At 34.1% G+C, this 113,154-nt stretch overlaps 3 protein-coding genes across 8 annotated transcripts in view; 1 reads left to right on the forward strand and 2 right to left on the reverse strand.

Moving 5' to 3' along the window:
• Positions 1-246: 246 nt before the first annotated feature.
• LOC144438485 (ubiquitin-fold modifier 1) lies at positions 247-13,389 on the reverse strand. 2 transcript variants are annotated; one of them, XM_078127522.1, is made up of 5 exons: positions 13,386-13,389; positions 5,314-5,370; positions 3,186-3,243; positions 2,418-2,457; positions 247-1,927 (listed from the first exon to the last, which is right to left on the reverse strand). In XM_078127522.1, coding segments are annotated over exons 1-5 (261 nt in total). In that variant the 5' UTR covers positions 13,388-13,389; the 3' UTR covers positions 247-1,823. The 2 variants fall into 2 exon arrangements, with proteins under 2 accessions (XP_077983648.1, XP_077983647.1); XM_078127521.1 differs by lacking the exon at positions 13,386-13,389 and adding an exon at positions 5,473-5,516.
• Positions 13,390-30,330: 16,941 nt separating this feature from the next.
• Positions 30,331-75,985, forward strand: LOC144439021 (putative methyltransferase NSUN7). 2 transcript variants are annotated; one of them, XM_078128262.1, is made up of 11 exons: positions 30,331-30,749; positions 55,076-55,134; positions 64,498-64,781; positions 65,132-65,315; positions 65,541-65,751; positions 66,225-66,368; positions 67,072-67,173; positions 67,405-67,652; positions 68,237-68,591; positions 72,119-72,275; positions 74,407-74,545. In XM_078128262.1, exons 1-10 carry the CDS (start codon positions 30,380-30,382, stop codon positions 72,235-72,237), a joined length of 2,076 nt encoding a protein of 691 aa, XP_077984388.1. In that variant the 5' UTR covers positions 30,331-30,379; the 3' UTR covers positions 72,238-72,275; positions 74,407-74,545. The 2 variants fall into 2 exon arrangements, with proteins under 2 accessions (XP_077984388.1, XP_077984387.1); XM_078128261.1 differs by lacking the exon at positions 72,119-72,275 and having other exon boundaries at positions 30,333-30,749; positions 74,407-75,985.
• A 4,554-nt stretch (positions 75,986-80,539) lies between these two features.
• LOC144438548 (uncharacterized) overlaps positions 80,540-113,154 on the reverse strand; it is a 158,672-nt gene continuing 126,057 nt past the window's right edge. For all 4 annotated transcript variants that reach the window (XM_078127623.1, XM_078127625.1, XM_078127626.1 and 1 more), the window contains 9 exons: positions 106,655-106,810; positions 105,879-106,031; positions 105,125-105,252; positions 93,713-93,975; positions 88,434-88,520; positions 86,655-86,767; positions 86,314-86,381; positions 85,819-85,996; positions 80,540-85,406 (listed from right to left, as the gene is read on the reverse strand). In XM_078127623.1, the coding sequence (XP_077983749.1) occupies positions 85,287-85,406; positions 85,819-85,996; positions 86,314-86,381; positions 86,655-86,767; positions 88,434-88,520; positions 93,713-93,975; positions 105,125-105,252; positions 105,879-106,031; positions 106,655-106,810 (1,266 nt within the window). In that variant the 3' untranslated portion in view covers positions 80,540-85,286. The remainder of the gene's footprint in view (positions 85,407-85,818; positions 85,997-86,313; positions 86,382-86,654; positions 86,768-88,433; positions 88,521-93,712; positions 93,976-105,124; positions 105,253-105,878; positions 106,032-106,654; positions 106,811-113,154) is intronic.

Genomic DNA, 113,154 nt, shown 5'->3' on the forward strand with positions numbered 1-113,154 from the left:
CATACATGCATGCATGCACACACATGTGCATACACAAACAAACAACACACACACATGTACAACAAACAAAGAAACAACAGGCATTTTGCCCACATAAACCTTTGAATCTTTCACATGATGGAAAGCTTCAAATTATCTAGAGACGAGGTGATTATCTCTCAGATCATCATCAATGGTATAAATTGCTTTTAACAACACTTCACACTGGTATGACAAAAACTACCCTATTCTGTGTTGATTTATCTGCTTTGATTTATTTAAAAGATCTCCTCACACTGTAGTGTAGGAGACATAAATAATATGAAAGTTATAACTTTGGTACAACAATGGATCTTTCCATTACCTAACCTGATACCGCAGTCTATGATTTAGTTGCAAATATTACATAACCAAAATATCATTTCCAATTCACTGTGTATCAGTTCTTTTCATGTCTTTGGTTACACCTAAAAAATAATTGTTTGGTTCCTGTTACCTTACCCCACTTAGTTTTCACTGCCTACCCTAAATTTGTTTTAATGTATTTGAGAAAAACATAATAAAATCATGAAAATTGCAAAGTCTCATGAGAAATAGTGGATGCAGAAACTGCCATCAACTTAAAAAGACAATATAAAACTGTTCTTCCAATATGTAATGGCTGTACATCTGATGGGAAGAAACCAATAACACAGAGACCATATGGAAAACATTACAACCTGAACTAGACACTCACACATGGGAATTTTTTTTTTTTAAAGCTACCTACCCCAGTGCCACCTATTCTAAGATTGAGCGTAATCAGAACCACACAATTTTTTTTAGGCCTTAGGAGTCTGACTGTTGTCATCAACAAAGCATACAATGTTTGCATAGCATCACCTGTATCTTTCCATCATACTTCATATCAACTCATTTTTGTGCATTAAAAGCATGGAAAAGTTTTAATTGCATTTATGTTTTTTAAACTGAATAACCCTTTTTAAGAGATTGTGACCACAGTCCCTCTATCACTGACTGTGTACTGACTAACACTTTTAATAGTGGTTTGTAGATAAGCCTGTCCAGATAAAAATATGTGTTGGACACCCTGTAATCGAAAACATAAATATGGAGCTAACAAAGAAATACTTGAATATTATGACAAAAAGATGTAATTCAAGGCCTTCTTTTTCACCAACTTTGATTTATCCGAAAACCCTCTTTGATCATCGATTGTACAACAGTCATGGGTGGTGTTCTGATACAAACTGTACTATACACAGTATAGTATGGGATAAAATTGTATGATTCATGCTGATATTATTTATGCACAGTATCACATCAACTGTTAAAGAAGCACCATCCATAACTATCTTTTACAATCTACAAAATTTGGATTATGGTGAAAAACAACAACCAGACTTTCAAATATATATGGCTTGTTTGTTAGTATGGTCTCGTGAGTTGTAAAATTGATCAAGCCATAAATAAAGCATCACTATAGATTATTCTATTTTCCTCCTTCTGTGAAATGAATGTTAGTTTAGCATTGTCAGCATACATATCAAGAAGTGTAGCACAGTAAGTACTAGCAAATCCAATTCATACAATGCTAAATCTTGCAGGACATTCTGAAGCATCATAGCAACTACATCTCTATCACTACAGAAGTGTCTACATTTTAAAAATATCCATAGTCTACATAACCAGTCTACGTAATTTTATCAAGTCTCAAAGTTGTCCATCTTGTTCTTCACACTCCGTGACTCTGGACCCAAAGAATTATCAATCTGGGAGGTTGGTGAAAGATCCATTGTTGCACTTTGAAATGATGTGTCTAAATCTATTCTTTAATATCTATCCTATTGGTGTGTACCGACTCTATCCCTGGGTATGAGTCGAAGTTCGGATCCATGCTTTAAAAATACATTCCCTGCACTCTGTGATGGGTTGATTCCAATGCCATCTGTGAAAATAAACCAAGTTTCATGTAAATATCTGACAGAGTGGCCAGCAGCCTAATGTCTGCAAAACTAAAGAAAGGTAGCATGCATTTCTGGAATGGCTACATTAATCAGGCAGTGTTCTGATCAAGGAAGTAATGTGTGGAGCCCTCTTGAAATTTATGAACTCATTTTATTGACATGAAAACTACACACAAAGCATTCAAGATGAAATCAAAATAGCATCTTAACAGTCACCCAACTTGAGACAATTAATTTTTGGCTCAAGATGTCAATCACATTATTGTTCTATGAGCCATGTATGTTAGAGGAATAACACTGCATTACTTTGAAAACTCTGTCATGCCAGCTTGGACTCCAGCAGGAGTGCATTGAAACTGTGCTAAATTAATGACTTTATCTAGCTGAATTACATAACTTTTTGAAATAAATGTGTGAGGATGTTGTATTTTCATTGTAACTTTATAAGTATCTTGCAGCATTTGTACTTACCATTAGTAATTATGGCACTTGTTGCAGCTGTTTCTCTAAACTACAAACATTATAGAAGAATAAATACATTAAAATACAAGTCAAATCAAAGAAATCTATTGAGAATCTCTCCCTACAGTTATTATAACATTTATTTAGCAATTTTCCACAGTGTTCAAAGCACTTTACAATTCTTACCCTGGCATGGTCCTATAATGCACCAGCTGTCCTTTATATTTTATTTCCTGTTGAGCATACATTCCATTGCAGCTTGCTTTAGGATTAAAGCATTGACATTGCAACCTATATCCTACCAGGTACCCACTTATACAGCTAGGTTGACTGGGGTACAATAATGTTTTAAATCTTGTCTAGGGACTTCACCCATTCAGAAACAAATAGCAGTGGCAAGGCAAGCCTAAAACCGACAATTTACTGATTTCAAGCCAATTTCATCATACCCTAGTCAACCATGCTGTATAAATGAGGATCACACAGGTTGATGAGATTGTATGCTTGTCACCAGGGAGTTATGGAAGTTAAAGGACTGTTATGCCATTATAGGTCAGGTCTGTGCCTGCGATAATAACTAAACAACAGTCTTTGTATTATAGTCTAAAATATACACACTACATGTATAATATACATATTCATATCCTAACAAGTCTTTGTCCAAAGTTTTCATATAAACACTTAAAAATAAAATTCAATTTACAAATGCAATTATTATCATTTCAATTATCAATAATTTTTTTTTTCGCTATGATACAATAAAATTCCAGTACCTACCTCTTCTGCTGCAAATTTCAACACAGCTGTAAATGGAGTACTTTCAGGAACACTCAATCTGTAGTTGAAATAAATGGAATAGTTCAACAATAAAGCATAAAATAAGAGGCGAGTTCTTGGAAATATTTCTGAATCCTCTTTGCCTTCGTGTTAGGCCTGCTTGCATGGCGAGTGTGGGACTGTGACTCGATTCTGTCACTTGAAACCCCAACCCCAACCCCCCATGCAAGGTACACAACAGCCATTACCTGTGTGTTTCTCGGAGCACAGAAAAAATGCTGAAAAACAAGACCCAGAAGCTAGTGCTCTGTACAGCAGTTTGAATGTCCCGCATTTGCATAGATTAGCCATAATCCTCTTTATATAGGGCAGTTCTGTGTATCATATTACAGCTAAAAAAGGCTAATAGCCTATGAGCTAGTCTGGATCACCAGACTGTGGTTTCTAACACTAACCACAGTCAGTGAAGGTATAAATCGTAACAATACTGTATAGGAACTAGACTACCTATGAGATAATCAATGTCAAATTGTCCACACAAAAAAATCAATCACCAAAACATACATTTAGTAACAAAGAGTGTGTGAATCAGTTCATGGTCTGAGTGTTCATCACACGACAAAGTCCAATTTTTTTTGCAGAGTTCAAGATAGTAATTACTTGTAGAGTTCAGGTTGATAATAATAAATACATGTATATTATCGGAGTGTCTCGTGACCGGTGCCTGTCAGCAGCATAAGGTGCTCATGACAGGTTCTGGATTTTTACGGAATCAATTTAATGTGTATTGAAAAACACGCTCTGGTTACCTTTGAAAATGATTGCCTTCGTACCCTGGATACACAGAACTTTCCAAAAATGACTAAATCATGAGCAAGCGTGAAACTGACATGACAGGGCTGTGGTTACATAACGTTCACCGATATATGTTTCAACCTTAACCAGACTAGTTGTTCTGTATCGCTTTGTAACATTGCTATTGTTGTTGTAAAGATTCAGTTTACTTCATCGTACATTCTTTTACATTCGTATACAATCTTTTAGTGGTATGAGTACACATGTACCATGACAAGTTGAGAACAACACGTCTATGTGAGAACAACACGTCGACATATGCACTTGTAGTAGTAGAAGTACCACTGACCCATTGGAAATACGCGTTCACTTTTCCCCATGTTTTTCTTCCTAAAGCTATTTTGCTCATGCTGACAGTATAGTGTACCATCTTATTTCAATATTCTGGCCAGTTTCACAATAATGAATGTTATTGATACAACAAACTTTAGGTTTTTATTAGATTAATTACCTTTACCCGTTGCACACTGATGGATCGTGTTCTACATACTACATCATACATCATACATGCGGCCATAACTTTAACGTGATGGTGTACGTGTGTATGCCAGGTTGGTGGAAAAAACATGAGCTATCACACATATGTTTTGAGAACTGATATAATGTTTGCGCAATCAATATCAAAGGTAATAAGAACGTGTATTTGATGCCGAAACACGTCATAAGGGACGTCAAAAGCCTGGGTCAAAAGTCACAGCATGCTAGTGACAGCCGCCGGGTACAGCACGACGTGCTGGTGACTGGCGCCTGTAAGGAGACTCGGCCTAAATATATATATATATATATATATATATATATATATATATATATATATATATATATATATATATATATATATATACAACTTTGAGCTGTGAGCTGGTAAACAAGTAGTCTAGTTCCTATACATTATCGTTATGATTTATATATATAGTCTAGTTCCTATACAGTATCGTTACGATTTATACCTTCACTCACAGACTGTGGTTAGGGTTAGAAAACACAGTCTGGTTATCCAGACGAGTAAACAAGATACACTCATACAGTATGGGGATGATTGTGGAGATGGTTTCAGTTCCACAGCCACAATGACTCTGGGGTACCGTTCATTGACAATATCAAGACATCGTGATAATGTGGTGATACTGCTATGGTATCTAACTCTGATTAATAGCTGAAAATCAGTGAAAAGGTTTGACAGGGAACAACTGAAAAATGCTGATTGCGAAATCAACATAATGACATAGTGTATTCATACAAGCAGGGCAAACGTATTCACAATTGTATCACTTACACTTTGAATGGGAGTTTCGGATCCGAGGTAAGCGTAATCTTGAACGTCACCTTAGACCTGTAAGTAAAGAATCATAGAGTCATTAGTTCACGTTTATTAACGAAAGAAAAGTCAATAAACGCGACAAAATAACACAAAATATGGTAAAACAGGAAGTACATTTTGACCGGCTTCGTTGACTTTACAGAGGACGAAAAAATACGCATGCGTAGTAACCTTTAACACTGTCTCCCTAGCAAGAGAAAACAAATAAAGGTATGGGTAACTCAGTATCAAAATAATTATTGGAAGGCGTCTCTCTGGGCGCCCTCTACGACAAATCTTCCGTGATCTTGTCTACTGCATGAATTTATTATATTCGATTCGGATACCCAGTCACCTGAATCACTGAATAAACCAAAGTCAAAAAAAAAATTTATACTGCCATATCTGGAAATGTTCGCTAAGTAAATGACACTTTTCTGAGTTTTAAGAGATAATAGACATTTACTGTTTACTCAGTGTATCAGTTTGTGATGTATGATTACATTTACAGTCATTGTTAGCGATGTAGAACATTGTAGAGCACAGTCCCCCTTTTCTTACAGTTCCCTACTAATACTATTATTACGCATTTTTGTCTAAATTTAAAGTAATGACATCATGCCTAGATAGTTGTTGAAAATCTGAAGACCCTTGAAGTAAAATTGCCTCCAAAACGACTAAGATAAAGGACGATATTATTTAATGTAAAATGAAATTACACAAAATATACTGATAACTATAAAGTTTTGAAAACAAATGAAGAATTCATCCTGACAACACTCCCCGGGTAACACTCCTGAGCTCTACAGTCTATATTTAATACAGACATATGGATGCCATCGCGCTCTGCACAAATACATTTATAGGAAATTTGCCTTGAATAGAGGATATATACCATGAAACCAAGGATCCATGACGGACTCCATATAATATTTGCAGGTTTATTTTAATGTAGGCCTTGATATAGGTAGCATATTTACTCCATGACTGTTTATAAATAGGAATCTATCTTACTCAAATCGATGAGTAGGTGATTTTTTCTTTATGAAGTCCATACCAAAATCGTTGTCTCTCTTTACAATAAAATGAAGAAAAAAAATAGGAAAAAACATGTGCAAGTTGTAGATGTTTAGGGAGCCTTCACTAATTACAAGGGGATGGCCGGGGAATGGGAGGGGTCATGTTTTTTTCAAATTCAGTCGTCGGTGGAGGGCCATATTTTACAAAAAGGAAATTAGGGGAATGTCAAATTTCACTTTTACTCAGGTTTTAACTAACTTTTTATTTTGTGATTTTGGCATAATCCCACCCGCTGCCACCAGTTTCAGATCCTACCATTGCACTGAATTGTTAGTTGTGGTGTGCGTGAGTAGAAGAGAACTAGATGAGGGCAACAGAACAGCATGGCAAGATATATTATGCCAAATAGATCCAAAGATAGGCATTGATACTGAAATGAAAAACTATATTATGTAATTGTAATTTAGGGTGTTCTAATACCTTTTTGACTCACTGTGGTGGTGGTGGTGGTGGTAATAGTGGGAAACAAATGACTTTAAAAACTATAAATGTGGTGGGATCTTTAAATACTACAGAAAAATTCCCTGTGTCTAGTGGGACTACTAATCTTGAACTCCAACAACTATATCTTACTTTCGTGGCGTTATGTTTTCGTGTAAATGTGGTATACCATGCGGTAGACAACCGCTGAGGGCGCGAGTTTCTTTTGCACTGTGTAACTTTTTCAATACTTCTAGAAGAACGATAGAAAAATACCATACCATACAAAGAGAGAAATCAGATTCTTAGCTATTCATTCTGCCAAAAATCTGGTAATTTTTCGGTAAGTTACAATGAAAATTGACGTAGAATATTTTACGACATTGTTCTTCAAGTACTTACCATATTGCGACATCACAATCAGGTGATCGCGCTGCGGCTATCGAACTTGCGAGCGAACTTTCGAACGTCCGTGGAAAAAATAGGAAGAAAAAAATAAGTATATCTTCACTTGTTAAGGTTTGTTTTGCTCTTTTGCTATATGTAACCAGTTAGGATATACTCAAGCGCATCAAATGATAGACAGGAAGAAGAAAGAACCGGTGTTCAATGAAATAATTCAGCGAGAATTTGAAGTCAAACGTCCAAACAAGTGAGTAGCACTAACATTAGTAACAACACGTACACGTGAACGTTAACACGTTATTTCGCATAAAGTTAACTTTTGCTCCACTTCACAAGAAAATTTCGATTCAGAGTGTTGAACACCTTATGTTTATCGTAAGAACGGACATGGATACTGGTAAGTCTAGACGGGCTTGGGTAGAGGAGAGGTGGGGGTGTGGGTGTGGCATAAGTTCAAATGTACGCCTGTACATGTAGTACGTGTACTGTGGCCATGCGGCGAACAGAACAGATTTTATCATATTATGTCTGTCATGTCAGAGTGTATAGTATAGTGAAATGTTTTAGGTTGTCTCATAAACGAAATAAGCGAATTTCCTCATTCCATCCCAACACCTGGTGTATGTGCAAGTACGACGGGACTTGACAACAGCAGATTTAGACCAGTCTCCTGAAACACAACTGGTGTTGTTCATGTATGATCAGTTACCAAACTCGGATAAATTAAACATACACGTACACCAGCGATTTTATATCAATTTTGGTTATTTTTATGTACTTTATTTTTTGCTTTTGTCATTTTGCAAAGAGTGACACCCGTAAGAATGTCATAGGTAGTATTAAATTTTGAGAAAATTCCAGTTATATACTAGTTATTGCTTCTTCAACATACTGACACTGAAAATATTGTCAAAGGGAGAGATCTATTGAGCTAAACTTCCCATCCCAGCACTGAGAATAAGATTTCAAGAGGATTGTTACATGCAACATGTAATTTGAAAAGTTCTGAGATCGAGATGTGTAATTTTCAAAATATATATTCATAGTGATATTAAAACAATTTTATTCATGCCATTTTATCACCTGAGCAAATTCAATCAACATTTCCCCTTGTATCTATTTACCACTGTCTGTGTTTTGGAAAACCAATAGAGCCATTTGTTTGTACAGTTTGGATACTTGTAAGTGTAGCATTGTGTCTCTATCTTAACCACAGTTTAAATATTTGTCAGTCTGTACTCCAACATAGGTACATAGCCTCCACCCATTGGTGTTAAAAGTCAACAACTAAACAAATTAATGTGTCAATAGTTGCATGTAATGCAAAACTAATTAACAAATAATAGAATAAAGACCTGAAGGGTGTCCTACACATGTTGTTGACTTACCCACCATTCATCTAATTTTGCATGCCATTGACTTCTCTAGATTTCTCTTGACATCCTGTTATTTTTTTGACAGTCCACATTTGGTAAACACACACCTGTAATGTTTGAATTCACAAATTTTGTTCTATTTAGTTCCTGTCTATGTTTGTTGGTTGGAAGTAAATAAAGCCTGTTCAATTTCCCCAAGGTATTAAATTTATAATTAGTTGGCCCTCCAGTATGTGATAGAAAGTGTGAATTGGAAATCTGTAGATTATGGCATTACTCTTGTAAATGTTTGCTAAAATGCAGACCTGCCTTCATTCCAATGCTGTGTACCATGTATCTGAGGTTGGGGAGAAGGGCATTGGAGAGGCTATTTAGTACTTTGCCATCATTGCTTTTACCCTGCCTAAGACAGGCTGAAAACGATGATGGCAACTCTAGTGTACTCAAGTTTTGTATCTGTGGACACACACATACACACACACACACACACACACACACACACACACACAAACACACGCACGCACGCACATTATACATGCACATGTACAATACACCTGCAGATGCACACAGACACAGACACACGTGTGTGTCCTTGAAAATAAGTACTTTCAGAGGATTTGTGTGTGTTCAGTCACTGTTTGGCATGCACTGAAATGAAAATATTAATGGTTATAACTTATACTCATACAAACTTGATAGAAGTAAGTAGACATATTGAACCATGGCATTTTTCAAACTGTATTATTAGTAAGATAAAGTATCTTCCATTTACAAATTATCAAATGCAAAACTGAAAAGTGAATTTAGCATCCACTTTCCTAGAATTGTTACTTGGAAGGCATTGCTCAAATACATCACTGACTGTGGTACCCCTCCAGCCTTGTCTTCAATGGAGTAAACTTTTTTTATTGAAAGTTTTGCAGCTTCTCATCTGCAGGCCAACAATGAATTGCAGTATGTTGACTAGACAGATAGGTTCTTCAAGTTACAATAGGGTGTCAAACTTGTCATTTGCCTTGAACAATGTACATTGTTAATTGTAAGTTATAGCATGGAGAATGGTTTTCTCTGTCTCTTTCTCTCACTTTCTGTGCAAGTTTTAATTCCATCACAATACCGTGTACAGTACTGTAGTTATGCAATGGGAAACGAATAGTGATTACTGGTACTTGAATTGTGCAAAAGGATTTATATCTGTGAACAGTCTCATTCTTTGGGAAGGTTTTGCAGATTGATGATGTATTGAATTCACACAGTGAGAAAATACTTTGGGAAAATGAATTCGGTTTGAGTTGCACCTATATGGTAGTATTGGCACAATAAAACTTTTTTCTTTAGAGGCCTAAAGCTATTCCCTTTGGCTGGGATGATGGAAGTCCTTGGAAAAGATTGGAATCACCATTGGGCTGCCAGTCAACCCAGCTTTATAATTCTAAGTAAATTTCACCATTAAATCATTACATAAACTTTGACTATCAGTAATTTAACATAGTAGTGGGAAAAGATCAATTCAACAGGTTGTCAACAACTCCCCATGACTACATGGGAGATATTTCAAGATACATGTGTATGTATGCAAATTAGCGTTTGTATGCAAATTAGTTTTGTAAGCAAATTAGCTTATGTATGCAAATTAGTTTTGTAAGCAAATTAGCTTTTGCATGCAAATTAGCTCTTGTATGTCGAATTAACATATGCCTTCATCATTCATATTTATCTTCAATAACTAATTATGTACCAATAAACTGTTGATCTAGTCTTGCTGTAGAAAAAAAAGAAAGGCATTTTGTACCAGTTGTTATATTCATATGGTGACAGAACCCCATGATTCAAGCAAGTGAAAGTGCAAGTACTTAGATATTTGCACAAGTGCTTGCAATGTTGTCTGCAGTCCCCATATATAATATTTCACTTTCTTTCCTTGTAAAAGGTCAGAAAACACCACAGGTATTATAACTTCACACTAACATTTATGCATCATGAGTTTTGTATCATTTATTACATATATTATAAATGTAAAACAGCAAATTTCATTAAAAATTCAACTAGAAATATGCATTCACACGATGTCTTACATGATTCATTGATATGCATGACAGATATGCAGAAATGTTTTTGATATTGCACTGCAATGCAAATAGCAATAGTATAGAATGTGTGTTCATCTATTCAAATAATTACTGACAGTACTTATGTAAATAGCCAGGTAGTTACTGTGACTTCATTGTTAATGTTAATCATGCTACTGTAGTTAACATTAATTACTGTAAAATTAGCATAAGTTTCATCACAACTTTTGTTGCAGCTTCATTGACAAAATTAGAAATAAAAACTGTTGATCTGACATGATACTGTTTAGATTTATAATGGTTCAAACCATTTAGTTGAAAGGGATGACAGGGAAAGTCGAAGATAACACATTGAATATAAAAAAAAAAAAAATATAAAACTGACAAAATGATGGCATAAAATGTAAAAGTTACTGGCTAAGTTATAATTTTCTGTATACTTGAATTACTTCAGGATTTTTTTTGAATTTGAATGATGACCATAATTCTGCAACTCAGGTAATTTGTCCTGCGGTATGATGGATCTGTCTGCCTTGCCTGAAGGAAATGATTGATTCATTACCCCAAATGACTGTGAGGTTTTTGAATAGGACATTGATAACAAAACACCAATTAGATTAACCCAGTGGGGGAGAAAAGTTTCTTTTATTAGTAAATTTAAATATCAATTGAAAGGGAAAATTTCAAACTGTGGAAGGTCTTCTACTGTGTTGCCAGTGGAACTGGAAAAACAAAATACAGTATTGAGATATATGTATGTATGTTTAAAGCCTGTGGTTGAGAAGCTGAGTGGTAATTCATGTAGTTAACTGTATTTCAACAAAGTGGAACGTTATCATGATAAAAGTGATGCTGAGAACTTTATGTATGACAGAGTACTGAAACTGGCATTTAAAGGTATGTTGATCACTTTGACAGTATACTATAGTTGTAAGCTATCTTTAACTGTATGATGTACATCTGATTTGAATGCATTGAAAAGACCAACTGGCTCATACATCAGTACACTTAAACTGTATCTTCAACTTTTTAATCGTTATGAAGTTTGCAGCTATTTTCTTCTTAATGTACAAACAATTGATAAAGATGAAGTATTCAAATATTATGTCTATAATGACTCAAAACACTTGTAAACAGTAGATGTCTTATCGGATCTTGTAAACAACAGGTGTTCTCATTTAAATTATAGGATAAAATATACCAGTAGATAGTTAGCAGGTGTTCAATATAATACATTGCGACATTGTCAAGTTTTCATAAAAACAAGAGTAGGAAAAGAATAAGAAGGGAGTGATAATATGCACAGTACAGGTGTCTATATTCAAATTTTGTAGGCAGTCCTACCAGAATACCTGGGTATATAATATTAAACTCGGTATTCTCAGGTAGGTTTTACCTACATCTACCTTGTATACCCTTGACAGGAACACGTCTCCGTCCGACCTCATATCTGTCTGCTGTTAATCAGACTCTAGGTACACAGCAGCACAGCAGAGACTATGTTTATTTTCATTATACGTATTAGCCATGATGTGTAAGATCAGAAGAAGAAACCAGATAAGATTGATAGAAGGACAGCCAGGAAAATTAATTGAGTTTTGAGTTAGTTCCTGGTTCATTAGACCTTGATTTTATAGTTAAAAGAACTTTGGTAGGGTTGACATACAACCATCAGTAGCAAAAAACATTACACTGTTGGACGTCTGTCTCTTGGATTTGGTTGAATTATTTACTGGATTTTCTGGTGAGTAATCCTCTTACGAGATCAATGAATGGATTGCGTAGCTATTGTGTGTAGAGATCCTTATTGGTGGTGTAACAATGACTGGTATTGATTTGGTATGGTTTACCATTAATACCTCATTGCAATGGATCGGTTCAGTTAAATGCAGATTATCTATCAGTAGTGTGCATATCAATGTAACATCTTCAGACACATGTTGTTTTTTTTAGTCTAAATTTAATTAATAAATAAGGAATGAGTTTGGTGGGTCAAGCTGTATCTTTAGGGGATATCCAAATGCTTGTGTCTCAGGATGGCATTTTATACCATGTTCGGTGAGTAAAGAACAGGCTAAGAGTACATGTGTTCCCTTCATCAGTCCATTCATGGAAGTGTACATGGTCCACTGTAGGGTACATTGCCCAGTGCAGATATGTAAGGGAATAATCAATTGACTACCATAAGAGACTTGTATTCACCTACATTATATATTTACATGTTGCTCAAGGTAATCATATTTTACACTGAAATTCACCTGTAATCTGTTGATTTCCTTTATTACCAGCTCTCTGTAGAACAAACACAAAGTTTGGTAGTCACAGGCAGAACTGTGTATTGCAGGGATTATTGTTAATTTCTGGCTGGTTTATTTTGAACTCTCTGTTTGTTTTAATTAATTTACAGTTCAGATTGTTTTGTCTGAAATTGAAACTTTTAGGAATAATAGTGTCGTTGACTTATTCCAAACAGTTTGGTCTCATGGCTGTCAAATTAGGAGCAACCAGAGAAAAAGCAAACAATGTATAAGAAAATAATTGAAAATAGTTTATTGAAGTGTTCAATGATAAAATATCACATTCTTTAGTTTAAATGTACACTACCTTTTTGTACCCGTAAACTCTCCCATGCCTATGTAACTATAATGAATGGCTTATTTTTAGCTGAAATATAAATTTTCTGCTTCCATTCTTTCACATTTTGACCAAATTTGGCATTATTATCTGACCATCTATTCAACCTTTGAATATGTCATATTTCACATATACCCACTCTGCAACCACTATTTCATTATTATCTCTGCATTATTTAAAGAATTGCTGTGCATGTGTGAGAACAACCAAGCTTGAGCAAAATGAGAGTTGAAATTACTGGTATTGATGTCAGTCATACAAGCAGTAGTCTAAAATGTGTGTAAACAACTACATGAGTTCCATTATTATGTCAGTGGAAGTGAAATACTACCTGGCAATTGAGGTCTCAGTTTACATTACTTGCATTATGCATAAACTAAAACTATTGTCATGACATGTTGATATAGCTATTGAATTCATGGACATTGGTTTTTATTGTATTCACAATAGGTGGAGTGGCAATTTCCGATGTCTTCCATGATTTTGTACATTTTTTGTGACTTCCAATGTTGACACTATCTTGATTACAGGGTGATTAGATTCGTAATACTTAGGCACCACTAGTATTACCCACTTGTGTAATCTACCTTATGCAACAACAGAGGTTTTAGCTCATGTCTATCTTAGTAAACCAAGACCATGATTGCCAGAGTAGTACGTTTTGAACTAACTGATAATGACATCAACTTTAATCATGAAATACTAGCAGGGGTGAACAAATCATTTTGTGAACTGGTGGTCCCCGGACCAGTGCCTTAAAAAATCCAGTGGTCCTGCTGAAAGAATTAGTGGCCCCAGGTCCCGCTAATGTGAAACATTAAATCTTACCTATGAATCTGTATATTCAGACGACTTTTTAACACAGTTATTAACAGTAAGGTACTGGTCCGACGGACCAGACAAGGTAACATTTGTGTGGTCCGCCCAAAAAAATTGCTAGTCTGGGACCCTGGACCAGTGGATTTGTTCACCCCTGACTAGAAAGTACTTATAACACTTCTGATCCCATGCAAGTTGAGAATCTGTTTCCAAATAGTGCCCTTAGTGGCTAAACAATATGATCTATCATCTTTCCGATGTTAACTATTTTGGCAATATTGCACCATGTTTACTGCTACACAAATACATTTACCCACAAGGATTGAATACTATTCAGGTTGTGCGATATTACGATAAAGTCATTATATCTAAAAAAAAAAAAAAAAAAAATGTTTCAAAAAATGTTCCAGTTGCAGTTAGTGCAGCTTTAAATTAAGTTCTTATTGCAAAGTTGTAAAATATTGTTTTGAAGGTATATAATAATATCCATACCACCGTAGCCTGGAAATTAGTTCCGGAAAATGTTAGTTATTCATCTCACTTCCTTTCCAAATGCACTTCCAAATAAGTCCATGAGATCTAGTAATATTATTAACAATCTGTCAAAATGAGAATCATAAGTTAATAATTTGACAATCTTTGAGTACAAGTGTATTATAAAGTGATTATGACTCATAAAATGGTGGTAGGGTTCTCAAGTTTATTTCCACCCTCTCAGTTGTTACTATTTACGTAAGTGTCTCCTACGTTTGTTGATTTTAAAACTTGACCTATATTTTTCATAATTTAGTCCTCTTTTAGTTAGTTCAAAACGTACTACTCTGGCAATCATGGTCATGGTTTACTAAGATAGACATGAGCTAAAACCTCTGTTGTTGCATGAGGTAGATTACACAAGTGGGTAATACTAGTGGTGCATAAGTATTGCGAATCTAATCACCCTGTAATCAAGATAGTGTCAACATTGGAAGTCACAAAAAATGTACACTGCAAAATCATGGAAGACATCGGAAATTGCCCACTCCCCCTATTGAGAGTACAATAAAGCCAATATCCATGAATTCAATAGCTTAAGTTATATCAACATGTCACAACAATAGTTTTAGTTTGTGCATAATCCAAGTAATATTAACTGAGACCTCAAAAGGGAGGAGTATTCTCGCAAACTTAGTATTTGTAGACAAACAGATACTGGATAAATGATATTTTTGATGATTGTTTACACATGGACATCAAGCCAGTTTACAAGGTACCATCAATGACTTGTATTGAGGCAATTCAACCAATCAGTATACTTGAACTGTTTACACATGGCCATCAAGCCAGCTTACTCATTACCATCAATGGCTGGCGATTCAACCAATCATATGCTTGGACTGTTTACACATGGACATCAAGCCAGCTTACTCAGTACCATCAATGACTAGTATACTAGGCGATTCAACCAATCATATGCTTGAACTGTTTTGTGTACAACAAGTTAGATGTATTTCTTTGTAGTCGAAATTGATTGAAAATACTGCAGCTCCTGGGGTTTTTTAATAAAATATGCAATGGCAAACTTTTTTCAAATGTGTTTTGTTTACTAAAACAAGACAGTATTGTTGAATTTCTAGAAATTTATACATAAAAAAACGTAAGTAAGGTTTTCCCCCTATATTCATATAATCAAAAGAGTACCAAAATAAATAAAAGTGTGTGAAATTTAAAAGCTAATTTGAAATGTGTAATCTAATTTATAATGTTAGTACTTGATTAACTAAAACCCATATTGACTCCTCTGTTTAAATATTCCTAACAAAGATATCATTAGTCTAGATAAAGAGTAGTAAAAGATAAAATAATGACTTCTGAAAAGAAACATTTTATGATTTAATAACAGGATAATTACACTGTTAACATTATTCAATGCTTTCTATAGAGAACGTTTTCCCTTGATATTTCACTTGTAAATTGATGCATTATTGCAACTAGTGAGCAGGAAATGTTGCCATTTAGACGTATTTGGCAGGCAGAAAGCTCCAAATTGGAAATACCATTTTTACCACAGATATCAATAAACCACTAATGGAGAATAAATTGAGTGTAGCCGAAACATTCTTTGATCAAACAACTTAAATGGAATATCAGAAATAACAGTCCCAAGCCTTTGAACGCAGAGTAGGTTGTGTATAAATAGTAGCTGTTTGATGTATACTAAACGTTTAATTATCACTAGTGTTGGTTTTACAACATACAGTTGATTTACTCGACATTTCTCATTCTTTAAAAAAGAGAGAGACACAGACCTGGTTGGTTTACTCAGCTGTCTGTGAATACTGGCATGCCTTTTAAGTACTCAACCTGATGGAAAACTTGTTGGCTTATGTAATTGTAGTTTTTCAAAAAAGGAACAAACCGTGTAACATGTAACATTAACCGTATATTTAGAGATACAAATCCATTATTTTCTTGTCATCAAAGAAATGTTGTCGTGATAGGCAATTTAATACATTTGTAGGTATCAGTGCAATACAATCAGTTTTGAAATTATAGATGTTTGATTTGTATATTTTACCACTTTATTGGTATTAATAAATATAGCAATGAATATTAATATGAACTGATTTTCAAATTATGTATTTTTGTATTTTTATCTTTTAGAGTTTACTAAATGCTGTTTACTATTATGTTAATAGCAGTGAATTTCAATTGTGGACTTTTATATTTTTATCGCTTGCTTCACAAGCTTAGATTTCAAAGTTAAAGTAGTTGGCATTCCAAAGCTAGTTTTGTATTTTTACATTACTTTCAATGTTTTGAATTTCATCTTTTTAAGAATTGATAACTAAATAATATACATGTATACATTTCATAATAACAGCTAAATGTATTCAACATGTACAGAAAAAAAGTTTCTTGTAAATATTACGAACTTGAATAATACATAATCATATAGTTTTCAATTCATAAATATATTTTCATCTATATTTTATCTAGGATTTTTTACTCATCTAACTGATAGTACGTGTAAAATTATGGAAGAGTCTTTGTAAAAAAGTGTTTTTAGTGGACTTTCATTCCAATAGTCGTTGAAGGACATCAGAATGGAATGGAGTAAAGAAATCCAGAGTATATTTACAAATTTCACATTGTTTATCTCTACAACAGTAGTTGCCTAGGCATAGATACCCCAACTGTCTCAATTTATCTTGTATAAAATCATCAATATTCCTCGCCCCCACAGAGTTTGTGTGTTATTTTGTGTATTCATAAAGCTGGAGTTCATGTACCTTAACTATGTATACATGTCAGAACACAGTGTTTCTGATATGAATGGTAAACAACTAGGGTCTTTATACTCTTATCTGAATTCTGCAGCCAGGTTGCCAGCCAGGGTTCCCCGTCAAAATTATGAAAATTAATGTACTGTGTGGTATTAAGCAGACAAATACACTTGAGTTCCCCAGGCATTTTACGTTGTTTGATGCTACAAAAAGTGTGGTACAAAATAATGTACATTCAATGAAAATCTGTGCAAGTTTTACCAGATTTTGATCCTTTTGTTACTGGGGTTCCCAGACCTTGGCTAAAACAGTGAAAAGAATGTATATGCATGATCATGTACACTGTAACCATTTTATCTATTATAATGATCATACACAGTTGCTGTGTGATTTTAGATCATCCTAGTTAACATTGTCAGTAGATTGGTATAGCCATAAAGTGGTTTACTCACTCAACTCTTACTACTAAAGCTTGCATCTCAAGAGCCCTTCCATCAACTGCTTGGGATAGAGATTCAATTCATCATGCATGGTTGTGAATGTGATTAAGAAGTATTGTGTCTCAACTCAAAAAAATAACTTTTTGGGGGTTTTCTTTTCTTTCTTGAATACCAAAGCCTGAATATATTTTATAATATTTTAACATCCACTATATCTTTATTAATAATACGACGCATACTTAAAAAAATATTATAATTGTTAGTCTAAGATTGATTTCCATAAGACTTCTCCCATTCTACTATTAGGTTGTTTTAATATATATGGATGTGTCCATATGGATGAGAATCGCTGGGTACTTATTTTGGACAACTCCACTGTTTTTCTACTTTAAAAAAACAACATGAAGCAACATAAACCACGTCCATGTTTGTCACTATTGCAAAAGGTTTAAAACTGTGTAAATCATGTTATTGTGTATACATTATCAAACCTTGTACACACATTCTAGTGTTTTGCAATTTATTGATGTACAAAACATAGACTTGGTTGATGTTTTTTCACAATGCTGTTTTTTCAAGTTGAAAAACATAGTGAAGTTCTTTTATAATAAAACCCCATTTGTCATCCATATGGCCACTATAAAGAGAATGAATCATAAGTTTGATATTCTCAACTACATCACCGTCATCTTGTGAGTTAGCATCAAGAGCTGTTCAAATCGACTAAGTATATAATACAGACTAAGTATTGATACTTAAACAGGGCTCAACAGTGTTACTATGTGAAGAGGTGATTGTGAACCTCAATCATGTGACAGTGTCCTGTGAAATTGATGGATAGATGCCATGTATTATGCGTGCAACGTACAAATAGGCTTGAGGTATAGACAACAGCGTTGCCGCCAACAACAAATATTTGAGTTCGTTCAAAGAGATGGTGAAAACTTCCTATTGCTACTTCCACGTGAAGGGATTTCATAACCTTCTTTTTTGAATGAGAGAAAATGTACACACATAGTTGTTTAATTAAGAAGTCAGTGCTGTCACCATCAACCAACATGTGATGTGAACAAATTGTACACAGAAGTATGAAAGAAATCAGCTGTCACCAGCACATGTGATATCTTAGAGCTGATAGTATGTGATACCTCAGTGGATTACTTCTTAAAGCCAGTCACAAACTCGTAAATATTTCACAGAAAAATAAAAGAATATATAGGCAAATATTAGATAAAGTGTTTAGAGCAGCAGTAATCAAATTTATGAATGAAATTTTGAAGAACACCTATTCGAGGATATTCCATGCTGTCAATTTGTATACTTTCATACACTGTGTTGAGTCAGTCTATTTGAAATAATGTGAAATTGAAATCAAGGTGAATAATATATTACTATGCAATACCATGCATAAGCCAAGTTATTGTCTTTGAACAGAAAATATGGGTTATATACCCCGGTCATTCTGCATCATAACAACCTGTGTCTACTTCATTGGTTCTGTGCATGGTGCTTGAAATATGAGTCAGTAGTTCATGGTGCTTGAAATATGAGTGAGTAGTTCATGGTGCTTGAAATATGAGTGAGTAGTTCATGGTGTTTGAAATATGAGTCAGTAGTTCATGGTGCTTGAAATATGAGTCAGTAGTTCATGGTGCTTGAAATATGAGTCAGTAGTTCATGGTGCTTGAAATATGAGTCAGTAGTTCATGGTGCTTGAAATATGAGTCAGTAGTTCATGGTGCTTGAAATATGAGTTAGTAGTTCCAAATTGGCATTTTTTAAAATGATTTTTCATAAATGATAGTATTGATACTTGAGGAGGTATGCTTAATTATTCCTAATATTTTTCTTCATTCCTCTGGAAAATACGTATGACCTAAGTGTTTACCACTACTCGTATAGTGACTCATAATGACAAGGCTCCCTAGGTTACTCATATTTTCCTTGGTTGAATCATGGTGGTATATCTCCCCATAAATCCATGACCGAATGAAGACCAAATATTGGTAAATAATGTCTGATCCACAAGACATGTACACTCTGGATTTGTAGTAAGTAAACCTATGCCAAGTGGATTGTCTGTGATTATAATTCCAAGCTTTTACGTGACAGACAGCTTAAATTTGTACAAAATAATGTATCCGTGTTATTGTGGAACGTACTTGCATTGTAGTGACTCGGTTTTCTTTTAGAACTAATAAGATTTAATCAAGCATTTTATCAAAGGCAGACTATTTCATTTGATTACAAATCTTAACTTGGATACGTGCCGTGGGTAAAATGAAATTGACTTTGAAGATTGTATCAATGTCGTGACCTTAAAACAATCTAAAAGCAGGCCAATGTCTGAAAGTTTGACACTGAACATGTATAAAGCTCATTTTCTATCCTGGGTGTCCTGTGTGTCTTACCTCGACAATAAATTTCCTGTTTCTAAGCTTACATTTTCTGTTTTATTTCACAGTGGAATTATGTTTAGTGGCAGTGAATGAACTTAAAGCTCTAGAGGAAAGCTCTCAGTCATAAGTTTCAACTTAAATTTATTAGATTGTACCTACAAACTATTCTATACTGCAGTAAAATACTGTATATTTTCCTAATGAATTGATATATTAGAACTTTGCTGACTCATGCCCTCTAGCCATACCATTCAATAAGCTGTGATGTATTAAAGGGTAGATTTCCTAGTTTCAATTAAACATCCAAGTCTTGATTAAATTCCAGCTCTTCAAGTGACAAGGATCAAGAATGTTCTCTCTGCAGGATTTTTATCACTAGAATGCAAGAAGTCCATTGATCATGTGTGTGCTCTACAGTGTGCCATCTATTAAAACCAATTTGACACGCCACTGACACACACAGTTTCTAGTGATGCACCAAAATTTGGTGTTCTACTATCTCTTACTATGTGGTGATTCACAAGAAATCCCATTTTGACTCACAACAACAAAATGTCGGTATCATTAGAGGGCAGAGTGGTGCTCTATATATTGTATGCGTTTTCTTTTTCCATTTCTTTTTCTTCTGGTTGGCAACTTGGACACTTTGTGCACATTAAAATGAAACTAAACATGGGTTTGCTACAATAGGAAGGTATAGAATAGAAGTTTGTTAACATACAAAGCATTACAACTGCTATGGACTGGACTACAACATTGTGTTGGTAAATTAAAAATTATTCCACCTGTTAAGCAAAGGATTGTTACCATATGGCGTTAGTAATTAATAAATGTGTCACATACAATCCCCCAAAAAGTATGCATTTTCATTATGTTTAGGTGGACTGGCTCTTAAGCTGTCTAAAATTAACATCAATTTTTGATGTTAAAGTTCGAAATGTCAATGTTAATTAAGCAAACTTTACTGTTTTAGCTATGTTTTCTACAACTTTACCTTCTCCGATTGGAGGTGAGCAAGGGGCTTCGGTATAACTCTTGCTACAGATTGGGTATTAGCTATTTTGAAACTAAATTACAATATTAACTTGATGTACAAGTATTAAGTATTGAATTTAAGACTTCAAATTTCATTTTCATATCTTTTGGAATTGTATGCAAATTGCTTTTTATTTATTTATTTATTTTTTGCTTTATAAATGAAGGAACAGAAAAAATGACATTTATCAAAGAATGTTATTTTTTTACAGAAAGTTTTTGATCAGCTTCTAGCACATTTTAATTTAATGATTGAATTCTGTGTTGAAGAGGTTACAAAGATTAGGTGATTGGGTTGCAGAAGATAGTGAACTCGCATATTGTACAATTTGTAGTTATATAAACACTTGTACCTCAAGCAAGGAATGATCTTACTCTCACCGCACAGAAATGTATGTTTCAATTATTTACCTGACAGGATAATGATTGATGAAACCTATCAAAGAAAAGATGATAGCCAATGTCTAATTATCATTCGGAAAATATGTACCACTATAATATTAAAATATATATTTCTTCCTTGAGCTGTTCCTTGCATAAATCTACCCAAAACCTACCAAATAAATACTTACTACCGAATATACCGGTAATTTCGAATTTTCCCGTTTTGTGCATATCGGACTTGTTTATGAAGTTGAACTAACACTTAGCAACAGTGCAAATGTTTCATTGCATGCTGTTTAAAGAATGAATAAATTAGTTTGAAAAAACAAACTGTTTTTGGCTAATCAGAAAGTAGGTGTTATGCTTCATTGAAAGAGAATAATTTAACAATAACATAAGGCCAAAAAAAAGAAAAAAATTGTTTCTTGTCAGCGCATGCATCACTTAAAATATTCTCGGGTCAGTCTTTTTTTTGTTTGTCCAACCCATGCAGTCTTTAGATCCGGGGGGAGAAATACAAAAATAACCCTCCCTCCTTCAGTGAAGACAACTGCAGAGCCAATCATGAACAACCAAATGATATCTGCCCCACATACACACTTACTCCAAAGTACTAAATAAAAAGAACAGTAACTGCCATAAATAGTAGATTGAGTGACAGGTTTGTTGAGAATAATTTTTTTTTTTTAAATTTGCATCGACGCACCACTTTAGACAAACTACCCTGACCAGAAACAATTTTTTTTTTCGGGGCCTAAGAGTAACTTGTTTTACTTGATTCTACTATTACTTGATTTTATGAATGATTAATTTAATATTAATTTTGACTCTATTCAACCAGCCCTAATTGAATACTTGTTCAAACTTATATATAAATGTAAGTTTAGTTCTTTTCTGTATTCAGTTGTTGAAATATGATCCAATTCCTAAGTGTAAATGCCCAATAAATATGATCCAATTCCTAAGTGTAAATGGCCAATAAATATGATCCAATTCCTAAGTGTAAATGCCCAATAAATATGATCCAATTCCTAAGTGTAAATGCCCAATAAATATGATCCAATTCCTAAGTGTAAATGGCCAATGAATTATTGAATATTGTAATTAAGTTTTGTTGAAGGACTTTCATTGAATTTACCAGTTTTTCCTTGGAGCAGAAACAAGTAAATGAGTACTAATATAGTGTATCAATTCATACAGTTTATTAGTCAAAAAAGATAGATATTATTAGTTGAGTAAAATAATTGTAAGTATGAGAAAAGTGTTATCATTCTTGAGTGGAATGAGTTTACACAGTATTGATAGAGAATTGTACATTGTTTTTACTGCATATGAACTCTTTAAACTTTAAGTGCTATTCTGGTATTGAATTGAATTGAATTGAATTGAATTGTTTATTCACCAGATACAAACAAGAAAAAAAAATTATGTACATTTCAAAAAAGGAGGTTGACGGGATAATATATCCGGTGAGGGCCACAGAATTGCAAGCTCCCATGAGAGGTTTGAGCATAGTTCAAGATTACCCCTGTATATATCATCATATAGTTAATATTTGTAGATAAGCAAATCACATTACTGTGCACTGTAATAACTGTTTTATTTTGAACCCAGGCTGCAGAGGTAGAGGTGTACAAGCTAACCACTCGGCCATCGACAACTAAAAATGAAACTTGACTTGGTTACAGTAAGGGAAGGAGGAGATGGGATGTGGGAGTGTATTGAAATATCATTGATCATCATCAGACTATGCATCAAGTCATTTAAATATGACTAATGTTAACTAAAAACACAATGCAGTGAAATTTTTGCGGTCTTGCGTGATTAGAAATTAATCGTGTTTTTTCCCATCTTGTAGATTTTTCTGTACAAGTACCTCCTGGTAGAAAGGGTTAATAAGGTTTAAAACAGGTAAATTTTGACCAGACTAATGTTATTTTTCCAGTAATGGTACCTATCAAGATCTTTCAACTTTTCTATTACAGACTGTCATTTTAAATATTTGTATCGATATAACTTTCTTTTTATAGTGTAATGTAACCACTAGCTGTTCAAGTTAAATTATCTCCTTGCCCAAAATTTATGAGTAAGTATTTTGTGCCACTTTTGAAAAAAGTGCCCTACTTCTGAGAAATCTGATGACACAGACCAGTTTATAAATAGTACCGGTAGGTGAATAATTTGGTCTTTTCAGCTTGAGAGGCAACACAAGATCACATAAATAAGTCATCTCAGAGTAAAAGATCACATAAGGGTGTAAACGGTTTGATTTATTTACTGCGTACCCGACCAGATTTTATGGTCTTCGGTTAACAGAAACCATAGTGTGAAAGTACAGTAGGGATGGGATATAGGATGTGACCTACATTTGTTGCTCATACTGTGATTGTAAATAAAATTAATGATTTTGATAAAAATGATATCCATTTATTGTCTTAAAGTTAATTCAGACATGTTTGATTTCAATGTTAAAATGAATTTTTTTTTGTATTAATGTTTGATTTTTATTATGAGAATAGTATCTCATATCAAACTCAAAGTAAGCCATACTGTATATATTAATTATCTTAAATCTAATGTTTGCAAAAATTATTAGAGTTCCACTGTAGGATCTGTTATCCTCGCATGGATGAAGGTACCCATAGTAGATGTCATCATCGTTGCATAGATCCTATCTACATAGTACATGTATATTAATTTGACAACTGTGTAACATCATGTATGTTTAATGTTAGAACTGACTGCCTTGCAGTGTTTTGTAAACTGTATATTCATTGCTATGGTACTGTAGATTATATCTGATGGATTCTTTGGTTATGGTGTTGACATTTGCATCATCTGCACCATGTCATCCACCGATACTAATCATGACTTACTGCTACAGGGTGGTCCCAGAATAGAAGAGAACTGGGACAGGGCCAAGATCATGACATGAAAATTTTAAAACAAAAAAACCCCAAAAAGTGATCATAAAATTTAATATTACGACTAATAATCATGATATGTAATATTATTTGATATTATCATAATATAATATTTATTGTTATTATGTATAACAAAGACATTCTGAACTTGTGACATCACTTAAAATCAATTTTCAGAAAATAAACATGTTAAAACTAGTGACATAACGAATGTAAAATTGTTATAAACTATTCAGTATTTGAAAGATAATCAGGAACGTGACTGAATTGCATCTAGCGTACTTCAAGGTGATACAGTTAAATGACTCTTTACTGTGTATGAAGCTCTATCTCTCTAAATGAAGTTTAAAGATTAATTCTTTTAAACATCTCAGAATGTCTTCAGGTGACTCTGTCTCAAAACACTAATCAGTCTCAGATTTCATCAACAGAAGTCAAGTTTTGTAGTTATTTATCCTTTAAAGTCTAGAATTTATGGGAACATTACATCTTTTAAATCAAAACTTTAACACCAATGGATTCAACGAATGACGTTATCTTAACTCAGTTTATGGTGAAGTCCAGATATGTGAAAAAAGTACAGAAATGTACCAAAAAATTTCTGAAAAGAGCTTTATTTGAAAAAAGTCTAACGGCCTAGATAATAGATTGTAATTTGACAAATGTAGCGGTACGTGTGTATATGCAAGTAATGTCAATTCATTCTGCTAAGTGATGTGGTATTTGAGATATTTATTAATGTGTGAGAGGAAATTGTTGTCCATAGAAACTCCAATAATAAATGGAACTTTGCTGTAATTTGTAAATGAATATTGATGTTAAATTGGACAAGTCAACATTGTGTAATGAAAACTGTGTTTTATTGCTTTTGTTTCTAAGATCGCTGAAAGAGCTTTCCATAATTTGAACAGGCAGCTTTGAAATAACTGCCTCAAATAGAGAGTTCTCCTGAAAGCAAAGTTAATTAGTACATTTTAATCGGACAGACACACTGTACAAAGCCATTTATTTGGTTTCGTTAGGACCCTGATATTTGTTGTTGGTAGATGTTTAATGTAGTTATTCTAAATACTGTTTTCAGCATAGATTGAACAGTTTTCTTTAAACAGTATAATGTTATTATCACATTTGAGTACCTGTGTCAATTGATTAAAGTTTTCATGTTTGAGTAATTACCATAAAGTTCTAAATTTCCAAACAAAAAGTGCGTTTTAGCAAATGTGTAATTTCATTTCAAATAAAGTTTATGCAAGCTCTTTAGTACAGTTATACAGGGAAAACTACAAGATACATATCACAGTGACAAGTGATGGGTTTCATTTGTATTTCTTGTATACAGTAATTTATATACATAGAGTTGTGTGCTGGTACAATCTTTGGATGTGTGTTTCATTATGAGACAGTAATATCAATATCATATAATCCTAAATAGGTATAAAGACAAGATCCAAATAATCAAAGGTAAGACATTTTGTCCAGATACAGAAAATTACAGACTGACTGATAAGGCCTAAAAAAAATAAAAACTGATTCCTTGATAAAATATTTTCAATCAAAGCTCACTTTTTGGAATAGTCGTACGGCTTACAATAATATGCCATCCATGAGGGTAGTGCCTGCAGCTTAAATTGTCTGCAGTCACTGTTGGCAAAACCCATACATACTAGCAGTGTTAGTGTCTCAAGAATTTAGCTAAACGTTAACATCTTAAGAAAGAAGTCTCTGGGGTAGGGCAGTGTGCTCTCCATGTTTTGACATACCACTGACACATACCAACTTGTGATATACTAAAGTTTGCTGTTCCTATACATACATGTACTTTACTTTGTGGTGAACAAAATGAAAAGCAATTTCTAAAAAAAAATAACCTTGGCCCCAAAATTTGTCATTTATTGGAGACCATATTGCCTACCAGTATCCAGGTCATAGAGGTAATTATTCATTTCAAATTGTAAAGCAATATTAATTAAGAAGGCAGTTTTTACATGATTAAAATGAAAGGCAAACTTGTGTATTGTCATGGTAAATATAATCATAGGCAATGGAGATAATTTTTCCCAGTATTGTTTACGACACAATTGCAAGTGTTTGACAGGTCTAAATTTTAAATATGATTAATATTTTTGAAAAGAGGTCTCCAATTAATTTGTGAAGAGAAACTCAACCCAAAGAAATTATTGGTATCAAGGGACACAGAACATACTGTACAGGTAGACATGAAAACTAGTTTGGTTTGGTATCAAGGGACACAGAACATACTGTACAGGTAGACATGAAAACTATTTTGGTTTGGTATCAAGAGACACAGAACATACTGTACAGGTAGACATGAAAACTATTTTGGTTTGGTATCAAGAGACACAGAACATACTGTACAGGTAGACATGAAAACTAGTTTGGTATCAAGAGACACAGAACATACTGTACAGGTAGACATGAAAACTAGTTTGGTATCAAGAGACACAGAACATTCTGTACAGGTAGACATGAAAACTAGTTTGGTTTGGTATCAAGAGACACAGAACATACTGTACAGGTAGACATGAAAACTTGTTTGGTTTGGTATCAAGAGACACAGAACATACTGTACAGGTAGACATGAAAACTAGTTTGGTATCAAGAGACACAGAACATACTGTACAGGTAGACATGAAAACTAGTTTGGTATCAAGAGACACAACATTCTGTACAGGTAGACATGAAAACTAGTTTGGTTTGGTATCAAGAGACACAGAACATACTGTACAGGTAGACATGAAAACTAGTTTGGTTTGGTATCAAGAGACACAGAACATACTGTACAGGTAGACATGAAAGGTTTGGTATCAAGGGCCACAGAACATTCTGTACAGGTAGACATGAAAACTAGTTTGGTTATAAAAAGACCACTGCACTATATTTTTCTTTTCATTATTTCTGGTTCATTGGTTTAAAAAGGACTTACTTTGTTGTATTGTACTTTAACAGGACAAATGTTGGTGCCATGGTGATTGACTAACATTTATATATATAGCCATGAGAGCTCAGTTAGCCAAGAATCCAGGCGATAAGGATTTTGTTTTCCCCTCTCATTGAACTTTAAGTGGGAAAATACTTTCAGTGGGAACATTGTGAATTTATTTTTGTTTTTCTGGAATTCTCTTATTTTTGTTTTGAATTTTTATTTATGGTTTCATTCTATTTTCAGTGAATCAGGGAAAGAAATGCATGGAAATTATTGTTTGGAGCGCTTTCAATGTATCTTCTTTATAATACACTGTGACAGTAGAAGAAATGAATTCATAAAAATGAATTGATAGAAATGAATTGATAATGAAAATAATTTAAATATTTGTGGTGTATATAATACAAATTGTGATTTAAGCTAAGTATTTATATCTACATCGTATATTTCACTGTGACCAGATGACAAGAAGGACATTGAATTAAATCCAAATTTAGTATCTAGTTGAATTTACAGTGTAGGCTTTTAAATTAAATTAATTTCAACTTATATGTGTGAAGGTATATACTCAATTAGATAATTAAATAAAAAAATAACTTACAATCATTACAAAAAGATGCCCTTGAGTTGAAGCTTGAAGCTTGATTAAAAATAAAGAATACTGTGAAACACCACCACAACAACAACAAGAGCTGATTGTACACAAACATTAGAAATGACATGATTTCAGTTTGTTTCTTAATAAAAGATCTCAAATTTTATTTATATTGACGTATTTCCAAAGAAGCAATTGAACTTCTTAATCATTTTCTTTATAACAAAAAAAAAGTTCCAATCCTCAGGCATAAAAGTGTCTGTGTACATTGTTGTCTGTGTACATTGAAGGGTTGTCGGTGGCCGAGCGGTTAGCTCGTACGCCTCTTACCTCTGCAGTCTGGGTTCGAACCCGCCTGGTGTTGGCTGGGTTTGATTTAAAATTTAACTAGGTCTGCATGTAAGAAGGGTGATGCTCAGTTTGACCCTGCCGAACAACGCAGGTTTTCCCCGGGCACTCCGGTTTCCTCCTGCTTCTTCAACACTAGGGCACTAGGGCGCTGCTCTGCGGCGACCATTCAACAAATTTCCGAATTTATTTGGACAAATAAAGATTATAAAGATTTGATTATTTGCCCAGATAATTGCTGTAACAAGGGTTTACAAAACCCATGATGTGGCAGTTTGGAACCCTTGTACTAGCTAGACAGTATTAAAAGTCATCATGAATAGGACTAGTACACATCTCAATATGAATATGTACATTTTGTTTATCTACTCCCCAAACAGGTCAAACAAAAAATAGTTTTAATTGGTTAATGATTAATTTTTTTTTCCCAGCTGATCATTGTCAAACCTTTGATTGTATCATTACTATGTATGTGGTCAGTGTTGTGATTTTATCTCATATTGTCTACTTATATTCTTCAATATCTTGCCATCTGAAAGGTAACCTGTCTATAGGCATATTTGCTGTGGTTTGGTAGTCATCTTTTCTCAGTGCACTGGTGTAGGAAGCTTAATTAAGACAAGTGCCATACCTTGCTTGTAGACAGGTTCTGAAAATATATACCAACACATTTCCTAAAATATTTAGCGCAAGTTGTCAGGATGGGTGAATCATACTTTTAGTATGCCTGTAAACAAGCTATCTAGAAATATTTACCATCATTCCCAAAGTATTTACTATAAGTTTTGAGAAAGCGTGAATACCATATCTAAGCTAGTGCCTGCAGACAGGCTATCTGGAAATATAAACTAATATATTCATTGTACTACTTCCCACAGCATATATGATACCATAAGATGTTTGGGGGAAGAGTTAGACTTCAAGTCTCTGGGTTTTTTCATTCTTTATTTGAATAAGATATAATATAATTTAAAAAAACAACAACCCACAATTGTTGTTGTTTGTGTGATAAACTTGATTGACTAATTGAAAAACAGTCGGAGGAACATGTATACACCTTGGGAGACTGCTACTATTAGTAACTTGAATTTTTTTTTAAGTTGAGGATAGTTTCCCCTTTTTACGAAATTAGACTAATTTGAAATATTACTGAGCAAGGGTAGGATGATCGTTACATCTTGTTTGGAAATACACACTATAAAACATCCCATAGTATTTAAAGTTTTGAGACCATAATGATTTGTTAGTAACCCAAACACTATGAAGTCATCTCAATAGATCCCTGTGGGAGTCAGTGAGAACCCAGGGTGAAAGATCAGTCTGAAGGAGGGATAGGGAACAACCAAGGGGACATTCCTTGAGAAATACATCCATAAATCATTCCAAAGCTCTGTCATTCCATCAGGCTGAGCTGTCTTGGCCTGCTTTGTAACTTGGAGTGCCCCCACGTGGTGGTTTGTTTATTCGGTGAGGACAGTCAATGCGTTCAATGAGGCCATAGAGTGCTTTGTATAAATGATTTCAACTGATCACCTAAACTACTTCACAGTGGTACCGTAACATTATGCGGTATGGCTGGGTTGTTTAAAGTGTGTGTCAACTCGTGACGTTTACTACCTATTCGGGTTATCAAATATTCTTGATATCTCTCTCTTTTACAGACCCAGAAGTTCAACAACCTCAGATTCTAGATCGACAACTAGCAGCATATATTGTTGACTATAACTAAGAGACCAGTTATGCTGAACACCCCTACATAAGAATAGTAAAGTCCAGAGCCAGTCCAACCAATTGAAGAAAGACAATTGACCAATGAGATTAGAGTGGTAATCATTGAAGTATTTACAGAAGGTTCTAATAGTGAAGCAAGTAGCTATATAAACATAGAGTCACAAACAGAAAGAATGTCGTTGTACACAGAGAACCGTTCATCCTACGGCAGACCTACAATGATGGCCACTCTCAACGATATCAATCGGACTGAATCGGTGCCTATAGCTGTATTGAAGGAGAAAGGCTTGGAGACAAACTTTCAGGAGAATGACCGCCGGTCACAAAGTTTTCAAAATATTTCACCTAACACTGGACGAGAAGTTAACCATGCTGTCTATCTATATGCCAGTCAACTGTATGCAAGTTTGAAGCCAAAAATCAAATCGGAACGACTAACAGATTCAGACACCTGGTGTGCCAATGCTGCTCCTCCAGAGATCGCAGCTGAACATGAAAAATACCGTCGGCATGTCTATGATTTGGCGTTCTCAACTTTGAAATGTAAGTACTATAGTCACTGTACATGTGCAGTTATAGTTTTATAGTACTGAGTCATTTTAGATTGTGTACATCGTTCTTCCTGGTTACCGACTTAAAGATTTAGTGTGTATACATTGGCACCTTGGTATTTGTAGATGGAGAAATTAAGAGGCATTATTTGCGAAAATGTCATTTTCAAACTCCTGTTTATCGTGACAACGGTTTGACAGCGTCTTTGAATGTCATGGATATTCAATACCAGATAAACAATAGTTGGAACTTAAGCTTTCAAAAGCCATACACCTCAACTATTGCTCAAAGTTTGTCCAAGAAATATTTGTGTTTAGATCCACTTCAAAGTAATAGTTTTGAAGGAATCATTTTCAATAAACAGTACCAAGTGCCTGTAAGGAATTCAAAATATTACCTTTTGCTTGAAAAATTCAGATTTTTAATCCCAGGTGGTAGTCTGTAATAAGAACCTCACCCACTGGGATATTTCTTCCAGCCAGCACAGCTGTTTTTTTTCTTGTTCTCAACTGGTGTGAAATAACGTTGACTGTCAACAATATGGTTGTTTCCACTGCCTGTGAAATGGGAAACCATAGCGTGAGTGTGTGGGATCGTATACACGTGAGTGACTGGACCCCAACAATGGATGACTAGCCAACCGAATAGAATTTATGACTTGAGCAGTTCACAGAAGGCTTTTGTATGCTTCACTTGAACAGTTAAAACCAAAATTAATCGATGGTTAAATAAGCATCAAATGACTGCATGACAGAATAGCAAAGAATTTTCTCTATTCTCTCTCTCTCTCTCAACTTTTATGAGTAGTGTTGCTTAAAAATGGTGTTTTTAAGAGTGTAAATGTATGATACACTGGTCAACAGCATTACGTAGTATTTATTTCTCACGGCTGTGAAAAAACAGACTAAATGATCTGAAGTTATGACCTCTAGTAAATATAATATAATATAATACAGTAAACAAAATGAAGTTCAATACATCGAAAAGTTTACAAAAAGAAAGTTTCACACTCTCTGTTATAGTTAAAACTTGGAATAATTTTTTTACAAAGTCATGCACATAGTTGTGTTAATACTCGACGTGTGATTTCAGAGACAAATCGAACACATTCTAGAATGTTCTTGATTATGGTTTGTACAATATTTGAAGCATCCTCTCTCCGTTTCCTGGTTTTAGAATAACTTAATTGATTCCAAGGATTTCCAAGGAATCATTGATACTGTATACATGATTTATCCCTTTGCTTAATTTCCCACAAAAGTAGAAAAGTAATCAGAGAATAAATAAGTCTTTGTGTTTTTCAAGTCCAAGTTTTTCTGTCAGCCCAGTTCTAAAATAAGAGTCGAAATGGAAGATAGTGAAATGTGATTTTATTGTTTTAGGTAGTTCTCAATTCATGGTCACTTCAAGCGATTTCAGCACCATGTAGTTTTATTTGTAAGCTAAAGAAGGATCAGAATATTGAAGGTCAAGTGTCACGAACTATGGAATTTCAATTTGGTGTAACTTTCAGCCTTGTGTCAGTGGGATAGGTGTACATTTACTTGTACTAGAAGTTACTAGACATGTTTAATCTTGTAACTTGGTGTTCAGATGCTGAGATTTTGTAGTCAGAATAGACATTTTAAGTCATTGACAAGTAGTTTTTGGTGTTTGGATGCTGAGAATTTATAGTTGGTTGGATTGGATGGTGCTAGTCATTTTGTGTTAGTCAGTGGGGTAGGTGTATGTTTACTGATGGGGAATACATGTTTGTAACTCATGTAGTGGTGTTTCGTTGCTGAGATTTAATAGTCAGTGTGTGTTAGTCATTGTTTATCCTTTGCTGGAGGTGGAAATGTTATACTCTGGATAGCATTCATAAATTAACATTTTGGTTTTCAGCATAAATTATTGAGTTGGTGGCCTTGGCCTTTTTATATGTACATAATAAATGAAGTGTGACAACAGTTTGGAAGGACTTTAATTGTTATGGATAGTGGAAGTTTGATTTTGTGTATGGGTTTCTCTATACATGTACATTTGGTCATGAATTTAAGGTGTCATCCAAAGTTAGATTTGTTCACCTGTGGTACAAGAACAAGAACAACATCAACAACAACAACAACAATAACAACAACATCATTGACAACAACAAATATTTGTACAAAAGTCCCATGCCTCCTTACCACACATTCCTAAAAAAGAAAAAAACATTTACAATTAACATTTATTTTATACCGACATATTTTTACTGAATGATTAATCAGTGCATGGAAAGTGTCCATGTGCCATGTTGTGGCTGATACAGATTGCAGTCAGCCATTTACCAACTAAATTGAATAAAATAATAGTGCAAACACATAAAATCTCACTCAAGGGCTGATGTTTGTTTAGTACAGCTGTTGTATGCCATGAAAATACACCATACTGTAACTGATGCATTTTATCTATAGAATATAAAATGTCATTCATATTTCTTTTGAAATCCCACTATCGATTCTATTGTGGATGTGGGAAACACTAAGTGAACTTTTCATTCAAATTTTATCCGATTTTAGCACTTATGAATGTGGGAAACACTAAGTGAACTTTTTATTCAAATTTCATCCAATTTTCGCACTCAGAACCGTGACATATGATTGATCACAGATCAGAGCGTGATCTGTTTTGGGTAGTATTTAAATAGATATAAAATTGAAAACATGAAGTATATTATGATATTTTTCTGCTTTTATTTTAGCAGCATATTCTTAATATTTAGAAGCATAAATTATGTGAAGTTTTTATAGATGATACTTGTTTGCACACTTCTGATTTGTCCAAAGTCGACACTTTACGAGGACAAATTGGTATGATTTGTTGGGTTGTTTTTGTTTTCTTCTCAGTGTTGCAGTCCTCTATCATGCATTTATATGCTTGTTGAGAAGTTTTTCTTTCGTTATGTTTGTCTAAGTCCTCGGACACAGATCATCCATAAAGATAAACAGTGTGAAAATCACAGCCCCAATTATAGAGATCACCATAAGTGTGGAGAAAGAGTAATCTAAGGTCGAAGCCGTACAGCTATTCAGACAGACCTCTCACACACCCAGCTATCTTTGTATTGCCTTTGTCGTTCTTTGTGTTGTTTTGTGTCACGCAAGTGAGGCATGGGATCAATAGTAATCCATCAATTTGCGTAAGTGAATGGTTCCAAGTAGTCAAATGAATGACGGAGACACAGACAAACAAACAAAATGGAAGGGAAACCAATTGACGTAAATTGCGGAGTGAGTTTATACAGGACAAAGACACGAATTCCTGTCGACTATGAGTGGAAGCATTGAACAAGTACGTCAAATGTACCCATGAAGTGGTCATTCCCGATCATTAGTCCCGTCATATTTTGAAATAATTGGAAAGCCTTGTCAGTGATTTTTTCTGAACTAAACCCTCCGTTGTTTTCATCTCCAAAACAAGCCCGATCCAACAGTTTGAACTTTGTACACAATTTACAGGTACATGTTGACTGCACAGGTAAATACTTTTGTATTGAAATGAGTTGAAATCTTTGAAGTGACAAGTAGATTATGGATAACTTGTCAATTTATCTAGTCTGGAAAGTGTGTTGTCTAGTCTAGACATCTGAAGTGATTCACTTTCAATAAATAACTTCCAAGGAGGCTCAGGACCTGTTCAAAGTTGATCAATCTTTTTTGTGTTTTGTGTTGTAAGACATGCATTGCAACTGTAGTAGATAGATATACTGTGATAAATGAAGATAAAGAATTTATCTTTATTGAGTCCAAAATCAACAAAAAGTTTGTATGCAGGCAGCTATAAAAAAGAGAGCTGTTGTAGGTTGAACAAGGGTAGATCAGCCTCACAGCAACCATCAAAATTTGTATGTGTTTGCATTCCTCAAATCAATCCTGGAGTTGTATTTTATAAGGTCAGTCACAGTCAATTGTGTAACCATTATATTTAAATTTCACCTAAGACCAGATAAGCTGAAACTTACATAGATTAAAGACTTTTATCCTAAAGGGGCCCCTCTCTGCCATCTACACATTCTTGCACAAACCATAGGTAACTCACCTGCAGCTAAAAGTCACATAGCTCTTTACAGTCAAATAAAGGGACAGAGAGAAAAGGAAAATAGTTTGACAGGTTTGTTGTCACCCTTGTGGTGGGTGTTTTTAATTGGAATTCCAAACAGGTGTAAGAATAGAAATACAAACTTCTTAAAAAGTTAGCCTCACTGAAGTTAAAATTACAAGATGTTTTGTTAACCCAGCAGTTTAATCAGTCATAAAATTGTATTTGCAAACTAAATTATTCAGGTGTAAGAAGTAGTTCAATTCATGTGCCTACTTTCTTGTATGCCATCGCAACAGTCCCATGACTGTTCAATGTAATACCCCAGAGATATAAACAAACAGTGAGTGTCCAATGTTCTTAACATCAAATGTTCTTGTAAAACTTGGATAAATTGCAGAGATCTTTAGGCCTGATAATATAAGATATCTTACAAACCAGTCACCTAGCTATGATACAGACTTTGCAGTATTTAAATTTTTTATTATGATATAAAATGTATGTAAATTTCGATATCATTATGTGGTTCCTGATTTTATAATGAATCGTTTTTTTTGCCATGTAGTTCTTTCAGCATCATAGTATGAAATATCAATAATATCAAGAGGTCATGGATAATATCAGGCACAATATTTAGTATTTCTTCATTATTAATTTAAGTGTATATGATGAAAGCATGGACTTAAAGTGTGATTACTTAGTTACTTTTATGTAATTGTTTCCAAAGCTTAGAACATAGAATGCTTATTATTGCCTGGAATACAGGTTAACTTTCCTTAAAATACATTCAGAGCAAACCATGTGTAGACACCAAAATAGCTGGAGAAAAACAACTTACAGAAAGTCAGACTTGATTCTTTTGTCATCAAAGTTCAACTGAGGGTAGATATTTAAGTTTAATAGTAAAAGTATAATGTATTGTGCAGTATGTCAGTATGTTCTTTGTACTTTAGGGTGACTTAAATAAAGGGTAACTATTATGACAAGCTACTATGCTGGTCTTTAAATGTTGTCCCCAAGGCATCCCAGTTCCCAGGTGAATATAGAGCTGCTTTACTTTACGTGAGTTTCTCTGGTCTGAAATGCAATAAATGCCCAAGGGAAGATACCTAGAAAGTAGAATAGGAAAATGGCCTTTGTAATCTGTTAAAATTGAAGGAGTGCGTTAACTTTATAATGAGAAACCCATCGTAGACTTAGAAATGATTTTTATACTATCACCTGGAGCCATTTCATATAGTTTCACTGAGCCATTGCTTTGGAGAGAATTGTGATTCGGTCCAAATAGGTGTATTAATTTTTAAGTAGGAGGTAGTTATATACTGTAGGGATTTATGATAGGATTAGACAGACTTGACAGCAAAGTGAAGTTTAAGGTGCTTATAAAAGCTTTTAGCTGCCTGTACGTAGCACACTGATTGTGATTCACTATTGTATTCACACAATTCAATTCATGTCTCCAAGGTTTATAGTACAACCTTTACCTTTGTACTGCAGATTTTTTAATCATTTGAATAAATCTGATTCTGATATTGTAAAATAATTCTGATTCATATCTTTTGTGGAAGATGTTATGTAAGCTCCTCCCCCAAAAAAAAAAAATAAAATAAAATAAAATAAAATAAAATAAATAAATAAATAAATAAATAAATAAATAAAAAATAAAATAAAATAAAAGTAAATACTTTTATAAAATTAAGTGATGTCAGTGTTGCTCAGTCTGACTGAGATAAGGTTTCAAAATATTGGAGGAGGACCTATGAGGACTGAGCAAAGAAAACACGGTCACTACCTATTATGTGAATTGTGCTGTCACCATTGAGTGACAATAGGTTGTGAATGACTAAGCTAAAATTTGTTGTCTAATAGTAATATAACAAAGATAAATGCCAGAAAGTATGTTTTGTGTTAGACTGTACTTCATAACTTATAAGAAGCCATATATGCAATTTGATGTAGTCATGTCAATCTTGTGTCATAGAACTTAGCTGCCACTTTATACATTGAGTTGATTTGAGGAATTGCTGTCACCTCACTTGTCTTTTAAGTTATAGGTAGAAAGGAAATCAACTTGATCTCAAGAGATGTGATTGTGGCTGTCTACAGCTAGTATTTGATAGCTGTTTTTTATTTGTTATTTGTAATTTGTCAAGGAAGTAGTGGACATAGTGACCAGCCATGAAAAGTTTAATTAGTCTACAACATATATAAGATATGACATGACGTGACGCATTATCACTATCAGCCAGCGTGACAACTTGCCGCCACCACCACTTCAGAGTGGACTGATAAGAGTGGACTGACACAATGTTTCTTACTCTTATATTAAGTTTATTGAAAAAATAAAATTAGAAATGAAAAAATAAAAGCAATCTATAATATATAACATGTACTTGAGAAAAGTCATATCAAAGGTCTCAAATGTAAAAAGCTGCAGTAGGTGAAATGTATTGTTTTACAATTGGAAACTATAGAAACACACAATTGTTTATAGAGTGTTTATCGTGAAAAGGTATAATACCTTTTAACTATAAACAATACTATTGATATGCCAGTGACCTACTGAAATAAGAATGTGATCCGGGTGACTGAGTCAATCGAATTCTAATGTCGTCAGTTTTCATGTATCGATTGTTTCTTGTTATCATTAACTGATAACGGGACATGATTCATTGGTATTATTGAAGTTTCAAATTGTTTTTGTACCCTGTTCTGAGTTCATTCTGTGTGTCGTGATGTACAACTGATAATAGAGTCATCATGACCTGGTCAGTAATCAGGTAAATCTCTAAGATTACAAGGGGAACGTTTTGACTCGGTTAGTTCCGTGTTTGTCAGTTTGGAGGTGTGCAACAATAATTACATCTGTTTTTCACCATTTTGTAATTTAGTTTTGAGGAACTAGGCTATTTAGTGGGTAACCCATGATGCCTACCATTTTTTATATTTGATCAAAATGGTAACAATGTCCATAGTAAGAGGTAAAAATGATAAGAATTTTGACCATAGTGACTGTTCTCGGTATGAATGTTGGTAGAATTTTTATGTTGAAAAAGATAATATTAAAATACCAATCTTAAATTAATAAAAAGTAATATGCAGTGCTCAGTGGGTGTGGGTGTGGGTGTGGGGGTGGGGGTGGGGTGGGTGTCTATGAATAAAATGTATTCAAATCAAGTGATTATCATCAAATTTTAATAGAATTAAGATAACACCATACCAATTAACCTTTCTTTGTACACTATGTGAGCTCTAAATGAGAGAAAATTAAGATAAATATCACTGCATAATGGGTTCTGTGTCCTTCTGTGTACTTAGTTTATCAAAGTACAACAGTGATACTGATAATATCACATTCACAGGTGTAGATACAGAATCAGTTGAAAACTAATTATGAAGAAAATTAAATGAAAACATTTCAGGAAATCTTCTAGCAATAGTCATGTTGATGTATAAAAGAGCAATTAGTAATAGGATGCTTTGATAAGCATCATGTAAAATCTAAATGAGATATATTATTGTTTTATTGGTGTTCTGTTTGCCTTACTGTCTCAGGTGACCAATTTCCCAATAGATGTGTATTCAGGTAAAAATCTCAAATGCTTTGTAGGTTTAAGGTCTGGTTCTTTTAGTGTGCCCATAGTTACATAGAATTAAACGATCAGTGATTTCAGAGTCGGTGTCAAAATGAATTAAGTTAAAAGAATTTGTCATGGTGATGGTGGTGGGTGGGGGAGGAGGTTTCAAAGATGATAAATCGCTGGACCATACTTGTAGAACATTAGATTCAAACTGAACTGATACAGCAGCTGTGTCAAGTAATTCTTTTTCCTAGAACTGATAGGAGTGTCTGCTGTATATATGTTTAATTAAAAGACAATGAATGCAGGTGTCACGTTGCTATGATTTTGGGTGAGGTACATATAAGATCTAAATTTGGAGAAATCAGAATATTTTGTGGGAACTTCCTTTTAATAAACAAAAAACAGTAAGATATGTTTAGTCAAGTAGTACCTGTTACGGTAATGTTACCTGATAAGAAATAAGATTACAATCTCAACATTGGAATTTTGTCATTTTATTTCATAAGTGTTTCCTTGTCTGTTTATTGTTTTGACTTGCATAGTAACAACTATGACATAGAAATAACCTGTACATACTTTTATCAGAATTTCCTTGATTACCCAATGTTTGTCCGTACATAGTAACAATGATGACATCATAAATTCTTTAAGATAAGTTTGTTGGAATTTCCATGTTGTAACTCACATAATTACAAAAATGATTCATTAAGCTGAGATACACGTATTTCCTTTGTGTAGAAGCCAGGCGATGGGGATTTTGAATTTTGGGATGGGGAAGCCGAAATATAAAATCTCCATCCGCATGGATTCCAGGCTAGTATTGACTGAATATGAGAGTCAGGTTTTTCTAATTCTACTGTATAAACACGGGTGAATACCACAAGGCATAAATTATAAAGTTGTCAGTACATTTCTGTTCAAACTCATCAAGTTATAAGCCAATCTGAATAAAATCCAACGGAGGATGTAATTTGTAATTGCACTATATTCCTGCTGTATTTACCTCAGTCTAATTTCTTCATATGTTGTTGTTTGCCTTCAATTTTGTTGTTCCAGAAGTGATTGTTTTTTTGCATACATCGAAAAAGGTGCTCATTCCCAGAACAACAAATTGAAAAAAACCAAAAAGTGTATGAAGGAAATAAAGGTAAAATAAAGCAACCAAGCCTTAATTCGTACATCCAATTTTAATCAGATTGGTTATATGCCTGTATGTGTTAATCTAATAAGCTCAACTTTGATATGTCTCACTGTGGTTAGAGATTGATTCATGTCCTATCATAAATTTCTCTGTTCTTGTGTATAAATTGTAATCTGCCCTAGGAACTGCTAGTGTAGTATGATATTTTATGAGGTAGTAAATGTGGATTCAAACATAGTGCTGTGGACAAATACGTGTATTGAGATATGTTGACCCACAGGATAATACTTTTACACATGGCAACATATGTCTATAACTCTGGATTAAAATCAAGCTGTTTCACAGTAAGGCCACATAAAAATAAACAATGGCGTCTCAATTTAATACCAATCTCTACAGTGTTCGCTGATCATATAATTTGGAGAAAGAAAGATATGATGAAAATGGCGTGAAAAGAACCTTTTTTTTGAATGACAACCTCCAAAAATAAAGAGGTAGTACCCCCCCCCCCCCAAAAAAAAAAAAAAAAAAAAAAAAAAAAAAAATTGGAAGTAAAAATAAATCATCAATATACAGACCCCACCTATTTTTGGAAGGTTGTAATCTGAATATTGTTGTACTCGTATTATATATAAAATCAATTGATATCAAATATCAAAATATTAGAATAGAATTTTCATATCTTAAATCAGGATTTTGGAGATCTATGAATATATTATTACACGTTATAAAAACATATGTCAAAATATTGTCATTCAATATTTAAATCCTAATTTCAAATCACTCAAATGAAATAAACTCTGTAAATGTTTGCAGTTACTTTGTTCGAGTAAACTCCAACCCATTCTCTATAAAAACAAAGAAAAACATCTGCAAAAAAATCTGTTTATGATATTTTGTATTATGCAAGAAATATTGCAAAAATTGACAAATGTTGTAATGTGATTGCTAAAAATAACATAGATTGTTAAATTTATACCCAAATGGTAAACATTTCACATTTTTATACAAATAGTTAAAATAAATAATTACATCCCCTGCTGGTACATATTAATGTATAAAGTGGTACAGGCAAGTCTTTAGCAGCATGATGAGTTTCTTCCTGTGGGACATTCCTGTGTGCTTTATGGGTTTTGGTAAAGACTGCCATAATAATCTAGTTTGTGTTGACCCAACCACCCAGGATAGTAGTGATTCACATCATTGAATTTAGATGCAATGAAGCGTGTCAAATTTCCATCTGTTAGTTAGTTAGGATGACCACTAACATGATATATGTGAAGTGCATGAGTGAATTATTCACTGTGGTGTTGTTACATGTGACATTTTAACTGAAATGACATATTGTTCAGTAATGAAAATTTCTATTTGCTGAGTTGAAATATTTCTTGGAAGCAAAACCCAAATTTTCGCTGACATCTCAACAGCATCATCAGGGGTGTACTACAATTTACGTGAAATTCCATGGTTTAATATATTGTAATCAAGAATTTTTTCAAAATAGTGATGTAAAAACTTATGCATGGCTGTATTCTAGCTTAGGATATCTGTATGATGTATTCCACTACCAGGTTTCTCATAGACATCCAGTATTTTGTGGGTTATGGAAGGAATTAAGCCATAGTAGAATTCCACATACAAAATAGGATCTAAAGCTGGAATGAATTTAAGACATATTCGAAACATTTCCTATCCTAACATTCACTAACAGCATTTAAAAAATAATATAGATAAAAGCACCAATAATCAGCCATTTTTTCATTTGATACAAAAATATGCATTGGTTAGATATTTTGATGTTGTTTGTTACCAGCCTTTTAAAATTTAATCTCTTAACCTTTCCATATCTTGAAGAAGAGAACCATGAATTCAGTGATTATGTGATACAGTACATCAAGTCTGATTGTAAAAAGAATGATAGGGATATGAACATCTGAATATTCACATTATATTTTTTAAGGACTATCGACTCTCAACATGATCATTTATCAAATGAATGAGACATAAAAATATCAAATGATGCCTCAAGGGAAAACAGCATTGAAGTCAGCTGGCAGCAATACATTGACCCTACTCAATAAATTTCATGACTCTGCTCACTTTGGAAAGTAAGTTTTATGATATGAACTCCATTTCCTGGACACTGTCACTTTTCTCTAGGTAGTGCCTTGCAATGGATCATGGGATATGGTGTCCCAATTCAAACTAAGTAGTGTTTTTTCGAGTTGCTTAGTATATGTTAGAATCTTGGTAAGAGAAATGAAAAAACTTGTAAGCTTTAAATTTTTCTATTAATATATTCGACAAATATAATTCTGTAAATTAAATATAATCTCTTTTCAGTTTAAACAGTAGCTTTGTAGAATCTTGTCTGATCCAAGTGATATCATTGAGAGAGAGAGAGAGAGAGAGAGAGAGAGAGAGAGAGAGAGAGAGAGAGAGAGAGAGAGAGAGAGAGAGAGAGAGAGAGAGAGTGAGTGAGTGAGTGAGTGAGTGAGTGAGTGAGTGAGTGGGTGGGTGGGTGGGTGGGTGGGTGGGTGGGTGAGTGAGTGAGTGAGTGAGTGAGTGAGTGAGTGAGTGAGTGTGTGACAGACAGACAGACAGACAGACAGACAGACAGACAGACAGACAGACAGACAGACACAGTTGCAGGCAGGCAGGCAAGGAGACAGACATAATACAGGCAGGCAGGCAAGGAGACAGACAGACAGACATGTACAGGTACATTTAATACAGCACAGCACAGCACAGCACAGAACAGCTCAGCACAGCACAGCACAGTACACTACAGTACAGCACATCACATTACATCACAACATAAAGTGCAGTACTGTGCATTGTAGCACAGTACAGTATTGTGTTGTGTTGTGTAGTACAGAGCAGTACAGCAAAGAACAGCTCAGCTCAGCACAGTACACTACAGTACATCACAACACAACACTACAGTGCTGTGCTGTGCTGTGCTGTGCTGTGCTGTGCAGTGCAGTGCAGTGCAGTGCAGTACAGTACTGTATAGCACAGAACAGTAGAGTGCAGTTGAGAATAATGAATGAAAGTAAAGTATAGAATATGTACACAATGTTGAACATAAAGCAATAGAAATGTGACATACAACCAAGCATGAAGTTTTTCTTACCTTCTGTATAGTTAGTTACCTTGTTACTTTCAATCACTCACAATTGAACTGAATGGTATTGAGTTACTTAGATGTAAGCTATGGGAACGAGAATACATGTACAACACTGTGTTGAAAAGCAGACATGTTTGCATTGTGGTACCCCTTCTTTAGTTTTGATACAGTCAAGTCAACAAATGAATTCCACACCACAAGGCCCTACTTGCAATTAAAGGGACCAAGCATCAAGTTTTGTTGTAAGTGTAATCCTTTACAATCTATTCAGAGAACCCCATGGTTGTGAGTTCACCTAGTTTTCTTTTGAATGTCAGGATTTACAATAAAAGGAGATTCTTTGAAGGGTAAATTCATTGTAGCCGTCAAAATAATGCCCTTTGTCAAAACAGTATGTTTGGTAAAAGAATAGGAATCTGTTTTTCAACACTTTCTAAATTATATGATAGGGCAACAGTAACACAGATGTCTAGCAAAGCATCACAAAATTTGTAAAGGGGTTTCTCTCCACATTTTTCCATCAGGGATACTGTGACATTGTGAGCCTTTTGATTTGTCCGTCTTTAAAGAAAAGCGTATAGATTCTAAATTTGAATAGAAAAAAAAGTATTTAAAAGCAAGAATTGTATATTTAGATTTGTACTGTGTTTACTGCTTGTTATTTGTTGAAATAATTGTATAGTTGTTACTGAATTTAAATATAGAAGTGCTATAAAATGTTTTTAAAAAATAAGTTAAAAATTTGCAATAATTTAGACTGGTTTTTACCATTTATTTACTCCATGTTAGGAATAAGATGATTCAATGTGTGAAGACTCTAGAGATTTGTGCAGAATTTGTCTGTACTATGACGTGTTTGTTACCATGGAAACATAAAGCTTTTCTAAGACTTGAAATGGGTTATTATGCCACTAGCATAGATTCGTTTATATCCTCGTAAGTCCATCCTACCAAAAGGCCTCATTTTACAGCCTCATGGTATGGAAAAACAGTAATTCATTATTGTCAATAGTTAATGAGATAAGAATGCCACTTGTTGACGATTTATTGCCCTGATCAAATATTTGGTCCTGTTTTCATTAGAAGAGTAGAAGGAACAGATAAATCTTGGTCAGACCTAAATGCAGTTTAAGTATTAAAGATAAGTATGCGCCCAATAGGTGTTACAATTACTATGAACTTGTGAAGAGATTTGTTAAGGTTTTCTTGATACTTTGTACACTGCCACAGAGTGGGTGTTCATTAAACATTGTCATGTACATTTCCTACTGAAACACCTTCTTGAATGGATTTGTTTGGGATTTAATGAGACATGTTATATTGCAAAAGTTCAGAGGAGTATGTAAAGGAAAAAACGTGAGATATATATAAATAAAGGTGTAACTTGTTTTTCTATATTATAAGCATAGTAGCTGAAGATCTGTAAGATAGGTGTTAATGGCTCTTCCTGAATAGCTCTGTTAAAATTTCACATTTTGGCACCATCAAGTAGGATAGTATGTGTGTACATGTAGGGTGGTTGAGGTTTGGGAGTCATGCATACAGAATATTCCCATCATGCATACTTCCCATCATGCATATGGTTTCAGGAGACCTAAAATCCAGGTTGCATTTGTCAGGATGGTTCCACAGTAAATTCAGACGTGTTGGAGTTAAGTCATGGCCATTCTGTCACCTAGAACTTAAGAATTAGGAAATAATTGTTCATGGCACCCAAGTAATCAGGATGAGAGCCACTGTAGAACAGCTAGTCCACCAAAGGTGATGATACAATGTTTATGCTAGGGAGTCTACTCCTATTCCTTTTCTTTAAACCTCCATTACCCTAACTCCCTAGCTTGACTACAAATGTTTATCTATATCTATTTGTACAGTCAGTGCCATGGGTCTACATTCTTGTTAATGATACATGTCATGGTTACACTAGGGAGTCTAACCCTATTTGTATCCCACCATTAACTCCCTAGCTTGACTGCAAATGTGTATCTATTGTATAATGGGTCCACTGTTCTCCACTTGTGCCATCAGGAGTACTGTAGTGTCTTCCTTACAATTCTTACAATGTTACTGTAGATATTTGAGGGCTTCATTAATCATTAGTAATTCACACAGGCACTCATCAAACACTCTCACTGAAAACCCCACCATTGAAGACACTCAATTTACTTATCATGGTTTGCTATTCCATTACACATATTAAACTAATTTATCATGGTTTCCTATGCTATTGTATATACTTATTATCAGCTGGACACCTGTTGTTACTCTTGGCAGATTCATCACCAAGGGAATGCATGTAGGTGAATATGTACACATCATTATATTCTATAGATTAGTGTACAACTTGATGATAAAGGGTATGAATGTTTCACATCACCCCAAAGTATGTCAGGATATATGTTGTTCTACCAGTCAGTTTGCTATGGTTAGAATTATCTGAAATGTTGAAGGAAGACCACCTGTTGATACGCTACATAGCTTATCTATATACAGAGTTTTTGTTAAAGTTTTGAACCTTAACAACAGGAAGAGAAAATCCTGTAAAATCTCAAAACTTATCCTGTACTATAATTTTGGTTTGAAACGACACTAAAATATGAGGTGAATATACATTTAATTTTGCGTACTTGCCTTGTTAGCATGTATTTTGAAAATGACAAAATCTTGTTCAATCATTTTCTATCTATTCTACCATGCTGTTTAAAACACCTTTGAGGTGTGGACTTCAAATAAATCAGGGTTTGCCTCTGAGTCTGAATAACCTATTCTCCAAATCAGATATTAGGTTTCCTTTTATACTTTGAGACTGTCACCAAAATATCTTATGTCACTTGATTGAAATCCATGATATATGATACCTGATAAAGGCTGCTCAATCACACAATAAGTTCCTGTATACATTCAGTAATATGACGTAGGTGGGAGAAAGAAAACAAGATTTGTTTTCCAAATCAGAACTATTAAAAATTAAAACTGAAAATCTCCCTCCCAACACACAGGGGAGAGAAACAAGGATTTCAAATAAAATACAGAAGTGATGTGATAATGAAGTATGCTGATTCTAGATGTACATTTGAATCAAATCTGATAATCAAATATGCACAGATGTCCTATGCCGTCATTATCTGAGTCATGTAGATATACATGTTGATGTTAATATTTGATAATTTCTAGTCACTGTGAGAACATAAAATTATGTGAACATGTGTATTTTGGTTCAGGACTAGTCTATTTTAGATTATTCAACTACAATAATTTTTGCACTGATTGAAAATAATAGCAACTTCACTGTGAATTCTGAATAACCACAGGTAATAAACTTTATAAAGGCAAATTTATCGTACATTTAATTTTAGAAGTGATGTGACACTGTAGACAAAAAATTATTTATCAGCTAAAATAAAGTGGTGTCAAAATGTGGCAAAAAATAGTCTTTCGGTGAAAATTTTTCTACTCAATTAAAATAAATACTTGTAGTATTGTGCTTATCATGGATGCAAACAGGTTATTACCCGTTGTCAAATAACACGACTATTTTACAGTGATTGCGTTCTTAGAAAAAACTGCCCATTAGTTTAGGTGGTATGTCTTTAATACCACATTCAGGGCACATACTAAGGTTGTGCAGTGGTGCATTACAGTCAGCCACAGTAATATCCTGAATAGTGTAATCACTGCGGAAACATCATCTTCTAACACACATAGTGCCCACCCCTAAGCCAACTTCAAGCAGGAAGCCTGATGAAATCAATATGTACTAGTTATTTTTAGATCTTGACAGGCATCTCCTAAGAGGTGTATTACTAGAATAATTGTCTTCTACATCACTTCCCTAGAAGGGCTAATTTATGGCATTGGGTTTTAACAGGCTGTCCATCAATAATAGTTTCTCTGTCATGCAAAACACAATTTTTAATCTGATATGCATGACTTGTACTGTGAAAAGAGTTGATTTGAAAAATAATACTTTGAAGATTGAGTATTTTCAGTCAGCTATCCATTCAGGCATATCTCTGTTTGAATACACCAATTTTCTTTGATATTGTTCACATGATAATGTGAAAGATAAATGAAAGATTTAAATAATTTTCTTAATTATAGTGTTTCATAGCCTGAGTACCATTTCACTTCAGCCAACTATTGAGTGATCAATACCAATGATTACTATTTCTCCATTATTTGCGGAATAATTATTGTCATCTGACATGACATGACATGACATGACATGACATGACATGACATGACATGACATGACATGACATTGACACTTCAAAGTATTTTCATTGTGTTCCTATTATTCCGAACTCATGAAATTCTCAATCAGGTAAGATATATAGGAAACACAGTAAAAATTTACCTTTGGTGTTAAAATATTAAACATTAACCCTATGGAATGTACCTGTAGGCTACAGAGTGCACCACCACAAGGGACATATTCACTATTAAAAGAGGGGTGACAGGTTGGTTTATTGATGTGTAACTCAAACACACACTTCAAATTCAATAAATCACGATTTTAAATGGTATTGACGTAATAAGATGAAATATGAAGTGAAATTGGTTGATGCAATCATAGAAATTGAATAATTAATCATTTTTGAGAAATGTGATAATACAACACCTGTGATGTGAAACATAATTATTTCATTACAAAGGTACAAGCAACGAAACTATTTCAAATTAAAGTTGTTAATATAATAAACAAAATTAGAGAATGTGTTGTCACTATGCAAACAGCAACTAAACATGCATTTGTTTCTCTTGTAGCTGATCTAATTTGTTTGATTGGTAACTCATTTGTGTTTGATATGGTAAATGTATAAATTACATGTATATTGAATGAAGTACGGTAACAGAATAGGGGTGTGCGCAGACATACCCACTTCATTTGATAAGTTTTTGTTTATTTTATAGAAAATAAATTTTTAATTTTTTAACATTTCTTTCTTTATTTTGCACAGTCTTATTATTTTGTTTGCTGGTAGACACTCTAAGGTGTTTTAATTTTATTTAGAATATAGTTTTCCTTTTGTATTTTGACATGCACTACAATTATTTCTAGGTATGGAAAGGAAACAAAGTAATGAAAAAAAGACAGATTTTAATCGTAATTTTGATTTCCCTCATTTTAGTCATTTAGTAATACTGTTTGAGGTGTTTGTTGTCATAGAAACCATGTCAAATTATATTGTTCGATATAAGTTTTATTTTGTTGAAATTAGTTAGATTACTTAGATGAATATAAAAATGCTGTCAAATTGTGATCATTAATTTCTCAAAATATCATTCCCAGAAATTTGTGAACTGTAAAGTGTATGTCTGAAAATAGCAATGTGAATAGAGTATACTAGTTTACATGTGTTATATACCATTCTGATGAATGCAAAAATCATACCTTTGTTTTCTCATATGTTGTTCTGGAAAAGGGAATTACCGACAGGGATATACATTGTGTATTAAAAGATAAAGTTCAAAAGCGGTATTAATTTACCTGTAGCGTTTGTAACCTGATACTTTTGCTATACTGTTTGTTGTTGTAACAAGCACCTAAGGATGTTCACGCTTGGACAGACTAAAGATAGAGGCAACATTTCGAGGGTACTTTCTAACAATTTGAGGTTATTGTGTCACCGGAACAACAAAATATAACAATAGTAGTACATTAGCAGTGACATACCATAGAATAATTCGTGTACCAGAGAGCTTTTAGTCACAACATCTTTAAGTCACGGTATCTAACCACTATCCAAGGTACTAGACATTTTGGCATGCATGTGAAAAGTTGTGTTTTGTTTGTGCTTGTTGATGTGGAATTGAAATATTGCCTGGCCTAAATGTTTGCTTAGGTTGTGAAACTCGGGTAACTGAGTTGAGAGGATCCAATGGATTGGTGGATCTGGTCAATTTTCACTAAACTTTGCTGCACATTCAATAAGGTTTCCTCGGTGATCAGCCTTGGCGGCCTAGAGAGATTTCACACTTTCCATCCCCAATAAATACTATCCTTGTCGACCTTGACTTCTATGTTCTACACAATGTGTGTAAATTTGCTTGAAATATTTGTTGTCCTTGGGGAGCCCTATATTTTCATGCCTGTATGCTTTTAACTGTCTGTCTTTTGTGAGACTTTCCGCTTACTGGCACCTATGGCCTGGGGGAGGGAAACAGTTATTTGATGTTAATATTTTTTGGGACAACTGAAGGACAAATCCATGGACAAATGGTCACCAATTCAAAGGACAATATAAAGATGTTTTGTAGTTCATGGACAAAGTCATGATGATGTTCATCCCGAGATAATCATGTAATTGTATGTGTGCCACGCTGTCAACTTTGAATGCAAGGTAATGAGGGCAGTTTATCAAATCACAGTCGATGATAAACCATGTTTTGTTAAATTCCAGCTGACATCCTATAATGACTATTTTTATAATGATGATAATAGCTATCATTGGTCAAGTATCATTAACTTGTTGTGCTTCTCTAAATCAGCTTTTTGATGACAACAAAAGTATTTTTGCACAAGAATATCAGAAAAAAAAAATGTTTTCTGACTGGTTGTGACACTTATTGTGCTCCTTCAAGAACTATTGTGGTATTACAGTGCTAAGAAATGGTAGCCATCAAATCAGATGTATTAAATCTTATTCAATTTTCACATACTATTAAAACTGATGGTCAACCAGAAAACCAGTTTTCATTATCATAATCTTTCAAGACCACCTGTATGAATGTGCTACTGAGATGTAAAATGTGGTGTGTCCAATAGATTTAGTGATGAAGTACACACATAATACAGTCCCTGTCAGGAACTAGACTAACTTGCCATATTATAATGCCTGTGGTTTTAACAAGTGGTAAACTGAATTCTCTATGGTCAAAACATAACCAGTATAATAAATCAATTAAGACTTGGTAACAGATAATAAACTTGTTGTTATGGTCTTTACCAAGGTCATTACTGTCAATCACAAAGATCACAGCTATTGTGTGCCATACATGTATTTGATTAGTCAACTATCTGCCTCCACAGTAAGGTCATGGGCTGTACTTAAAGTTGATGACTTGAAGTGATACAACCCCAAAGTTTAACACAGTATACTAATAGAATGTGTCAAAGTCTGGCCTGTACACAGAACAGATAGAGAAAAGTAAATATTCTGTTACTGTATAGTTGCTCAGCTTTCTTGTACCTCTGTGTGAATTTCATAGGTGTGATATTCAACATGGCACAGGTGTGTATATATAATAATAACATGTAATAACTTTGTAATCTGTATGACTAAAGATACAGATCAGTTTACCCAGGATTTGGAATGCCCCTCCAATAATCTGGACATAACAAAAACAACAACTTTGATTCATGTCTTTCCCCTACCCCATCTCCCCACCCTCAACATCCACTTGAAAACTTTGGAGGAATGTGGTATGAGGGTACGCAAGTAATTGATAATTCACTTTAAAGGCACAGAATAACATGAAACATTAGTTTAAATTACCACACAGTGCTTTGAGACATGATAAAGTTATAACTGAACCAGTAAATTGTATACAAAACCCATATTTTAACACACACATTCACACACACACACACACACACACACACACACACACACACACACACACACACACACACACACACACACACACTACCTACCCCTCACCACCACAAGGGTGTTACAAGTACATGTAATGCACTCTAAGACACAGATTAGGTAAATATCAAGTCAAAATTATTTAGCTACCCTTTTCAGTGCATACTTATGTACAGAGAAGGTCAAAATCTATGCATGGTGCATTTCACCAGCAGAACCAGTACAGTTTTCCATCACTGTCAGTGTGGTACGTAGTATCAAGTATTTTGGTATCTAGGTATGAAAACCATGTTAATAGACATCATACTGTACAGTGAAGTCTAAAAATACTTGAGTGCTCCATATATATAAGTTACAGCACATCAACCATTGTGTTTTTCAGTGTCACATATATAAATCATTGTGGCAAGAATGATCAGCAGGTATGAGATCTAACATTTGGTCTTTTAAAAATGTTTTGCTCAATATTAATTTGTAAGTGCTGCTAGGTTAAGTGTGTTCTTCAAATAAACCAGGTTACCAATACCAGGCATATGTAACTCTGTTGATTAAAATGGCTTGTGACAGGGGGTATGTAGTTGGTGTATTTGTTAAGAGAAGTAAATGGGTAAAATTTACCTTGCTTTCCCAGTCATGATTCCAATGCAGAATTATTGTACACTCTATGGACATCATCCAGTTTTAATACCCTAGTTTCTATACCTTGGCAAAAACTCTTTATAATTTTTTTTATGGAAATGTAATAATAGGCATCAATCTTTGACAACATTTTTGAGTTATTATCAAGTTCATTAGATTTCAAAATTAGAAATTATGACAGCATATGGTTCTTTTTTTACACTATTGTGTAATGGGTGAGTAACAATGAGAAAGGCCTTGGTTGATAGAGGTGAGAGATGACAGCACACTGTGGAATTTCACACTTGCATGGATGAAATGTTTCTGTGTTGTGAGGCGACTGTGCTACAGAAACAAGTTTTATGTAGTTGCCAAGTGTGTGTCTGACAATAGTTTCTAGGCTTCCTGTCTTACTGATTGTGAATGTTGATGTCTGGATTAAGTTAGGATTTTAAGGATTTTAGACCCATGTCACAAAATGCTGAAACTTGGCCAGAGCTACAAGTGCTGACATGGCATCTATGCTGATTGACTACAGGATACTTACCTACCAGGGCATTTATAATGGTTTCCAATGTCAATGCTTTCTATAAGGCATTTATCTGGTTTCCGACGTTCATGTGTATTTCAAGTCACTTGTATGGCTTCACTTTAACTACAGGGTATTTGTATGGCTTCCAATTTCAATCTTACTATATGTGGGGCCAGAGGATTTTTTAATCCGTCTTTTTTCCCCTTTTCTATTTTTTCTTCAGTATATGGAATTTTTTTTTCTATTCCGAAATAAATAAATAATAATAATAATAATAATATGACATAATATGGCCTTCTTGCCAACATGATCAGTGCATTTTTTTAAAACTTGTTTTTATTGCAAGTTCATAGAACTTGAACATCAGGACATTTTGTCTTCCAATTTCAATACTCACTACTGTATTATAGTATATGGGCATTTATGTCATGTGGTATTCTTATAACTACAACTTAGTAAAAGGCATTTTTATGGCTTTCAATTTGAATGGTTTCTACATGACATTTACTACAAGTATATCATGGCTTCATTCTAACTACAGAGCATTTGTATGGGTTCCATAACTGCAGGGCATTTATATGCTGTTAAGTTTCAGTGCTAACTGTGGGCATTGATATGGTTTCCAATGTCCATGCTAACTGCAGGGCATTTAAATGGCTCTCATGTCAACTACATGGCATTTAAATAAAAAGAAAGCTGATAAACAAACTTCAGAATTTAAACGTGCAAAAGGTTATTGAAAGTTTCACTGTGATTAGTTAGAAAACAATTGAAATAAAATGACTAAATATGCTAAATCCTATCACTGGGCACTGAAAGACACTTCCAATTCACGAGCCTAACTATTCAACGGATATTTAGTGGAGAAGTCCTTGTATCCCATGGTAGCGTAGGATAGGTGTAGCTTTGAATTGAATTGAAGTGGGTAAGGAACTCGGCCACTTATTCTGAGGATAGCTGTGTATAACAATAGGAAGTCGTAAACAGAGAGGACATACAAACTAATTTGACACATATTTAGGTCCTCAACCTAGCAACTGTGAAGTATGGATCATCTATGCTGTTGACCTCTGTGTGAAGGACGGGAGGACTTCACCTGGTCATTTGTAATGGGCACACACTCTCTATCCTGGTTGAAGTACACATATCTCATCAAGTTTTCAGGGAGAGTTTGTTTTGGGTTTATGGTGAAGTACTTCTGTACTGTGTGTAACCTCAGCAACTATGAATCTGATCATTGAAATATCGAACAGCATTCAAATATTATTATCTGTTGAAGTTCATCGTCATGTAGACATTTTATCTGTGCACTCTTGGTCTATCCCTGGTAACTCTGTGCTCAACTTATTACTAGGTACAGAACAACGTTGTCTTGCTTAGTCACAGTCCTATTGACATACCCATTATGTGTGCATCTCTCACTCCAGCTTGTGTGCATCCCTTCCCCCAGCTGTGATATCCGTAAGGAGATTAGCTGGTATTATATAGATAGATAGATAGATACCCACATACAAGACTTATAATATACATATAGAACAGGATGACTTTTATAGCTCTTATTGTAACAGTGTACAAATATTTGATTTAGTGTCTTAAAATTTCAAGTTGGCATTGAAATGCCAGTTGGCTCAAGTATACTTACCACGAAGATCCAATACATCCTGTGTTGGTCACAGCTGAAGCCAAGCTGTGGAATTTCAATATTTCAAGCCAACCAACACCTTCCTGATATTCATGCAATCTGGATTAAGTATTGTATACTTTTCATTTAAAAGATAATACAAGGGATATACTTAATATGAATGTTGGTATAAGTTAAACCCACAACTGTAGAATTGATCATTGTGATATTTATGTTGGATTAAGTCTACATCTGTCATACATTCCTTCTGTTTCTTCATGGGAAAAGATAAATTTGTAACCCTGGTTTCCTTTCCTGTGTCAAGTTTTGTAGAAGAGATGTGATGTTCATTACTAAGAATTTGTATTTTTACAAAATCAGTACACAGCAAATAGTTGAATAATTTTTATCAGAAAAATGTAATTTTATCTATGGTATACTAGTATTGACAACCATACAGTGTTACACATCTATGCTATACTAGTATTGACAACCATACTGTTACACAAAGTATGGTTTGATTGTAATTGTTGTATCCAGTTTATTTTGCTGATGGCAAATTAACCTGCGCTTCCCATTTTATATACATAATCACATTGTCATATGTTCTCATGCAAAATCATGTTTCAATGTATATGGTAGTTAACCCTGCAAATATGATTTTCTGCTCTTGCCATTTCATCAATAGGCTACCCTTTGTTAGTTACCAAGTGTTATACCTTTATTAAAAACATTGTGACCACAATTTTGATATGTACACACTCAGTGAAGACTGATTTCCCAAGAGATACAGGAAACATATCCAATTACTTTGAATATTAGAAACATAATAATGATTCTATTTCAGTTCTCAACATTAGTGATTATGTTTCCAAATTACAATTTCAATCACTGTTGGTGACTATTGTTTGGGAAGGAAATATGAAATATAATGTATATGTATGAATACATTGAATTTCATAAATCCTCAGAGCATTGTAGATTATATGCTGCAGTTATTTCCTGTAGCCAATTCTTGTCATTGTTGGAGTATATCAAGGTTTGTCCCTACGTTGTGTTCGTGCTCACTGAGAGAGTCTGCATGTTTGAAAGCTTAATAGCTCGCGTAGCGGCTCAATGACTAGTACGCATGCACGTCCTATATACTATGCGATGGTTTTTTGGTGGTTTTACCCAAAGATGCATTGCGGTACAATGACTATGCATGTGCGTTCTATATACTATGCAATGTTTTGGTGGTTTTACCCAAAGATGCATTGCGATGCAATGACTACACATGTGCGTTTTATATACTATGCGCATTCTCCACGGAGATGGTGCTATCTATAGTATCATTGTGAGGCAGCCGGTCACAAATGAATCTACCCTGTGTAAAGTTATGGGCTTTGCCTAGTTATGATATTATTATCATCTCTCAAGTTCCAAATATTGTTGATCAGAGTAGTTGTGTTGTGTGATTTTGTGAAACAATGGAATGGGTTTTTAAAGGTATTTGGTTGGATTTTGAGAAACTTTGATTGCAAAGCTTGTAATCCGACACATATGGAAATGTGACGTTAGGATTTGTTGTAATTTCCTTAATAAATAATTCTATATGTGTAAAACACATTCACTATCATAATACTTACATGCAGCAGGTTGAAATCATGCTTGCGATAGGGCATTGATTTTTGGGTGTGGACCCAAAAATCAATTTGACTGGTGGATTTATTTTACATACAGCTACACAAATGAATTTACCTACAGTTGATTCAGTATTGGTCACGATATATGATCTTATGAGTATTAAATAGTTTCTAAAAATGTTCCCGTCACAGCAAGTGCAGTTTTAATACTATGAAAACTACCATGCAGTACCAGAAATGGCAATGTTTTGCACAAATTACAATTATGAGTGGCATTGACCTACAGAAATAGCAGCTTTGTATTTGCAATTACGAGTAAGTAATAAAAAAAAGTAAAGTAAAGGCAGGAATAGAAATAGAAAACATGATATTGTTATTGATGTTTTTTCTTGTCTTTTTTTCTTTCTTTCAGATCAAGCTTTGCTGGAAGATATAATGCTGGACAGTGGATATTATGCATATTACAGTACAGTAAGTATTATTACAATTTGTGTATTTTCTATGAATTTGTTTCTCACTACGGGAAGGGTAGTATAGAAACTATGGAGACAAGTACAAAAACAAACTATAATACAACGTTTGATTGTAAAGAATGAACATAGACAAAAAGAAGTATTCACTTCAAATTTATCATGATTGAACTTGAAGAGTGGTGACGTACCAAACTGTATGTTTTAATCAAACCTATGATGGTGTTCTATTCAACCAAGACTACTCAGTTTCTTAGATTTAGGTTTTGTATGCATATTTCCTTGCCATGAACTCAGTCGACAGGACAACGAACTTGGCTTCTGAATGAATGGATGAATGGATGAATGGAGACAAGTGTTGTATAGCTTGTAGGCATGCAAGGGCACTGTCAGGTTAATGGTACATTTGTATTTGCAAACGTTGATTGTTGCTTGAATTGAATAGCAGCAAAAAGCCATTAGTGAGTTGTCAAACTTGATTATAACTGCCTAGAAATTTGTCAAAAGTAGGAAGCTAGTGTTCCAAATCAATTCTTTGTAAACCATACCTGTAATAATGGTGAAAAGGAACAATAATGTAATTTGTGGAAAAATGGTGTAATTTATTTGGTGGGCAAGTAACTCCTGGTTACTAGATATGTTTTGCCATATTATTTATGGAGTCTTGCCAAAGTTTGCTTGCTCATATTGTTGCTGCAAGTGGTATCTAGTACATGATAATCTACTTGCCACAGAAATGGTAGCGAAACATGAAAAGGGTAAGAAAAAATGAAAATGTTAAAATGATTGTGATAGAAGGCTGTGTGTATTAAATTGTAAGTAACACAACACACCACAGCACAGCACAACACAGCACAGCACAGCACAGCACAACACAACACAACACAACACAACACAACACAACACAACACAACACAACACAACACAACACAACACAACACAACACAGCACAGCACAGCACAGCACAACACAACACAACACAACAGTCAACACATGACAACACAACACTATACAATACAACACAACACAAAACAGCACAACACAACACAACACAACACAACACACCACAATACAACACAACAAAACACTATACAGGTGATTATTATTGCTGTAGACACCTGACTAAAGACCTGTTTAAACGTCCAACACCAAATACAATATGCACAAAAACGGTATAGCAACATAGCCTTGAATATAAACTCATGTAAAACAGCATGACTTCCAGGGGAACAAAACACAGAAAAGAAAGCCATGAGAATAAACCTGGACTGGTGTGAATTTTTCATTTCACTTTCTGAATACTACTTAACTTGAAGTGTATATAGAATTGAAATGAATGTGTTCCTGAGTAACAGCAGTCAGTTATTTATAAAGTTTTCTTTTTTGTCAGTGAACAGTCAGTTGTCTTTCGTTTAAGTTTTCAATTTTACCGCACAAAGAAGTTTGACTTGTATGCTTGTTGTAACAACTGACCCTCAAATCTTTTAGCAGGAAAAACCAAGTAGGCATTTATTCACATATTCATGCATTTTCATCGCTCATCAAAAAGTAATAAAAAGGAAAGAAAGACAATTAGCTGGAAATTTCTAAGGGGGTTGAGAAAAAAACGGTTCACTAAATTTATAGGTTGACTAGATTCAAAGGATAAAAGAAAGGTCTGCAAGATTAAATAAAAAATTCAATAGGGTACAAGTGTTCTTCTTTTCAAATAAATTTCAAAAGGAATTGTGTGATTTTTCTTTAATGTCTTGTCACACTTTGTGTATGGCTACACACCTCTACCCCTGATAAAAGTTCATTGAACGATAGTGAATAGCAATGGAAGATATTTGGCTCATAGAAAAGAACTGGATCATGGGGTTCGTGCTTGAAAAAGTGCACATGAAATATAATTTGACATGGCTGTCAAGGGCACAATATTAGGTTGGTACTTTTTACAGAACTGTTGTTTGTATCATCTAACTGTTGAAAATGGCTGAATACTAAAAAAAAATATTTGAAAGGTTTGGTCAGAGTACAGCTAAGTTGTAATAACCATGCTAAAGAAATCCTGTCAATTTTTAGTAGTAGTACTTTAGTATCCTTTGAAACTTTAAATGTCCACATCAGATTGGGATTAAAATATCACCTCAGAAAAAAATTTCATCATAAATGATCTTCTCTTATGACTCCACTGATAAGACAACACTAATGTAAAAAAAATACACCTGGGATTGAATTGTGGATCATTAAAATGTAATCCAGGAGTAAGTCTTACCTAATATTCATATTTTCCCATTTATTGAAATCCATTTCTGTATATACATATATATCAGTGTCCTTATTCCAGATGTGTGGATACTTATGCACATAAAAGAAAACATGTTTAGGACAAGCAGTGTAGATGTGAAATGCAGTATTTATAAACAAATTGAGTTGTCTCCCAGATCAGATTTTAAAAAGATTTAGATCATTTCATAATTGTGTGCAATACACACAACACAAACAGCCTTGAAACCATATACATGTAAAATAGTAGAGGGTAGATACCAGATTCACTTCAGCAACTATTGTATACCATTTCAAATAAGTATACAGTCACTAAATGTCAAATTTTGGACACCATATTACAAGTTATCCCAATACTTTTCTTTTGATTATATTGTATAAGCCTTGGCTTCAGATAACAACTTGTCAGTGATTTCAAGGATTTACAACTTGACATTTCCAAGTTGCAATGCCAAGCATGATTTCTGAAAGGTCCATATATCAATAGACAGCCATATTTATTAGAATCGTTGTCATGTCCATATTGTAAGATTGCATAAAAACATTAGTTTTATGAGAGAGGTAAGCACCGAAACAATAAGAAGACTGCCATAACTATAAACCCTACTGTCAGACAGACAATATCATTAAGTCGATTTTTACGATGTCATAAAAAGTCTTTTTAGGTACTACTACTAGTAAGAATTTTCTTTCTTTTTTTTCACATAGACTATAGTTTGGGAGTAGCTGTTTTCAAAGTAAACATTAAATGTCAAAGTATAGACATAAAATGTTTTATTTTCAATCCAGTGTCTTGGGAGCAATAATTTATTCTTGGTTTAAATGTCATAGTGTGAGTCATGAGAATAGAATTTTTCGTACTTTTTTTATTTTTAGATACATGGATTGTATGAACTATGGCATGTAAACTATATTCCAACATGGTGGAGGGTGTTGACTTAGTCTGGTATATTGTAGAGCCTAGATGTAATAAAGGTTTTCACCAGTGGCCAATGAATAAATAAGCAACATCCATGACTTTTCAATAACAATATTATTTTATTTAATATGATAAATATCTAAAAGTTATAAACTATATAGGAAGAAACCAGGCCTGCTGTATATATGTACATTTTCCCCATATTCCATACAGTCAAATAGTGCTTCTTCTAGTCGTACCTGCAGACGGAGTAAGCCAGGACTCGTGTTAGAACGAGACAATGTCAGAATTGAGTCCAGACATACCCTGTCTTTAAGCAGGACTGTGTTTCCGCATACATTAGTCAGGTCCTTTTACTATACAAACCCTATACAAAAACCTACATATTGGCTATGTATATACATTAATTTTGTAAAAAGTTAATATTGCTGACAGACATCAATATTTGATTATATGTGTAGTTTGAGTAATACAATCTACTAGTCAACCAGATTACACCTAAGGGTTGAATCTTTAAACCTGGGTTCCATGAAAGCTGTCTTGGAATTCATATTATGTACTTTGTATACACACTGTGTATTATCTTTCTTACCACTTTACTGCGAGTCAAATGAATGTTAACATGGAATTTATGCTATGTGCTCTATCCAGTGTATGCAATGTACAGTATTGTTGATTCCTTAAAAAAAGAAGACCTCATAATAACAATAATTTCAGGAATCAATCCGTGAACTTTGAGAAGTATAATAATCAATGGTCTTTAAAGATGCCATATGGATGATGATTTGGATTTTTTTTTAACCCCTTCAATACTGAAAACATTCCCGCCAAAATTGTTTGGACAAAATTCTTGTTTTATGTAAGTTTTTGGCATATATCAACTTCATTTTAGACTGGAATTAAAGAAATGTTACTTCCTAATAACGTAATATTATTGTAATTATGAAAATATTCATATAAATTGGGTCCCCATATTATTTAAAACTTGTCTCTAGTCATGAAAGGGTTAATTCATAAAACAACTTGACTAAAAAATCAAAAGTAAATACCCATTTGTTATCCATATGGCCACTTTATCTTGACATCAACCTATCAGAAATCAATAAGTAGACATTCGTTGTTTGATGTATGAAGGTAGCGCTTTTACTTTCATTAGTCTTCGAGATCAATTAAACTTCTAGAATTTCACACTCGGTGGCTTACGGTCTGATAGGATAGTGGATATAAGCTAAGGGTAAAATGTGTCTTTAAGGTTAAATGATGATTGCATGATCCTGTACAGGTTAACATCTTTGATCTTGTACATCAAATCTAGTGTCATTGTACAGGGGAATTTGTCTGTCAGCTTACCTAAGGAAATGTTAATGTATTTGTGGTCTATCAGGAAAGTGATAGTTACTTTAGCCCAGAGACTTGTTTTGGTGGTACTACCTCAAGAATCTGTCTACACCAAGCTCCTTGAGATATAAATGTAGTAAACACCAAGACAAGCCTCTGCATGCACGACAGTAAAACTCCAATATAGAAATCCACATTTTACTGAAAGAATGACAACAAATAGCAAAAAAAATCATTATATAAAGCAAATTACATACAAGTTCCTTTCTACTGTATTCTTTGAATGAATACATAACCATTTTGCTATATTTAATCTAATTGATTGTTTTGTGAAAATAAAGAACTTCTGAGTAGTTCTAGTGCAATACAAAATTGAACTAGATTGTGAAAACATGGTTGACATAAGTGTTAGGTGTACTTGGTTCTTTGATCACACATTGATTGTATAAAACAGGAAAAGTTTGCTACATTGAAGTTAATGTTCTTAATATAGATTTTTGGAAGTTTGTCAACACAGGTATCAATATTAAAAATACATGGTAGAGAATTGAATATTGAATTGTGAAAAAGCATTCTTCATCATAGACTGTAAGATACGTCCTGTCATTCCGTGTGGGAGGGGTTGACCGAAAATTAGTGTTAGATATGTAATGATATATGCTTTTAAAAAATAGCCTTGTAACCTAACTGTAGTTTTATTGTACATAGTACATACATTATTTCAGTGACCTTTCTCAGTGGTTGTCAAAACATTGACAGAAACTCTAACTCTGCTGATCACAGGATAATACATACATACGAAATCCAACTGTTGTTTCACCTCCTCAGTATCAAGCCCCAAGCATTTCTCTTCTTGTTATGACAATGGTTTGATTGTACAAACTCATATCATTTGAATGACCTTTTCTCAGTGGTTGTCAAAACAGTTCTAGAAATATCATGTTGTTTGATGTGATCTGTAGATATCACTTTCATCAAAGTTTTGAATAGAAATTGTAGACTAAAGGGCGTGGGTATCACTAGAATTGTCAAAATGGTTCTACAGATATGTAGAGTGATATGATTTGTTGATATCATCTGCACCAAAGTGAAGAACGGAAATTCTAGTCCAAAGGCCACGTGTACGGCTAAACAATGCTAGAAATGTATACCAACGTAGTTGAATATATTTGAAATATAGAGATACAGCTTTCACTAGCATATAAAATGGAAATTGTCATCCGGAGGACATAGATATCACTATCACAATTTACATATAAAATTGAAATTCTAGATAGTCGCAAGGATGTCATCTATATGTTTAGTAGTCCTTGGGGGATAAAGATGTTTGAAATTTGTAGATTGCAAACTGAATATTTCCCATAAAAATGATGAACATTTAGACACGTTGACAAACACTGTGATGTTTTTTCTATAATCAGAATGCGTATGATATTACATTTTATGTTAGGTCATGTTTCATGGGAGTATCGTGTGTTGTTTTATCACTTCTCTATTGAACGTTTTTGATCATTGTGAGATATCTGATAGGATAATTTTGTGTCATGGTGGTAAATTTTTACGAAAGCAGGATGAATGATTCTACGAAAATATATAGAAATAAACTTTCCATTAAAATTTTTGTGAAATTCTGTAATGCAGATTTGTAGAAAATTGTATAGAAAAAATCTATGGAAACCTGTAGAAATATAATCAGACCATAGACCTATTGTTTATTGGGAGGGTTGTAGCTTGAAGTATAGATAGGTGTCCAAAGGAGAAATCTTTGTCTACTCAATGGAACTGTGACTGCGTTACCGTACCTGTTCACTGTTTCTATTGAACGAGTATAGCAGAGTCACAGATCAAGCAAATAGACAGGCTAGAGAAGTCTATAGAAAACATCCAATTGGACAATGAATGACTTGTCATTTATCATGAAATTATGTATTGTGTGTTTGTGTTTATATTTGTGTGTGCTTGTATTTGTTTTCATGCTTTACATGTAATACACGTATACATAGTGTAACTGTGTGTGCGTGTATGTGTATGCAGTATACTGACAATAGACATATTTAGTACTAGTGTATGTCTCTCAAGCTGCCTGTCTGGTTTGTGTTTCTACAGTGCTATTACTATTAGTATTCTGAGTCTACAGTAAACTTCTAATACAGTCTTAAAACATTAGCTCCTTTATACATTAAAGTGACAAATGAGAGAGAGACATGTCTGTGATTAGACCTCTGTACTCATCAAATTTGACCTTTCTATTTGTTAAGGATTATCAGTTTTATAAACATTAATAATGTATAGGTAATATATTGACTAGAATAAAACTTATTGTGATAGCAGTCCCAGTCTAAAAGCTTTTAATATTTACCAATACAATGGAATGATGATGTGTTTATCTACGATGGCCTTCATGGTGATTGTTAAAAATGTTCCATTGTTCCAGGGATTTTCTTCTCCTTCTTTTGTTCCAACATACCTAATCTAGTGAAAGTGGAGATTCAAGTCTAAACCAGGTAAAATAATTGTGTGTTCTGATGACATACAAGAATTGACACACTCAGTGACAGAGAAGCAGGGTTGGGTAATCAGAATCAATATTTTTTTTTTGCTTGAATGCTATGGTGAGAAACATATCCTCAGTGTGATAGAGTAGCCCAGAGATTTGGCTATCTGTAACAGCATACTGGTGAATGACATCCGATTGTTTAGCTGGGATAGCCAGTGACTTTTGAAGAAAAAATCATGTCAAACAGTTTGCATTTAGTTTGGCAGTTGTACAGTGCATGTCAGATAAATGCATATCACTATTCAATACATCAGTATTTGGATTCCAAGTTTTAATTGAAAATGACATGTCAAACCCTGTCTACATTCTTGATTTCTCTCACAATATAATTCCACTGTGATCAATTTCAATTATTTTGATTGGAAGCCATTAGTGTCTGTTTCAGTTACTATGCAAATGTAATCAGGAATTTCATTAATTTAAAGATTCCAGTGTTATCCAACAAGTTTGATCATAATATCTTCTGTCATTGTTGAGTATCATTGAAAATGGATTAGTTTCATCTGAATTTAATCCTTAGCTTATTTAGATATGTGTTATCATGGATTACATAATTGTGAAAAGGGTATACCCCTTTTTTTTTGCTGAGCAGTACATGTATGGAAGTGCAAGTCATGTTAAATATACTATGTAATATGTAACGAAGTAATATACAATCTATCCTGCTGGACGTGCTGTTGTTTTGAATGGCAACAGTTTCATGTCCTCTCTTGGATGTTTCCTCAGGCCTACTGATGATCTAATGACAGGTGGTTGGTGACACCTGACAGAGTCCAGGTTAGGATGTAAAACTGTTGTCATTCAAAACAACAGCAAGTCCAGTAGGATAGATTGTAATTACTTCATTATTAACTTCATACCTGGATGATTGAGAACATTCATAGACATATTTAATATGTAGTTTGATAGTTGAATAACACACATTCAAGCTTTGTAGAGAAGTTGAGTTTATTCAGTACATCAGGCCATCAACCCATTATACAGCATGGAAATAAAGATTACAGAAAACAATTGGCAGAAAGTGTTACAAACAAGATCAATATCACAGAAGATGATCTAAATATGACTAATGATTCCTTAATTTAAAATTAGTGACTTGCAACAATTTTTGCTAGATTCTGTTGACTTAAGTAAAAGATGTCCATTTTGTAGGTGAAGGGTGAGCTTCATAATCCATACAGCAATTGTAGTTATCTTGATAAGTTTGAATATGGATTCAATACCCTTGAGATAGCTGTGTTCATATTTTGACTGATTACAGTTTAGATGATATCCATGGCATCAAATCTCAAGATCTCTCTCATTTCTTTGGCGTGAAGAGATGATTTGATGCCACTGATAGCAGCTAGACTAGACAGATTATGAATATATCCAATTCTCACTACCTGCAATAGCATGTTACCTAATGCAGGAGGGTCAAAAAAAGAACAAGACGATTGACTTATCCTCAGGTGTGCCAATAGTTTAAATGCATGTTCAGAGCGTGGAGCGGAAGTTAGTGTTGACCAAGAAATCGGATAGTCGTTATTTTTATGACAAACTTAGGTGATAGAATTCTATTGCAAATACCAAGAATTTAGTGTCTTTATCAGTTATAGTATATAGAAAATTAATGTGATAAGGAATTCTTTTCGTGAAAGGGTTACTTACAGTATGCCCTCTGATGATGGCTAAATTTTGTTCTTGTGAGTCACGAGAAAATCAAATTTTGTGTCAGTGGTGCATTAAATTGGCTTTGAGGACATACTGGTTACCTATCTATAAATGTAGATTCCAACAGAAACAGTCTTTACGACTATCAAAATTATCTCACAGATATTGAATTGAAGTTTGGTTTAGATAGGTACAACCATTGTTTAGAATCATTGAATATGGATTAGGTGTCACGCTTGAAATTAATCCTTAGCTTGTTCAGATATTTGTTATCATGGACAAAAAAAAAATGGATACTGCTGACTTAAGAGCATTTCAATCTATTACTTACATTGTATACTTTGGATTAGGACAGCATGGAAACCATCACAACTATAGGGCATTCTGTTACCATTACACATACTCAGTGTATGAAAAGGATGGCGTGCATGTGTTTAACGATCCTCTTTTGATAAGGATTAACATTTAGGTACAGTAACAGTTATGTCAGAACTATATAGAAAAAGTTGGTCCAGAACATAAGAATGATCCCATGTAATCCTTGTAGCTTCAGTGATATGTTAACACTTACGATGACCTAGGATTGAAATGTAGGCCTTTAAGTCTAATTATTTGGTCTTTGATTTCAGCCTGATGAGAGTCATGCATTGACAATGGTTATTTTACAAGACATGCAAGATAGAAGGTTTACCAAGAGACACAAGAAGAGTGATGAGCCATTTATAGACTTTGTCAGTGATGTGGAAGATGACCTGCTAGCCTACAAAACAAAACTGAATGCTGCACTTGCCAAAAATAGGATTAAGTTCAAGGCAGCCAGTATAGAATATTTACTTCCTGACAATGTGAGACAACTGGAAACCAAAGCAGTTGTTCTGCCAGTCTATGCATGGGTAAACCAAATAAAAGCAAGGTGAGATATTACACACAAAATTGCCAAAATGCTGACAAAAGATATTCAGTAACTTTTTATTAAAAAAGAAGGTATGATAAGATTATGAATGAATATTAAAATAAAATATGTTTTTAGGTTGGGCAAGATAAAACAAAAGTGTTGTCCAATTTTGAACTATAGAGGGCAGTATTTAAGACATCAGGTTTGTTGATAGGTGACTTTTCAAATATTGAAGTGTAGAGAGGTAGTACTGGGAGTTACAAACATGTTCATGGCCACATGAGTCGTAGTCACCTTTTCAACTGGATTTTGTAACAGTTCTTGTCAAGTTAAATGTTGATGATGTTTGTTATTTAATTATTTCCCAGTGTACAAACTGTAATTGACAGTCTCAAAGAGGAAGGATTTGTCCAAGTTAACTCAATCAGCAAGATTTCTACTCAACACTTTGCCTTGGATACTCAGTGCAAAGACGTTCTTGTTTTCCATGCAGACCTGAGAGATGAGCTTGAAAACCATCAACTTGTTAAAAATTACTACCTTATATTACAAGTAAGTAGTGTGTGTTTGGAGGCAGTTAGACATGCATGAATATATATTTTGATGCAAAAGCAGATGGATGGATGGTTGATTATAGTGTGTGTGTGTGTGTGTGTGTGTGTGTGTGTGTGTGTGTGTGTGTGTGTCTTATATATTGGATACACTTTCTTAAAGTCTATAAACTTTGAACTATTCATATTTATGGTCATCAATGGTTTCATTTGTTTGTATCCATAGGATAAAGCCAGCTGTTTTGGTCCACACTCTGTGAAAGCTCTCCTCAATGAAGGTGATGATGTGATCCATACACATATAGGTTCTGGTAAAATTACAGCACACATGTCATCACTTATGAATCAAGAAGACAGTTCTGTATATGCATTTGGTGTCACAAGTCCAGCACATCGCGACACGCTGAAAGACAGTATGACAGAACATGAAGTACAAAGTATCCTTTGTTGGTTTGTGGGTGGTAGGATAATTTAGTATTTGTTACTGTGGAATGAATGAAAGGAAATCATAGAACTAATAGTTCTGTAATACCTGAACAGATTCTGTTGATCTTGTAAAATTCAGTTTTGTAGAATAACGTGATTGGGAGAAAATCAGAACCACTATCACTCATATTTTGCTGTTCATACAGTTCTCTCTTTTCCAATTTGTGCATAATCCAGATGAAAATATGTTTTAAAAAACTTTACTTTCTTCACAACATTGGAGTTTGAAATATTTTCTTATCCTTACCCGTAATATGTACCAATTCCAGCATGTTGAATGAGTTATGTCAGTGTGTTTAACTATTGAACTGATCTGCACTAGTCATCAAATAGATATTCTGTTTTTCCAACTTTTTGTCTTTGGGTTTATTAAAACTTCATGCTCACCACGTTACAATGCAACTCTTCCTTAACCATGTGTTAGATGTACGGATAGTTGAAGACAATTTTCTTGAAGTTCTTCCAACGGATATTCGGTTTAAAAATGTGAAAGTGGTGTTACTGACTCCACCATGTTCACACTCAGGAATCACAGACCCTGTGGATTATATGTTACAAGAAGGAGAAGGTAAAAAAAATCAGAGCTAGAAATTATTGTATACATTGTAGTTATGACGTTGTAGAGTGTCCAATGTCTATGGTAGAAAATGCAGTCATTTTATTTATTTGTCGGATGACCAGTGGGGGCTAGTCCCATTTATAGGCTCCTTTGGTTCAGTGTTAGTGCAAGGGAAAACCTGCATTGTATGGTAGAGTCAAACTGAATGACACTTCATAGACCCTACACACAAATGCCCTAACTATGTGTAGGGTCTACGCAAACACTGCTAAGATCAGAATTCAATAAACATGTAGTAAAGTGGTTTTACTTAGTCTATGCTGTGAACATGACCACAGAAAATTCTCCAAGAAAGTAAAATTTGCTAATTAAAGAAGTGAATGATAGATTTTGCCATATGTTTGAATCATAAATCATTGTTCTAATACTTATTACCTATGTGTAAAATAAACCTTCATGTTCTCACTTTGAAGAGTACTAAGTAGTATTCTGTGGTACACTTCTTTATTTTGTCAATTCCTACTAGAAATGTTAGGTTGTATTTAATAACAATTTGTTTCTTCAACTACAAATATTGATGGCATCTTCTATAGTAGCCATGTTTTCTGTAAAACACCATCACTGTCGAAGTTTACGGAATGCACATTCCAGTATCTATCATTTGCTTGGCCTTTATAAGATTCACATGCTTGATTTTGTGGTTTGATTTCAGATGCTAGTATTTTACAAGACTTGTCTAAAGGAGGAGTAGATGATGACAAGTTAGATGAACTCATAGCTATACAAATGGAGTATCTCAAACATGCCATGAAATGTAAGTTGTTTGTTCAAAATTTACTACAGTCTACATACAGTTGGAGGGTGCCTCACGATGACAAATGAGGGCCTACACGTACTCAAAATTTAGCTACTTCTGAACAGCGCCACAAGTGGCCAAACTGTAAAATCTTTTGTTTTTCTGGTAACGGGATTGTGGCATTGTTAGCAGGTACTTTTTCTCCCAATGGTCTCATATTCATTCATGTGTTACATGGTTCTGTTCCAGTTTCCAGAGTACAAGCAGTGATTTATTGCACACATTCCATAAACAGTGAAGAAAATGAAAGTGTTGTCACCAAGATAACGGATCACTTTAATTCCAAGCTGACACCCAAACAAATGCCATACCGAATCACACCGCCTACACTGCCAGTAGCTGTCCAAGACATGGACAAAAGGGGAGGTCAGAGGTATTACAAATCAGAACCTTCAGCTGAGATGAGTGGCTGCTTTGTTGCTGTAGCTACTAGGGAGGTAAGGTCACAGTTGTTATGGCTTTTACTCTACTCTTTAAAATTTCCTTCTTGACTCTGAGTTTCTGTTTCTGTATCAAACCAAGTAGATTAGAAATATTCATTTGATGCTGTGAACCCAGAGTCTATGAACATTCATTCCTGTTGTTATAACTACGAGTAAAAGTAACCCTATTTCATTTTCTATTGGGTTTATATATATATATATATATATATATATACACACATATACACACATATACACACATACATACATACATACATACATACATACATACATACATACATACATACATACATACATACATACATACATACATACATACACACATACACACATACATACATGGATGTTAGTGTAGAATGCCAGGTTAAAGAAAGGGTCATTGCTGGCTTCATCAAACATAAAATTGTTATTTTATCGAAGGCACTACTTAAGGTACATGTGCCAAGGACTGCCTGTACATTCGAAAGAAATATAAAACTATAACTATTGTATTGTGAAACTAACTCTGCATGATTAGTTACTAGTTATATAATATCAAAATAGGTGAAGTTTTATGACTAACTGTTGTACTTGTGCAGGCCACTCCTGATGAACAACTAACAGCAGCAGACATCATAGCCAGAGCCAAAGCCAAAGGTCTAATGGGAGCAGGTGGATCAACATCCAGTTCTGACCAAGCACCTGAAAATGGTGAAGTCTCTGAAGGTGGAAAACGGAAAAAGAAGCAACAACGCAGTCCCCGATCCAAATCAGTACCATCAATACGACGTGGTGTTGCCAAGGGTAAACACTCACCACCAAACAGAATTGCAAGGACATCGCCAACTAGACCTCAACGTAAACAAAGAAGTAAAGTATCACTACCAACAACCAGCTCTGAAGATGACTACAGGCCTGTCAACAAGACTGTTGCTAGGAAACCCCGTACAGCAAGTAAGGCTTAGTATGGTGAAACAAAGCCATCTATATCATCATCTATATTTCATCATCTCTATACTTACATAATACCACTCAGAAGTTTTACACTTTGTACTGTCCCATCTGTGTTGTACATGTCTTGTCTTTCTTTTTTTTCAGTTTAATTATTCACTGTCATATACTACCTGTCTGTTCCTTTGTTCTGCGTTTAATTTTTTAACGTCATACATGTCTGTAACTCAAAGTCTTGTCTGTACGTTCTGTTCCTTTGTTCTGCGTTTAATTTTTTAACGTCATACATGTCTGTAACTCAAAGTCTTGTCTGTACGTTCTGTTCCTTTGTTCTGCGTTTAATTTTTTAACATCATACATGTCTGTAACTCAAAGTCTTGTCTGTACGTTCTGTTCCTTTGTTCAATATGATAGTGTTAAATGTTTCAGTATGTTCTGTTGTTTTGTGTAATTTATGTAATATAAACATTGCAATACTAACTTAACACTACTTACTTTTGGACTTTCTCCTTGACACGCCGCATTACCCAAGCACACTTGCGCAAACAGAAATACCCTTGCACTAAAATGCATTCCCCATGCATACTCATACACACACACACATACACACACAAGTACCAAGTACCCTTGCTCTCAAATGTCAAAATAACACAAAGGCATAGCATTCTAACTGAACAAATAGATGCACATGATGAATGATTGATTTGTCTTGTCTTGTCTACAGTTGTATGTTTTGTCATAGAATCTTGTCTCTTTTTCTCAACAATTTCATCTTACTTGACAACCAATACATAACACATAGACTGACAGATTCATCATTGTAGGAACTTCATTCATGATTGTAGTCTTGTAACAAGACCTAGATCTGTACTCGGAAGTTGCCGAACAAAAGCCAAGGATGAAAGTGCCTCAGGTGTGGTCAGGCAAGCCCTTGACAGTACATTTGGATCTATGCAACCTGTGGGTGCCTTTAAAGTTAACAGAATTGCCCAAAGGTCTAGCAGCTAGACTAACATGATCAGAGCACCCACAATGATGAGTCATCAATCTATGCAACACATAGCTGTCACCTTATGTCTGTTAGTGTATCATAATTCATGTGGTCATTATAATGTTCATCATACTAAATGAACTAATTCATTTCATTGTATGTTTACTTTCATAGTCATCAGATGTAGATTTCATCTCATTCATTGATATGCTAAATATTGGCATACTTTGTTGCTTGTTGTATATATATATATATATATATTGAATATGTGAATTAGGCAGGATTCCTGTTATGAATTATACTATAGTGATACAGCAGTTATTAGACATGGAATATAAAAAATTGATATCAGAAATCATACTCTGTTCAAATATATGAAATTGCTAAATCTCAAGATTGCAAAACTATATCCTGATGAGGAGTAGAAAATGAAATGCAAGATTTGAATAATTTATGATTATTTGTTCAAGTGTATAAAAATGTGATTATCACCATACTGCCTACTTGCCAAATTTCACCCAAAATTAAATGAACCATACTAAATCTGAATGTAATTGTATGTCTAACTCGCATATTCATGTATATATATTTGCAACACATCAAAGCATACCATTCAATATTTCTATAACAAGCCTACAATTAGGAACATTTGCTATCTGTGGTCTGAGACTATTTATTGTAATTAACAATCAGATCCTTTGTTTTTGAACCTTATATGTCTGTTCTAAGGAAAAAACTTCCTACAGCGTCAGATCCTGGCCAAATGTTCCTATATCATCCATTTGTCATAGTAATTTTACATACTTGCAATGATGCATTTTGCCTACTACAGCAACTATCAAACTTAGCTTTGAATCTTTCACCAATATTGATGTTAGTCAATTTTTGACAATTATAATGTTATTGTATTTGGCAATTTGAAATTCTTATATTCATGGTGATGTCAATATTACCAGTCTATGTGCATTATCAAAGCATGCCAAGAAAGGAACACCCCAAAAAAGGGGAAAAGATAATGATTTAGAAATGAAATTTGTGAAATTCAGTCCAGTCAGTATTTAAAGTGGGCAGAATGTTGATACTCAGTGATAGCAATAATGGTGTGAGATTTTAACATCATTCTATTATGCCAGTAATATAATAACTATGTCATGTTCAAATGTGTATTTAATGCCATCATGCTGCATAACTGCTGACTAAAGTACTCAATGTTATAGTGTAATCTAGCGTAGCATAGTGTAGAAATGCATCATAGTTTGATGTGTGTTGCTCACAGCTCTACATGCCTGTAAACTGTGTGACTGCTGATCAGAACTAAAAAGTCTGGTTTGAAAGCCTCCACATGTCATTGGTCTTGTATGCCCATGTGACACACATGTGACATTGGAGGAGTCTATTCACTCAACCAATAGCATCAAAGGGTGAATGCGATTGGATATATTGATCATGCTGGCTAAAGTGTGGGATAAAGGCGTTTTAAGCTAACTTATAGAATAACATGGTATAGAGTGTAGTGGCTCTTAACAACTAGCAAACTCTTTAAGTTGTCCAAGCATTTGTTAAATCTGCCTCTAGTATTTCCAGCAACAAAAGTTTTACAAAGAATTTATGTCTTACCAGGAATGAAGGGAATTTTCCTGTGGACATCACCAAGTCCTAATTTTCAGAACATTTGCAATCAAGTTGTATTGAAAATTAGAAATTTGCTGCCTGAAGTACAAGAGAAATTCGTAGGAAAACTACACTGCACTCTAAATGTACATTTGCTTGAACAACTTAAAGCAGGAGTTATAGTAATTAGCATATGGTGTGGCTTACTTATTAGCATTAAATTAGTATATTAATACTAAAATTAGCATACTAGCTTGGTTTCGCATATGTTGTCTGCTAATATGGTGACCTAACAGCAGTGCGCTCTCTAAGCCAATTTGATATGCCACTGACGCACATGATTTCTAGTGACATACCAAAATTTGGTGTTCCCCATCTCTTCTATGTGGTGAAATAACAGTTTTTTGTCATTTTGTCTCGCAACAAAATTTGGCTTTCATGAGAGGGCACACTGCCTAACAGTAATGACAATGTCTTAGGGTCACAGTACTTGGGCCTTGAAAAGGAAAGGTGTGACATGTAACATGCAAAGCTGTTAACAATGTGTGAAGTTAACTTTGCTAAAATACTGCAGATGTTTTTGCTATGTTAATTCCTCAAATAACTGTAGAGTGACATTCATGGTTGCTGTGTATAATAAATATAGATTTAATATTAACTAGGTGTTGTGTGTGTTATGTGTGACTGGACACTTTTTGTACCCTGCATGCACGGCTGCAAATACCTGCCAAGTTGTCATCATATGTGCATGTTATTATTAATTAACTTGCAATTACACACAGTAAAAATACACATTTAAGCTAACCAAGTTTTTTAAACATTTTTTTTTTAAATTATTATTTTTTTTGGTCATATATTTTTTTGTTTGTCTCCAAGTATGGTAATCACTGGCAATATTTTTGTTTGTTAATATTTGTTTATATTTTAGCTGTTACTACTACCACCACTAAGTCTGCTACTACTACCACTCGTACTACTACCAGCACTACACAGCCTGGGAACAAAGTGGAGCTAAAGCTACGTCAGTTTGCATGGCAAAAACTGTAATGATATAACACCCAATATTAAACGACAGTACTTAAATGGTACCTATGGTCTCCTTGTTTGAATGGAGTGCTCATATAGTGTAATTTAGATTTTAACATTATGTAATGGACTAAGGTTTACTATAATTTTTTTTTGAGGTTAAACTAACTGACTAACCATAATTGTTCTGTGTTTTAGCAACTGTTATGTAATGTGTGTTATGTTCTGTATTGCCCACCTCTTCAAAACCCTGTAGCTAGCTCACTGGTGATTGCCATATAATGTATACCATGATTCAGGGCATTATGCCTCATATGATTGAGGGCGCTGTTTACATCGGAGTCTTCATATGGGATTTTTGATTCTGATTTCCTTGATTAAGCTGCCCTTGAAGACACTTGCATAGTTAGCATGCCCTACATGATTGATGTGATTGGTGGAAATTATTCCAGTATAGTAATTTATTACGTCGACTTACACATGAAGCTACAACGTTATCCAGATTGGCTAGTATGAGAAAACTTTTTCAACTGGCCATCAAGTTGTCATGCGGGTGTATGCTACATAACCGTGAAAAATCAACTTTTTATGAAGCACACATAAATAGCAACCTAACTCATGAAAAGGTGTATGTATTTCCAATGGTGACGATCATTGTCAGGAGGTAATGAGGTGTGCAGAAATAAATCATATATTTGTGATAATTTACAAAATTCCTTGTATGCAGCGAAAAATTGTGGTACAGGTCGGAGTACCCCAAAGGTTGTAAGTAAAGTAAACTTCATCTTACTTGGAAGGTATTTATCTGTAATTGTTCAATGATATTGTCAACTATTGATGGAGATAGTTATTTCAGCATTTAAAATATCCCTTCTCATATCAGTGGTTAAAGCAATTTGTCCTTACCCATAACTCTGTTGTTGACATCCATTTTTCACTGACACCTGTCCTATCCCCACCCCACCCCTCCTAACATTGCAGAGTGCACTGTATTAACAGTATTTGAAGTACTAAAGACAAAGAACAGCAAAAGTGAAAATTGTGTTAACTCCACAGGATCTCTTTGTTGTTGCTTTTTTTTCATCTCTATTTCAGTTTGTATTGATTTGCTGTTATCTTCTAGTAGTACTATTGTGTGTAGGCGTAAAGTATAAAAATAAAATACTATTATTCGTATTCTGAAATAACGAGAAGTCATTCCACTGAATTGTCTATTCAAGGCATGACAAAATGTACCATTATATATATCTGAAATGTGATTGGTTCAAAGTTTATAACTACATTTGCATATTTGTTAATGATTGGTTGAATGTGTACAATTGTATGTGCATATTTGTTAATGATTGGTTCAAAGTTTCAAACTTGGTTAATGGATGTCTGTCAACCAATTAGCAACATGTCAGTTGTCATATGGTCCATATAGGGTAACTGATTGGAAGAATCATAATCTTATATTCTTAATTTTGATGAAAGTTCAATCCTTTTATCAAAAGTGCATTTGTAGTCATGAATCCTAACAGTATTTACCCAAATAAGTACAGTATATACTGCCTATCAAATGAAAATGTCTACCCACAGTTAAAACCGTTTTTAGAGGCAAATTCCAAACGTTTACTGATGTCTTGTTAGCATTGTCAGGGATATACTACAGTGGGCTGACAATGCTGATAAGATGGACATTTGGGATTCACTTCCGTAACGTTTGTTTGGTTCTGTGAGAAGAAATTTTTATTTAATACTGTGAACCCAGATCCGGAGTCCATGATTACTTATGCTCATATGTACTGCCTATTTCCCCCATCTAGGGGTGTAATATAATTATAAATGTAAAAAATAGCAATTTATAGTTGTTCTCTTATAATTTATATAATTTACATGTATATTTGAATAATAAATACACATGTACAGTTACATAATTATTTATTCTTTAAAGCATTAAAATGGCACTGTTTTAATGTAAGAAATATTTACATGCAGTTTTAATTAAAGAAGTTTGTAATGTAAAGTTATAAATTTTGCAGTGTGTGTTTTAGTAAGACAGTAGACTGAACTATTGATAGCAGTGTGTGTAGCTAAGGTAAGACTACACACCCAGCAATGAATAAGTCAGTGCCTACTATTTCAGCAACTACACCTGACAGTCCTACCCTGTGTCTAATACTGTGTTGATTTCTCCTCTTTTGTCAACAGGTGACATGTTTGCACATCATCGTAGCCGACCAGAGTCTGATTTTGAAATAGCCCCTGTTGGTGTTCCCATGACAGTAGCGGCCAAGGCTAGGATGACTGAAAGGACTGAAAGTGTGCCAGCACACGAATTCAACATCAAACATCCTAAGCCTTTCCGCTAATGCTGCCAACCACTCAAACAGTGACCAGCCTGGTTTGACTGCCTGTTTTTCTAAGCTGTTAAATACAAGCCCCAAATGGACTCTCAGCTTGCTTTTTTTATTTCATTTCTCTTAATTGCTTGTATTGGTATCTAAAGCTAAGATAAGATTATGAATAAAGTAAACAGATGTTAAGGTGTCTGGTATTATACCTCGCTTTATTTTATCCAAATCTGTGTAAGTTTTTCTTCCTTTGTCCTAGCGTTAGCTTCAATTTCTTGATGTGTCTGTTTTCCTAATCTATTCACAGCAGCTAGCTTTGCATCTACTCTTGTTTTAAACATCAAAACTGTGCATTTCCATTACATCCCATACCTACTAGCCAGACTCACTTTATTGCCATACCTACTCCATCCTCTCGTATTTCACTCAACTCCACAATGAATCTTTTCCCCAGTTATTGGTCTATAGTAATGTATTACCCTTTTTGGTGTGCAATGGTTTCTTTGGGCAGGCTTTGTATTAAACACCAATTATTTTGCTAGTAAAAACCGTCAATCAAATCATGTTCACTCTGAGAATGGGAATGTCAATCAAAGGTCAAGATGGAATGCTGTCCAGCAGAAGGAAGATGTCATCAAGTAGTGTGGGCAAGATTTTTTATTAAGAGATTGAGATAATAGGGGGGGGGGGGGGGGGAGGAATCATGAAATGGAGAAGTCACAAATCTATGAAACAAAGAACAAAAGATCATTGATGTATGACAGTGTTTTTTTATCAATTTAGTACTGAAGACAGTCCTGTAAATCAACTTAGTACTGAAGACAATTTTTCAAAAGTTAGTAATTTGATTAAAATCTGTTAAAGACCACTACAACAACTTAAATAATTGATTACAAAAATAGATTATATACTAGATGTAAAAAAAATGGCCAAACAATGCATGTCATTTGAACTTCAAGTCCAAATTTGAAATATTCAAATACTTCCAAAAAACAAAGAAAATGTGAAATATGAAGGAATTTGCATAGTGAAGAATGTCCCCAATAGTGTGTATAATTGATGGAACAGCAATAAATGATAATTTATTGTGAGGTTGCCATGGTACAATCATGATTTTATGACATGTATCAGACTGAGTTTACACTATCAAAGAAATCCCTACAGCCATCAACTTTGCTAACGATGCCAAAACAATCTCTAATGCCATCAAAGGCCACATACCAACATTTAACATTATGGATAAATTCAATCATTTTTGTGTATTAAGTATTTTTTGTGAACCTCCTGAGTAAAAAAAAGTTCATAAACTAGGTGTATGCCACTATTGACTGTTACGGTACTAGTATGAAATGTTGCAAGTCTCAGTGTGAAACAAATCACAGTAAAGTGTTGAATTATCAATAAATTTCCCTAATGTTTTCAGTTATGCTATATAATATTTCACAAGTGTTTTGAGTTTTATTTATTGCAAGACGAGGTCTTGTGCCATGCAAGAGTACTGAAATCATTCTCAATAAAAAAAGTTGTATGAAAACAGTTTCTACTACATTAAATTATATATTTTCAGAGAAGTTTCAGTCGACTTAGTGCAGTTGTATATCAGAGACAAGACACGCAGTGTATTGTAGACATGGAGTACTTTACCTGTATGTATTTTTACAAGACAACCTCAGTATTTTGACAATATGTACTGTACTTGTGCCTAGAGCAGAAATATTATACATATAAAATTGTTATCAGGAGATGCATGTTCAGAGATTTGGAGTTTTACATTGTAAACAACTTCATGAAATATTTATTTGTCACGATAAACTTTGCAGTGGTTGTACTGATTTACAGAATTGCTGTTCTGCAGTTCCTCACCAACAGCGCCCTCTATAGTAAAATGATGATTGACGATTTTATGGCCACAGATTTAGATTATAGCGCCCTCAATAGTAAACACTTGCAGGCACATGTAAATATATATCGCCCTCTATGGTGATGGAATCGACTCATAGTATAGATGGCCACAATCCCAGAATTACATATTATTCCATTTATTAAGTGTTTAGTTGATATGTTCAATTGTATTATATAAAGTCTATTCTGCCAACATTCAATTATTTACAAGTTAAGAGTTTTGAAATAGTTTTTAATGTTTATACATCTCTGATGATAAAATATCTGGCGCAATATGATACACATACATATGTATATTCAAAGAGTTTGCCAATGAAATAGTGACTAGACTGGTGTTGTATGATTACTTGAAATTTTCACTATTTCTGTAATGCTTTACTTTTCAAGAATCTTGTAGCTAGGTATGCAGATGAATTAAAATACAAAAATTAAGTTTGCAACTTTAGAATACCTTTGCTTAGAAGAAGAATTTATGGAAACCAATCAAAACCATTCCTTGCTATTGTCAGGGAGTCGACCAATCAGAACTCATATGTGATAGCCAAATGTTCACCAATTCCAATATTTTGATTGGATGAAAAACCAAACATTGTTGATGAATGAAAATTGACTAATATTTGTCAATACAGAGAAATGGAAAGCTTTAGCAATCATGTGATCTCCTGTTGCCATGGTTACCCATGTATTTGTACTTTGAAGGAAGAATTCAATTCTCTTCTTGTTTTGTTAGTTATTAAAATGTATAAAAGCAATAAAACTGTTCCAACAAATTTGAATAGAGTTCTGTATATTATCACTATATGCAATTTGTAATCATTGTAAATGAGATTTCAAATGTCTATGTCCTGTATAAAATAAACTTCATTTATGGTTTGATATGATAACATAGTGTTTGTTTTCTGTTCACCCTTGTACGGGATGAGAGTCAATGCAGAGCACTATGGCCATAGATTTACCGATTAAAGGTAGACACATGGCAATCCCTCACAGGTAGACACTTCAGTAATTAAGCTTTTTGTCACTTCTCTTGTAGATGTTGATCTCATGTTAGGCCAGGGGCATGAGGCAACAATTCATGCCCCTGGCCTGATGCAACAACATCAACATCTACAAGGGAAGTGACAATTTCAATGACGCCGATAATTACCATGGTGATTTTGAGGTGATGAAGATAATGACCAACTGCAAAAGCCTTGCAAATATTCCAGCAATAGTCTCTAGTGGTCTTCTCTTAGTCAATACTTCTAAAATTCATCGTAATTACTCTGTAATAATAGTTCCTATAAATATTTGGTTCAAAAAATATAAATATTTGTTTCTACAGTCTCTGAAATTCTTGTTTCAACGGATATAATCTCTATAAATTATCTAAATAACAGTTGCGTCGAAGACGTTCAGTTCAATTGCTAAATAGACGAACCTCAAAGTTCGAGTTCTATGCGTATTGTGTGAGCAGCATGTGCTTCAATAGCTGAAATAATTCCACTTTTAAAGTGTTGATAATACCAGTTATTATATCTACGACGTCTCGCTAGTTTATGTGCTGAGACGTAGTGTAGCATTTGTTTAGGAATTAAAATGATAATAATAATAATAATAGTTTACAACTCACGCATTTGTAGCTTTCATCTACTCACGAAGTTGTAGCTGGCTTCCGCTCCACGAAGTTAGAGCTTACTTTCACTCGCGTCGAACCAGGGGCATGAGGCAACAATTCTGGTGAAACCAAAAAATGATATCCAGGTAATAAAGGCCCAAGTTAGCTATGAGTCACATTTACATACTTACTTCTTTATTTGTAGTTTATTTTAATAAACTCATTATACACGTCTACACATATTTGTTACATGTTACTTTGGGTATGTATTTGTACACTTTCCGGTCTTTTAAAAAATGAAACATTTTTAATAGTAATCGCAGAAAAAGTTTATATAAATATGGAAGACTCCAAAAAAGAATAAAGGAAAAGAAACTATATGGATAGATTTTGTCTGTAATGATTTAATGGAACATGATCATGGTGCATGCAAAATCGACGCTTAGTTCGCTCGAGACAGCTGACGCTTCGATGCGTGACGCGCTGCTTGCCGTGCTCGAGCTCGAGCTCGCATTCCTTGCTTAAACTTGTAATACAGAGGGGTAGGACAATACCTGAGTGTCCTACCCTTCCTTTTTTAGCAATTGAGCAAATTGAGCAAATTGAGCAAATGTCGAGCTCGTGCATATGGAATTTTCAAAATCCAGTATTTTTATACGAGCTCGCGACAAGACAGATAATTTATATGACTGTTGGGGGCGCTACACAATCGGTACACTCCACACACGTTAGACTAGACATGCATTACGCATGTTACGTCCCAGTCCGCCGTATTCTATTTATATTTCAGCGCGTTTCAAGTTACTGTATGTATTTTTCTGTGTATTTTAATTAGATATTAATTATTGATTCAAGATAATGAAGTAATTATAAACTTGACGGAACTTTTTGATATTGTCTTTATTCAAGTTATTCAATTGTTGATAGACACCAGAATTGTTGCCTCATGCCCTTGGTCGAACCAGGGGCATGAGGCAACAATTCTGGTGAAACTCGAAAATGATAATGATGTCATACAGGTATATAAAGGCCCAAGTTAGCTATGAGTCACATTTACATACTTACTCTGCTTACTTCTTTCTTTATATTATATTTATGCAGTGCCTCGGATGGAGTGCACGTGTGTCTCTCCTACTCATTTGAATAATGAACAAAACAATATGCGAATTCACCTGTCGAAAACAGCAGTTGACCAATCAGGTGAGAGAGAAGAATCAAGGCTCACATACATCCCCAATAAAAGTCGTTGATCAATCGAATATGTGATTGTGATACACTCTTGTATGTAGACAATATTCAAATAGGTAAATGAAAGACATCGTGTCTGAAACACTGAAAAACAATTTTCGGTCATGCGGTTTTTGTAGGGATTTGGGACATGCTTTTTGAGAACTGTTTGATATTTTACACAAATCTTATATCAGTGAAGTATATCACACAAAGGAATTAGTCTTGTAGCTAAGACTAAAAGATCAGCCATTAGGGCACTCTATCATTATTATCTTTATATTCCTTCAAAATGGCAGCCAAAATTCTTCCAAGGAAAAAGTAACTTGGGACGAGCTTACACGGCCAGTTTACTGAATTCTTTTATTATATCACTTTGACCATACTACATGCTATACCTTCAAGTCCAATCTAACCCTCAATGGCCTTCCCAATCCTGATTGTTGGTGCACTTTCCCTAGTTTATATGTAAATTGGCTGATTTCACTTCAGTATCTTTCTTGCTACTTTCACAGAGTTGGCTTTTGCCCTTGTAGATAGTTTGAAGTAACTGTGGCAGGTTAGATTGGACTTGCAGTTTATAGCAAATGTTGAAACTGCTATATTAATTACATGTAAGGCAAAAATAGCAAGGCTGTGAGAGTTTACACCCTCAAATGCTAGGCATACAGAACTACAGAAGTCTGTGTATCCACACACACTTACAGCAAGGGGTGTAATTTTGCAGGCAGAGGTTCTATATTCTATAACACTCACAGCCCATTTCAAGTGACAAGTTACAGTAGACTGGTTCTGTTTGAGAAATCATAAACGTTAATTGCACATGCTACACCTAAGTTTAAGATAGCAAGATTGAATGAATACAGTTGCACTATGTTTAAATGGTTTATTTCATTGGGACAAAATGTGGCAAGAATTACAATCTTGGTTTGTTCCTGCTTTTTTCTGCAAGGTTGTATCAAAGAGAGTCATATAACAGTAACTTGAAATGACAAAGCATAGATGTACTATAATGGTAGACAGCATATCTTCCATATGGTACGACTCAGGTTGATGTCATCGGTTGGGGTATAGGTTGGGGCATAGGCGAGGGATATCGCCTGGGTATTAAACACAGTTGGTGGTGTACCTGTCCATCATTCAGGAAGTCTTGGATTTTGAGTCATGGCCAAGCTGCACTTCATGGTTTATATACATATTTAATTTAAACTCTCACAGGATAGTAACAAAATAAAGAGTCAGTATGATTTGGATTCAAAGTGGTTTATTTTTCTGCAGAGGAAAGATACTACAAGAACTGAAAAACTCCTGACAATGATTAAAACTGCCTTGACATTCCAGTGTTTTTACAATCCATTCTGATTTCACACAAATTACACTCAAAAGTTGACATTTCTGTATAGATGAAATATCCACAACAAGCTGTGTATGTGTGTGTGTAAACAATCACTGTCAACTCATTTAATTCTCAAAACTCACAACTTTAAGGTCAGTCTAACCATTAGTCAAGAGAACAAAAATAAAAAACCAGGACTTATGTTTAGGAGTCTATGTATTGTTGACCGGAAAAACAAAAAATTCTCAATTCCACAAAATGACCAACTTATAATATGTGGATATTGGCAAATATTTTCATGATTAATATTTTCCTATACAGGGTTTTCTGCTGAATAACTAGGTAACCTGGGTTACTATATTTTGGTTATTATTTTCATAGTTTTTTTTGAATTATATCTCATTAAAAGTATACTTTCAAGCATTGGGCTGCCTTCAAATATCTCAGAAAAAATTAAAATCTTTCTACTTTAAAGACACCAGCAAGTTAAGAAAACTGAAACTGAATCCAAATAATCGGACTAAAAATTTAAAAAAAAATAGGATATCTCAACTTTAAAATATATATTTCACAATTTCCTGGCAGATAAAGCCAGTTTTTATATTGAACAAAGCCCTGCATCGCTTGTACAGGATCAACTTTTTTATTTCCTTTCACTGCTGAAAATCGTCTCCATTACGACTGCTGTGAGTTTTTGAGCCCCTCTGTTTTTTGACATTACACACCATGTGTTTTGAAAATCGGATGTCAAGTAGGCTCACAAACTAAAAATTAACCTCCCCTGTGCAGTCAGATCACATCAGTCAAAAAAGCCTTCAACACTTCTTGTCAACTACGTTGAAACACGGTTCTTAAATTTAAGAGAAGTTAGGCGGAAACTGAGTTTTATATTTTGAAATTCCGGGAAGAGATGCGGATCACTTACGCTTGTGTTACCATGGAAACTGCATCTTTTGGGGAGGAGGAGGAGGGGAGAGATCGATTCCAAGGTAGTTTACTTTTAGAATATAATGTATTAGTTCACATTATAATGCCAATGTATAAATAGGTCATGTCATATGTAACTATTGCATGTACAAAATTGTCGTCTTCTCGTCTTACATTGTCAGGGCTAAATACTAACTAATGAATATATCAACTACGGTACGTTAAATTAGACTAAAACTACGGTTCATAAGTGGTCCTGTTTTTTTCTCCTATACACTGGGCATACACAAGTCTCAAGCCATCTAGCTTGGTTTTTCTGAGACAAAAAAGTTAACTTCAAAAGTTGACACAATCCAGTTAAAAAGTTTTTTTTTTACACAATCACTTAGCAACAATCACTATGACAACATCATACCAACAGTTGTCATGGCAGCGTTATAGTATTGATAAAGAGTTATTAATATATATATATTAGGCACTAATTGTTGGACATTATTTTATGTTTTTAACACAGAGAGTCCACCCTACATGGTTTACTGCAATACTTCAACACACAGGTTACAAAGTTTCAAGCATGAAAAGAGATCAAATGTGTTGTTGTTGTTTTCTGTGATTTTACAAGCACTAAAAAGTTGATTGTAGTTTTACAAGACAGACATATCAACAGGAGATAAAAACTCAATTTTTTTCAATTTTATCAGGTCGGACTTTTAAACATGGTTTTCAATTTTTCTTGTTAGACACACCCAGATGAAATTTCTGATGATGTTCATTAACTTGAAAGGGATTCTTTAATTTCATACCAACTTGTTATTCCCTTTTTGTCATTTTCTATTATAACCTTGACTTCTATCTCAGAATAGTAAACTATCAAAATCTTTTAAATTCAACCCATTGTGTAAAGCACAGATTTTATCAATAGTAGCATCATGGATTGGCAAACACCTCCTCTAAAATTTCTGTCATGAATGGAGTTCCACGGTGATTTGTCTGACATGGTATTGACTACACACTAGGGTATAGAAGGGAACAATCTGCAAGCTGAAAATGTCTCTGACATGCAGTTAATAAATAGTTGATCCATGTCTAACAGACTACCTGTTTCTTTCAAACATTACTGAAAACTAGTTTTTCTTTGCCATTAAGTGAACTCAACATTTGGGTGTTGAGTAACATACGCAGTCACCTTAAAATTTAGTGATCTGTTAGATTTGCTGATACATATCCCAAGTAGAAGTCTGTCAATAAGCTCTATTGGAATTTATCCTGTTCAAGCTAAGACCACCACTTTGAGGTTCAAGGACGGATATAATTGCCTTGCTCAACAGCGCCCTCTTTGGTAAGAAAGTAGCTCTATCAACAGCGCCCCCTATGGCCAAAATGGCATGTCACTTGTTTTGTAATACTACAATCATTATGGTTTATACATACCAGAAAGCCAATCTTGTGAACACTGAACAAAGAAAGACTTTTCAGGAAAAGGATGTAAGCTTAGTCCTCATTTTAACACAATCAAAATTTGCTGTTCAATTTTAAATTCTCCTTTGAATCTCAATTGCTAAACTTGTAAACATCTGTGGGTACGTGAAGCTGCAGCAAGTCTGAACAAACCCCCACACGCCATGACTATTTGAGACTCGACAATACTACATCCTTCAAGTCTTTATAGTAACATTTGAATAAAACGATTTGACTAAAGAGAGAGTAGCAGTTTAAGAAAGTGAGCTGCTGTTCAATTTTGACCGACACTGTACACGGTACAATGAATACACACTGAGTATTTTAAGCACACACTTGATGAACAACTCCAGTTACGTACTACTCCAAATACAATCTTGGGGTAAACAATACTCTTTCACCAAAAAAAATAAATAAAAAATAAAAAAAAACACCTGGAGAGGAATTTACAGTGAAAATTGAAAATTGCACATAATTTCATCAAATTGTTGGCTTTGTACAGAACATTCAATTGAACTATAGACAAAGCGTGATAGATATCACATTTAGCATATCATAATTACACAAGTTAAACTGCCTTCCGTTTCATTATTTCTACATGTACACACCACATTCTTTACATATTCAAAAATCTCACAGAAGAACTTTTTTTCCTTTAAGACATTCATAAAATCTCAGCTTAAAGCTCCAGAACTTAGGATTTACATAATCTTGTATCTATAGCGACAAGACCTGTCAAAAACCCCAAGCTTTGGGCTTTCTCTTTTTCTTCATAACCTGGACAATTTGACATTCTTCAAAATTGACAGTATACACTCCCAGTCAGCCTACAGTTTCAACTTTTCCCTTTACCTGAAGCGGCAAACAATCTGTACAAAAAAACACTACACAGTATCCACAGCAAATTTGACAAACTTTCAGATTTTAGCACCATTTCACATTCTGAAAATTTTCATTTTTTTTTCTTTTCCAAAATGTTGTCTCAGGATATGCTTATCGTTATGTGTGCAAACACATAGCTCCGTTCCTAACAGCACAGCTCTGTAAACCTGTTGATGAGACACCAAAACTCACCAGTGTCAGCCACCCCTATATTTCCATTTACTTTGCTATGATCCTACTGACAATCTACAGGTGGGTCATTTTATTTGGGAAAATAGGTGAGGTTGGCATCAGTGAGTAGCTCAACAACACAACATCTGCATGGCTTTCTGCCTTAGCTTAGCTTTTAGTTCCCCACCCTGCGTCAGCCAACTTCTGTCAAGCAAACAATTCTTTCCATAAACAGTACATAATTTTACACAGCCACCCCTGATACCCATCAATATGAAACAATCCATGGTAAGAAACAATGGGACTGAATCATTATTACCGGTACAGAGGGTGGTCCTTCAACTTTATGGAAGGCAAGTTTTGTTTAAATAGATTACATTTTGGAGAAATTATAAAGGAATACTGCAAATAACTGCAGAGATTTTATGTTCACACAAATATTACAATTGCAAGAATTCACTAAGATCAAGTACAATCACACACAAAGCTGAAATTATCACATGTGATTTAATTTTTTGATTTTTTTTTTTGGTTTGAAAATTGGTTACCCCTGACAACTCTTTCCATGACAACCAAGGATCTCTTTCATCTTTTATCTCAGAGAAATGACACTACAAAATGTCAACTTTCTTACGATAAAACATATTTCTCATTTAGTGAAACTGTGTGTGTTTTTAGTGTGTATTTTACAACTGTGTACGACTGATTTATATAATGAGTACTAATATTTTGAAAGTGGTTGAAAATTTCTATCCTACAAGGAGCTCCTTGTGTTTATTTCATGATCTAAATGCCCAGTTTTGACAAAATTTCTCTTTAAACAACCAATTTGTAGCTTGATACTTAAGATTTGTACAAAACACGTTCAATAAATTGACAAACTATGCACAACGTGTAGACTGTACTTAAACTACATCCATATCTGTATGTACTGACAGAGCAAGAACAAGTCGAATGAAATATGTGTAGACACCAAATGTATATTCATGCTCTCATAATCTTACAACCCTATCCTTCTTCTACTTTTTACAATCTGTGGTTGTCTTGGAAACAGTTGCTAGGAGCAACCAGAATATGGAAGAGTTTGTTGGTTTGTTGCCTCTTTTTGTGCCACTGCTTTCCTGCTGTTGATAGTAATGGCTATACTGTTATGTACTTGTTGGCTAAACTGTACTTCTACTAACATATCATGCTTGACAATCTGTACTCCATTCAATGGTATTTGTCTTGTATGCTTCTAGCCGTCAGCTCGTACAGTTTGGTCTTTTTTCGTTTTGTTGTTTTGATTTCGCTTGATGCTGCCAAATTTACCAAACAAACTTTGTACACTGTTCATGATTGGACCAAGACTCCAGTTCTGCAATAAACAAGTAATATTTGTTTAGCCTTAGTACAATGAACAATTTACAAATATACTTAAAATCTGACTATATATATACGCACAGGTATCTTGTCTGTTACTGTACAAAATGTCACTGTTGACTAAACCACAAGTCAATCATGCATTGCAGTTAAATGTACTTGTCTGTTAATGTACAACTCTGTCTGTCTGTCTGTGTGTCTGTCTGTCTCTGTCTCGCTCGCTCACACACTCTCTCTCTCTCTCTCTCTCTCTCTCTCTCTCTCTCTCTCTCTCTCTCTCTCTCTCTCTCTCTCTCTCTCTCTCTCTCTCTCTCTCTCTCTTTTTGGTGTAGTAGAGTGGTATGTATTACTAGACTTCAACTATGTCCATCATTGCTATACATCAAAGTTTGTTACAGTAATCTTACCTTATCTTGATTGTTACCATGGCTATTGGCATTGAGTGGTTTGGAGTCTAAACATTTCTGATATCTCAGTTTACAAGCAGCTTCAATGGTCTTAGCTAAGCCACCAGCAGAGTGTTCACATTGGAATACATGACAACAGAACTTATCTTTACCATTACACATGATGTAGGCAAATTGTCTGCAACAAAACAAATGAAATAAACTATCAATACTTGAAGTCAATCATTGCAAGTGTCTTATTTTGTGAAACAATGTGATAAAATACATGTACACTTTTGCCTAATGAGATACAATTAGTGTGATATTCTGAAGGACTCTGTTTATATGTAAAACATTGCAAACAGTTATTTTCAGACTATGATGGGTGTCCACAGAAACAGATTCATACATGATATACATTGATTCATTTCCATAAATAATATGAATTTTTTGTGATGATTCTCTTTGGTGGCCAACTTTGAGAAATAACTAAATTTTGGTGTTGTTTGTTCTTACCTTATATCTGGTCCAATACCAAGGAAAGACAAGAACCTCACCCTGTGTTCTGAGATCACATCTTTTGTCTGTGAGAACAAACATTATACATGTGAATTTAGTACAGGTACGCATACTGATAAATATTTTACATTTTCGGTTAGCATGTATGTATGTATGTATGTATGTATGTATGTATGTATGTATGTATGTGTGTGTGTGTGTGTGTGTGTGTGTGTGTGTGTGTGCGTGTGCGTGCGTGTGTGTATGTCTGTGCATGTATGTCTGTCTGTATGGGTGTGCATACATATGAACACACCACATCCTCCCTGACTTATAAAATGATTTATACATTATCATACCTTGATACTTGTTATAGTGATAGTCGATGTAGCTACTTCTACTCTACAAAGAACAGACTCTTCTATAGGCTTGGAACAAAGCTTGCCAATAGCACCATTCAATGTATCCATACCTGTGGATAAATACAAAAACATATACAATTTCATTAACCTTTGTCACTTGCAATGTACTGTTTGAATGTCAAATCTGCATGTATATTGAGTAACCTGAGGTGGTGGGAGAGGTTCCTAAATGCTAAGGGAAATAGTCTGAGCTTCTACAACTGAAGCAAAACTATGACATTCATGTCTGGAACTTTTGGAAGGGAGCAAAGTTCACTCAGTTTGCCTCGATTACTCATTGTTTTAATAATTGGATATTGCATATAATAATATGCAGTTTGGGTCTTCCTGTACATTGTAGAAGATACTGCTCTCTTGGTATGTCTAATCTCAAACATGTCAGGAATATATTTGAATAATTAACATCTCTGAAGAAAGTGATAATGTGAGTTCCTAGGATAGAAGCTAGAAAACAGATTTTTTTTAGAAAGGTTAATAAGTTTTGACAACTGTAATCATAATCATAAATTCAGGTGGAAACCTGTCCAACAACAAAGTAGAATCAGTCTCGCATGTGCACACACACACACACACACACACACACAGTCACACTGAGACTAGACAGACTTACACAACACGAGTGACAACACTTTGCTATTAAAATGGAAATTTATAATCATAAATTGAGATGGAACGCTGTCCAATGACCAAATAAACAGGCAGACAGACACAGACAAGTGCAAATAACATGACATAACATAACACTCAGACACACTAGACTAAATCCATTTAATAATAAATGGGCTATACTTTAAGTCAAACAACTACCTTCATAATTCCAAAAACTTGCAAAGATCACACATACTAAAAGGAATTGACATGATTGATATTCTCAAGACATTCATAAGTTTGCAACTGAAGAGAAAAGAGTGTCATTTAAGGCTTAATGAGGATAAAACACAATCAGGTCAGTCTATACATCTATCACCTTGTCTTCAATACTAACTTTATTCATCTGACAGTCATTAATATTGCTTGTAATGCTTACAGTGAAGACACTCGTTAAAACACAGCTCTATTTATTCAGCCCATCAAATGATGTTCTAGACAACAGTCACATACCCACAAGTTGACAACTAATTACGTTGCAATCCCTCTAGAATTCTACTAGTTGTACTGCTTAATTAATGAACCATGCACACCTTGGACAGACTCACGTACACAATTCCCCACTAGACATGTCTGTTTTGACATTAACATACAGTGTATTTAACAACTTCTGATATGTATCAGAATTTCCGCTTGCTTAATTCCAGTTGCATTGTCCATTGATTGATACTAATTTGCAAGGATATTGTTGTCAGACATAATCTGCTATGCTATGCAAACATTTTTTAAAGTATTTAAATCTCATTTGAGGGACTTAAAAACTAAATATTTCACACTCCTGTCCAGTTGATGCAAAATTTTCCATTTTAGGAGGAGTGGATATTTTGATATTTCATATGGTATCTTCTTTACATACTAAACAGAGTTTATTAAACACCTAAGCTGTGCTAACATGTCACTATTTAACATTAGTTTGAAAGATGACAGAACTGACAAATCCAGAATTATCTAGAAACAACATCAAAATGTGCTAATATTGCAATAGAAAATGTCTGCAGGTAGACAGAATCACTGAATTGAACTGGACATGACAAATATGATTGAGACAAACAGCAAAATATGACTTACCATTTGGCCTTGCCACATCTGTCGAGCCAACATAATATGCTCTGAACACAGTGGTGGGTTCGGCTTTTGGGGTCGGGAAATCCACGACTGCAGAGAGAAAAATCTTTTGTAAGAGAGGTTGTAGATAAACGGCAGCTTGTGTATAGTACAAATCATTATGATTTGGGTCAGTCTTAAAGGTGTTGTGGTTTAGATCAGCGGCATTAAACTCCATGGGTGTGTACTCCGGAATCGTTGGAAACTGCCGTGATCTGGCCATGTCATGTCCAGACGCTGTTTTGCCATGGATTGCAAAGGTTTTATTGGCTTCAATGTAGCATGAATGCTAAGTAAGACAGCTTCAGTTGTTTATGTAAATTTATGACCACTGCGTGACAGTAACAGATAATGATGGCTTCGAGAAAAGCTATCAGATTAAGAAATGCATGGACAGAATAGTAGTCTGCCTACAGGTAGTGTCCTGAATTCAGAATTAACTGAATGTGAACTTGTTCTCAACAAGTTTGGTCAAGCTATGAATATTAACGCATTAAGTTTACCATATGGAGACTTTAAAACTTTACAAGTTTACTTTTGATGAATATCATGCTAGGAATTGACTATAATTCTTAAGAAAATGTTTCAGAAGTGCTGTATTATACAATCACTTATAATATGATGATTGCAGACATCATTAGAAATTGGTGATAACTTTTATGACAATGAATGCTATGGTACTATGATGCCACTTGAATATTAAATAGTCTTATTTAGTTTGGGCAGTTTGGTTTGAATAAACTAACCACATATATTGTTATGTATGTTTTCACAATGATTGCTATCGAAAAGTATGATTCATATGTTCTTTTTATGAGCATGAAATTCATAATTTTATGATTTTCAAATGTCAAAAGGTATTAGGTATAATCTGCAAAGTAAAGGTGTGTAACACTTTGTTGTGAAATTGTCTTTTGGATACTTTTGGACACCTGTTCTAATCAATATTTCAGATAGCTTTAGTTTTGACCTTTAGTTGGAAAGTGGTGCAGTGTGGATGAACTTTGAATTTAAGTCAGACACTTTGGATGAGTTTGATCTTAAGTTAGATGGTTTAGATGACCTTTGACCTTTACTTAGATGGTTTGATGACTTTTAACCTTTAGATGGTGTGGATGAACTTTGTCTTTACTTTGACAATTTCAATGAACTTTGACCTTTACTTATATGGTTTGGATGACCTTTGACCTTTAAGTAGTTGGTTTGATAAATCTTAAGTTTTACTTGGATGGGTTGGATAAACCTCAACCTTAAGCTAAATGGTTTTAGATCAATTTCAAACTTATAGAGATTAGAAAATGTCAACTTTAGGTTACACTGTGTTTAGATGACACTTTAACCTTTACTTCAGACAGTTTAGATAAATTTCAATCATTAGTTAGCTGGTTAAGATGTACTTCAACCTTTTTTCCTTCAAGCAGTTATCGTGACTGTACTATGGAACTATTAATCTTTACTGCCATTCAGTTGACATTCTAAGCATATAAACAGAGTTGACAGATGACACATACATACTGAAATCACAGCTCACAAATTCCACACTGGAACATTTGATGACACTAAACAGGTCACTGGGGACACTGTGATGTATTGTACAGACTTTTGTATTGGTTAAACTAATTATAGCATAGATTATATCACTTTTATTTGGGACTTGAATAGAAATTCCTGATTCTCGACACATGATGTCTGCTATTAAGTTCACTGTTGTTGTTCAATATTTTACAAATATGCAATGCCCAAAGTTCTGATTCTATTTTCTACTATAACACTAAGCATCCACAAATGGACAGTATACTAGTATTATTAACTTTTCAGAGAAATAGAAAAATGTCAACCATAGAGTCATAGTGATTACTATATGAAAATTTCTTATAACAAAAATGTGAGAAAAACTTATCATCATCACCCACTCTGAAAATTATCCAATAATACATATAATCATATTTTACCTAAATAGTTACTAGTCAAAGTTCATAATACTAAATTGTCATATCTTATTAATTCAGCACACCAAGTCCAAATGCTTTGACTCAATTGTTTATCAGGGCCTCAGAGGCTACAGATATACAAAACTGAGTGACACACCTTTACTGTCTGCAACATTCATTCTACAAATTCACACACAATATTATCTACATTTTCTCAAGGCAAAAGGTGACTGCTCTCAATACATATTTTATAACCTTTAGCATGATTGCATACAGGATAAAAGAAACAAAATTAGATCACTGGAAGATAAAATTAATATTAAAATATATTTATCATATTATATATAATACTGCCCAAAATTAAGTCGAATTTCATAATCATCAAAAAAATTAGGGTTTTTTTCCTGGTGATTTATCACATACTTTGTGCTGTATGCTCATGGTTTTAATTGTTCTACAATATTGCATATCAAAAGCCTCTCTTGCACAGGCAGTAATGATTTATAAGAAAATGAAAACAAATCTAATGGTAACTCCTTTCCTATCCAATAATTTTCAATATTTCAATGGAATAAATTTTGATGAAAAATGTGTAAACATAATCTGTCTTTGAACTGAATGATGATATTCATGAATTACTTAATATTTGTCCTCTGAACTTTGTCCAAATCGATGATGACTTTCATAAAAATTAGAAAAAAAATCTGTTTGCACCTAATTTTATACACAGGTAATTAAGTAAGATGTATCCTCTCATTTTGTTAGTAGTTCTGTGTCTGAGCTTGCAGCTCTTTGGAGAACAGGCACATTATAAATTCGATTTATTATTATTATTATTCTTGAGGAATTAAATGTGAACTAACTCGATAGAAAAAGCCTCTTCACCTTGAAAGTATCAAAACTCATGACATTTAATAGATTTGTGAAATCAGCATACACACAGCGCTAACGTCAAACATTGGATACAAGTGTTTTCTATCTCTGTTACACAATACAATGTGATATTTCTGTGCTTATGAAAAGTGACACTTGAAAAATCAAATTATTTTCCTCATTTTCAAATTTGGTCTGGAATAATCTGCAAATACTATGCAATGTCACAATCTGTCAAGGATTTGTAATGAAATCTATCACCTATATGATTGTGGTTTTACTTTTTAAGTGGTGAGAATGCATGATGCTAAGAAGTAGTTAGTACTGGTGTCATGCCCAGATCACCTTGGCGAAATTGAATGTCTGATGTTACCAACCACAGGATTATATAAGACCCTAAACCACAAACCAACAATGACTAACTTGGTATTATCTCTGGAAACTAAAAAGCTTTCTCCATAAATACATGAAATCTGGCAATTTTGCGAGTGTTCCAAACCATAATTATCAGCTTTAAATTGAGAACGATCGTCAAATATACATGTGTGACTAACACTAAAGCAGAATAGAATAACTAAAGTATATATGTAGGTGAAGATTGATTCTATGATTCTTTTCCTAATATTTAGACATGTCAAAGCCAGCTTAATACTTTGAGAATTCTTTGGAATAGACACATCGTTCTTCACCCCACACCCAAGTATCAAATTTGATTGGTTCAAAAAACAACATGATGTATATAAACAAGTATTACAGTATCACAATTTTGTGCCAAGTTTGAATGACATCAATTTAGAAATGGTTGTGGAGATAAGGGCTTATGGATAAACAGAGACAGACAGACAGACAGACAGACAGACAGATGGAACTCGGAGTTGCCTTGTTTGCTAATGTATACACAACAGAGCAAAAAACTTGCCTTGAAAGGTAACTAATTTTCAAAATTATAAACAACCTGTTATCATCAAATCTTAGGTTAATTGACTTCCAACGCAGTGAAGGATAATGTAATTTTTCATATTCATTTTTAGACTGATATACTTTATAGTTCCAAATCTACACTGCAAATTTAGCTGCAGACATCAAGTAGAATACATGTATGTCATGCTGAACTTTGTAATGAAGCACTGAATAACAATATAACATTAATTGGCATAACTAATGACATCTAAACAGCCACTTTCTAGAGGTCAAAGTTCAACACTTTGGTTGATGGACACAAGGGAAATACGCAAGTCATATCAAATTAAATACTGAAAATTGTGTTATGTTTATGTGACACATCATTTATTTCCAATACAGCATCAACTAATAGGAAGTGATATGTTCCATACACAGTATTAATGTGTTTCTCCCATCATTACAGTTGTTTTTAGGGAGTGTCAATATCAGACAGATTCTCATACCTCTGTTTTTCTATAAATTTGTAGAAGCACAACAAATCCCTAAATCAATGCTCCTATCAAAATTTTAACATACTCTGTGATAAATTTCTATTCATCAATATGCAAAGGAAAAGAGACACGTTAATATTTTCTAATTTAAGAATTATTCTTAGCAATTCTTTTTTCAAATTTTTTCTTTTCTAATTTGTTGAACATTTTGGTCAAATGATGAAAGGTACCTTTCCCTACAGATCTCTTCACTGAATGATGCATGATATACATCATTGATGTACCTGTCATGAAATCTCTCCCAGGTTGTGTGCAAACACACAAATACCATGTCATTACTTTCTACAAAGACACCTGATTAAACATAAGCCTCACTCAACAGTGTCATCCTTAATATTGAATACATTTTCACAATTCAGACTGTATTGAAACCCCCCTTGTAGAAGTAAACTACTAAAATACTTGGGTATAGAGACTGAAGAACAGTTGGTCAAATTACTAATTGTCGTTTTCTATGTGAGTTCACTTTGTAATGCAAGCAATTTGAAGGAGACTGTCATAGTAGTAGGGTTAAGGATATTAGAGTGCTGGGTTTTATGACATTGTTACTGGTTTTTTTCTAGTGTGTATTAAATTGCAATTGTTCAGAAAATGACCCAGTGTTCTGTAGATGTGCAAATCCTTTGCAAAAGCAACAATTTGTGTTTGTGTGTATGTGGGTTCAAATATTGGATTCTATCAAGCTTTTTCTCAAATAACACAAAAACATGTGAATTACTGGGTAGTCAACAATCTCGCTACTTTCTACAGTAACACTCAGGTTGGCAGACATTTTGAATTCGTAATATGAATAATAATATAAAACAAATTCATTAAATTCAGTTTCCAGACAAATTAGCATTTTTTGATGCATTCTTAATAATTGATAAGTTTGATTTGCAGTGTTCTTAGGCAAAATGAAAACAATTTTAAAAGTTTCTTTTATGATATATATGACTTTATTCAAATATGAATATTTCTAAAACAAAAATGTTTGGTTCCTCACCTTGAGCTGGTAAAGATTCAATCTTCTCCATTTCTCGTTTCTGTATGGTGGGACGTGCTGACTGTGGAATGTGGGTGGTGTGAGGATGCACCACCTGTCCTTGTGTTACCATGGAAATGGAGTTGGTTTTCCTCCTCTCTGTCATCACTTTGGAACAGATTTCATGCAGGGCATTAGCAATGGCCTTAGCTGGGATGTCACATCGAAACACGTGACACTTAAACTTTTTGCTACACTTATCCTTAGCAACATAGGCAAAATCCCTGAAATGGTCAAATACAGGAGAAAAACATTAGAAATGATACAAAAATAATAATAATGATGATGATGTAGATACATAAAAGATGTACAGAACAGATTCCTCCTTCGGAGTATCTAAAAATGAGTACGCGAATTCACATACTCAAGTTTGTTAGTTATTTTACACAGTGATACCCCAAACTTCTGTTTGAATATTGAGGAAACTAATTGTAAATAACGTTTACAGGACAGAGTACCCTTCCCGTCCAAAACCCCTTTGGCAGTTGTGGAAAACTACATCTATTGTAAATGTTATCACCTCATAGCCATGTTGACACAATAACATATGTAGTTTTAGTATGGGTTGTAAAAACACTAACCCAAGTAGTCCATCAATTAGCTATGTTTTAACCACAAAGACCACAAAACACAAGATAACTAGTTTATCTTACCGTAATAAATTGACACTTTAACAATATTATGTAAAAAGATAGTATTTGTAAATGCATGCAAACATCAACACAGTAACAAAATATACAAAAAACTAATATCATGACTGATTGCCCAGGAATATACAAAAGAAATAATATTTTTTACTTAACACCTATTTTTCCAACGGACATGGCTGTACTCAAAGTTGACAACAAACAATAATAGACTTTGATATTTACAACTGTTACAACACTTTTTTGTTTTCGTTCATTTTATGTTTCCTAGTAAAAACCCTTCAAAATGTTCATGTTCTATTTAGAGATTTAGACAACAATGCTGAAGATGTTCAACTTTTGGAAATTAATGTTATGAGAAATTCCATTTTTGTCTAATATAAAAGATGTTTCAAAAGATGAGGACAGATTTGTTAGGTACATAATAAATATGAAATTTCAAATTATTAAAATGTAGCTTCCAAAGGCATAATTGCTTATTACTGAAATGAAAGTGAAGGATCTCCACAAAGAGTTCACAAGATTCTAAGGCATCCTTTTGTGTGATTGTTCACTAGAAAACATTGAACAGGTGAAAAATTGAACACGGTAACCCAAAGTCATTTTAATTTCATTGAATTTCCATCCTGTCATTTATTTGGTTCATGAAATTAAAAAGAAAAATGTATATATCGCGGTGAAATTCCATAAAAGTCTGTCAAGGGGAACTAACAGCTGAGAGACGCTGACCTCACTCAGGTAAAACACAATCTATGAACTCAAAACTCGTACATTGACATTTACACAGCCACACCTTCTTAACTTGTATTGCAGAAAATAGGGAAAATGTTGTAATTGCATTTCGGGAGCATAAAAGAGCCCATGATGAACTTCTACATGCCAGAGTTTCAAATGGTCATTACTGTAATAGGGCCGAGATAAAAAGCAGAAACTACAGTCTCCACTCTTCAGCATGTACATTTGTACCATCTAAACTACTATATTGAATAGTCAGTGTGCTACTACACAACTATTTCACTAACACTTTAACGAGAGAAAACACACTGCAAGTGGGCGTGCAGAGTGTTTTTACATGAGTAGTCATTGTGAAATAGTCTTTCCATTTGCTCTAAATGACATAATATGATCACAGACCTGTCTGTTGTTTGTATTGTAACTTGTTACTCAACACACGGAAATCTCTCGGTTTTAAAGGGATTGGAATTTCAAGCAGGAAAATTATGGAAATTACATTAGTCCATTTGATCAACAGTGATGGTATGTGTGGGAGGGATTTTAGATTGTCTGGGTATAAAAACTGTCTAATAGCAAACAAATGTCAACAATTTTGACATTGACATTTCCATGCATGGGTTAAAGCTGTATTATGTATATAGTATATGATAGATATGGGTTTCTACTGACCCCCTAAGATATGTATGTAAGAAGTGTACAACAGTGACTGTTTAATAACATATCATGTAGGAATGAATAAATTACAATTTGTATTTTATTTTTGAAAAATGTAGTGATTTTGCACTATATACCTTCATGAAAACAGACATAAAACATGATTACTATGTGACCTAGTCATATATAGTCAAACTGCATGATTTTTCCAAATTTGGAACAACTTTCCTCTAAGCTTAATGTTGTAAACTGTATTCCTTTATCATATGACAACAGTATGTCATTTTTGTTTCTATGGGGTGAGGTTGGAAGTCTGGGTTGGCAGGGGGGGGGGGGGGCAGGTGTTTGACATTAATAACTTTATATAAAAAGAAACAGAAAAATACAGCACAGCTGGACACTGCTGTTGGAATACATTTCATTTGTTTAAACTGGAATGTCCATGGGCAGTTTGCTATCAATATCTGTTATTCTCAACCCCTGAATGCTGACAAGTTACTCTTGTTAATTTCCTGGATGATGCAGTCATAGCTTTTCTAGTAATCACTCTGTCTGTGAACTTAATTAGGTAGTGTCTGTCTCCATTCTTTTACGTCACCCCTATATCATGGATTATCCAGCCAGGCAAATACACACTGACCCATGTCAAGTATTTTTAGACTAGAGACTCAGAAAACATGCAAGAACTTGACAGTGTTTTTTTAGCATTATCAAGACAGGTATGTTTTAAAATAAATCCAGGAAGTCAGGGAGAGAAGTAGAGTCCTCTTTCTAAACCAACCTCATTGCATTGTATTACAGTGCCCACATACTAGGACACAGGACGTAAATTTTAAAAGATGCATATCACACTACATGCTAGATAAGACTCTAATTAAATGAAAACATCGGCAGTAGCACAGTACATTTCCACTGATTGTTCATTACGGCGTAAGCATTTCAATTTCCTTTCCACTAAACCACTCTAGCATATCAAAGTTGTCAAATAATAAACTTCTTTTGAACAGAAAAAAATAATTTTACAGTAAAGTTGGCTTAAAAATGAAGATTATGGATGCCTACATAGATCTGACTAAAAGGGGTTCAATTTGAAATGAAATCACAATGAAGTACCCTGAGGTGATGTAACCATTTTATCAATATACTAAAGATGATCAAGTCACCGCTGCAGGTGGACTTTCCTGTTATCTTTCATACCTCCAGGCTTTGTCGAGTCGTAACCAAGGTGGATACTAATTCTAACTCCTCAAATTTTATGATGTACATTTTACCTACCATGGTTTGCTTCTCTGTTACTTGCAAAGCTCGGCACGTACTTCAAATCTATGACTGAGCTAATGTGTCATTTTACCACAAAAAATAATATATACCTGTACTGTTTTTTTCACCATATTTCTATCTCTGACAATGATGGAATATTTAAAGAGGATGTCTAACCTTTGACCTCAAATGAACTTTGACCTGAAACATCTGAAATGCTAATAAACCTTAATTTAGTTCCTTGATGACTTTTCAAAAGATACATTCAAGTCTACAAAGCTAGTTGTTAGCATTCCATATTAATAATTTTCCCATGATTTTAAACTATTGCAATTAGCTGTGATGTCAAAAATATGAAAATGACACCCATGAATCTAACATACCTATAAATCATCCAGGTAACAGCTTATATGTACATTTCATGAATAATTGCAACAAAATTCTCAAAAATATCCCAATGCAGCATACTTATTTAACAACCAGGCAACAACTATCATGTTTCATAAATAAAAGATATGAAATTTTGCAAAATATTCCCTAGATGCTGTCAATAAATTAATTTGTGTGTATCAGTCAGGATGTAGGTAATTTGCACCTTTGCTACTGGGAGAAAACTAGTATGATAGATGCCTAGACATGTCATAAGGCCACCTAAGTTATTGCTACTTCATCATAATCATGTACATTTTGTATGTGAATAGCCAATGACATTGATTGATTGGCTAGAGTGTGTACAAATACTAACAGACATGGGGAATAACACTGAATTGTGTCTGCACTGAAGTTATCTTGATTGTAATATGGGAAAGTTTTATCTTTTCACTATAGACACAGAGTTTTTGTAACACCATGAATAGGTTTTACGCTTTAGATTTCTGTTCCTATTCAGAGGAAAAAAATAGTGATTACTCAAATGGAACTGAAATTCTGTCAATGATTTTCTTCTCAATACATGATATATCCCTTTCTTTGATACTATAGTGTCTGGGGTTCCAAAGCAAAAATTTCAGAACAAATTCAACAAATGCAAAAATTCAGAATGAAAATTTAATATATCTGAATGTTTGTTATCTGTTTAGGCTTTCAGTCACACACAAAATATTTCTGAATATCTGTAAATCCCAGAAAGTATTTTCACACAAAAAAATCTACAATACTAAAAAGATCCAATTTTTTCAAACATTCATAGTTCGACTACTTTACTACAGATATCAGGGGAATAAAATAATTCAGTGTTTGGATGCTCTCTGATTTCCAAATTGTGTGTTGAATTAAATTCTGTTTTTCCTTTCCTTTTCTATATAATGTAAAGAATATCCTAGTTCTGGGAGTAATTGCCTAGAAACTCATGGAAGGTAGCTTTGTTATGGCAAATGGTTTCCAACTGGGTAGACAACGAGACCACTAATACTGCTGTCTGGTGATAGATTGCCATCATACAAAGTTCAGGAATTATCCAAGCAGCAGGATAAATCTAACCCTCTATGATGACGTCTGTGCGTTGATTCAGATGAATGAAGTTGCCCTCACACCATGCTCTTTAGCGAAATCACCAAAACCGCAGGTGAAAAACAGAAGCTTTTTGATGGATTGATCAGTCACTGAGGATGTCAACTACAGACATTGGCTGGTATATATCATATGATTGTCGGCACCTGCATAGAGCAAGATAGCTACATCTATATTTCTTGACTCTCTCTGGGTGACCAGAGTTATGTACTGTAGAAATCGCAGCAAGGAAGTACACTGATATTTCTACAAGCTCTCTAGGTGGTTTCAGTTTAGTCATATGGATATTATGGCATGGAAACATCATGATTTATGGGACCTCAGTTTCCTCATTAAATTCATCAAACCTATGTTTATTTTTCTCTGGATACCATTATATGTATATTGTACAAGTGAAGAAATGTTCATTTTTTGTAACATATTTTGAACGACCTAAAATCCTGATTTTCATCACAATGTATGAGAAATGAAAGACATTAATGGTGTCAAGATATAAGCCACTTGGCACTGGTCAATGTTCATAGACATTAATATTAATTCAGTAATTGAGTGCCTCTCTACTAAATGTAGGCTTTTCAAATAACAACACCTTCATTTCCGACACCTTGGTTTCTGGCTTTCTATGAGTATTGTACATACTTTGAGAGCCAGACACCGTGTCACCACTCTAAAGCATTACCTTCCATCAAATAGCCCATGAAATGATACATAAAATCTAATCAGAGATGGCCGCACCCACACCTGAGATGGCTTTAAAAAAAGGTGATAAATTACAGTATAGAAGCCTCCCCAAGCCAGACATTGAGTTGAGGGTCAATACATCATTTCATAACATCATATCTGCATTACCTATCTTTAATTGTACCTAAACTCTTACTAATTCATGACAAACATACTGTGACAGCCAGCTGTAATGGCTAAGAAGAATGAACTTATCAGTAAAGAAACACACAATGATGCTGGCATCACAAATCTTTCTCCTTTGACTTGAACCTGTGTACACACATTGTAAAGCAAAATCTATTTGAATGTTTCTATTCATTCTATAATTTTACGCCCTGCAGTGAATAACAGTTCCACGATTTGTACATAAACGGATCTGTCTATGTAGCACATTCAAAAAACCCATATTGACATTAAAGTATTTTGTCTCCTGCCGTCTGTTTGACGACTTTACGAGTATTAAAGTAGAATTGATTTGCAGTCAGTGATGCAGAGTTTTGTCTGGTTGTATGACAATTGTCATGGTAACAGACATGATGTGTAGAACTAACAGCAAATCTCAAATCAATTGCAGTCCACTGTAGAGTAAGTTCACACAGTAAGATGCAATTTAGAAGTTTTAAAAAAAAAATACTTTTCCTGGGCAACTAGTCAGGCATAAAAACAGACACACACTGAACATACTATGCAAGTTCACCACAACAAATGACTAGTAGATGAAATTTCATTCCAGTCAAATTGAAAAAAGTAACATGATAAAATGATTGAGATATAAATGAGAACATGGATAGACAATTATTGACAATGTGAAAGATTACCTTTCCCTGTGTTGTAAAAGTTAGCAAAGAGTGAAACAGAAGGAGAAAGAAACATGAACAATGTTAGCATTAAAAGTGACAAGTGTGTGACTGTGTGATGGGTGTGTTTGCAGTTACTGTACCACACTAAAATGACAGAGGGGGAGAACACAGGTTATCACATTAACATCTACACATGTTCATCAGTGTTTTTGATAAGGTGTCAATAAATCAAATGTATACTGAAGTTTCCTGCCAAAAGTAAAGTACAAAGTATGGAGAGTTATACAATTTTTAGTTGAAATTCAACTGTGTTGGTAAACCATGATATCAAAATCAAGTTTTGTCTCAAAGACTGAAGCGTGCAGTCGAACATTTCAGGAACAATTTTCAAGTATGTGTTTGGAACAAACTTTGATTCACTACAATATTTAGTGGAGTAGCCAACCCCTCAACTCTTTAATGACAGAATATGATAACCTTATCAAAAACACTGATACATACAAATGCTGAGATTCTACAAAACAAAAACTAGCCTAACAACAACAATGTCCGTCTTTCAAATTAGTAACACTATGTTCTCTGTTTCATGTTGTTATGTATGATGTGTGACCTAATACAATCATGCCTAAATTATACAGCAATAAGTCCTGATTACATGAAGTGCTCGCTCACTGTTAACTTAAAACATATTCGACAAAATTGTGTTTGGGTATTATCTAAATGTTTATACTATTTTTAAGCTCACAAAAACTTTTATAACTTTTATGTACTATAAGTAAATGGCTTGACTTCTCTCTCTCAAAAATGAGAATCATTTCCAAACATTTTGTCCTCATAATGGAGAACCAAGAAGGAAATTCTTCCTAGATGGTTGTATGAAAACCCTTCATATGATAAATTTGTCTAAATATCAAGCTCACAAAATGTCACAAAGTTAAATGAACTAGCATGTTTCAGTTTAATATCATGCTTTCAAAATGAGAATCTAAGTTTCATACAGTACTTCCATTATCTTTTCTGAACTATACATTTTATGTTGCATAAGCTCTTTAGGCCTGTAGTCTTTTTTAGTAACACTTACAGCTCACAAAAAGTGTAGACCACAAGTAAATATTTTACATATCACTTTGTCTTCTGAAACTAAACTGAAAACTGCTTGTACTTTATGCATCAAGATTAGTCCAAGGATATCACTCTTTCCATTCATGTGAACTCCATGTAATTCTCTCACTTTAATCAGAGTATAATATATTTATTTTAGATTTAATAATTTTCCTCTATCTTTGGCCCAGAATTCTAACCTATCAAATTCTAACTTCAGAATAAAGTCTTAGTACAAGGGAGCTTATGTCAATTATTCCAGACTTGATGAATTATTCATATCCTGAATACATCAGCCAATCAGATAACTTTGTAAATGCCATATTTGGAATGTTACAAATATGAATATTCAAATTAGAATTAGTGACCAATTAGGCACTGCTAGAATTTCCTTATTTGGAGTGCTTGAAACTAGACTTGTTAATTATTCATAGACTTACATTAAATAATCAAGAGAAGGGAGTGCTGTTTGCACACATACATTATTCATGACTTACCTAGAAAAATGTCTTGTGCCCTAATTCTCTGGACAGTTTTCATTTTTAGATCGTTTTAACTGAGAAGTTGTTTAATGTTAGATGCTTTACACTACATTTAAGCAGACCATTAGGTTGTACTAAACCTAGAGACACTTTTAGCTTTGTAAATTGGTGCTAAAATTGAGGAAATAAACTTCTTCATAGTGTTATATATATGTGTATGGACGCTATTTATCACCCAACCACAACAACTACTACAAGCTTTTAAAACATCTATTGAGATTTAAGTTTAATAAGTCACTTCACTTAGTATCGATGGAATGGTTTCATTTTTATTTTTCATACAGACTGTATTTTGTATAGTGTGAATGTTATCCCAAATCCCAGACTACCATGTGTAATAAAGAATGCACTTTGTGTGCAATTCTCAAGTGTAGATAACTTGTTTTGAGTACTGGCCTTCAGGATTCAGGATCTAGGAGGTTGTCTGCAGAGACACAGACTGGGCATGAACAGAACATGACCTGTAGGAGAAACCATTCCAGACATCTACTTTGTCTAGGACTTCTATAGCTAGTCCATCCTACAATCATTCCCCACTAAATATTTGTAAAATTTAAGTTCTTTTTTAATAATAAGGTTTAGAACAAATTCTTACCACAACCTTGTTGTAAGTTTTATCACTCATTTGAAGTATAAATTTGACAGTCAACATTTTATTTTTAAATTTACTTTTTTTTTTTTAATTTATTGCTACATATTCCTTAACGTAAAGTGTATCTGCCGCTTTACTATCGTACTCTGATCCTTTTTAATACCATACGTAATATTTCATCATTTTTCATCATCTGTAATGATTTGTGATAATTTATTCTGGAGTATTAAAAGTGTGAGTCATGTTATTGACTGTTCACAAGTTGATAAATACATTTCTATACATGAAATAACATGAAATGACAATTAATTTATATTTCATCATAAATTCACATAATTTCTGTACTAGATAGATTGGAAACCATTTTGAAAGGACATTAACTCATCTTAAAGAAAGAGACTCTGGAATGCACATCAATTTAGAAACAATGCCTACACATTGATCAAATTTGAACCTGTCTCAAACATATGCCTCAAACTTTCTCTTGGTTACCGCTGTTTTTTTATTACATTTTTATGTCAGTGTGCCCTCAACGAGAAACTTGTATAAATTGTCTATCAAAAGACACAGATGTGACTACTTTGTGTTTTAATCAACTTGGCATCAGATGATAGAATTGACTAGATTTAGTACATCAAGACCCAGACAATACCAATGTGCCCTGACTACATAATAACTCATCCTACAAATAGCATGAATTCCCTCATTTATTCCCTTCTTCATTATAAGACCTATTCCCAGTCTGACTGGAATGTTAATTTCCCAGATAATGCAAGCTTAGATTGCAGAGCTGTGGGCATGCCTGCAGGACATTTCCATATATCTCCAATGTTATGTAACTGTCTTATCAATGACATCTGGATCAAACATTCACGTTTCTCTCTCCAATTATTATCACAAACTAATATACTAACTTCTGTGAAGCTGATAGAGGTTGCAGTATTTGATACCCTGCTTTCAACATTAGTTTTTTCTTTGGACTTCTTTTCAAAACTGACAAATCTTAGAATTGATATCAGTTGATATCAGTTGCAGTGTTTCTTTTTACATATTTTGTTACAATATCACAGTGGTTATTAAAGATTATTGCTGTTTTAATCTTTTTCTTCGCAATTTTAAAATTGTCTAAATTTGATCATTTTGACTACGACATCAGTTACTTTGTCTACAAATTCGATTCTGTTTCTATTTCTGACACTTTTATCATTTTGGTTACCAGAGGTTGGATTTTATACACCTAACTGAATATTTATTTTGAGTTTTTAAATTCATATTTAATCGCTTTGTCATTTTGGCTTGCTTTATTATAAAGAATGGTCAGATTTTTGCCATATTGTCTTTTAATATATAGTCATTTTTCTCATGTATGAAACCTCTTTCATTTTCTCTATTTTCTGGTTTATTTTTTAGACTTCTGAATGTACTAGACTAAGTAGTCATTGTCATTTTAGGTCAGAAACCTTTATCATTCTCACTATTTGATTAAAAGTAGTTGACTTTTCTACAACATTGACTTTTCCCATCACAATTTCAGGTCAGAAACCAATGATATAACATAACTAATGGTGGGTATATTGACAGCTGTTAGATTTTATAGCTTAACATGGTATTTGTTCCTTGCAAACTCATCTCATGGAGAGTGTTGTTCCTACACAATTATAGACAGAATCATCTAATAGAGAGTTGTTTCTACATAATTACAGACAGAGTCTATTTATCCTGTCTGGATATGACAAGTGGTGCTTCAACTGTTGCTTCTCAACACCTCTGAGTGTTGAAATAAAGTTGTCATTAACTCACACTAATGATGTGCTATTTCTTATATACTTACTATTTTTTAAAAATGTATTTTGAACTCCTTGTAAAAAGGTTCAAGCAGTTCATGAAAATATGCCTTAAAATACTGAATGTTATGGTTTCTAGGTCTCTCATATAAAAATCTGCATGGTGTCATTTTTCAGTGCAATAGTTAGTCACCTTTAGACAACTTTTCTACTTTGAAGTTTTATAGCAGTGGCAGATCTTTATGGCAGTTAATACACACAATATTTGATTATCTTTGCCTGAGAATGCAATGTACGAAACAATTAATGCAGTCCAAAAATTGCTTTTAGTGAGCTTGAGGCTACATCAGTGCTAACAAAGGGATGGCATGGATTTGTATGGACCAGTGTCCACCCTAATATAACACTAGGCTAGCCTGGTGTTCACCAGTGTGGCCTCTAAGCCACTTTGACACCCCAGTGACACACACAGTTTCTAGTGATGCACCAAAATTTGGTGTTCCCCTATCTCTTACTATGTGGTGGCTCACAGGAAATGCCAGTTTTTCTCATTTTGACTCACAACAACAAAATTTGGCTACATTAGAGGGCACACTGGTGTTCACATCTGGCTAGTACAGGTATATATAACCCTTGCAGTTGCTACCACTGTAATGCTGGTGAGGTATTAATACTAGCTATGTGTTAGCTCTGAGCTACTTCAACATTGGTTGCCCACTAGTAAGTGATTCCTGAGCTGTAAAGTATGCAATGTAAGTTTTACGGATAAGCATTCTCTAGCTACTAACACAAAACATACATGTACATGCTTGAATGATCACAAACATTGGAGATAGTACCGGTGTATATAAACCATCACATTTGGACACAAAGCATCACTACATAATTATCATCAAAACACCCAAAATATAGTGCAAACTAAAAGTAATTTGAATATCTCAGAGAGATGGACTGATCTTTAAAACACAATCAACCAGGTTGTTATCATAAACAACTATAATCAGATCTTTAATGTTGATATCTCACCTTCCATTGTCTCTACCGACACCCCATACTCTGATTTCACAGACTGGTTGTGAGTTGAGTACGCTGCCGTCTGACACATCAACCAATTTCAAGAATTCCTCTTCAAGGACCATATACATGTCTTTGCCCTAGACAGAAGTACAAGAAATGAAAATAATTTCATCTGAAGGCTGACAAATAAACAATCAATCTGTCATATTGTCTATTTTGTCAACACTGACTGATGTATCCTTTGACTTGTATTCCCCGTACCGGGCTTGTAGTCTAGTAAAACGTCATAAGGTTCTTTGGGTGTTGAATTCTGAATTGTTTATTGTTTAGCTTTCATGAAAGAGAGAGTACCAAAATAAAGGCAACTTGCAAACTTGTCATCTTGAATATCTGGTAGATTGCAATATGGGAACTGTGGTATTATTTCCAGTGATAACCCATTAATCAACCATCTTAAAAAAAATATTGCAACATTGCTTGTAGCCATAAATCGTCTTGGTTACCCAGACCCTTGCAGGTGGGATATCCTTCTGATCATTCCAGATTAGGTATTACTATAATCACACATAATCTAGTCTTGGTTACACAGACCCTTGCAGGTGGGCTGTCCTCTCATCACCCCAGATTATGGCAAGTAGAGATAATCCCTTAGTCCTTCACATCTGACTAAGTTAAATCTGAGAGGCATACTGACTCTAAAGGAGTCTCAATATGACATGATGTCATCAACTCTTGCCTATAATCAGTATAACAAGACACTGACCTCTCCCCAAATACCAGCTGTATCTCTGATGTCATTCTTCCGGTAGGACAGCTGTCTAATACAGTTATTGACAGCAACACTACTCTTTCCTGGAGACAGATCCACTTCATCCATTTCCACCCATCCCAGTGAACGTACATGGAATCGGATAGCCTGAAATCAAGGCAATACAATCAATGAACTCTACGCTAGGAAACCTTAACTAAAGTGGCGAGCTAAAAATATATCTCTATGTAAACAGTACTCGTTTAAAAATAGAGAGTGAAGTCAATGTCCTAGCAATCTTCAGTGTAATTCAACCACTTGGTTATATCAAAGTTTCCCTGTTAGACTAACCAGTACTGAGGAACTATCAACCTTCTAGACAGGATCCATTTGATGAGAAAAACAAAATATCTGTAGTCAATGCTGTTACAGTAGATTTTGTAAGTACTCTTAGCTGAATATAGTCTATACTGAGTCATACATTCAGCCATTTTGTTACTACTTGGTTTTAGTCTTATTCCTTAGACAAAAATACAATTTCTCTCAGTGGATTGGTGCAATGGGTGACACGAGTTGTACTTTAAATCTCTTCTCTTTTTTTCTGCTCTGTACTAGTTCTAAAACAATAAATGGAATAAATGAAACTTTTCTGAAAACTTTTTTTTGGAGACTATACTCTATACTTTGGCATTCTGTGTGATTGAAACATTAGAATGAAGACTTTTGATGCGTTATGGAGAAGTGACTGTTAATAATGTCTGACATATGGTATACACTATTGGTAATCTCACCTTCCTTCCGACATGGCCAGGACTGTTGTGTGGTTTACCACATGCAATGTTCAGGGATGCATATCTCAGAGTTGATGCTTGGAATTCCTGTAGACTGGAGTCAGGGTCAGAGTTTGTACCGCCACCAGGCTGTCCTACCTTCAGATGGGAATAGTTCTGTCAAAACAAGATTACAAGAATTATTGTCAACTTCAGCAAGTATACAATTTCAAAAATAATAACATCACCAAAGAACAAAAATATGCTATGTTCATTGACAATTTAAATGCAACAGCTAAAAACAAACTCAAACAGACACAGACACGCACATGTGCACGCACGCAGACATACATTACATACATACATACATACATACATACATACATACATACATACATACATACATACATACATGTACATGCATGCATAATACATACATACATACATACATACATACATACATACATACATACATACATACATACATACATACATACATACATACATACATACATGTACATGCATGCATAATACATACATACATACATACATACATACATACATACATACATACATACATACATACATACATACATACATACACACACACACACACATACATACATACATACATACATACATACATACATACATACATGTGCACACACACATATGCATGAAAACACTGAGAACATGCAGCAACATGAATAAATAGAGGATAAACTAACAAAGGAAAACAGACATCAATGAAGGGTATACACACAAACAAATAAATAAACAAACAAACAAAATATCAGCATGTAAATAAATAAACAAACAAACAAACAAACAAACACATTACCCTGTCTAGACTGACAAATTAGTAATAAATTATGTAAATTTATGCAGCTACTCCTTTAGTCATTGCTTTATTTCTAAAAATCTTACATTCACAAAGTACCTTTCACCTAATGACACCTAAATTGTTCTGTAGCTACTTGTTTTATGACAGGAAAGCATAGATTAACTGTTTACTTTGCGTTGATAACATGAAACAGTTCCATTCAAACAGGTAGTTGTCTGTTCAAAAGATGATAGATGGCCACGGAAATTTATATGGTTTTTGCAATGAATCACCCCTTTACTTATATTACCTAGCTTGGCTGCAAAGATTCAACATTTATGAAGTTAAATGGTCATGAATAATGCATCTAAACGGTGGCACAAACTTTACTTGTATGCGAAGAAAGGAAAACTTTTCACACTGGCACAGCAACATTGTAACTTCCATACTTAAACTCAAGTGAACCATCATAATGAAAGAGATTAGAAATTTTGTCACGTCTACCGATGTTTATTTACAAGGTGATTTCAGTTCAACGAATCTACATAGTCAGCGACTGCTACCTGATTTATGCACTACAAGTCAGGTCAAATCTGACTGTTCAACTGACGATAAAAACCAAAATGGCAAAAAAATCCAATTCTAAAAATCTCATCTGTATGCAGAAGGGATAGAATAAGTATGATAAGGATGCCATGCAATAGACTAGAGCCACACGTCAGTGCAGTCACTTAGAAAATACCATTTGAAGAGTGCAGCTGTAGAGAATATTGATGGCTTAGGTGTTCTACTAAGTCTGGTTACGAGATTCTGTTGATAGATTTCACCATGTGTATGGGCATGCATGCACAGTTTTTGACATCAAACTAGTCTTTTTCTTAAACCATTAAATATAAAATGTTCTTGGGCCAAAAATTAGTTGATAATTCTGTCTTAACCATTAATTCAGAGCTTGATACTTCTGATACTGTGTGGACAATACTTTCTTTGTAGGTGAATTTCATTATGTAACTACTGTGGACAGGATGCCAGCTAGGAGCTGATTTCTCTATAGTTATACTTACTAGATATATGTGTTATACCTTATAGCAAAGACATGCAACAAACAAACCAGTTTTGAGGATAAACAAACACACAGGAAGATGTCACATACTTAAGGTGGACATTTTTGAAATCTTTGAAACTGGTGCAACATCTGAATTTTTTCTTTGCAGAAGAACTGAACAGAATGTCTGGAGATGATAACACAGACAATGCTTTTTAACCTGAGAAAACATTTATGCAACCACAATCTGTAGCCATTGTTAATTTTGCACACCAAGATGGCTAGGACTGTGATTACCTCTGGGAAATTTGAGTTTACTTCACCCATTATTAGTTCCGGTTTCAATGTCATGGGGGACTAACAAACAGAAAGTCATATACCACTTGAGATGATGAGATTTCTCACCTTGGAAATAGCTGACTATGATAACACTATTGTATAATTAACGGATAACAGTATACATAGCACTGATCTTGATACCTAATTTATGGCCAGCATCTTTAAAATGTCACTATAAAATTGCAAACATGGTTGTCTTGATATACATAAGTTTGTTCATGTTATTTCATGAATAATAATGAACTAATACTTATGTTAAATTTGTCAGGTGCCTGTGCCCAGTTATTTTCTATAATCCATCCTGCTTTCATCAATTCTTTTCTTCATCATTACTGCATACATTTGCAATCATATTGTTTACCAAATACATTCTTACATTCAAATTGACATAACCAGGTCTGTTTTTTCGTTATGAGTTTCGAGTACATGTAATTAAATCTACATATGATCCCCTAGCATTTTACATATATATGGTCCCTACCCATATTAAGGAATAACATACCAGATCTATGCCAACTTTAGTGAATTTAATCCTGTCTAATTCCAGGTTTTTCAAATGTTTATAGCAATCTACTGATCCAATGTATATTTTGGTGAAAAGGTTTGCCATATAGGTGTAAAACAGAAATTCAAGTTATATTTGTTCTCAGTTACTCGAAATCTTAGCAATCATTTCTTTCACATCATCATTCTTGTGTATCGAATATCACACTCCTACCTGATTTACTGTCATATACTTTAATATGAAGAACTACAATACAAATTGCAAATCTGAACAAACTAAAAAAGTAATATAATACTCTCATCTATACTGTATTAACAATACAATCATTTGACCAGTTTCACTATAAATTGCCTCTCTCAACACATTAACTCTCACAAGACATGTTTACTCTTCCTATTGTTGAAGACAATTTTGTATGACACCTAAGTTGTGTAAAATGTTGTTCACACACGAAATTCTCTAGGAATAAAACTCATTTCAACAGACAGATGGATCTTGCTTTTACATAGTTTCAAATGTCTATCCATTTCAATCAAAGAAAGGCGACATAAACTGACCCTCTTAGGCGAGTCTGACCTTTCAAATAGCTACTTCCATTTTACATATAATTCTTTAATACAGACACAGTATATCAGAGGCAATCCAGCTGCCTGTCTCAGAGATATTCTTGTAAAATGCATGATCAGAAATGTACATTGACATTCCTTGTTACCCACTGCATCATAGTTGACTTAATTCATACTTATGACAAGACTTCACCCACATCAAACTGACAGTTGAAATCCCCCCCTAGCTCACAAGACTGCACAGTTTCCATTTTTTTGAAACAAACCTTAGAAGCCCTTTCCGTCTGACTGGCTGGGTTAATTCCAATAGTCCCATAGTTAAGGTTTGGCGCCTGACTAAATTGGGAAATTTAAGCACGCACGGCCACTGTCTGCCTTGGGATTTCCTTAGTTTTCTCCTTTGACATGACTGCTGCAATAGTCAATATTACAAGTTGGGTATATTGACTAGAAACAAAATCTAATAAGTCTTACTAATTCCCAAGGGTTAGTATCTTGAGGACTCTCATCGTAGCAATTCATCCACAGATCCAAAGTGTGGTTATTTTATTTTGAAAAGTCTAATAGCTCTCAATTTGGCAAGTTATTCAATTAAGGCCCATCATTATATTGCCTGTGTGTTGTCTCTGGTATCAAACTACACACTCCATACTCATCTTTCTCTATATCAATTTTTACCCCCATTGAGAAATAACAAGCCAGAAATTTCAACATGCTATATCAAATGACAATAACGAACCTAAGACAATGTAATAAAGTGAGCAATCACTCATCACTGGAAGACATTTTACATACACACTACATTCTTCATATATCATATTTCTATATTATCAATTTTCCAACCACTGACAAATAATAAGAAGCCACAACCTTCAACATCCTATATCAAATGATGCAATATGGAACTAATTGAACTATTAAATGTTTGAAACAATTTCAAATATGTACTCCATGTCTTATATTGTCTTTCTTTTTCTCTTTTTTTCATCTTTAATTTCTAATTCTAACTAACAGAAAAGAAAAAAAATTACAATAGATGTGAAATGGAATGCATCCTGTTTGTAATTAGTTACGACTGTAGTATGACTGGATGATATTCATAGCTAAGGATATTAACATGTATCACGATAAAAATTGTACTGTGCATTAGTTCATACCTCAGTAAACCACCAATTGAAATGTGTATTGTCCATTTACCAATCAAAATCACACAACTAATCAACTTCAATGTTTCTTCACTGGTATTGAATTAAAAAACAATGACCTTTTTTTGAGAAATTAACATTGCCTTTCTAAATATCAATTATTTCTCCCCATTGAAAAATGACAAACCAGAAGCTCCAACATTTTATATTAAATGATACAATATGCAAATAATTCCTTGTTATATATATAGATTTCCCACTGAGAAAAATCAAGGCAGAACGGCATTATTTAGTATAAAATACAAGTACGTGTTCTTTCCCCGCTGAGAAATATCAAGCCAGAACCTTCAACAGTCCATATGATATGATATGACGCAATATGTAACTAAAATAAATGAAAAAATTGATAAGTATGTACACTTACTCATTGAGAAAATACATGCAAGCGACTCATAATTTCATACCCAATGACTTTATATGTAACTACAATATTGGAATAAATTGTACTCATCGATGGCAGATATTTTCTTTCTTTACGGCTGGCTAATAAAATTTGATGGTTTTCGGTTTTCCTTGCTTCCTCCTTGTTATTTTACACAATGCCAGGAACCAAGGCATATTAAACTATTGAGATGTGTTTAAATTGGTTAGGATATTAAATGTGACTGAATAAAAACCAATATGTACATGCCAATGATTCTAATCAAAAACACTCCCCTACAATATAACTATTATATTAAACCGGGCTTTGAAATGAATTTAGTTTTTTATTTATTTTTCATTGTGTTGATTTATAGGGGTACGATAGGGCCTCAATTTAATCCCTTTTTTTGAAAGGTATCCAGTTATGAAAATCAGAAAAATTTTGTTTCAATACCAGAACTGATGTAAGTAACACTATCAAACTCATACACAATATAGGATGCAAACATCCAAATTTGGTGTTTTCTGATAACTCCATGTTTTATTCTTAAATCTATTTGCTTGAAAATGGCGATAGAAAACAGAATCAATATCATTTTTTTCTAAATTGTGGTGGGGTCTACTGAACTTTACCAAAGTAACAAGCACTTTCTTTTATCCAGATAACTAAATAAAGTTTGGATATCAAATAAGATGACTGGAAGTGCAGTACCAAAATATGTCATTGTGTTGAATTGTGTTGTGTTGCAGAGAATATAACAATTTATATGTAAATCATATATTTTATTGTTCTGATTATTATCATATCATATACTGTATCTAAATGAAATCAATTTATATTATTTCACCAGCAAAATCATTTCCTTCTGTTGGATTACAACCAATAATTTGATTATTATATTACTTTGGCATAAGATATATATAAAAGCCAGTTACATAAATCAATGCTTGTTCCTAATTCTCGGTACCTGCAATAACATTTTACCTCATGCCAGAGGGTCAAAATAGAACAAGATGGTTGACTTATTCTCACCCGTGCCTATAGTAATGCATGCGATGAACGTAGAACAGAAGTTATGGTGTCAACCAAGAAATAGAATGTTCGTTATTTTTATGATGTGCCTAGGCAGTAATATTTTATTTCAGGTACAGACAATTATTCACGCATAGAAACTGACAACACTATTTGCAACATGTCAAAATATTACTCGTCAATAATTTACATACTGTAATGAAAAAATGCTGTGAAACTATCATGACTGAATTCTTTTGACTCTAACAACACTTTTGATGTCAAGTCAAAGGGTGCCAGAATAAAATAAAGGAAAGGAAACAAAAGTGACAGATTGAAAAACAGTCAAAACAAGAATAATCCAATAGAAAGTGAGAGAGAGACATACAGACACAGATAAACAAAATGGCAGACAGACAGCCAGACAGACAGACAGTCAGAGATGAACAAAATGGCAGACAGACAGACAGCCAGCCAGACAGACAGACAGACAGACAGACAGACAGACACAGATGAACAAAATGGCAGACAGACAGACAAACAGTCAGCCAGCCAGCCAGACAGACAGACAGACAGTAAGACAGACAGACAGACAGACAGACAGACAGACAGACAGACAGACAGACACAGATGAACAAAATGGCAGACAGAGCCATACAGTCA

The sequence above is a fragment of the Glandiceps talaboti genome, chromosome 8 (genome assembly GCF_964340395.1).
Source record: "Glandiceps talaboti chromosome 8, keGlaTala1.1, whole genome shotgun sequence".
Taxonomy (NCBI): Eukaryota; Metazoa; Hemichordata; class Enteropneusta; family Spengelidae; genus Glandiceps; species Glandiceps talaboti.

What these genes read in the sequence shown, in the direction of transcription:
- LOC144438485 (XM_078127522.1), bottom strand. An exon ending in CCGAAACTCCCATTCAAAGT is followed by an intron (nt 3,244 to 5,313) that starts GTAAGTGATACA and finishes TTTCAACTACAG; the next exon opens with ATTGAGTGTTCCTGAAAGTA. An exon ending in TGAAATTTGCAGCAGAAGAG is followed by an intron (nt 2,458 to 3,185) that starts GTAGGTACTGGA and finishes TAATGTTTGTAG; the next exon opens with TTTAGAGAAACAGCTGCAAC.
- LOC144439021 (XM_078128261.1), top strand. Translation starts at nt 30,380, where the DNA reads ATGTCGTTGTACACAGAGAACCGTTCATCCTACGGCAGACCTACAATG. An exon ending in GGCGTTCTCAACTTTGAAAT is followed by an intron (nt 30,750 to 55,075) that starts GTAAGTACTATA and finishes TCTTTCTTTCAG; the next exon opens with ATCAAGCTTTGCTGGAAGAT. An exon ending in GTAAACCAAATAAAAGCAAG is followed by an intron (nt 64,782 to 65,131) that starts GTGAGATATTAC and finishes ATTATTTCCCAG; the next exon opens with TGTACAAACTGTAATTGACA.